General features: G+C 46.9%; 1 protein-coding gene across 5 annotated transcripts; it reads left to right on the forward strand.

Annotated features, from left to right (window-relative positions):
* Nucleotides 1-5,210: 5,210 nt before the first annotated feature.
* On the forward strand, nucleotides 5,211-103,601 carry DISP3 (dispatched RND transporter family member 3). 5 transcript variants are annotated; one of them, XM_074609602.1, is made up of 22 exons: nucleotides 5,211-5,285; nucleotides 63,374-63,448; nucleotides 86,034-86,970; nucleotides 88,252-88,471; nucleotides 90,058-90,194; nucleotides 90,676-90,810; nucleotides 91,031-91,191; nucleotides 91,549-91,688; nucleotides 92,465-92,610; nucleotides 94,005-94,166; nucleotides 94,586-94,747; nucleotides 95,180-95,302; nucleotides 95,909-96,045; nucleotides 96,713-96,894; nucleotides 97,321-97,451; nucleotides 97,559-97,734; nucleotides 98,759-98,885; nucleotides 100,075-100,220; nucleotides 100,567-100,726; nucleotides 101,094-101,207; nucleotides 102,214-102,380; nucleotides 103,095-103,601. In XM_074609602.1, the coding sequence occupies exons 3-22, from the start codon at nucleotides 86,043-86,045 to the stop codon at nucleotides 103,455-103,457; spliced, it is 4,017 nt and encodes a 1,338-aa protein (XP_074465703.1). In that variant the 5' UTR covers nucleotides 5,211-5,285; nucleotides 63,374-63,448; nucleotides 86,034-86,042; the 3' UTR covers nucleotides 103,458-103,601. The 5 variants fall into 5 exon arrangements, with proteins under 5 accessions (XP_074465703.1, XP_074465702.1, XP_074465700.1 ...); XM_074609601.1 differs by lacking the exons at nucleotides 5,211-5,285; nucleotides 63,374-63,448 and adding an exon at nucleotides 65,661-65,875; XM_074609599.1 differs by lacking the exons at nucleotides 5,211-5,285; nucleotides 63,374-63,448 and adding an exon at nucleotides 71,216-71,289.
* The last annotated feature ends 14,634 nt before the right edge of the window (nucleotides 103,602-118,235 follow it).

The following is a 118,235-nucleotide window of genomic DNA, read 5'->3' on the forward strand; positions in this document are numbered from 1 at the left end:
ACACATCCTCCAACTTTCCTGAGCTTTGGGAGCACATGCTTAACCTGTAATCAGCATAACTCAAAACAACATCAGTGTCTGTCCCTGGAGCAAAAAGAAATAATGTGCTTTGTTCTGCTTTTCCCTATTCAAAGGTAAATTGCTTTTCTTTCCTCCAAGAGCAGATGCTCACTTTTTTTCTTTACCTCTCTCCCTGGTGTCTAACACAGATTTAGGAGAAATCATGTTCTCTGTTTTTTTGTGGAGTTTGGGGATGGAGAGAAGTTGTGTTACTGAGGAACTTGACATATTTCTTATTATTGAGTTGTAGATCAAAGACATACAACGTATGTTCTTTTACTCATCGCAGCACTGCACAGGGGAGCGTGTGTCTCTCTGCATCTTTTGAGTTTACGGTCTATATTCCTGCCATACCTGTAGATTCCAGACACACTTGTATCTGTGTGTGCCCCTTTCCTTTGTGTGTGCTAAGTTGTTGCATGTCTATTTTTCTGGACTTGGGCATATATTTGGGCCTTATTTAAGTATCTTGTGCGTTCTTGTGACTTGGTGCATGCCTATGTCCTTTTTGATCTGGGGTACGTGTATCTGTGTGCCTACACTTTTTGGAGGAGCAGGCTGGCTCCTGCTGAGGAGTCAGCATTAGGTTAGAGTACAAACTCTGGTGCCATATTGTGAAATGCTGCAGCTTGTTTTTACTTCTTCAAGTATAGGGCATCACCTTTCTCCTCTGTAGTGGAGCTGGGGTTGATTCCTTCTGCCAGTGGCAGTTCCCTAACAATAAAATGTGATTGCCATCAAAGCCATCCAGTCATCATACCTGGAAGTGATTAATATCTATCACAAAGCTCCGTAGCTGGGAAATGGGAAAGCAATTTCTGTTTGCTGCTGGGACGGCTGACACCAGAAAGCCCTGCTCAGCTGTATGAGGCATTGTAATTTGTGTCTTTAAAGCAGGACCACCTGAATCACTACAAACACAAAAAATATTTTTCATGTCTGTCATCTTGTTTTACTTCTGTGGCTCTGAAATTCTGAGAAATCCTGGGTGGATTTTCCACTCTTGGCTCGTGCTCTCTGTCTCCATCTTTTTCCTTTGTTTCTCTTCTGCCTCTGCAAAGATGTCACCATGATGAAGCTCTTGATGGATTCCTGTGTGACTCCCACCCGGTGGTGATGGATTGCTGCTCTCTTTGCTGCACGCTCCAGCTGTCTCTGCAGTTCAGTCTGCTGGATTGACAGGGCCCATAAATCACTCTTGGAAGGCAAGGTGCTCTGAGAGCTATGGCCCCATTTGTGATGTGCTGATGTGACATAGCCTCACATATACCACTTGCATGTGGACAGTGGCCGATTGGGGGGGATGTGGATCGCAGATCTGACTGCCGGGCTCTCATATGCACCTCTCTGGGTTTGAGGAGGCTGGGTTAGAAGGGCTGGGAACATGCTGTCTCTCCTGCTGCTCTTTCCTTTCTGTGCATACAGTGCTTCACAGAATTGAAAAAAGAAGGAGCTGTGATCTGAGGAAATTGTAGAGGAGAACTGGGACACTGGATGATAAGGAGAAAGGAGTGATGCACCATGCAGGCAGCTGCAGAGCCTCCTCCCAGAAGATGTGGATAGAAAGTAAGGGAAGGGAAGAGTTTGGATAGTGCTGCAGCTTTTGCTTAGTCCTCCCTTTCCTTTTTTTTGTGTGGAATAGAAGGAGCTGAAGGACGCAGTGAAGAAAAAGCCTGCACATTAGACTATCCCAGGATGCAAGAGACACTTGATCATTGCGTGTGTCCAAGAATTTGCCAAAGTTGTCCTTGGGAACCTCTGCAGCAGTAGTACTTCATCCTCTTGATGCACATGCCCTCTGTGCACCATGGGTATAGCACAGACACCATCAATCGTTCCTGCAAAGCGTCCGAACATCATCTTTGCAAGTCCTGCAATTATTTAATGGAAATTCTCCTGTTTCTTTACTCTTGTGTCTCGTCGGGTTAATCACAGCCTCGCAAATCTCTTTGACCACCATACCAGCTGTAGCTTTGTGAACCTCTAGAGTGGTCCCCAATAATTGGGGGCCACCATTTTCCACAGGGTGGCAGCAACATGCTTCCATTTTCCATGCTGAGTGATCCCGTTGGGTGCTTCTCTGTCAAGGTTCTGGCTAGGATTAAACCTGAAAAGAGAAATGTTTCTAGGAGGGATAGAGGGGGAATTTGCATGTACTCAGTGCAGACAGCATACATTCCCAGATGAAGCATCCTGACAATGTTAAGAGACAGCAGGCAGAGCTATGTGCAGGATGTTCCTCCTTCTTTCTAATGCAGCATAAACCTGCCTTCCAGATTAACCCTACTGTTTTGTTCCCCCCTCGCACAGAAAGCCCTCAGGGTGGGAGAGAGAGATATTTTGTTTCGCAGAGGTTGAAACTGTGAAATGACAGATGAAATTTTTATTATGATGATTTTTATTTTTGTGTCTGGGTTTGAAATGATGGTGAAAATTCTCAACAAAAATACCTTATGAATATTCAATTACAGTGCCAGCAACACTTTGCAGTCATGGATTATTTATATACGAAATAACCAAAGCTTCATAAATAATAAAATAGCAGCAATCTCCGCTGTGTTTTATGTTCCCCATAGCCGGCACGGGGGCGGGGAGGATGTGTCTTTGTAGCACATTTACATGCTGAATCAGCCCCTTGTGGGCTGGGAGCGGTGGGGAGGACAGAGATAGCAGAACAAAGTGTGCAGGTGAAGGCACTGGAGGTGTGGATGTGCACAGCACAATATGTGCACGAGGAAATGTTTCATTTGCTCCAGTGCTTGTGGGTGCATCTGGCTGCAGAGGACTTCTGGGGTACCATGAGGCATTTGTAGTCTTGACAGCAGAGGTCGGAGTACCTGGAGAGGGACTGCAGCAAGGGGAGAAAATTTATAGCCGGAATGTGTTGCTTGTGGGCAAGAAGATCAAGCACTTGGCTGCATTTGGCTTGGTGTAGCTTGACTGCGGCTGTCTCTATGTCCATAATCATATGGGATATCCTCAGAATGGACTGCAGTAATAGCAGGGCATTGAATTGTTTGAGGAAAGGAAGCCCTCACTTCTCAGACTTGGCCCTAATTGATCCATGCTTGGTGGTTTCAGATCATCCAAAAAGCCCCATGTTGGCAGGGCTAATGATCCCCTCTTGGGAAAGGCTGAGCTTTGCCTAACTGGGCATAGGTAAATGACGTGGCAACGGGCTTTCCCTCTAGCCAGAGCAGCACCCACTTGCAGTCCCCTCTCCTTTAAGTAAATCTGTGCTTTAATTCCCAGGACAAATCTCTCTCACTCCCATCTCCCAGCTGAACAACTGGCATATGCTACGCAGCTTGTTGTACAAGAAAGAAGCATGATTCTGGGGAATGTCTAACAGAGTTCCTCTCCTCCAGCCTAACCCCACTGTTCAGTCAATAATAAAGCAGAATAAGACTTAATAGCTGCTTTCTTTAGCACCAGACAGCAGTGTGAGCACTTGATCTTTGCAGACTCCACTGCTTGCAGGAGGAATGCTCTTCCGCCCAGTTGCCTTTGCTGGATATTCAACAATGAGTAATCCCGTGGGGATGAACAGAGAAAACTGAGCCCTCCATTGCCCATGGTCTTCCCTCCTTTCCTGAAGGCTTATGCTGATGTCCCTCTCCCTTCTGCTCCCACTGGGAAGGACTACATGCCAAATCAGTAAAAGTGTCATTGGTTGCTCTGAGGGATGATTCATCACTCCAGTTTGGTGGCAGCATATTTACCCCCCCACCAGCCCACCCGGCAAGAGAAAAGAGATAAATTGCTGTCATCCCTTTTTATGGAACATATAATCAGGTGGTAACATGGAGAGTCGCCTCGGCTCAAAGTCATTCAGGATGAATTATTCATTCGCTTAAAATGTCTTAAAAAGAAAGGGAGACAGTCTCCCTGATACAGTATCTCTTCCTGGCATTGCTGCAGTTGAGCATTGCTTGAAGAGTCCTGGTCTGATGCATAGCATGAAGTACGGATAGTTCCCCACCACGGTCCCAGGACCTTCTGCAGCTCTCCGATGGCTGACATAGCATTTCTGCAGTGCTCCCAGGGAATAAGACAAATCTCCCTGCTCAAGGTTCATGAACAGGATCAAATGTTTCTCAGCATCCTCCTGAGGGCTTGTCAAGGGGGCTTTGAGTGCACCTTGGCCTTTCTGGTCTGAATCTTTGCACATGGGAGAAATTTAACTCCTCTCTAGGGTCTTCACTGCAGGCTTCTTGGTTTTATCCCCCTAGGAAGATCTGGCCCATGAAAGTTGTCCCCTCCACGAAGAAAACCTCCTCAGAGTGAGATCAAGAAGGCCATGGTTCTCGGAGGAAAAAGGCTCAGATCACCTCTTCTGAAAGAGCTTCAGAGCAATCATCTAACCACAACTGTACCCCTATCCTGCAGGAGCAGGTATTCCAGCTTTTAGAGATTGGCTTCTTGCTGCTTCCTAGTCTGTATATGAGGAAAAGTTATAGTTTCTAATACCTTAAATTCTAATGACCTTGCTTTGGATTCCTCAGTTGGAACGGACTGAAGCTCTGACTAGGTTTTTTTTTACCTAAACCATCTGATATAGTAAAAGGTTTCTTGAAGAAGGAAAAGTTTATATTATAGTCCTGGAAGAACATAGCAGCTTGGAAGCATTTCTGAGGCTGCTGAGTCACTGGAACGGAATTAGACATCTTCCATGGAACAGGCTTTCTACCATGGTTTACTTGTCTTGCCAAGAATTTCACCAGAGACTCTCTCAGTATTTTTAGCTTTTTGCTGAAAAGTGTGGGGGTTTTAACACTGGAAAATGTCCTTTAATTAAAACTTTCCTGAAAAATATTGGTAATTGACAAATAAGGACTCTTCATGATTCTGTAGTATTCTCCATCTGGTTATTTGGAATAATAATCAGCTTTTTATATTTACCAAAACAGACCTTTTCATGTTAAAACATGTTTTTGTTTGTCTGTGTATTGAAAAATATTGATTATGATTCTGCAGAAAGTTTTGAAAGAACTGAAAATCAGCTCTTCCATTTCCCATCTCAGCTAACAAGGAAGAAGGAAAACGCTCTGATACAGAGAAAACTCCTCTGTATCTGCTTTCTCCACACAACCAATTTCATTCTTACCTTTTTGCAGAGGAATAATATTGGGAAGCAGAAGTTGCTGAGAAGGAGAAAGATTCTGTACCCATATCACTGGAGAAGGATGTGGAAAAGAACCTCCAGATATTCCAGTGGTTTTCAGGTAGGAGATATGACACATGTGTTTCTGGGATTGCATGGTGGTTTGGTTTGTGCTGTGCCATGGGGAAAATGTCAGCTGATTCCTTACTGCATACTAATCTGACTGTGCAAAAACATTAGAAAGCCCTTATAACCCCCAGAGCTACCCTTGCCTGCCTGCCCTTCAAATCTGTCTCCTCGAGGCTCCTCTTCGCACGTTCGTTAACGCACACACACAAAAACCACGACAAAGAGACTGTCAGAATTCAGAACTCTGAGTGTGTGTCCATGCAATAACAATACTGGCAGGATGTCTGAAAGGTCCTTGGCATAGTCAGCTGAAATGTTTAGATCTGAGCAGTAAACTATTTAAACTATTTAAACTTGAATCCATCAGGTAAACTTGGACAGGTCTCGCATCTTTCTTGCTGGACTCTTTGGTCATTGTCAGAAAGTCCTAATTGCTTGGTGTATTTTATGTCACCTGTCAGAACAGTTGCAAGTGGTGTTTCTTAGCACAGAGAGAGTATGTCTTTTAATAATGAGTACTTCCTGTTGCATGATCATCGCAATGTGCATGAGGTAAATAAACCCTCTACTGCGAGGGAATGATATGTTTTATCCTGGGTGCATGAGTGGGGAAATTAAGGCAAGAAAAGCTACACAATAGCTACACAGATAGAGATCCATGTACAGTCCCCTGGCATCATAAATGCTAAAGTCATCCTTCCCTCTACATATTCTGGAGATTAAGGAACCAGTTATTGATGAAAACTCTTTGTTTTAACGGCCATTTCCTCTCTATTGCCCTTTTGGGGAGGGGGTCTTTTTTATTTGCTTTCCACTCATTTATCCTGACTTTAAATCCAATAACAGAGAAAAATTAAATTACTTTCTGCTAAGAACAAGGCCATGTGTCTGAGCTCCACTCTGTCCGGAGAACTAGGGCAGTTCCCCTTTGCCATACAGGTAATTCAATTTACAAGGAGTTTGTAAGATAATGGTGAATGAAGCATGAGCTTGTTACATCCGTGGAGAAATTAGTTCTTAAAAGAACACTGCTGAAAGAAGTAGGGAAGGAAAATGAGCAAAACGAAATGAGAAAAGTTATAAACACATTAAGCTGGGCTTCCCTACTTCAGTGTTTGGAGCCGTCTCTGCTATAAATTGTATTGATTAAGAAACTTATTGGAGCTACCTGCTGCTATCAATTACTTTCCACTTATTGCTTTCTTTACCTGCTGGGCAGTCGATAGTCTGCCAGAACTGAAGCCCCAAGCCTTCTTAACATAGAGCTCATGAGAGCTGGAAGACAGAAGAAACTAATTTCCACTACTGCTGTTTCCTACTGGAAAGGGAAACAACCCACATGGCTTATAGGGGTGGGCTTTTTGTGGTGTCTGGAATTAGGATGGCAGAAGTCCATAAGCCTATGGAAAATGGGAAATCCTACAAAATGTTATGAACTTAGGTGACAGGCAGTTCTTAGCATGTATTCCCAGGGAGTCCTGTCCTGTGCAGTGTGTCTGAAGCTGGATACTGCCTCCAGAGCCTCACACTGCAGAGCAGAAACAGGTGTTGTCAGGCAATGAAATAATGATGTGAAAGCAATGGGATGGAGGATTGTTAGGACAACATAATCCTCTGTTTTTTCCACCCAATGCTAGAGTGACTCTGGTAAATTAGGGGAACCCTGTTCATTTTATGGGTAAAAAGGAGGGAAAAGCAATAGAGCCACAAGAACATGAATGTCAGCAGCCCTTCTGCTGTTTGGCAGTCTCTTTGTAACTCCCTTTTATTCTCTGCGATGATTCCTCTGTAGCCTGCAATTCTTGACCCTTCAGGATCTCTAATGGTGAAGGAAAGGATTGGCTGGTTTTGCTGATTCTTTATATAGATCTATCTATATATATAAAAGATAAAAACCAAAGCGAAGTCTACCTCCTCTTTTCCAAATTCAGACCTCCAGAATCAGAGCAGCCCACAGGATTTTCTTGGCAACAATCCAATCAAATAAATGGAAATGAACACCCAAGTTCTTGAAAAGGCTTTGAAAGTCTCAGCCTAAGTCCTTAAAAGTCCATTTACTTTCTCACTGCTGTGACTTCAGGTCAGATTGGGCTCTTGACTTCACTAACTGCTTTAAAACTACCTTGAATTTCTCATCTCTTTTATCCTAAGGGATTTTTCCTTCTTTGCCTTTTTTCTCTGACCCTTCATAAATCCTTTTTTTTCCCCTTCTTGCACAAAACCAGCCAGCCAGAGATGCAGGGCAGGGGCAATGGGAGGGCGTGCCTGGTTCAGAAATATGCCCCTGGTGTGCCCTGCAGCCAGATCACCTCGGGATGTTGTCAGTTCTTGCATGTTAAGCAAAATTGGGCTGGATGACAGATGCTGAAAGAAACCTGGAGTTTGTAGAAGACAGTCTTGGGAACCTGTTGGCTTTGTCGCACAAGACCTGTAAGTGTGACACCAATTGGTTTGGTCCTAATGTTGCCATGTGGTGTGGGGAATCAGTTGAGGAACCAGTGATTTTGCTCAAATGTTGCCCATTTCCATGGTATTTACTGTGAACTTAGCATTATTTTGTCTTCCTTTTTTCAACCCTGGAGATCCTAGAGGAACAAGATGCCACAAGATATTTTCTTGTGTTCAGAGGTCAGTTCCTGTCTTTCATAGCTGTAGTGAAAAGCTTGAACATTTGACCCAGGTGCGACCTAAAGACTCAGAAGCTGGAAAGCAAAAGAAAGCTCTTATTTATAGAAGTATCCTGCTTGATAAGCCAGTAGGATGAGTTATAAAGTATCTGACTTAGATTTGAATTCAAGGGACTTAAAAAAGTTGTAAAAAAAGCTGGCTGCCAGCAGCCCTCTTGCCCGTATGCGATCTTGGGTGCCCAGACACTGATACCATAAAGAGGAGGGAGATCTGAGTACTTTCTAGAAACTAATCCCTTGAAGCCATTTGTCAGTAAGATCCTGAATTGCTAGTCATGTTTGAAAAATCAGGCTGTATGCTGACTGTACGAGTGCTAGTGCCAGTGGGATTTTGGAGGATGCCATGTAGTACAAACTGAGCTGGAAAATAACATTATCCTTTGTGCCTAGACTGAAGCAGTGCCCTAGCAGGCTCTTGGAGGCAGCTGGTGCATCTGGAGCACCCTGTTAGCAGGTGCATTCTTGACCTGGAAGACCAGAGATCTCAGGGCATTTGTACTTTTAGGATGCTATTTTTAATTTCTTGTGTTGTGACCATGGTTCAGTATGGTGCGGAGGCACTGGCAGCCCATCTGAAGACTTCCATTATACTTTTAGCCAGATACGCGGGTTTCTACTTTTTCCCCGATCTTTCATACCAAGGGCTCTTGTGCCGTTTTTTACTCAAGAGATGGCTGCATTATATTTACGTGGACAAAAAGAGACCTTTTAATGTAAATGTAACTATATATTGCAAAGAGATTTTATTTAGCATGCAAAAAAAAAAAGGCAGCCGTATTCTGGGGTGGCAGGAATTTGTTTTCACTTGTTACAGTGCAGTATGAACTTGTTAATTTGATAGTGTATATATAAGTGCTATCTTTCTATTTAAAATTGTGAAAAATTCACACCCAGACATCTCGCAGTTACTGCTCAGCTTAACATCTTTACATCTTGAAAAGTCATTGTGATAAAGGCGATTGAACCCAGATCTGCCTGGTCCAAAATTAATCCCTCTTCATACATGGGCTAAAGGAATTTGCTGAGGTCCATTATGAGCAAGACACAGGTAAGGACTGTGACACGGATTAGCATCTCTGAATCTGCACGTCAGAGGGCAATGAAATGCTTATGTGGAAGAATACACTGGCACATGCACATGTCTTTTGCCAGTTCATTTGCCTAGGGTGTATATCTCTCAACTGACACATTAAAATTGCAATGCCTGTAGCAGGTCCTGAAATTACAGTCACGAGCCGTATTCCTTTGACCTTCTCTGTATTCTGTTTGGATTCACTCCTCCTGCCAATTTAGCCAGGCAGCCAGAAAGTAAATAAATGCTCCCCACCTGGCAGGTGCAGAAAGGTTAGATTTGCATAAAGTGGCCAGTGTAAATTTCTCCTGTTTGTTGTCACCTCTTCTGTCCAACTGGGAATTCCAAGGCAGAGATAAATGTCAGCTGGAAATAGCACTTCAGCGTCAGCAGTTAATCTCTTCCTGCTATTTCCCTGTACCCACTTTGTGCCGCTCTTTCCCATATGGATCAGCCAATCACCTCTTGTGGGAGCCTCTCATTACTGGGCTCTTCTGTTATTGCTTTACTTAGTCTTGACTTTCCTTTTATGTTTTCTGTTTGCAAATTAAATTCTTCCCAACTGGTAAGTCACTGTGCTGAAACGGTTGAGCCAAACAGCCTGCTACCAGTTTCATTCCCCAAATGGTTCAGTGTGTCTCTACCCTCTCTTCCTCAGCCTGGATGGATTAAGAATAGATTCTCTTCTATGTGTTCATCATATAGCAAGCAGATCATACGAGGCACTGTAAGTTCCCAGGCTGAGAATTCCGTTCTGCAAGGCTCTAACCTGTTCCTGAGGTCGCTGACTGCTGCTTGCTTGCCGATATCACTAAGAGTCCAAGAGAGTCAATTGGAGTTCTGCATCTTGAGCACTGAAATCTCAGCAGTGCTCCTCTGTAAGTGCTTGTCTCTTGTTCAGGAAGTGTTGGCTAATGGGGATGCCACTGCTGAAAAGAAGGAGAATGAGAGCCTCATGAGTGGGTCCAGTTTTACGGGTTTTTGATTTGGACATTCATTCAAGGGCCACCCTGTTACACGTTATGCTATAATGGTTGAAAAGACTTCACTCTGTGAGAGCAGGGACTCCCCACTCCTGCTTCCCCACTTACTCTGCTTTTAACTCTCTCTGGCTATTACTGCCACTTGGGAGGCAGAGGACTCTTTAATCACCTTTCCTCTGGTACCAGCTCTCTCTGATTTTTTTCAGGTTTCCCTTGCTTATTCTGACTGTTCTTAGTGATCTGCTCCAGCTCTGGTTATTTTTTCTTCTTCATCTTCTTCTCCTTTCTCTTTTTCTTTCACACACACACACACACAAATACCCCTTGCACCGTTCAGCTACAGTAAAGCTCACAGCTCTGTGTCATAGCTCATGCTCAGACACAGCTCATGCTCAACCCTTGTCCGTTTGTTTTGAATGGTAAACTCCATTGCTCCATTTGTACCAAACAGAGAGACATGTAAGTGTCCTTGGATTTAGCCTGAATCAGAGACAGCTGCTCTTCTCACGGGTTCCAATGAGATTTAACCTAGCTCATAACAACGAGGTCCATATTGCCATCTCCCTTCTGCTTTACCCATGTGCCAGAGTGATCCTGTCTTCCAAGCAGCCACCTGCCCCCTGTTTTTTCCAGCTACCTCCGTCTGTTCTCAGCAGAGTCCCCAGTTCCTTGAGAGCTGTTTCCTGGCTAGTTTAAATCAGACTCATCCGTACTCTTGGAATAAATTGTACGATTGTTTTGGCATTTCTCCAAGAACAGTTTGGCCCCTTCACGTTGGACTGTGGTGGAGGATGGCTTTCTGCTCTGTCTCCCCTTCAGTAATGTGTTCAAAATGTGCTGTTTCAGACGGCCTCTTCAGTGCTGCCTCCAGTACGAGGGAGGAGGTGAAAGAAATAGATCAGTAATTTGGTTCTAAATCACTTCCCCAACAAAGCCAGTGCTGAAGGTCACTTGTAATGAAGCTCTCATATGGGTAAGGCCTCACAATCAGGGAGAGAAAAGGGAAAAGGAAAATGAGGCTGGAGATGAATTCATGGTAATCTTGAAGCAATTTCATGGAGATGCAGGTGTTTGGATTGGAGTCCAGGATGCTAACAGGAAGGTCATGAGAGAGAAACTGCTTGTGTCGAGTTTCTCTGTTATGGTAGGAAAGATTGTGTAGTCCCTTAGGGGTGCTTAGCCCTAACTGTATGAAAACCTATGAGCAGAGTCCCATGCTCCAAGCTCTTTGGGGGAAGGAAATTATGAGATTAAACCATTGTGACCCTGCCTGCATGCCTACAAAGTGACTAGGCATAGATTCACATCCGCTGAGAATTGCAGGAGGGTTTGCATGGAGGTTTGAAGCCCTAGCTTTGGAGACCCCAAATCCCTTCCCATAGCAGAGTGATATTGTGGAGAAAAGAAGCTCTGATTTGCAGAAAAAGGAGCAAATAGGATGTCTTAATAAAAAACATTTTTAAATCGATGAAAATCCTTTTTTTTACATTTAAAATTTATGCTTTCAAATAAGAAATGAAGTTACCAAAAAAAGTAAATACATCTTTTAAAGGTTGACATAAAATGAGTTGGTTTAAAATTATTGCAAAGAAACCTATTGATTGACCGAACTTGAATTTTTTTAGGAAGGGAGTTTAGGTTCAGGAGGATTTTTGTGGTATTTGATTTTCCATCTGGTTTCAGGGTGGAAATTATTGTTTGTCAAGATTGATATTCTTTGGCTTCCGTCTCAGGCTAGCACTGTGTCTGGGTGTGGGCTGCTTAGGGCTTTGGCGTTCGGTAGGAATCCACTTCCTCTGCTGCAGTTCAGCTCAGACCAGAAGTCTTTCTTGGCACAAAAGCTGTACCCATGTAGCCAAAGTTTGGGAGCTCAATTCACCCACCCAACAGCAGGCCCAGGACACTTAGAAAAATGCTGTGTACACGGGGCTGAAACTTGCATGTGAATCCTGAGCACACCCCTTCGTGCTGCTTGTCCCTTAGCTCCGTGCCTCCATTCTCATCTGCCCAAGTTTCATTCTGGCTCCCAGTGAACCAAATTGTTTATTGATGCAGCTTTTGATTAAGTTTTTTGCCTCTTTTCCAGAATTATTTCCCCTGGGATTTCTCAGAAAAGCACTGCAGCAGAGACGGGGGGGAGTGAGGGAAGGAAGAACAAGCAAGGTTCCCATCTGATATACAGACTTGAGAGCTACAGAGATGTTGAAGAGTGTGTGATGGGCAGATCTGTATTTATGGTGACTCTGTAGGGTGCATCATAATAACTGTTCAGGGAAATCCATGGGAGGGGTTGTAAAATGTAGTGTGAAAATATTTCCTGCTGGTGTCCCTGCATCTAACTCCCTCCCTCTCTCTTTCTCACCCACCACCACAAATTTCTTCTGATCTCTGGAGAACCCAGATCCCCAGGCCAAAGACTTGGCACGTAGCCCCCAGGACTCAGGGTGGTATTTATACTGGGAATGGTGGAAAAAGGAAAAGAAATAGTGCATTTGCTGGGTTTTACAGTGCCTGTCATGTTTATCGTCATTGAATTTCACTGGAAAAAGACTTCAGGAAAGACTGTCAGGAAGTAAATCTCTTTCTTCTCTGGGGAGGCTCTTTGGATTGTGAGAGATTTCCATAGCTAAGTTCAGAAGGAACTTTTTGAACTGCTAGGCAGGGGAATTTTATAGCATAAACCGTGGATTTCAGGAGTCTTCTCAACAAATAGTGGTGTATCTTGGGTGCAGTGCCCTTTGGGGAGGGCTTTGGGCCACTGATAATGAAAAGGCATCAGTCGTCTTTTACAGCAGTGTTTGACAGTTGCTTAATTGTGGTGTCAGAAATTGCATGAGAAACCAGGCATGTTGAACTAGGCTTTCAGGTGTCTTTTAGGGATTCTGGAATGAAGCCTGAAAGGAAAAGTCTTGAGGGTGTTTTGTCATGGGCTTTTGTTGGGGGAAAATCTCAAATGTCTGTGCTTTGGACATCACAAAACCAGCATCCTTGGAGAGCTTATTATCACAACTCCTTGAACAACTGGCCACTCCCAGAGGGCCGCATGTACAATAATGTAATGAAGAACTGTTGCCTCCAGTCTCAGGCTAGAGCTCTTCTACATCACACCCCCTGCCTCTTTGTACAGCTCTGGAAGTGTGGCCTTTGTTTGGCTAATGAAGCTGTCTGGAGCTTTGAAAGCCCAAGCACGCTCCTAGTGCTCATTACCTGGCTCCTACAGCAGGAGCCTCCACCAGCAGCAGACTCACTTAAATACCTGTATTTCGTAAGAACCAAAAGGATCAATGCAATTGGGGAAGGTAAGCTTGGAGATGCAAAGTCATTTCATGAGGAAAACAGCACAGGTAATTAGGCTTGACAAAACTTTTGGAGAAGTGACTACACCTTTAAAGGGAATGTAATCTCTTTTCACAAGCATCATGTCTCTGTCCTGATGAGTACCACGGGTGCATATATAGACACAATGGCAGGCATACATGCATATTTGTCTTTGAGCACATGCCAATGCAGATGCAGCATACACAGCTGATATGGGATATCATGAACTTGGGCACGTAAAGAAATATTCTTGGTCATAATACTGCATAACACTGCCTATATGTGTGTAAGTGGTGATGCACACACATGACAGAAGCTTGGAAATGACAGAGAAATAGTTAATAATTCCCATGCTCTGCTTTCATTTTCTGCAGTTACAAACTATGCTGCAGCCAAATGTGTTGGTTTGTTTGCTGGAATTTTCCATCAGCACCCCTCTGTCCTAGTGTTTGTTTTTATTTTACTTATTTATTTGCGTGTCACGCCTGCATGACACAATGAGTGTCACATTGCGTGACAATGCCTTTGTCAACATCCAAAAAAAGCCTATCAATGTAGTGGACATATGAATAAGCCTGCAAGATCCAACTTATGCACGTTCAGATAAGCAGATCTCCCAAAAGCCGACTTTTGAGTGGCATCACCTGGTGTTACCCTGTGGCATAGTAGTGAAAATGGATCTCTTCCAATATTTAAAAAAAAATCTGAAATTTTCCTGCAGTTTTTGTACTAGAAAATCGTGCCCTTGGTTGCAGCCTCATCTGTTAGACAATGCACCTTGACGTCATACATCCTGAGCCAAGCTGTGGTCCATCGTTTCCTGCTAGAACACATAATTGGGCTGGGGAGCAAAGAGCAATTGTGGGATACAAAACCAACTCTCCACGGGACTCTTTACAAAGATTTTTCACAGTGGGAGCTGGCCACGTTTCCCTGAGCTGCACAGATGCTTGAAAAGGGGGCTTGAATTTCCATGGCAACAGGCTGCATTCTGCTGACTCTGGTAGTCTGTCACTCTCCGGATATGTCTGTCACCCCTGGTGCTCGGAGTTTCAAGGCCAACAATGTGCGATGGACAAAGATTGAAGTGGCGTTGTTCTGGGGTCAGACATCCTGGTCAAGGGAATGTACTGCAAACACACTGGGGGGGAGGCACTGTGAAGTTAAGATGATACAGGCGAATCCTCCGGTCTGACTCAGACAGTAGTTACAATAGGATCTTGCTAGTTGAGCCGTTGTCTGGTTACTAGGAAGCTCAAAGGCATCATGTCACAATATGACAGTGTCCTTGTCTAGCTCCTCTTATCTGAAGAGCTCAGGTTTTTGTATATGTCAGATGACTATGTCTCACAGTGTCTCTGTCAGGCAGTCACAGCGGGGAAACTGAGGCAGCCCTAGGAAGTAGCTAGATATACAGAAAATGCTAGTGCCAGAGCTAGGAGCAGGATCAAGAAGTTCTCATTCCTCTGTTCTCCCACCTCACTGTGAGGAACTATCACCTCTCATGGAACTTGTAAAGTAGGAGGATATTCCTGGTTATTTCTTGAATCACTTTTAAGAAGAAAAACATTTAACATGCACATACTCAAAATTGTACATAAAAATGTTATAGGGGAATAGACGACAGTAGCTATGGACAAATCTAAGGAAAGGGAATTGTTTGCTAAGAGATAAAGGTGGGGTGGGCTGAGGAGTTTTCTGTTTCTGCGTGGGATTGAAGCAGAGGAGGAGGGTAAGGTGCATTGATAGCAGGGTGAAGCCGAGTGCAAACTCAGAGGGATAGGAAAGGCTCTGCCTGTCTTGAGTTTATCCTGAGTTCAGCACAAGCTCAAGGGCTGTCAAAATTTTTTTTTCCCATGACCCATGTATTTCCCATGAGCTACAGGAAAAATATGGTTACAGCTTACAAGAGTGTTTACTGAAAGGGCTGTGCATTACCAGAGCCAAAACACTGGACCTGGGGGAGAGGGCAGAGAGACTCATAAAGGAGGTTTCTGTGATGATCTTTGAGATCTATGCCAAGCTGCCTGGAAATGTCTTCTTTTGACATGTATATTTATGAGGCTCCTGGTTTTCTGTTGTCACACGAAGCCACCTCAGCACAGAGGCACTACATGTGGCAAGCTGGGCTGAGAGGAGGAGCTGAGGGAGAAGAGTGGTGTGATGTCCTGTTCCATCATGTGGGAACACACTGGTGTGGCTGTGCTGCAAAATGGAGGGGGCTGGCAGGCAGAGCACTTGCCTCAACTAGCTACACGAAGGGAAAAAAAATGTATCTTGGCCCCCTCGGGACACCACTCATACTGTGAAAGAGATATCCAATGAAGACATCACTTCTGTGTGCAAATGGGAGAGGAGTGGGATGCAGAGAGCTGCATCCCCTTTGAGAATTGGGTTATCCTTAGGGAACTGGCATGCAGGGGAGGCTGAGCATCTGTAGGCTGGCAGGCAGCATTTGTCTCTGCTGAGCAAGTGTGTTTATCTCTAGAGCCCTCAGCAATGTCTATGGCTGAGGAAGGGTGTAAATCTCATTGGATTCAAGTCCTTGGTGTATAATTATTCCCTCCTCCTCACACCTCCACACCCCATGCCTTCCTGCCCTGGATATGACACACTGTTCACAGACTATAAATGAATGCAATGCTATGCTTAATGTGGAGAGACACCTTACAATCAGGTGAGGCACAGGGTGGGAGGCTAGGCACAGAATGGGAGGCAGCTTGCCAATTCCTGCTCCTTCTCACATGTAGTCAGTCCCTGAGCCTTCTATCACACTCATCTGTGGGAAGCTCATTTCTTCCATTTCCCCTTAAAATGACTTGTAGCCTATAAAGCCCGGAGCAGGGCAGCTGCGTGCTCAGAATCCTAAGGTGCTGTTAACAGGAGAAGGTGGCAGGGTGCAGGGAGAGAGGCCGTGCCACTCTTAACGCCACATCAGGACTCTGGTTTGGCTCTTGCGGCTTATGAGGCTATCAAAGCCTCTCACTTAATTACAGCCATAGCAATCAATCCTTCTCCCTGTTCATTATGCATCCAGCCAGGGTTAGCAGTATTTTTGTTCTTGAGGCCTCGGGAGCATTTTCAGCTTGTAAGGAATGACAGACAACCATAGTGACTGATACGGGTTGTGTCTGTAGGACTGCATTCCTGCCCCATTGCTGGAGGAAAAGTGTGGGGCAGTAAAGCTTGGAACATCTGGAACTGCAAGATTTGGTTCTGTTTTGCATGATGAAGGTCCATTGAATAGGCCCTGTGCCTAGAGAGGCATACAGGGCTTTGCATTAACAGGACATGACCAGCTGAGTTGCTAGAGCCCTTGCACAGTGGCAGTTAGTTGTTCCAAGGCATTATGACTGGGCTGAGTGTAACATATCAAGTCATTATGGCATTATTTCTTCATTACACGTGAAGTGCTGTTGGAGCTCAGGGAGGAGCACAGGGACAAAGATGGAGAGGAGGGAAGCGGCTCATTAGCTGCCCAGAGGAATCAAGCTGAACATCTCTTTTTCTCAGGCAGAGGCTCTGTCATCACCCCCAAGGGGCAAGTCTATTAGAAATTAGGACTTGGCTGAGGGACAGTTGTGTGTATCTGTATGTACATGTGCTAATACACAAGTAGACCGTGTCACGTACATACACCCCTACCCCTGGACCAACTAACACACATGCAATACACATTTTGGATACTCCCATAACGCAAGAACAAGCATCACTGTCCACTTAAATTTAGAAACAGATGTACCAAAACATGCTCTTGCATCTACAAACATGTTCATCTGCTTTATAGGAACTGCTTACAACCATGTCCAACACAGTTACATCTAACAATCTCACACGTGCTTACCCTCCTCCCAGAGAGCACGTACACCAACTGCACTGAGATTGCTCCCCGTGGACAGGGAGTTGTGTGTCTCTTGTATTCATTCCTCTGTGCTCACACTGTGCACTCTAGTGCATTCTGTCCCTTCAGCTGTGAAATCTGCTCCTATGCAGATGCATTCACCGGCACAAGTATGTTCTTGCTTTTCCCTGCCTTCCAATTTTCCTTTATCCTGGTTTCCATGAGTTCTGCTGGCATGCACTGGGGCTCCCGCAGGTTTCCCCACAATCATGCCCTGTCAGAACCAGCCGGAGCTCTTGCAGCAAACACGAGGACTGGCAGAGTGAGCTGGCACCACGGCTAGGTAAGCTTTCTGGTATAAGGTCCCCTTTCACAAGGGCCAGGAAGGATTGCAACTTGCATGTTATTCTGGATGAAGCCTGGGAAACAAACTCCCAGTGGTCTCTTAGCTCTCCCACCAGCTGCTGGACTTTCTCTGCAGTGACTTTGCAGCACTCCTCATCCCTGCTGCTCTCCCTCTTCGGACATGGATCAGGAGGCCATTAACTTGTTTACTCCATGCTGGCCCCAGCCTCACAGACTTCTTGGTGGACAATATATCAACAAAAAGCATTTGGCAAGATTTATGGGGCTGTTGCTGCCAACTGTGGACTGTGGAAAGTAAAAAATGTTCTTTCTGAGGCAATAAAATATAAAATGGGACCCAATTTCTCTCCAGGGTAGGAATCATTATGTTTGACAATGCTGTAAAACACATGGTGCTACAGCACAGGGGTGAGAGCCAGAGTAAACGCTGCCTTCAGAAACCTCATTCATTGCAAAGCTGAGATGGGTGATTCATTGCAAAACAAGACAGGAAGGGTCTTGGGTGGAGACAGTCTCCCTTCAGTCTTTCTCTTCTCTGAAAGGACTGGAAATCCCTCTACAAGCTTTGCACAGATTTTCTGAAACTGATTTTAAATTCACTCAGTTAAATTGGAGCAAGTACTCTGGATATATACAGCAGGACTGGTTTGCTCCTTTATTAAATCAGTTTAGCTTAATTGGCTTACAGAATGATTAAACTGATGGAGTTATATGAAGGAGATTTCACTAGCTGAACTGTACCAATTAGAAATCAGGTCTGATAGACCTGAATCCTTGTCTTTGTGCCAGAGACTCTGGGCTTTGTACAAAGACCTCGTACAAAGACCTTTTCTAGGTGAGAAAATAAGTAACAGCTCTCAGCTGATTAATTTCCACTTGGGTGTCTGCCTGTTTATCCTTCATTTTGTCTATATCTATTATTGTGCTGGTCTGTATATACTGTGCGTCTCTGGCAATGTTACTGTAGTGAAATGTTAGCTACAACAGCTCGATTTAAGCTATGCTATGATAGGGAAGACCTATATTTCTAAAATCTATCTGAGGTGAGGGAAAGAGGAGGTGTTATGTCAGGTAGGAATAGAAAATGAAGAAGAGATGAGAGAAACGTAGCTGTAGGGCTCAGTTGTTCCCCTGGGTGTGGATGGGAAAGAGATGTTCACGCTAGAAGTATAGTGCGAACTGCATTGTCTCATCCCCTATGCACGGTGCTCTGCAGAGCCTGTGTGCTCAGCAAAGTTATTTCAGCCTGGTGGGAGACGCATCTTCTGTGGGTCCTTTTAACTTCATATCAACATTTCCAATTGTTAATAAAATCAGATTGCCTCAGGACTGAAAACTCTTCAGGTTCAGTTCTAGGAGGGCAATAATGAAAAGAGAGCCCTTTGAGAGGAAGAAAAACTATACTGGGCGAGTCCGAGATTTCTGTCCTTTTCTATAGGCTGACTCCTCCTGGAAATACAGCCCATTCTTGCTTTGTAAGCACTAACCACTGGCTCTGCAGTAGTAGGGGTGTCCCAACAGTCTTATATTTGGCTGAGCTTGATGCTGGATGACCCTTGGTAGATCAGACAATTTATATTATAAAGGGGGCTGGAGAAAACATAAGGTGGACCTGTCCTTCATTCTATGTGGAAATTCAGAGTAAATGCAGAAGGCAGGGAGATCACCTTAAGCCAAGACAGCAGGGGGTTTTGGCTTACCAACAGCATACCTTGTACGAGCAAAAGACAGAGTACTCCAACAAGGGGTTACTTTGACTGTGTTTGTAGATGCAGATGTTTACCTGAGTTGGGGCATTGTAATCACTGACAGCTCCCAAGAGCACAGTAATAAAGTTTTGAACAAATACTATTCTGGATTAATGGCTTTAGTTACCACTATCAGCAGGCCAAGATTCCTTTGATCCTCAGCAGTGCACATTATTGTTAGCTTTTTCTTTCTCCAGTGGGTTTCTTCATTGATGAATAAGTTTCTTTTCTGAAATATTCTTAGATTCTGCTTATCTGTTTCAAATGCTTTGTATCCAACTAGGGCATAATTTACACCAGTATTGAACATACTGTATAGCCTGTAGTATGTGTTCCATTATACCCTAATAAATGTCTAGAATATAGACTATATGGGCTAAATTTTCACATGGTCACAAGCAAAGGCTGAACTATTTGAAAGAGGTAAGCACTCCCTTGATCTCTCAAAGGCTGAACTATTTGGGAATTCCGATCCATGTGGTGATGAACTGCATCTCCTTCTGCCCAGCTCCTTCCACAGTCTGTGTTTTGTACATCAGAGCCACTTTGGTAAACATGCAAAAAGATCAGTCCCCACTGGCTCTAAATCACTAGAACATTTTCACATAGCACCTGCTGCAGAATAGGTAAGTGTATTATATAAAGCATTCTTAATGTCAGGCAAAGGCGATGGTGTGGTTATGATGTGTGAAAGAAAAGGAAAGTACCCTTAAAAACAAAGGAAAAAGAGGCGGAAAAAACACATTGAGGGCAGCAATTTCTTGTTTGGACAAAACCTGTTTCTAGTGAAGAACCCCTCTTTTATTTCCCCTGGTTCTCCTTATCATCTCCCAACACTGTATCTCCCTCTTCTATCAGGAACCTGCTCTGGGGTTTATTCTTTACTATGCAAGCTTGTCATGTCTGTGTTTAATGAAGTTTAATTATCTTCTGAGATTCAATGAATAATTATAAATCTCTTCAAGATGCAATCACAAGCACTTCATGGTCCATTAATGGTGGAAAATCAATTGTAATTCACGTAATCCCTCTCTCCTGACCAGCCATACGCTTGTCCCCCCGTGCACCTTGTTGTTCCTCCCTCATTTCAACACTGGAGAATACATTAATCTATTTTCCTATGAAACAAGTTGGACTGTAGCTAGGGTGGGGGCAAAGAATTGAAGAATGTGGGAAGTGGGAGCCTAGACAGTGAGGTTAGATATGCCTACATGTGAACTTGGTCTCATGGTGTGGGTGCTTTGGAGGTGTCATGAGCTCCAGATTGCCACTTCCCTTGGTTTGGAGACACACATCTCCAAGTGTGCAGTGGCCTCCCTTTGGGAATTATCTTTGGCTGTATACATCTTTTCTTCCTCTTGATCTGGTCTTCAATTTGAACTCAAGTTACAATTTTCCTCTTTGAAAATCTCCTGAGATCTGTGAGCCTTTGCACTATTTGAAAAGTAAGGACTGAAAGTTTATTTAGTGGGACTGAAAAAGCTGGAGGTGTCAGCCCTGGCACGGGAAACTGTTCAGAGCTATCTTTAACTTTCAAAACAGCAGACAGCATGTGAATCCAGCTGCACAGTGATCCTGGAGTGACCTTTCTAATTGAAACTCTTTAACCTTTCTGCACAATTATAGCTACAAAATTTTACTCAATGCAGAAAAGATGGTTGTTTTTAAATTTTTTTATAAAGGTTAAAAGATTGAAAAATAAAAGAGAAAGTGAGATAGAGAAAGAGGGATGGAAATTAATGCAGTTGAGTTGCAGTTTCCAGCGGCCCCAGGAGAGCTCTGCAATGAAGATGACATTTCCATACAATTGACATTTCCCGGCTGGAGCAGTCATCTGATTTGCAGCTGCTTATGCGCAAAGACCATCATGAAGAGGATCATTTAGTTTCTCATATTCATCAAATGGGTTTTAATTTTTCCCCATCCCCACATACCCCACATCTCCTTTCCAGAACTGGCACAAGCTGCGAACTCTGCCTTTCCTTCACCTTTTGTAGGGGTGACCTTTGCCAGACCTCCCGCTTTTTCAGCTCTCTGTGGAGTCTTGCAGAGCTGAGAACTTGCTTTTTACTGGAAAAATGGATGGGATGGGAACAATGGCTCTTGTGATTTCAGCTTCCAGTTTGGGAAGAGAGTTTCTGTGTATTTTTTCCATTTACTTGTATGTGTGCATGTTCGTGTTAGTGTGTACATCTCTTCTTGGCAAAAGTTGCTGTACGGCACTACCAGGACTCCTCGCGGAGTACAGCTTTGTGGCTTTCAGGGTCTACAGGCTGCTGCATAGGCTTCCAGCATCCTACACACAAGTCCTTCATGGGTGATACTTCCTCCTGGGCCCAGGTTGCTGTGGAACAGAGCAGCTTTTCTTCCAGATTGTAGAATTTTTTCCAAAGTGCATGTATCAAACTGGAGACGTATGCTCCATGACACTACATCACTTTGAATCAGCTTAATTCAATTTAGATGAGTAGGATATGCATCTTCAGCTGAATTATTCCTCTTCAATAAATATGTTGCTGCAGTAATCAATTGGTACGTAATTAACAAACAATAACTATCTTATTAAATCTAAATGAAATGCAAATGCAATTCGGATTCATTTAGATCCCCAGTGATGAGTTCCTTTGCTTCCCCTTCAGCCATTGCTCCTCTTGAACAAGAGCTGGTGCCGCAGCTGTCACAGGTACAGTAATTGGCACGCTGCCTTCCAGGGCAGCGTTGAACCAATGTTTCATGCATGCCTTGTGCTTGCACAGCGAGTCACTATGGGCAAAGCTGGATCAATTCAGTCAGCAGCTGTAGGCCACAAGGCACAGTGCTTTTATTAACCCTCTAATCCTGATGTTTTCCTATAGGGGCACTTCAGACAGCGCAGAGATCAAGGCCAGCCCTTTCTTTTCACTCCTTGCCACCAGCGATGTAGCTTCTGGTTTTGCCCCAAACCATGGCTATTCTCAGCCTCTGCCACAGTCCCTCGAATCAGTGCTCTGCGACCTCTCGTTGCCGAGCTGGTGTGCAGCTGCAGCTCTTCCCTAGGCTGAAGCCGCAGCTGCTGTGTGTGTGCTAGCTGCTTGCCCGGTCGGTCCACTCTCCCTTATCACAGCTGCTCCCCTGCCCGCTATCCAAACCGGGCTTTCTCAACATTGCTGCTCACTGAGCACAATTCATGCAGTTCCTGGCTGGGAGCTGTGGTGTTGCTGAGAGCCCTGATGGATGGATGAGAGTAAACTAGAAACCCCAGTAACTTGGTGAAACAGGCTTTGCTAGCAATCAAATAATGTTATTATCCTGAACAAATCTGAATTCAGGTGTTTACCAGCTGTGTACCGTGGGATAGGATTTTGAATTGGATGACATGAATTAGAGACAACAGCTAAGTCACAGTTGTCCTAAATTGCCATGTAACATTGGTATGCAGTGCTCGTAACACAGTTTCAGATAAGAAATGGTTGTGCTATGTGGTGAATGAGCTGATCTTCACCTGGTGTCTTCCAGGGCATTGGAGCAACACTCAAGGCACTTGAGTTTGTTTCTGGCTTGGCCAGTAATCTGCTCTAATACCTTAAGCAAGTCATTTAATCTCTGTGCTTTCATTTTCCTGTTTATAAAATGGCTATAATGATACACACTTTCTGCATAAAAAGCTTCAATATCTTTTGCTGAAAAGACCTGTGCAAGACTAGGTGTTTTCTTTAATATCCTCTAGTTTGATGTTTTGCTAAAATAAAAGACACTACAGATGAGATGATTAGATAGAATTTTGATAAGTGTTGACAGATTGTTATTAGCAAGAAAGCCACTGGAAAGCATTCCTTGCAGATTTTGACCATCACGGGTAAATTCTTTCCTATAAATGTACCCCCCAAATCTTACTTGAGCACAAGTTACCTTTTGACCCTGCTTACTCTAAGAGAATTGATGACTGACAAAGAACTTAATTATTTAGGAGAGAAGCTGAAGATAGGAATGGTATGCTGGCAGATAATTGTGCTTCAGTTACACAGAGCAACAGAGAGACTTTGATGAGTGATATTCCTGTTGTCTTAAATGTGTCTACAAAGAAGGCTACTCCTGTAAAACTAAATTCTCTGAACTTCTTTAAGAACAGAGATATACATTCATATAATATATTCACAGAATACATTCACAGAAATACTTTAGCATCTTTTAGAGAAGTAAACTGGGATACAAGAACAAGGTGAAGAACAGACAAGGCCAGTACCTGGTAGGAGTTTGCCCTACGTCCTGGAAGTTCCCTGTACTGCAGGCTCTTGCCCTGCTTTTCTTTGGGAAGGAGAGTGGGGGATGACTTGTGTTAAGTGAGGGAGCTGCTGTTTGGGAATCATCTCTATTACAGAGCCATTAGATAGATGTTCCTGAAATCGCACCAGATCAATTGATTCATAAGTAATTAATGCATTCCCCTCCCCTTGGGCAATTCAGAATCTATAACTCAGGAATTAGATAACACAGCTTAGCTCCGTGCGGCTGAGAAAACATTGGTGCTTGTGCTCCTCACAGCCCTGCACATACTACTGTGAGCAGCATCTCTTCTACTGCAGAGACCTTCTCTTCTTGTGTGGGGAGCCCTGGCAATTATCTGCTGTGTGAAAACAAGCATCTCCTGTAGCTGCTGGAGAATTCTGGTTTTAGCTGTTTAAATGGATGAATCACCTGCATGTCCCCCCAAGTGCTGCAGCTGTCTCACCTTTTCCCCATTTTTCTGGTAATGTCATCCTCAGTATTGTTGCCTGCAGCAGCGTGCAGAGTGAAAGAGCAAGAGATACTTCTGATCAACACCAGTGTCACTGAGATCAGAATCAGATCCTTTGCAATGTTACATTGCAGAACTTTAAAAAGGGAAGAAAGCCTGTCATATCCATCTATGGAGACTCCGGTGCACAGTATCAGAGATGGGCTTGAGTTCTGCATAGGTTTCGGTATCTCTCTTAGTGGAGCCAGGACTCTGCAGCTGTGTACCCAGGAACAACTTTTCCTAGGCTGTGTAACTTCTGACTTCAGAGTAAGGAAAAAATAAGGCTTCCTTTTGATTCCTGATCATAAACAACCTGTTCATGGCAGTGGTCCTTTCATGAGAATAGATGAGCAGCAAAACCCAGCAAACCTGCAATGTGGCCAGCTGGGTGGCAAGGTTCTTGGGAATTCCAGTGGTGTTCTCTCTGCTGTCAGGGACAGTTTGATTAAATGGAAACAAAGACCTTCAAGAACTTGGCTGAGTTACTACAGCTTTCTAATCTTCTAATATCCTGCAGATGCTCTGATTCAAACTATCTGGGCATACAGTAGGGATTGAGCAGTGGGCATGCATTGGACAGAAAGGAACCAAGCTCCTAATATTTCTAAGGCTTAGAGGAATATTATTATTATTTTTTATTTATTATTTGCAGTCACTACAAACAGTAATTAGCAGCCTCCCAGGGGAATCTGCTAGCTGTGCATCCTGCTGGGCTTGAAAGCTACTGCATTCATTTTGTGTTTAAGTTGATGTTTTAATTAAACTGCCCCCTAATTATCTTAACTAGCTTTTAAATAATAACTTTCCACTGAACCATTCACATCAGTTGCTAATTGGCTCCCTTCTGTTTACATAGATCTTGGCTGGCTCCAACAAATGTGGCAATGGAATGGCAGGTAGGTTTGGGAAGGGGCTGCGCTCCCGTTCGTACACTGTGCTTCTGCTGTGTTTGCCTTCACGATAATGAATCAGATTCCAGGGTGAAATGGAGATGGCTATGCTGGCAAGTGCTTCCCCATTTATTCATGTGCTGTGTGTGATGAGGGTATTATATGCGCATGTTTCCACAAGTTACTCCATCTTCAGGGCATCTGATTGCTGTTCCAATGGCAAATTATTCTGTTTCTGTGTTCACCCAGTTTGGACTAATTCACAGTGCATAAGTAATGGACCTTGACCCTGGCTGGGAGCAGGGTCAGTTCTTGGTACAGACAGTGGCATTAATAATGTATGCAGTGGCTGCTGCAAATTGCAGAGGTCACCACACAAGCTCAATAGTTCATGGGCTTGCTGTGTCTTGTACCCAGTAGGACTGGAAGGAAGACCAGTCTATCCAGAATTCCAGGCATCCCTCAGCATGCTGATGTTCTGCCTTCCACGGGCAGTATCTGCCATGCTGGGAGAAGGTTAGTGTTTTTTCCATTGCGGCCTTTCCCCTGCAACCTGCAACAACCTTTTGAGTGGTGTTCTGTCGTGCCAGTCACACTCCTCCCCACCACTGATCCATACAGCTGGGCTGAGAAGGGGCTGAAGCCTGGACATAGCATCTGATGCAATGTTACAGCAAATGTGTCTTTGGTTGATGGTGTGTGCTAGGGTTTGGGGGTGTCTGTGTGTTGCTGGATTACTGCATGCAGGACTAGGTGCGTATCTATGTGCCTTTGTGTGCACTGGAGGCTGGACCTGTGTGCACATCTGCACATGGCTGCGTGTTTCTGCAAACTGGACATGCAGCCATACTGGTGAGCAAGTACATGACTGCACACACGCTGCTCATGGGGATCAGATTTGATTCAGAGCTCTGTAGTTGTGTTATTTAAATGTACTCTGCTGGATTTCATTCCCAAGGTTCTGATCTATATATTATATCTCATGCAGTTTGTCAGCCTGCTTTTTCCTTCTTGTTTTCCTGCGTTTGTTTAAAACCTTTACCAAAAAACCAACAAAACATGGCGTGAAGAAAAGTGTCCCAGAGGTAGAAGGTGAATGTAGGTAATTCTTCATTACTTATATTACCAATGCAAAACCATCGTGCCATCAGCTCCCATTTGGAGATGCGTGCTAATTAGACTTTTATTACAATGTGTATTTGAAAACAATTAGAATTACAGTGCCAGCATGTGGCTAATTCAGCCTCACAATGTTGATTCGGTTAAGTCAGCAACTGGTGACTTAGTTTGATTGCCAGAGTGCATGTGTGTGTGAATAGCCATTGGTCAGGTGCCACTGCAGCCACTTGCTATCAGACAGGGACACACATAATCTTCCTTAGCATCTTACAGGCTCCTGTCTAGATTTTGGGAATGTAAATGACCCTTGAACATTTATGTTGGGCCAGGAGAAAAAAGTATGTGTGGTGGATAATATGCCAGAATTGGGTGGGCTGGATACAGTCTGTCCTTTGCCTTACCATCAATCCACATTTTTTTCTGAGAGCTGCAGTGTCAGTATTTGCACCCATGTGCTCCAGCACCAGGCCGCTGTAATGCAGAGGTTATTCAGCTAGGGGTGGAGCAGCACAGATCTGTCAGGTTTCTTTTGAGTCAAAACTCCAAAGGTGCTTTTAGAAGGGACAGGCTTGGAATTATTGACATGTGCTTGTTTCTGTGGTTTTCTGTAACTTTGTGGAATGGGACATGACTGAGACCACCAATTTGTCTGACCTGACACCGTCAGCAAACCTTGGGGCAGTGATCACTGCTGGCTAACTGGAACCATTACCTTAAAGAGAAAGGCTTTCCCTTCATTGCTATTCCCCTGATTCATCTGGAATTGCTCCAAAGATCTCCGTTGCCAGAGTTTGCTGAGCAGAATGTATTCTTGGAGATAAGTGATTCTTCCCCCTTGAGGAATTTGCATTCAGCAATCCTCATCTACTCTTATTAATTTCCACGTCACAAGACAAAATAAAGGCCTTCATCTTCTACACTTCCAAACAGCAGAGTTCTGCCTACCTTATGGGAGAGGCCTCCTTTTGCCATCATCACCATCTGTTTTCAAATAGACTGTAAGGAAATCAGGTTTGGTTTTAGTTTAACAGAGCAGACTTGCTGTTTGTCTGTAAATCCTTTTCTCTTTGTAAAGGCAGCACTGTTTCACGTCATAATCGTGACTGGTTTAACCTCTGCAGTTGTACTTTCATGCTTTACGTCCTGTATGCAGTTGTTCTAACCGGTGGCTGTTAAATCTGGAGCTCTGGAAAGGGGGGAACAGGAAGAAAAAGGCCACGTGTTTTGCAGGGAATGGCTAGTACTTATGTGAGTGGTCTCCCCAGCCTCTTCCTTTGAATGCATTGACAGCCTTTGTCTAGCTTCCAGTCTCCGCCTGGATTAATGCAGTGGTAACGCAGGTTTTAAGCACCTTGCATGCACGTCAATGGCTGTAATTGTCAGCTAAAATTTGCTACTGGAATAAAATAAAGACCCTTGAAAGTATAAAAAAAAAAATAAAGCTGGAGATAAGGAGCTGTTTTATATTGACTTTCATTCCAGAGACTGGAAGAAGAACATAGGTTTTTGTCATCTCAGCAAAGCCTTTATGCACCAAAAAGGACAGAAAAGCAGAGAGAGATACAGAGATTGATGGATGAACAGGAGGAGAGTGGGGAGGATGCATAGAAAATTGAGTGGTGAAAGGGATGGTTCCCTGTGATTTCAATTCTATATTAACAGACATTAAGTTGCTTCTTCTAAGGGCACCTTCACAATTCCAGAGCAGTGCAGATGTGAGCACAATGGCCCTTCAGCATTTTGCTGGCACCTAACGGGAGCTTGTGGGGCTTGTTTAACAACACACACAGATGTCTGACGAGAGAACTACCAATTTTTGCATGCAGGCAGGAAAATGAATGGGATGAGCTTTGTTCCCCCTTTGTGCATCTTCAACAGAGCACAGTGAGGCGTGCGTTTTTTGACAGGGTCTTTTTGTGAAGGATACGAGGAAACCTGAAGCTTTGATCTGCCCAGTGCTCACCCTGGTGAGCTGTCCTTACTGATCTCAATATGCAGAATATAGCCCAGAGTTAGCAGAGTTCAGAACTAGGCAAAATTCTTTTACTTTGAGTCAGTAAATCAAGACCCAAGTGGAAGTTTTCCACTGAAATTACTGATCATTTTGTCACCAGATTCAGTAGAATCAGGGTTTCATCTTAGCAGTCGTTCTGAAAGGCACACTTTAAGCGAACCACAGGCTCTTGGACTCTGCAGCAATATCTGGCTGAAATGCTCCACGCTGTCCTATGCGGACTAGATTACTGCAGGACTTTTAGACCTGATAGCATCTCAAGATAGTCCAGAAGACCATACGTTCTTCCTTTTTATCAAAATGCACCCTCATTATTTTCAAGTATTTGTGCCAGTGGATTTGAAAGCGCAATGTGAGTTACATGGCACCATCAGTTGGGCCCCATGCTTTATTTCCTTTCCTAACTCCCTCTACCTGTCTGTTTTAACTTTTGCTGTGGCTGGAAGCCAGAACATGCTGAGAGCCTCATTCTCCTTGACCAAAACCTCACATTTTCCTTCCTTTTTCAGAGAGGCCAAGAGAATTGTATTATATTGTTCAACTTCCTTACCTTTATTTAAGACAAGCTGTGCTCATTTTCTCTGTTAATCAGTTTGAGTTATTAACACCACAATACAGAAACAAAGGGACTTTGTGCCTGGACAGCAGTCAGATTAATGAGTGCATTGGAGCTTTAACACAAATGAACTTTGCTGTGAACACAAATTTTCTGAGAGCTCACGTGAGTGTCAGGTGTTATCTAGTGCTCTGCTGTCCTGGAATGAGGCAGCTACAGAAGGCTCGATGGATTTTGCTGTAATGGAGAAGCGGGTCTTTGGAGATAGTTTGGTCCCTTTACAGCTTTAATGTTAGCAGAACTTACTCATTTTGGCCTGTCTGTTACATTCATTATAAAATGCAGCTTCATTGTTAAAATGCTGTAACCGAAAAAAACTGCAGAAAAGAAAAGATTGGATTTTCTCGGTTACATAATTCTCTTTTAAAACAAACAAACCATTTTCCAGCTGACAGGATTTATGTGAGTACTCAATCTGGAGCCAATCATAATCTCTAAAAATGCAGCTTCCTAGTAGCTGGCTTGCTGTAATACCTAAAGTTTATAGAATTGGTGCAGCCAATCTGGGAACCTCCGAGAATCATATCAACCCAGTTCCTCCTGCTGAGAGAAGCAGCTTGCTTCTTTTTATGATGTTCTCCTACCCTTTCAGCTTCCCTTGATTACTGTTTTCTTGAAATTAGCTCCTTAAAATTCTTATAGCCAATCTCCTAGACCTCCCAGCTGACACATCTATCTTATGCTGTGCTTATCCTCCTTCATAAGAATTCACACAGAGCATGTGAAGTACTTCACATTTTGTTTGCTAATAAAGACCATGGAGGGATGTTAAACCAATAGAAACTACCTTACAAGAAGATGGGTGGAAAAAGATTATACCACTGTATCCTTTCTTTGATTCATAAGCTCAACTCCCAGTCTGGCAATGGTTTTAAGCTTGATGTTCCTAAAGAAAACAAGAAATAGAGGTGGAAATAGAAGGCACTGTGGTTTAATGGTGAATGCACCAGCTGCCAACATTGACACCAGCTTGGTTCTGTGGCTTCAAACCATGCAATCTCTTTATGTGGTTTTATTTCCCTGTGTGTGAAAAAACAATGTCATATTGCCATTTCCTTCCCTCTCTTATGGTAATTCCCCCTCCAAGGTATTTCTGGTATTTTATTCAGTGCACTTCAGTAAATCTGTACCGTGCAGACCTGCTTTAAAACTTGAACTACTGTGGAGATGACTGGGTAATGTTTTGCAGTTTGTTTATCTTTTATTTAGGACTCCAGGGTGAAGCATCTGGAAGCCATTCCTCTGCCGTGCTCTTGTGTCTTCATTCAGTTTGTTAATTAAATACTTATTTCTTTACTTCATTATTTCAGATTTTTAGTTCCCTCCCACATCTAGAGGAACTAAGAGAAATATTTAATCCACTGTCTCCTGCATATACTGTTTCTTGGGGAATTCCTCCTGAAAGTGCTGGGCTTCTTTGGTGCTTTGTCGAGTTGCCATTTCTGAGGAGTTTTATATTTACTCAATTAGCGAAAGGTGATTATTCATTCAACCGGAAGAAAAAAAAATCATAAGCAGCTGTGAAGCTTTATCTGTACTTGTGTTTTTCTTCTCAAATCTGCAGTTTGTTAAAACCCGCTGTATGAGTATTTAACAATCATTTTTTCCCCTCATGCATGCCTATTTAGGAGAGGAAAAATAGACACTGATTGCATGGTGTAGCTGATTAGTTAAACAAATGCTCTGCAAGCCTCAGCTATACTGGAGCTTTCTGTATTGACCCCATATACTATTTCTCTGCACATAACAAATACCAGAGTGGTCTATATTCACACTTGGCATAAATTGGCATAGCAAGTGCTGCTGATTTACGCCACCTAAAGATGTATTTACCCTGCTAGTAATGATGGATTTCATCAAAACTCCTGATGCCACGAGCAGAGATTGTAATGAGACCAGGATGGGCTGGGATCAATAGCATTTTGATTTCCTTAGGTCTGCAGTCCTGTAGCAAGCACATTTTTTTCATTATTATTCTTTCAGAACCGTGGCCGTCAGCCAGAGTGGTTCCGTGCACTGCACTGAGCTCTCTGAGGTATTAAGTTGTGTCTCTTGGTTGCTGACAATGGCATGCCGGTCCCTGGTGGGACTGTATAAATTCACTGCAGGCCTGAAAAATGGAGAAATGACTCCCCAAATACATTTCCCTAATCCAGAAATGCAGCGGAGTCAGAAGCAACAAAAGAAAACAGATTCTGCCTTGTTCTAACAAAGTTTCGCTTTCCCTGTATCTCTGGGGATATAGTATTCTCGTTATCACTAAAGTGATGGTAGCAGTCACAGGCACAAAGTGACGGAATGCACAGGAGATACTCATTTATTCTTACAGATGAGGCAAATATGGAGAGAGCAGGCAGGGGGGAGTTGGCAGGGAAGATGCAATACTGCCATCCCCAACTGCTGCAGCTTGAAGACACATCTTTAGAAGATGTTCCCCAGACACAATTAGGGAGGCAATTAGATAATCCTGTGAAAAACATCCTGGTAGCCAAGTATATTGAAGGCAAGAAGCTGAAGAAGTAGTACCCTTCTGTCCCTGGCAGGGGGTAGGCATTAAAACTATCTGTTCTCCTTTCTATCATTGCAACAATTTGTAAAGTCTAGTCTCCAATTCCATGAAAGTCCAAGCAGGACTAAACTAATGAGAAGCATGTTGATACTGTTCATCCAAAGGACTTTGGGCAGGATAAAGAGTTTTTCTAACTTGAAGTCTTGGATTGACATTATATCACAGAGAACCTAGCATTCGCATCTTTCATTTAGCTTTTCTAGATGACAATAGCAGATGGGATGCAATGGGAATGCAGTCACCGAAAGCAGCAATGGGATGGGTGTAAGCATAGGTGAGCCCTACACACCCAGGGCACCTGGAAAGCGGGTGCAGCCTATACTGAAATTTATGCTTCTGTTGCTGGTATGTGCTTGTTTGGAGCCGGCTCAGGGACTCACACTGCAGGCAGACCCCAGGTGCATTGCACGTGAAGGTAACAGGATAAATCAGTTGCTAGTACTCATTTTTACGGGAGAAGGGAATGCAGAATTCCGCAACAATCACATCCAATTGGAATAATGTCAAGGCATAAGCAGGACCGTTTAAATTTTCTGGGTTGCCTTTTTGTCAGGGGACCTGAACACTCTGAATTGTGTAGCAATTATGGATGTAATAACTTGACAATGTTAAATATCATTAATGACTGATCTAAGGGAACTTGCAAATGACCATGTAGTTACACAGTGTTTCCAGCATAAATACCAATTAACGTTGTAGCTGTATCTGTTTGTACTCAGTAGATTATATCAGGGAATCCCACAGAGTGGGAAGGAGCGTCAAATGATCTAACACAGGAGAAAAGGGGGATAATATGAAACTGATAATTAAGGAAAATCTTGGTCTTCCCTCCGATACATCTGCTAAAGCAATAGGGATGCTCAGGAGTCATATGCAGAAACCCGAAAAACAATATGTATGTGTCTGTATCTACGTCCATCCATCTGTCCCTAGCAAATTAGGCAAGGTTTTGCTTTAGCTTGGAGTAAAAGGCTTAGGACTCTGGATTTTGCTCTCAGTGATTTATACAGTAATTGTCTGCAGTACGCAGCACACGCATTTGTTTCAACAGGAAGCTGAAACGTGCACCAGTGCGAAGATACTTCTGGACTCCTTCCAGAGCCCGCGCTGAAGACCAGTCAGTGTCTGTCACAGTCACAAGTCACAGTGCTCCGGGAGCACCAAAATGCTACACCAGCTCATCAATTTCAGCAAAGAGTTTATATCTCTGTCTGATGTGCTAGTCAGGAAGATGTTTGTCACTCTCATGAAAAGGGGAGAAAGCAGAAGAAAGCAGATAGTTGCCCAGGATTTGCTTCACAAGGAAGCTTGGGAAGAAGAGTTTGTTATTTCATTGTAGTCAGAAATTGCTGATGCTGTTTCTTTCCCCTTCCCTTGGCTATAAATGAGACCTATAGAGAGGGACAGAGAGAACAAGGAAAAAGAATTGATAAAATGCCGTACTGATCTTTGGTCAATAAACCTACTTCTAATTAGGAAGTACAGCAGCAGCAGGTGCGCAGTGTATGTTCTGCTGCAGGGTGCTCATCCTAACAGTACGAAACCAAATTTTAATAATATTTGCATCAGCATGAATGTGAAGTAATCCCAGTGAAATCATGGTGTTTATCCTGGATTTGTACCAGTATCAAAGAAAGCAAAAGCTGTCTGATTTATGTCAAGGGCCTTCTTTACTCTGATGACTAAAACAGCCTTGCATTTCAGTTTCTCTTTCTGCAGGCTTAAGGATGCCCTTCTTTTCTTTAGTACAGGGTTTGGGGATTTCATTTCTTGGCTCAATGGTAAACACTCTGTCCCTCCTTCCTGATTGGAATTCTTGATTTTATGTTCAGCTCTGGTTTATGTAGGAGTAACTCCATCAATCACAGGTGTTGGAGGCAACATCTTTTATGCCTGGCCTGGTATCCCCAGGGGACAGTAGTAATCAGGCATTTGTATTCAAAAGAAAGAAGTTGTAAAAGGAATAAATAAGTAGAAGTGTGGAGAGAGGGTTGCAACTTGTATGGAAGAGGCGGGAAGAAGAACAGAGGAGAGATACAGTGGAAAACTGAAGTGACAGGGCTGGGGCATTAGCTGATGCAGATGGGCATCTGGAGTTCTTCCAAATCACATCAGAAGAGGACCTGTCCCGTAACTCCCACTCCAATGATGGTCGCATTAAAAATCTGTCTAGCAAATCAATCTCAAGTGAATACTGGCAGCAAAAGGCATGTTGTAGGGTGGAATCAAAAGACCTAGATGGATAGATGTGAATATCAAATGCACATAAGAGCTGGCAAAAGGCTTTAAAGGTGTTGACTAGGACATGAGCATGGGAGAGCAGTACAAGGGAGAGCAGCACAGGAAACACTGTACTCTCTAAATGTCTCAGTCTCAGAGAGGTGACAGCTGTCAAGGCAGATGACATCCTGATGGATTGTCACCTGCACTAACAGACAAAAGAACTCTGCTTATTATGGAAGATTTTGTTTTAATAATGTGCTGCTTTTTTCCTGTTTTTCAGAATCAGAGACAGTTGGTCTAAATTTTGATCTCTGTTAGATGCTGTGAGTGGTTTCCACTGAAATCAAAAAGCCTTTTACATCTCATCAGAAATACGATTTGGGTCTAGTTCCATTGGTTTCACTGGAGCTGGTTTTCTCTGAGTGGAGTTGGAAGGATTCCATAGGCACGAATGCATGCAAGATCAGGGGGTGGCACTCTTAGGTGGCCCCAGGTTAGTGTAACTTAGCACTTTGGAGAATCCATTCATTTTTCTTCTGTTTTCTTCTTTCTCCCCAGTGGAGTTGAGGAGAGGTTGAACTGCAATGCTAACCACTAATTCAGAAGGCATTATCTACACCTCTGCTTTATTAAATCATTCAGTTCTGCACAAGGATTAAAAAAATCTCCCTGCCAAAATATGCCTGTTCCACTCTGTGTTGGCAGACAGGTAAGAGCAAGCAGCCTTGGAAATGCATTGTTCATCATCAGACAAGCCAGGCAGTGAGACACCTCCTTTCCCCAGCAATTTCTGGAGCAGGTTATCGGGACATCAGTGTTTCGTTGATGTTCTTGTGTTTTCCCTGCAGAGAAGTGATAGCAAGGGGGCCCTGGTGATTATTTAGTTCTGTCATAGCTAGGAAGGGAGCAGGGCCATACCTCGTTCTTGTTTTATTGTTAAGCTCACTCAGTTAATTCTTCCTGTATGTTTCTATGTTTTGTGTGTGAATTTAGCCCTCTAGAAGTAACAGCAAACTTTTCTGCACACCTTCACAAGAAGCTTCTTAACTAGGTCTTGGCTCTGTCCTGGAAAGGTGTTCTGTATCAGGAAGGATTCAAGGTTTATACCTGACCTGCCATTCCGTATTCAGCCTCTGCCTTCTCTGCAAGCATCTCCAGATGCTATCTGCAGCTGTGATTCCACAGTCATTGTACAAGATCAATATAATCCTAGTTCTTCTGGCAGGACAGATTTGATTCTTGCATTCTGTTACACATGGCTGCATTCCTGTTGGATTAGGCCACGCGCATAGCTCAGAGTTTACACTTTTACGTCAGTTTACACACTGCCTGCGGGAGGACAAGCAATACCTGATCCAGCATAAAGTTAGAGCAGGGCAGACAGATAATATACATGGTACTTGGCAATGGATGCTTTGTTCAGGACTGTCCTCCCAGCTGGGGAGAGTACACAGTTTGAACAGAAGGGACATTGTGGAAGATACCTGCAAAGGAAGAGGGAGACTGGCTAAACTGAAAAAAGAACGGCAGAAAGAACTAGAGACAAAAAAGCAAACAAGGCCTAATCCTGTATTGTGCTGAGCTCCCTTTAAGAAGCATAAACTGCCCTCAGCTGCCAGTGACTGCGGCAAAGGTGGCTTTTACTGAGTATTTTTATCACTTTTTTATTTTTCTCACTCCACAATTACAGATGGGATCAGGGTGGAGGCAGGAAATGCGTAGTGCCGTGCTGGATCTGACTCCTGGTGAAAGAAAACAGAGGTTGCGAAAGAGACAGGGACTGGGGACAGGCAGGAGATGTCTGTCATTTGTTGCTCCTGCTCCATGGCCCCATACCAAACATCAGCAAAGATCCCTTGCACGCTCCAAAGAGCAGGAAGCCATTTTACAGGGGGGGAGAGAGGAAGGCTCCCTTTTCCAAATGAGGCTATCCATTTTGGATGACTCCATTTCCTCCTAAAACATGCACCAGGTTCATGTGAGATCCTGCAGGTCACCAGAAGAGAGCCAGAAACAGAACCCAGGAGACCAGATTGCCTGAACTGGGGATGCAGTGTCTGAAAGGGCAAAGCAGCTGAAAGGGCAATCCCTCCATCAAGGCAGGGAGGAATCTGCAGCTGGGGTGCCAGCTGAAATAGTTAATGGAAGAAAATATTCACCTAACCCTTAATTATTTAGAAGCAGAGTTAATTTTGCAGCTCCTCTGGCAGGTTTCTCTGGTCATTAGGGCACTGGCAGTGAGTCTTTCCCAGCAATCCAGCTATCGATCAATCTCTCTGAAGGCTAATGTGTCACTGAGAGGTTGGAGATAGCTGTGTCTCAGGGCAGAAGGTGAGCAAGACAGAATTTATCCGTGCTCTTAAACTTTACTTTTCCTTCTTTCCGCCCCCTCCTCTCAGAGAGATGATAAAAATAAAGACACATAAACTCAAAAAGAAAGAATAATGGCTTCACCCTGCTCAGGGACTGTATTTTGAGATTTTGGCTAGCTTTCATCGTAAATCCTGCTGACTTGAAGAAATTCTTTTGATCATCTAAACCTTGTCTGGATTAAATTGCCAAATCCCATTAGATTCCTTGGGATTTACAACAGCTGCTGAATGAAAGGTTTATCTGTGGCCCACCAGGCCTGCGTGGCCATTCAGACCTTTGCCGTCCTCAGAGGCATAGGGCAGCATTGGAGGAATCATCTTTAACTCCTCATCTATTGTGTCTGAGAAGGTGTAGGGATCACCTGATCCTACCCAGGGCACACAGATAATTTCTAATGGAAGGAAGCTTTCCTTGGAGAGGGGAGATCTTTTTGTGTGAACCCCAGCCCTGGAGGGACAGGGTAGCAGTGTGTAGGAGAAAGGAATTAATTCTGGGCAACACTCTGCAAGATTTTTTTGCATTAGCTCTCTACTTTTTTGCTTTCTCCTTCTGTCCCACTTTTAACATCACACAAAGGTTTGGGAGCAGCGGGAATGGCTTGTATGTTATTAATGCTTGTAACCAGTGGCCAGGCTAACCGAGCCATTACAAAATCGGCTCCATTTCATGCCCTCTTTCCACTTTCTCTGGCTTGACTTTTCTGCTCTATTTGTCTGAAACGAACAGAGATGAAGTGAAATGACTTACAGCCTCTCCCTGTTTCATGCTCAAGACCTAGAGGGAGAGTAGAGTGTTACTGTGTCTGGCTCACAATTTGTGGCTTTCTTTCCCTAGCAAGTGCTAGCATGCACCGAATCCTTCTCTCCCATTCAAAACCTAGCTTGCATGCACCCCCCCCTTCCTTTCTGCTCTTACTGTCCCTATGCTTTGTACACTTTTCTTCCACAGCTCAAATCTGCCAGATGTTGAATGTTCCCTAAAAATTCCAGCAGTGCACAAGACTGCACAGATAGTCCAGGTGTCATAAGGGAACTTATAGTTCTGTGCTTCCTCAAGCACATACCCAGAGGGATCTTGAGTACTTGTTATGGTTTGAGGAACCCACAACAATTTATTGTCGTTTAGACAATTATCCTATCACCCGATGACCACTCCCCACCTGGGAAGGGAATTGGGAAAAAACAAGGAAACCCGAGGGCTGAAATATAAACAGATTTAATAGATTAAAATTAAATAATTAACATTAATAATACAAAAGAACCAATATTGATCCTGATACCAATATAAAATATACAAGGATTATACTCAGCCAATTATATCAGTAGGAAGCTGTGCACTCCCAGCAGTGGACAGCAAATGTCAGACACTGCAAGCGCTACAGCTTCAGGAGCAAAGGAAGGGCTCGAGGGTCCAGCACCAGGGCAAGAAGTTCTCAGGATCGCAGTCATCAAGGAGGAGAGAGAACTTCTTAGCAAACTTCCAAATTTATATGGAATGTGATGTTCATGGTATGAAATAATGCTGTTGGCCAGCTTGGGTCAAGTGCCTGGGTCTCGGTCCTCCTCATCCCTGCACCTGACTAGGCTCAAAAACACTGAGACCTTGAAACCTGCATCCCATAGCTGGCTATAAAGTAAATATTTTCCCCAATTCAGACACTAGAATTTTCTAAAAGTGCATTTTTCCCAAGCATTAGAAGAGAAATTAGTCCGGTGTTGCTCAAACCAGGACAGTACTCAATGAGATCCTTGCCCAGACTCCAGGGAATAAGCAAAGAGGCCACAAGGAAAAAAAGAGATTTCTTCCTCTGGGACCCAGCTGTAGCTTGCATTGATTGCAGTTATAAGGTAGACATACAATATCTGTGACCCCCACTGCGATGAGATATTATAGCATTGCTGCCGTTGAGGCTTCTGCCTCTCTATGCTGTGAGAAGAAGTTGGGCGTTCTGCCTGGAGTCAGCCAGCAGTGGGAAGCCACCACACACTGGGGCTGCATGAAGAACACCCACCAAGCATGTCTCCTTGTGCTCTTTGCTGGTTGAGAAATTGTCCCAGCTCTAAGTTTTAATCCTTTCCGTACAGAAGCTTCCAACTCGTACAGTTCATTCTTCCTGCTTAGCTAAATGTGTTTTCAAACACTAGCCTGAAACTTAGCGGATGGTAATTACACTTTGACATTAATATTTAAACCACAAACACAGTTAGCGCTCTAATACCGTCCCCAAAGGCTACTGCTCATTTAAGTTTCATCCTTATGAGACTTAATTATTGTCAGGGATGAATCCTAAAAGGCAAGAAATATTACAGCTGGAAGACCAAACGTTCCCTTGATTATTAGAGCTACAGGATTTGGGCACAGAGTATGGAGAGGACCTTGGCTATGATGGTAACACTTATATGGCTACTGAAATCCGGTGAGTTTTTAAATCCTAAAGCCTGATTTTAAATGGCTGCTGAGATTTCTTTGTACTTAAAATTATACAGAGATCTCAGCGTTCAGTTAGTTTAGGCAAAGAATAACTTTGCAAAACTTAGATATTGTAGAGATGAAGAAACAGCAGTGTTTTGAGGGCCTGACCCAAGGCAGCATCAGGACACTCTAGTCTCACCCTTCCTCTCTCTGGAATAAGTAGCTGAGGTGGTGAGAGTAGCGTCTGATGTTTCAAGCCTGCCGCTTAGCTATTCTTCAAGCTCTTTCTCCACCGTAACCTCTTTATAGACCTTGTATAAGAAAGAACCCTGGGATCACACATTTTCAAATCAGTTTGTGCAGCCGCAGTTAAGTTCCCAGGACACGAAGAGCTAGACGGCCATTTTAGATGCTTTTTAGCATTCTGAAACACACTTCATTGTTTGCAATACAATAGGGCAATATGTTACAGAAACACCAGTAAAAAAGTTAGGTTTTCTGCTGGTGTAACTCCAGAAGCATCAAGAGACTGGGCTGTGAAAGGAGTTTGGCTAAACACCACTTTCTTGATCCTCAGTCAAAACCAAGCCTGTTCAATTACTCCCTGGATGCCTCATGTCTCTGAGATAACAGCTGCACGCTGGGTGAGAGGAGGGAGGAAGAATTCCTCGTGTGTCCCTATGTCAGCAGGCATCCCCAGTAGATACCTCCCAGCAATAGGATGCCAGCTGTTGTTGAGGAGAGAAACTACTGTTGATAAAACCTCGTGCTCCCAGGGTCGTCACAGGGAATGTATGAACTCAACCAAGTTCTTCCCTGAAAACCAGATAGTGTCAGAGGATTTTCTCGATCAAGAGTCAAGATCTGTTGTTCTTAGCAGCCTTCAGATGACGGCTTGAATCAGAGCCAAATCAGGTGCAGGTTAGAGGCTGTTTAATGTGCTGCATAAAGGAGGAGTCAGCGTGGCTAGACTAGTTCATGGCTGGCGTGTATTGGGATCAGGGCATGTGTACAGAGGTGAGTCCCCTTCAGTTCTCCAGCTGCACTTTGATGAGGATCTCCTGATTTTTGTTTTGAGTGCAAACAGAAATAGCCACACAGATAATTACCTGAAATTGCCAATTCCACCTGGCTTAGCAATAGCAGTTGTAAAATGGCTTGTTTCCAGTCTTCTGAAGGAAAATCATGAATTCCCAGAGGTCTGATCAGAATTGAAGCTAGGTTTAAATTCACCACCTTCTGTTTGGAATCAGGCCTTGAACGATGTTGCGCCGGACCCAAGTTTACTCCAAAATTTTGCAAGTCTTGCCAAGCCTCTGGCTCAGCCTGGGATGAATTTCAAACCTGAGGCTGTACCCCAAAGTATGTGAGCTTTCCTATTTCAGGATGTCATTATTTACATTTTGCATGGTTCTAATAAAAATCATAGCCAGGAGGCTGAATTTTGTTTTTCTCCTTCCTCCCTTCCTCTTTCACTCACCTTCTGTGCTCTGCTGGCTACTTAGTAGTGATGTGTGTGGTGGGAAACCCAGACCCCATAGAAGGAGAGAAATCCTTTGACATGGATCTTTAGAATAATTACTAGTTTCTTTAACAATCTCAAAGGCTTTAATGACGGGCAGTCCAGACTCTACCTCCCGTGTCCGAGGAAAGGCAAGTCTACTGCCACCCGCTCCCTCAGCCTAAAACTAATGAGTGCATTAACTTCCAGACAGAGATTCATAAACTTCCACTGCCTGAGGATGCTGATGTTTAAAGAGTAGCCTCCAATGATTGCTTAGCCAACTGTGCTCCATTTTATTTAGGGAAACCCATCAGAAGGCTGCCATTATTCACAAAAAGGTGTGTGGTTTTTCTAGGGGTGATAGCGGTATTATAGTAGATTAAATCCATCATTTACATTGCTGGGGAAGCAGGGTTAGTCAGCTCACTCCTACCGCTCTGGCAGACGGTTTAAAATGCAACAAATACAGGCAGGGTAGGTGTGAAGTCTGTGTCCCCCTGCACAAACACACCGCGCGTGCAGGATGCTGAGCACCGCAGTGACTATTTGCATGTTGGTGTAAATGATGACCCAAGGAGCAGTGAAACCAGGAAGGATGTAAAGGACTCCTACAAAGAAACGAGGAGCAGGAGCAGAAGTCACAGGTCCTATTCTGCTTCTGCTTTAACCAGTGTGAAAGGCTTTTTTCCATACTGCTACAGCACTGCATTAATTTTTTCCATACCCTTCTAGTCAAATTAGATTTGTCCTCCCTTTGAGTGTCTAATTAGTCTCTATTTAACATGCAAGTGCAATGTTTTAAATGAGAAGCCTTGATTTGTGGAAAGAGGCATTGACGTTCAATCTATATTTAAATTCATGGGCAAACAGCCTGTGGACTGAGATACAAGCTGACAGTCGTTGAAGTCCCCGCGGAGGCTGACACTGAGAGCCTGAATCACTGGTGTGTTTACCCCCATAAATTGATGGTATAAATGCATATTAATACAGGGGTGACTCAGATACTTTAACCCATGTTGTTTGGCTGGTGTAGAGATGGGGTGCACACTAATGTGCCTGCTTTGAATGTCCTAGGTTGTTTTGCCTTGTATCTCAGTTGAATGCTGATCTGAACCATTTCGTGTACATTTTTTCTCATTTTTAAACACCAAGCCTCAAAATTTTCCAAGTAGCTCTTTGGCGTTTTAGCCATGTGACTCCCATTAAAGACAACAGCAGTCACGTACTACATTCTCACGTGCAGATTTATCCCAAAGCATCCTGGGATGCAGCTATTGGGACCCATTCTGCTTTTTGGCAGTTGTCAATTGGGGAAAGGTGGTGATTTTCCCTGTTGTGCTGTCTGGTGAAATGTTATGCTGTGTGAAGTTGTTGAGCACCTGCTTCTTCACAAAGAGAGAAGGTTGAAACTGCTCCCTGATGCCCCGTAGATGCTGCTAAAAAGATAAGGAGGGAGTTGGGGTCAGATGGGTAATTGCTAAAATGAGCAATGTGCTAAGTGCTCACACTTTTAGCATTGGAGCTTTGTGCACAGTGAGTTTAATGAAATTAAAAAATGAGAAAAAGCAAGTTTTTGTTGTTGCCGTTGTTGGAGCTTGGGTGTGATGTTAAGCACTAATGCAAAGAACTGCACAGCAGAGGCTGTTTGCTCTACACAATCTTTATTATATGTAATACACAACTTTCAGAGCGTGGTCTACTGGCCCCTTATTTGTTAGCCAGCTGCATGTAAACAGATGCCTGGGTAGCAGTTTGGTAATATTTGAGATGCTAGTGACCCAGTGGTGGCTGCCATAGGAGCTTGGACAATGACACAGCCTATAAAAATGAAAATGATACAGTGCAGTTTTAGATCTTATTTTGTAAGAGACACGGCACCATTTCTGAGGTGCAGAGGTTAGTTTTTTCCCTTGGATGAATGTCCCTAACGCTTTACAGAAAACAGTGAGCATTTTCCAAGACCCACTTCTTCTATGTGTGGGTGAGAGGGGCCCTGGGAATACTGATGATCAGACCAGCTCAATGAAGGGCCCAATTCTGTCATGGCACCTGACTCTATTTAAGCAGTTGGATTTGTTGTGACATAAAATCCTATTGATGACTCTGAGAGAGACTTGCCAAGAGATAACAAAGAATAAAAGTGGAAGAGTGTTCATCTGCAATTACCTTAGCTGCTTTTAGTAACAAAAGAATGAATAATTTTGCATGCAAGTGAAGCTACGCAGAGATTAATTTGGCCTACAGCTTTATTTTTTGTGAGTTCTCTGTACTTTTTTCTTTTCAAAGTCTATTTTTCTGCTCACTATTTGCAAAGAGAGATTGACCATGACACAGAATGAGCACATGGTAGTTTTAGGAGTAGCATGGCATGACACATTTATCCTTTGACTGCAAAAGCACACCAGATAGAACTATCTCTCTAGTTCTCCTTCTGTAATTCCCTCCTTTTCTTGCTTTTTTTCCTCTTGAAGATTCTAATAGTAAAATTGCAGGGGAGCTGAGAGCTTCTTGGCCAAATTGTAGCACAGGAATAAGCTTTCTGCACCAAAACATGAAAAAGAAAACCTCAGAGGAAAGAATATAGGGAGTTAAGATGGAAGTGCAGATACGACCTTAACTCTAGTGTCATCCACAGCAATGCTTTAATTTATTCAATCAATTTCAGGGCCCTTAGGCTGGGAAAGGATAACGCTAGGATATTAAATTTGTCCCTCTCTCCAATCTGTCACCAGTGTGTCAGAACACATTGATTCTTCTAGTCCTGCTTTTATTAACTGTCTCCTCAATGTGGCCTCTCAGTTTATCACACACTAACCTGCAATTGCTTGCTGAGTGCAAGACCCTTGGAAAACCTCTGGATTCTCTGCTGACCCCATTTTTTAGCACTGTCAGTGCAGATGTGACGACCTGCTATTACTGTATGTCATTCATCCCCACATAGATGGGAATTGTCATGGAAGACTAGACTGGAAGTCTATTTTGTCTTCTGCTTTCTCACAGACTAGTGATAGCTGTGTCAAAAAAGATGGACTGTACCTACAAGCTGTGTTGTAAATCCCATGGCACGAGGAAGGGTGGTCTGAGGGATGTTCCTCCCAGATCCCAGGTGATGATGGTGTGTGGCCTGCAGGGTGGGAGCTAATCACCCTTGTATTTTGTCTACAGCTTAGTTAGTTTAATTGCACATGCCATTTGTGCAGATGGCATTTCCAGCTTGCAGCTCTATCAGGCCCTGGGGCTATCTCTGTCAGGCAAGTGGCTGCCTAGGGCAGTAAAAGGATTAATAGTTGCTCACTGTGCAAATAGCTCAGAGCTGAAGGGCAGGCATTTCCCAGTTTGACTTAAGTGTCAAAGCACCTAAGGCTGGCCTGACTGTCCCTAAATTAATTCTGTGCTTAAGAGTATTTTAAAAAGGGCTGAACTCATCCCTCCTATAGCTTGCATAGTACAGTTTCAAGTCCTTTTTAAAGGCTAAGTCTATTTGTAAGCATCCTGTAGGTGAGTTTCCAAATGTGCTAGTGGTTGGTGTCACTAGTTTTTTGGGTGTCCACCTTAGTGGCCAAAGCTGGAGTACATTTATGCCTCTGCACAGCTTGTCCTCAGTGATTACTGACCCCCAACAGTACAATGAAGCACGCAGTTATGAACATTAAAGCTGGAAGCACATTTTGATCACCCGCTCTGGCCTTCTGCATAACACAAGCTAACCCAGGCTGCTTGTCTTTGGATTGACTCTTATTAATTTTTGTTTTAGAAACTGCCAGAGCTGGAAAATCTATGAGGTGTCTTTCATACAAGTTGAAATGAATCAGATTAATCAGAGAACTAAGTTACCCAGGGAACTCAGCAGAGTAAAGGAGCTACATGTGCAGCACGTCCCATGTCACATCACAACTGAGATACTGAGAAAGTCCTACCTAACAACCGTTGTCACGATGGCTTCATCTAACCCTGTTACTCCTGCAAAATTTGGAGGGAGGTTGTTTAATGTTCCATGATGCTGCAGCATCCAAATCCACTTGCAGCTTTGAAAATGTCAGTCTTTTGGCTATTTCCTGATTACATTATCCACTGTCCCAGAGTGCTTCAGAGATGGTCCCAGTATTTTAAACACTGCAAAGCTGGGCACTGTTAGTGGGCTTCTTTGAAAAGCTATGAATTTTTACCATTACTGAAAAGTCTCTATTGTAAAGAGAGGTACTTTTCCCTCTGTAGTGTGAGTAATTGAGACACCTCTCTTTCTTGATTTATTTGCCCATAAAATTTCAGGTGTTTTTGGTACTGTTTCTTTCCCCTGTAGTGTGAGCAAATATTTAGCAGCAAATCCTCACCTTAATTTCATTAATTATCTGCTAGGGCTGGAAGCCTCTGAAATAATGTCTGATTTTAATAGAGATCTCACAAGCAAAATAAGCTTCCAGTGCCTCCACTTCTTTCAAAGGTCTTTTTCTCATTTTACTTTGAATCTGGTTTTAATTCCCTCTCCTTTGCCTTCCAGAGACTTTCAGATTTCTTTGTTCTCATCTGAGATGGAGAAGAATAGGTAATTGTGTTTCATTACCATGTACAATGCAGTCTGATCCAGGGGAAGTTTCTCACTCCCACAAATAAACAATGAAAGAAAGTCCCTAATTCATCCAAGTGATTTTTCTTTTTAGTGCCTGCATGCATAATTATTCGCTGTGTCTGTTTGTGAAGATCAAGTTGGAAAGAAAGAAGCCATCTTGCTTTACTGTACACATCCTAGCATGAATAACATACAGAGTGAGGAAAGGGAGGAAAAACAGCTGACTAAAGTCTTCCTGAAATGATCTGAATGGGATGAAGACTCTTATTAGCTGACATTCTGGCCAGGGACCCCAAAGCAGCTGAGAAATCAAGATTCTTTTTTCTAGAGATGTCGCTGCTGCCTGGGATTCTTAGGAAGTTGAATCTCACTCATAATCTGTGATAGTTCCTATGCATTCTGCTGCCCCATACCTCCCTCCTGCTGCTGCAGCAGCACTGGGACTGAGAAGAAATTAGCAAAATAAAAAGACTCCCAATTGTTTAATTAAATATTAAATATTTATGGTGATGGAGGATGGTGCTGAGTGTTCAGATCCCCACTAGCTTACTGGTAGGAACACCCATGTAATCACTTTGAAAGCAGAGTTGCCAAGGAAAAAATACCAGACCAGCCAAATAGGTGAAGGCCAGCTCAGGGCAGTCTCCACTGGTTGACAGTGCCTTGAGGGAAACCATCACAGGCTATGGATTTGTCTCACCATTTTGTAATTGGTAGGGGAGAACTCCAGGTGGCTGAAAAGGCCATTTCTCTTCTTACAGAATTTGACGATCACCTTTCCCTTCTTCTCAGCCCTCCCCTCTGCAATCATTCAGCCAGGGCGTACATGATGGGCTTTGGGAATAGTCTTGGTCTGTGAAAACAATAATGTCCATGTCCTGGGGTCTGCCCAGGCCTAAAGTTGTGCAACTTGCTTTCCAAGGATTGTACTGTGTGCTTTGGAGGACCCAAAGACCTATGGATTTCTCACAGAATAAGGAGTACCATCTGATCCATAGTTTTACATTGGCATCACTGGCCTCTTAATTTAGAGATTGCATTCTCTGGGTACACTGGTTGAAGCTTCTTCCAGCCAAGAAGCAAAACTTTAGTCTGATTGTCCTTTTGGCTGCAGGCAGGCTATCCTGAACAGTCATCACATCAGCCTCAAAAAGCTAAGCAGCATAACTTGTCAGATGGAAGCTCTCCATGGCGTCTCAGGAAAATGATGTATTTATGTCAATAGATCAAAGGCTGATCCATAGCTGCAGGCATGGAAGCGACTCAGTAGCACTCCTCCATCCAAGCCCGCTTGAAATTAAAGCCCAGCATGACATTTGGTCATGGAGAACGTACACGTGCAGGATAGACACGCTCTCTATCATGACCAGCTGTTGAAAAGTTGTAGTACTGTTTTTCATCAGTTGCAGAGATTTGTCCAACTGCAGTGTATGTAATTACATCCCGCCTGTCTGTGCTTCACCGGCCCTTCCATTGCATTCCTGGTTCTTACAGTGGGGGGCCTGGCACAGCTCCGCTCTTCTCAGTGGCAAAACCTTGTCTCACTTCAGCGGAGCAGGGACAGACTCACACAGTCCAGACATCGTTGCATGTCACCTCATTGTGCGCAGTTTAAGTAGCAGTTGCGTTCCTCCCCAGACGTGACTGTACTGCGGGGAGCGGAGCATTTCTGTTAGCAGGTACAGAGCAACGCTCGCTGAAGTCAGGGGAAACCTCCACTCACTGCAGTGGTGCCTTTCGGGCAGCCCGGCACTGCCTTGCTCCACCAGCATCGCTGACCCCATCACTCTGGGTAGATTCAAGACTCGGAGCATCTTAAAGTAGCATAAATGTTTATATTTCAAAACTTGACTTGCAGTTTTTTAGAAGGCAGGAATGGGTTACTGTTATTCAGTTTGTGCGCCTCTGCTTTTCCATCCTTACCCCTTTTGAGAAACATCCAGTCCCTCAGCCTTTAGCCCAGAGGAAAACCCTGTGCTGCTGTACCCAACTGGCAGGCACAGGGCTGAGCTGGGTTTTCTGCTGTTCTATTCCCCAGGGTGAGGAATAGTGCTCTGTATTTACAGACATCTTTTTGGTGGGAGTAGGAGGCTGTTCAGGGCACTGCTGGGTTTCCAGATAGGGAAGTTAGTGGCTATCACAGCAAATCAATCTATCTCTTGCACATAAAATATCACTATAAACAGGGAACACATTTCTCATCTAGTCACTGTTTCTTCTGGGACAAACAGGCAGATCAGAAGTTCCAGGAAAATGAAATACATCTTGCAGAGGATGGATCGATGTGCTTGTTTATGGGGAAGAGCAGCGTGCAGACTGTGTGCAGGTGTAAAGGGGTGACAGCTGCTATCGAATGCTTTCCAAATCCTATTAAAAATGTTGCACGGAAGAGTTTGTGGGGAAGGCTCTGTGAGAAGGGGGAAGAGGGAGCCAGAGAAAGGGATGGATGTAGGTTTCATTGAGCAAGTTTTCTTATTATTGCTCCTGAGAGCAGTGTGTGATATGTGTGAAGATGTGGTACATTGACGTGTTAGTGAATTTTAAGTGGGAAAAATCACTTTTGTAGGAAATGCTTTAAGACAGGGTTTCAATCACTGTGAGCGTGGAGAGCACAGTCATTTGCAGAGGACTTGTAGCTAGTTAAATACACAGAGAAAGGAAAATTGATCAGTCAGGACAGTAATCCAAGGACTGGGAGAACTCACTTTAAGAGTCCCATGGGCAAAGCATTTAGATCTCCTAGAATAATTAGGCGCATATCTCATCTTCACTCCTAAATATATTTGTTGGTTTGCCTTTTTTTTTTAATCTGAATCTCATTTTCCCGTACATATAATAGGGGATATTAGCAGAGAGCCTTTGGAGACTAAATGTATCAGCCATTAACACAGTACACAAACATCCTGGTTGGAAGGACTGACAGCACTGGGTGGACAGATAGGTAGGTAGGTAGTGGTAGATAGATAGAGACAAGCAGACAGGCAAACAGATGACTGTGTGCTGTAAGGTTTGCTTCTATAGCTTATCTAAGACTCACTGTTGCAAGTCACTTTCTGAATTTCTGCTCTCATCAGGAAATGAGCGTGTGGTTTGAGACACAGTCGTGGGCACACTGACATTTAAAGGCACAAGTGAAACCAGGTATTTACCTGTTTGTGCTTGGTTGGAAATTCCTTCCAAACCTGGTGACTCTATCAAGTTAAATGGAGAATTGCAGCAATTGTTGCAATCAATTGAGAGCAACATAGATTTCTGAAGGAGTACATTGCATGGGGGAATAGCACACCTCAGATGGAAAAATAAGGGCTAACGTCTGTTTCCAGGCCTTGAAGCGAGATCAAAGTATATGGGATGGAAGAGAAGGGTATAGTTCCCATAAATAACTTTGCAGGCACTGACTAGCATGCTTCCACAGTCTAGAACATGTTCCTAATTGTCCCTCTTCTGAACGGTTGCAGCACCAAATTGAATTGCCTAGTTAGGTCATCTCTGTGTCTCCTAATCATGTGTGACGTTAAACACTTATTCAATGAAATTCTTTTCTCCAACACTAATTATTAGGCATGAAAAGTTGATATTGAGCGAGGCCATTGAGCCAAGACGATTCAATAACTAGCAGGGAGGAGAGATTATTTCAATAAAATAAGTTCACCTGAGCCAGATGGAGTTCCCAAGATGCACTGGGACAATATGACACATGAGATTGTCCTCTGGCTTGTGTTGACAACTCTAACTGTGCTATTAAATAGCCATCAACGAACTGGATTGAGGAGTTGCAAGAAAGGACGCAATAAGGGGGAAATTGAGGGCATTTTAGACAAAATGTAGGTAAGTGGTGAATGTAAAATGCAGCAAAGCATGGCTGGGAGACTCTGAATTCCTCAGTGATCCGCAGTAACAGAGATCAAAGAAAACTGCTGTCTTTCTACAGGATTAACAGGCAGCCATTATGTGACCTGCCCCTGCAAAGGGGGACGGGCCTGTCCGCCCAGGGAATTTCTAGCTGAAAGACCTCTGTATCTCACTCCCCATTTGAGAAAGAAATGCTTTGTGTTTGTGCTGGGAAAAACCTCCAAGTTAGTCAGTCCTCCCTTTGGGTGTGGAGGCTGCTCCCCAAACCTGTAGCTGGAAGAGCAGTGCCAAGACCTACCATGTGAGACCTACACGCCAGTCCTGCTAGGTCTCTAGAGAGACACCTGCAGATGCTAGTGCACTAAAAGACATGTTCATAAAAAGAGAAAGCCCTTTTTGAAACCAAGCTCCTTCTGCTACCTTCTCCTCCTCCTTTTCTCTCCTCTTTTAAATTTGCTCCTTTTCCTTTCATTTTCTTCATCTCTTTCTTTTTCCATATTCTTGGTCTTGTCCTGTTTTTCCCCCTCTCCATTACTAACCCAACCCTGAGAAGTCCAGCTTGTAACCGGGTCTGCTCAGAGCCAACCCCTCTGTGTCCTTACTTTTTTTCTCCATACTTCATGGGACCTATGCCGTGTGTTCTCTGTCCTGGGATGCTGCTAACAGCCTCTTTAGGGAAGGAAATGCCATCCTATAACAAGTCGGGTGGTATATGACATCCAATTATCCAAACAGAATATAATGTAATTTCACCCATGGGCAGCGCTGAAAGGAATGAATTTCCTCTGAGTGTGATGTATGAAGCCGCCTCTGCTATCTCTGTTTGCTGAGCCTCTTGCTTCATTCCTAGCTCCCCGGCAAATCTCTAAAGCTCAGAAGACACTGGAGCACAGCACGTTTCACAGCTGAGGAACCAAGATAAACCAGAGACATAGCAGCTTGTTGTTTAAATCCCAGAGCAAACAGAGGCAAATTAGAGGTCTATCTATATCCCTCCCTTTCACTCTTCTGTTTGTCTTTTCCTTTCTTGTTTTCTCTCCTCTTTCCCTTTTCCTTTGTTCTCTTCCTTCTTTGTTTCTTGTTATGATAAACATGATTCATGCCACAGTGGCATTCAGCGTTAGAGGCTTTGCTTTACATCGGGGGGATGGCTAGGACAAGATGGGACAGTTCGGTGGATTTGGCAACTTGTATTTAACCTGCTTTGACGAGGGATGCGGTGCTGGTCGGGAAGGTGCTGGTTGGGAGCTGTGCTGAGGTGGGTTACTTAAATCCTAAAGGGAAGGGCCAGCAAAGGCGCTGGGCTTTTTGCAATCTTACATCTCACAAATTTTACTATTAAATAACTTAATACTTACCCTCCAGTGGGGTAAGTCTGCGCCATTCCTGACTGACTCTGGTTTGGGACAAAAGTTCAAAGGTATGGAGGCATCTATAGAAAAAAACCCACATCTAGCAAAATGGTGAGAGCACCTAAGCTGCTTGGGTGTCTGACTGTGAATATCTAGGGGTCACTCAGCTCTTTGGGTGCTTAGTGGGGTCTTGCTGCATGAGTGTCTGCATCATGAGGTGCCAAAAGCAACCCTGGCCTTGTGTGTTAGCTCGGCATGTGGATGCAAGAGCTGTTGTGCTGCTGCTTAGTACTTGCACCATGTGTCTGCCTGCACTAAGGACCATGTTGCTGCTCCTGAGTTAGAAACAGAGCAAACCACATTCCTGAACGTACAGTGCCTCAGGCAGCCTTGGGAGGGGTAAACAGAGACCTGGATGTTGTTAACGTGCTACCCTGAGCACTGAAAACTTCCCTCTTAGCAGAGAATTGTCCAGATGTGAGCAGCAGATTATGCCATGACTAATGAATCACAGGTGTGAGAAAAGAGAAGGAGGAGAGGAGAGAGGAGTTGCTGTTAAGGAACATGTTGAGTGTTTGTCTGATCCCTGGGCCCAGCTCTGCCCCCGACCAGCTGGGTGCTGCCCCAGGGGATGCTCTGTCATTCCTGGGGCCAAAACTGGGGCCATCTATGACACAACTTCTGCGCTTCCTGATGAAGTGCCTTGTTGCGGAATGGAATTAATGAGACTAAGGGTTGATTTTAGTCTTTTTGATGCTCTGGGATAAGCTTTAGGACTTCTTTGTGGGCTGTCACTACTTTTGTGAGCTGAAAGCGGTGTCATTCATGCCACTACGAAGTTAGAGCCGCTCAGATCCAAGCAGAGGAGTTGCTTCGAATGTGTACTAGTCTAGCTGAGATTAGCTGTGAGATTACCAGAATGTAACAGTGATGGTCTGTCTAATCCAGGACTGTGCTACTGGAAAAGGACAATTACACATACTTCAGAGGGAAACATAAAATGTGTACACTGCACGGCATTCATCATATAAAGGCAGGCAAGTGGAACACTGAGGGCTGTTTGCAGGACACTCTCAGTGTGAAATTGCTTTGGCTAATGCATCATGCCTGTGTCTCCTCTCAGGCATTCCCTTGACTGGCACTGGCTCTGTGCATGTCACTAACCGGCTGATAAATGGGCCAGGATACCTCTCTGCCCTGCAGCTGGTTCTCGGTAAATTCTTCCCTTCTGAAGGTGCAGAAGGGAGTGAGAGGAGAGTCTCTTCTTTGCAGCACTGCTGGGAGACGTAGGAAAGGCTGTGCAGGAGTGAAAGGAGCACCCAGCACTGCCCTGCACAGTCAGGAAACATGAAAGCAAAAGTTGTGTTAATCCCTCTGAGCTGGACTCTGATGCAGCCTTTAATTGTAGGATCACACACATCATGCAACACATCAAACGGCATGCTCTGCAAACTCCAGCTGTATTCTCCTAAGCCACTGCCTTCATGTTTATTTAAAAGAGCTGACTGTGAAGCTTGTTTAAAAGTACATCCAATGGAAAATGACAGCAAATGGTGCTGAGAGCAATTGTGCAGATCCCAAAGGGCTAGACGTAAGGGAAAGCCCTTTCCTAAGGGAACAGCACAGGGAGGATTCAGGAGAGTTCTGCCAGCCCTTTTAATGTTTCTCTTCTAGCCTTCTCTGCCTTTCTCCTTGCTGTTTAAGGTAAATACCAACTGGTTGCTCGAGGCATCTTTGGCCCTCTGAAGTGGTGGTGCCTATTTGATCTGCCATTTGAAAGGACGTTGGAGCGGTTTGGCATGTGTACGTCTTTTCTGCTTCCTTGCTGTGTCTTTGTCAGGGGTATAATTTAGTACTAATTAGTTCTCAGCTCTCAGGCCTCACAAAGGAGCATCAGCACCTGATGGACTCTATTTGCTAAAGCCTTTATGAAATGGAAACACGTCGCTCTTTCATCTTATGTACAAATAATTAGAATAACTTAGCCAAAGTCCCCTGGGATGCAGTTCGTGCTTAAAACACTTTCCTTCAGTGACTGGCTACTTTGGCAGCCAGAGTACAGAAGAGCTGGAGGGGCCAAGACCTCTTGCCTGTAGACGCTGCCAGCCTTTCGTCTGTATCCCCATGGGCTCCAGTCCTTTCTAAGAAGCTGTTATTTCAGAATTGTCCCTTTCCTAGAGAGCAGCTGAAAGGAGGGGTGATATATAGGCTTGGAAGAGGTGAGATGGATGACAGATTGTGTGTGTGAATGCAGTAGATCTCTAATGACTCTTCTAGCTTTGTGGTCCGGTACACAGTGCATGCCCTGTTCTGGGGGGCATGGGGGTCTGTTGCCTTTCTGTCGAACCCTTCGATTCTATGTGGTTCTGGGTCACCCCGTCAGCTGTGTACAATGGAGAAGCGCACACATGTATGCTCAGCAGCACTGTCTTTGGCTCTGGAGTGCCTTAGCATCTTTGAGGCCAGTGGAGTTCAACAATAAAGATAACGCCACCGCAGTCAAGTGGTTCTGCATGTTGCAAGTTTGAATCCCATTTATGTCTATAAAGATCAAGATCTCGGAGATCTCTTCTCTTTTTTTTGGTGTGACATCTTGTCACAGACAGACCTGAAATGTTTCACATCTCTGGGATTTCAACTTTTCGTGGTCCTTCCACTCTCAGTAACGTAATCCCCTCACGCATATTCAATCGCTGCCTTGGGTGATAATTTCCCTGCTTTTAATGTATGTGCACATTGAGGTTGAGTTACAGTTGCTGTGGGAACCATAACTTTGAGTTTTATGATTCAAAAAGAAGAAAAAGAGTATTTATATACTTTCTTTATTTTGCTTATGAATCAACATGTTAATATTGATGCAATGGTAGAAGAAAGAGAAACAAACTTCTAAACAGAAAGCATAACATCAAATACTGATCTGTTTATTTTCCCTTCTGCAAAGTTCCCCTAACAGGCAGAATCCCCGCAATAAAAAGGGGAAAATTATGAGCTAGGAAACAGACAAAGGACAAGAAAGAAAGCAGCAGATAGCTGAGAGGTTAAATTGAGTTGTTGAGAGATAAAATGTTTGCATTTACCAGTTATAAATCCCAACACGTTAGGAACCTTTGTATAAAACCACCCAATAACTTGAGACACAGATTGGCAGAGTCCAGGAATTATTGTGGGCAATTCCAGTCACGCTGCTGTTGTCGGTCAGGGGATTATGCAGGGAAACAAAACAGAGACTGAAAAGTACATGGGGGAGACCCAAAATCTGTTTATGGTGTCTCTCCCACTGCCCTGGGGGAGCTCACAGGTTTGTGAATTTAAAGCAGAAAGGTTTGTTCCTCAGTTCGGAGGAACTGGAAAATGTTTGTAGGAGGCTTGAGCAGAAGACTGCATTACACTCTCTTCTTCCATTTCTCAGGATGAGGAATCTGGTTTTGATCTCGTACTGGTGTTATGTCAGAAGGAACTTTCTTTGAGTTAATAGTGTTAGATGGCGTAAATCAGGAATAATGAGGGAGAACCAGGCTGTGTAGTGTACTACACAGGTGTTTCACTTCCCAGCAGTGGCCAATACTGTGTCCTAGTCACAAGTTAATATGATGTAGGATGCTAAAGTACATTCTGTGTATACCAGTACCTTTCTAACATGGCTACTTCTGATGAAGCCGCAAAGTTATCTTTTTTCAATTTCTCTCTAATTGAAAAAAATACAAACCCTTTCCCTCTCGCAGCCCACAGCCACTATTTCACTGGTCACACTGCCTACCGTGATTTAATTTGTTATTGATTTTTACTGAGGTGGTGTCCGTAACGGAAGTGAAGCAGCCCAAATCACAAGTCTCTTGAAAATTGTGACCAGCCTCTTACCAGCCTGTGAAAAGGATGATTAAAAATGACTGGGAAGGCAAAATTAATTGGGCCCCTTCAGAAAGTTTTTGGGTGCACAAAATAAAAAGCAGACATTAGCAATATTAAAATCAGATTCTTTCAAAAGCTTCAGCTAATCTCCTATGTGACAGAAACAACTTTGTTTCCTAAACACAGAGCAGGGATTTATTTCCACAGCAGACAGTGATGGCTGAGGAGGAGTCACTCTAGTGTGTCAGATAAATAACGTGTGTTTCTAACATTATTTTGCACTCCAAAGCTCACAAAAGCCCTAACGGCCATTGGGACAATAAATCTAGAGAGCAGGTTATGGATTTAACATTTTAGCTCCTGGATAGCTGCTGTGAGAGAGAGATTAAATTGGGCACTCTGGTGGATCAATGGATTCCCAAGACAGATGTTTCCCTGCTCAGTTAGGCTCTGACCCCGCTGTGGTGAAGGCACTCAGAAGACTCCTGTGGAGCTCACTTGCAGCCCCATGTGCTCATCCCAGGACCAGCTCCAACTCCTCTTGGGGTCAAGCATAGTTTCAGTGATGTACTCACAGGGTCGCTATTTTCCTAGGAGCACAGCACATGGATATTTATAGATGTAACCTCAGAGAAGCCTTGGGAAGCAGCGAAGCATTAGCATACCCATGGGAATCAGACACATGCCGGCATTATCTGGTGCAGCCCAATGTCTCACTCAGCACTTACTGTCAAGGTCCTCAGTGGGTATAAACTGGTGTAAATCCATCAGATTCACTGGCAATACACTGACCACACTGATCTACACCACGAGAGCTGGCAATTGTGGTCTCAGATGGAGTTGAAGTGATTGCTATGAGAAATATGTCTCATCAAGCTCGTCTGGACGATGGGCTGTGGGTATGTTGATAGAGCAGGTGACTGCAGGGAGGGGGACCCAGCGAGATCTCTCCATCTCCTCTTGTAAGGCAGGAGTGCGTTTTGGCCAGGCCATTTCTGTTCTTGCCTGTTAAATGTGCTAGTTCTGCATTTCCATTACATCAGCTATGGGCACAGCAAATATTTGATTTCAGTGAAATGTGAAAGGAAAGGAAAGGAAACTATTCCTCCTTCCTGGCTCAGGGTGGGCTGGATGCGAGTTGGAGTAAAGGAGATGGGGAGAGAGCTGGGGAAACAGCTCTCCCAGTTTGTGGATGAAGTGGCATGAATATGTATGAGACTGTAATTGGCTCCCACACGTAACCAAGGTGCCTGAAGGCCCAGGCGTCCTGGCTAATTGTTGTAGACAATTAATAACTTAGATTCTACTAATTCCATATCGTGCTGTGCAACTCATTACAGGAGCAGAGAGTGAGATTCTCTGCAAAAGCTGCTTGGAGATAGGGAGTGTTTGGGGATCCGGGCTCAGGGGCAGAGAAGGTCACAACTGTGCTGCTACCATTCTTGGCTCAAACAGCAATGAAGAGTCATCATAAACCACAGCCACAGCAGGAGACAGTGGCACTCAGTTTGTCCATCAGCCTTTGGCTGAGTTCTGGAGTTACAGGGAGGCAGAGCTCTCACCCTCTTGCTCCTCCTGGGAAACAGGAGCTGGATAATGAGTCTGTGGGTTTATTAAAAAAAAAAAAAAAAGAAGACAAAACACATCCTTGTCCTCTGACCCAACTTACACATAGGCCTTTCTTGTGATGATCGGAATCCCGTAAGTCAAAAACATAATTAGAGTCCATTTTGTCCCACCTACAGGGATCTCTGCAAACTGGATGACTAGTGGTGGTATGCGACTTCCTGAAGCCCACTTGAGGCTTTCGTGATAACCCGCCACTCAAACCAAGTCTCCCTGAGAGGAAACAGTCGTAATTGTAAGAAGGGGATGTGGCAGCTACCCAGTCCAGTCTCTGTTGCAGGGCCTGGAATAGATGTGGACAGTGTATGTGGGCGGACTCATGCTGGCATAAGCAATGCCTCCTGCATGCCCTGGGGAAAGCTGGTATCACTCTCAGGCCAGGCTGTTTTATAAGTAGTCTGAGCAGTGATGGACCCTGGTTTTCAGAGTCCAATAAAGCTCACTTTTGCAGGGTTTAATGCATTTGTCACAGCAGCATTCATCAAAAGCAAACAGCACATGAGAGAGCTCAGCTCCCTGGTGCTTGAGCGCCCAGGAAATGGATGGTGCTCCAAGTCGAGATTTTGCAGGCACCATGGAGCACACTACATCTGGAAACAATTGATTTTTTATGGTGTTCCAACAATTTCCTCCATTAGCTACCTCTCCCTTCCACTTTCTCCAGTGTTCATGTACTTGGGCTTGCTGGCGTTTTAACTGCACAACTTCAGTGACTTTCTGTCTCCTATTCCTATTTTAACTTTCTCCTTTTTCTTTCTATTAATTTTTTTCCTGGAGTTTCATGCTAGACATAAGAAAGTTCATCCTCTGCAACTTTTCTACCCATCTGTCCTGGAAAAGAGTTAATTTTCTTTCTAGTAGTTGCTGTGAAAGGAATGTCAATAATGCATATTGGTTTTGTTGTTGCTAAGCAATATTTATGCTTTTCAAGGACTGTTTTCAGCTTCCCATAGAAGCTGAGAAGGAGTATAGACAGAAGAAGGGAATGGCCAATGGAATATTCTGTACCATAGACATCATGCTCAGTATAGAAATGGGGGTTGGCCGGGGGGAGAATCCACAGTCACTTCTCAGGACAGTGCCAATTCACTGGCTGGTGAGAGTGGCTTGTGTCATTATTATTGTTATTATTATTGTTATTTTCCTTTTCTGTTACTGTTTCTATTAAACTGTCTTTATCTCAACCCACGAGTTTTTCCCTTTCCTCCCTCTTCTCCCTGCCCTTCTAGGGAAGGGGGAGAGCTGCGCGAGTGGCTGTGTGCTCCTAGCTGCCATTGGGGTTAAACCATGACACCGTCTTGCAGAAATTCTGTAGCAGCGATTGTAGGTACCGGTCCCATGCTGTAGTTTTCCTCTTCTGCTGTACCATTTTTAACTCCCTCACCTGTCTCCTTCATTCTTTTTCTCTTTTGTCTGTTTTCCATCCTGTACCCACCTATTCCCCTGCTTTTTCACTTTCCTTCCTGCTCTGACCAGAGCAGCAGAGGTTCTGCAAGACCACAGTCCTGTCTTTGTGGGCTGGAAGGGGCTTGGTGTCCCACAGGTTGATGGATTACAAGGGGGATCCTGGGGGGGATCCTGGGAGGGATCCTGCATGCCCTGTTTTGGGGCAGGGTCATGTGAGCTACATTGGATGGTTATAGGGATACAAATAACTACAATTCTAAAATGTAACTGCAGGGAAAAATGGGAAGTAATTATAAATGAATGAATGTAACAGACTGCTGATGGGCACTGGTGGAACTTTTAATCTCTGGGCCTTATTAAAGTAAACACATCCACGCCACCCACCAGCCCTGGCCATTCTCACTGCTTTGCCATCTGTTGCAGGATGGCTGGATGGACAAAATTTCCATAATTTGCAGAATGTCCTCATGTGAAGCACAGTAGGAAGGCTGCGGATAGTTTCTGGTCTTCTGGCTCTGAGGATACAAAGCTGGGCTTTCACTTTAGGGAGGAGATCTCGACTACTTCACATGTAACACTTTCTCCTTTGAGTTTCAGAACTTGCAGAACTTTTCCAGAATTTTATGAAACTCTCCTTATTTTTCCACAGGGAAAATGAATTTCCAAAACATCCCATGGACTGCAGCTTCAACAAAACAATTCTCTGCCAGCACCCGAGGCAGTCTGGGAAGCAAAATAAACAAGTAAAACCCAAGCCACACACACTGCTTGAGCTTAATGCAAATAAATCACCAAAGTATTAAGTTCAGTTCTAAATCTCTCTCTCCATCTTCCTGTCTTTCATGCTGTCTGTTTCTTGCCTAAGGATATTTTATCAGTCCTTCAACCTGGGTTTAGGTACAGCTTAGCTTTTTCCTATGGCTATGTTTTGTCTGTCTGCTTCCCTGTTTATACTTTTCACATCACCTTTATACTAATAAGAGGGTGTTGGTAAATAGGGGCATGCCACCAAAAGCAACTGCCACAGATAGTTCTCCAGCCCCACCTCAGTGGGGCTGAGGTGCTTCACTGAGAATAGGTGGAGGGTTTCAATCGCGCTCCCTGTTTGCTCAGGGTGTGAAAACAGCATGAGCTTTTATTCTGTGTCATCATCTAAGGCAGGGTGCTTTTCTTGGCTAGGTGGAGAGACCCAGAGATGAAAGGAACACTTAGCTGCTTAGCTTCCCAATGTATAAATAGCTGTTGCTGAGATAACTCTGTGTGTGCTATTTTAGAGGGGGGACAAAAGATGTATTTGCCAAGCGGGTACCATATAGAACTCTGTACTACTGGGTGTTTGAATAGACAGGTAATGAGTCATATGCTCCATTGCTGGGAACTGGCCTACCTTTCTGAGATCAAAATGGAATGGGATTGATTTATAGCAGCTATGAATTTGGTCCATGTTTTCCCCCACAGTTAATTTTTTTCCACGTTGGTAACATTAACATTAACAGGAAAAATACCTGATATAAATGTGGAATTTGAATGACATCTTCTCTTGCATTAATCATTAGATTAGAACGTGCCCTGCGTTTGTTATGTGCACACTGGAATATTTCCCATATATTGTTCACGGCAATTTACACCAGGAGAGGAAGGTTTGATTTTGATAAATCCTTCTGCTTTCTAGGAATTTCTGACCTTCCTAGGAATTTTGTGTTTTATAGGATTTTTTTGCTTTCTGGTAATTTTCTGACGCATAATCACTTCTGCAGGCTCTCCTGGTTCTCCAGTAGTTGAAGAGATGGGTAACATTTCCTGGTGTTTCCAAAATGGTAGTGGGTATGCATCCTTGTTTCAGCCTGTGAATGGGTTAGTTTGATTTCTTGTCCTCCTCCTTTTTTTTCTGATTCTTATTCTGTTCTGGCTTCCTGGAGCAGGCATTTCTCCCACCTGATTCTCAGAAGCACTTTTCTACTGCCACTGCCAATATGCAAAACCTTCTGATTGTCCCCACTGCATACCTGGTGGGGAATGAGTAAGAAAGGATACTTTGCTTAAGAGCATATTTTATTTTTATTACTTCAAAAAGGAATATCTAAAACACCAAATATTTCAGCTTAAACTAATATATTTTCATTCCAGACAGTGCCTCTTAAAGATTTGTGTTTCCAGTGATGAGCTGAAATTTTCTGCTGGTACGGTAGAGCATTTTTTGAGAAGCTCTTTATTACTATTGACGTATTTGGAAACAAATGGCCAGGTTTGAAAAGCTTTGAGGTGTCACGAATTCTGTTACAGGTAATGGGAGCTTCAGGTCTCATGCTTAGGGGTTTGAATAGATTTGAAAACCTACCTCTTGGTATCTGGATTTGAACATCTTGGCTTTTTATTATTGGAATGCCTGGACTTTTCCCTAGTGTGACTGCTTGTCCTTGTTGTGTATTCCTCCTTTGGGATCTTGCCTTCTTCAGAGAGGTAATTTCTGAAAGGCATCAGGACACAGAAGGCTCTGAGTGATTTCTGTCTGTGACACAGAGCAGCTGAGAGGACCTGAGACTTCTGCTACATGAAGGTCAGGCAGCTGCTAGGGCATTTCTGTCAGTGAAAATGCAGTTGAAGAGCTCAGTTAACAGCTCTCCCTCCGTGGTGTCGGGGGGGCTCCGGGGACTGGTAATGGAATATGGCACTTTTTGCCTCTGCTTTACCAGTTAATATTCTCTCTGGTGAGTAATAAGTGAAAGCTAGTGCCAGCTGACTATCATTTTTGGCCTCTTTGATGTGACCTTGTGGAGTGAACTTAGTTTCTAATGCCGGATTCAGCAACCTTCCTTCAGTGCTGTACATGGGAGAGAGCGTTGCTGGATGCAGTGGGAGGAGGTGTGTGCAGGCTGTGAGTGGCAGAGTGCAGCTTTGAAGGGGCACATTTACCAATCACCAATTTACCCTTCCAAGTTCACCAACACTGAGGTCTGTGTGTCGTGAAGGCAGCTGGTAAGAAGAGGCAACAGCGGACAAATAAATGGCACCCAAACCCCCTCCCACCACCGGCTGTACAGACGGGAGCAGAAGGCTAGAGGAAAGCCAAGGCAGAGATAACGAAAATGACTTATTCAAGATCACAGAGTGGATCCTGGGGGTCCAGGAATAGAGGGGTCCTCTGGACTGTGATGTGCCTCAGACCATCTTCCCTCTTTACGGATTGTTATTATTTATGTTTATACCATTAATAATTTGAAGAAAATCTACCTATAGTGAAAGTTCACTTACGATGTCTCCCGTTCTATGTGTGACTCCTACTATGATCTGTGTGGTAGAGTCTGTTTAGGGACCACATTTTAACTAGAGAGCAGGTAAAATGGTATTAGATGCTCTACGGGTGGACATGAAAAACAACAGTTGAACAATTGCAGAGGGGTTTCTACAGACTCTGAGGCTCAAGGAGGGGACCAGCTCTAGAGAAACAGACAAGGGAGATACAAGGCCAAAGATGAACTATGGAATAGGAATAGAAATAGGAAAAGGAAGAGGAATAGCAATAGAAATAGCAATAGCAATAGGAAAAGGAGTAGGAAAGGTTGAGCAGCATCTGCCAGAGGAAGACCATTAAGAACAGGGCAACACTATCCCAGTTTGTCGGTCCCTGCAGGGAGACAGCTGATATGCTTGTTCTGCTGACTTCCACCTCAGAGTGGCCTATAATGTACAACCTCACGAGGAGGCACAGAAATGGCCTCATCTCACTCTGCTCCACTGTGTCCTCTGATGAGAACACTGAAATAGAGGAAAGGATGTCTTGTTCAAGGTCGCATAGTGAGTCAGTGGCAGAACTAGCTGGGGACAAGCCTCAGGGCTTCTGGAGTCCCTGGCCTGCATCCACTGTGCATTCACTGGCGCGAAGCAGCTCTGCAAATCCCGCATTCATTACAATACAATAAAGCTTTGCTGCATGGGTCTTTTTTTTTTTCCTCCAATGTCTCTCAAAAACCCAAGACTGATTTGCATTTTAAAACCACCAGTTACCACTCAGGAAAATGCTATTCAGTAGTTCCTGGCGCTCAGGAGTAAAGATTCTTGCTCAGTTGTCTCCCAGTTCTTTTGCCTAAAATATATTTCTTCCCAAATTGCACAATACTTATTGCTAATATTTATGTCATGAATATTCATGATATCCTGGGGCTTCGAGACTCCATTGGAAAGGCGAGCACAGGAGGCATGGCAGCCCTGATACTCCCACACTCCATACGTACAGGGTAGAGACGACAGGGTGAGAAGGCTTGTTTGGTTATGATGTGAGCTGTGGGGTACTAATGCAGCCTGGAAGCCTTTGGGGAATGCTGGTGAAACTCCATTAAACAGTGCAGTGAAGGCCTTTTGAACAAACAACTTCCATAAAACCATTAGCCTCACTTAATTGCAAGGAAAAGGCCCCACACGCAGCGGGGGTTTAGAATACACTCTGTCTCTCTCTACATCTGTTTCTTTTTCTCAAGCAATATGCAGATGGCCCTCCCTTTCCCAAAGAGCTCCAGGACTGGGGAAACTCTTCCTGTCCTCAAAAGAGCAGGATTTTACCTGTCAGCGGTGGTGATTTAGTTTTCCACGTGCAAATTTACACTGTTGCTTGAATGCCAAAAATCTTCCCCCTACCGTGTTGTCCTGTGCCCAAGCAAAGGCAGCTGCCCGCCGGCAGCCTGAGCCGCGCTGCTGCGCCCTGGGCTGGGTCACGCTTCCCTTTCGCTGGTGTGGCCGAAGGCTTCCAGGCTCACTGCTGTTCAGATGGTGCCATCTGGCTCTCATGAAATATATGAGAAATGTTATCCAATAAAAGAGGGGACTGGCTGGCTGTGTGCCTTCACCTCTGTGCTCTTTGGGGAAGGGATTGTTTCTGCGTCTGGGAAATGTTTAACATAATTTTTGAGTACTAGTGTTGCCGGAGTAAGAAATAATCAGCTGGCAGTTTGAATTCAGGCCTGAGTCAGTGGTAACTAGAAGCTATTTTGCTTGATCAGGTCAGGGCTGAGGTTTATAAATACATGGTGCATAGAAATAGCTTGTGATGTGGCTTTGTTAGTTTTGCGGATAGATAGGAACTATCCCTTTCCTTGATGTTCCATCAAGCAGGATGTTTGGGGTAGGAAAGACGAGGAGAAAAGGTCTGCGCTCTCTCACAGGAAGACACTAGGAAACAAAGAGCACAACTTCAAAAAGGCTGAGGGATGTTTCTAAACAGAGCAAGTTGTCCCCACTCCCTGTTCTTTTCCTCTGAAAATATGCTTCATCTGCAGCTCAGCATCCTTTAGGGATTGCCCTCAGGATCTGAGGGGTGTTGGATGTACCTACAGATTCTCCTGGGACACTTAGCCGGCAGCTGATGACACAGAACTACTCTGGCTTTGGGGGCTATTGCCCGTTCTTCCTGGGTTTCTCTGTTATTTTCTCTCCACTTCATTAAGCTTACTGGTATATTCAAAGAGCCTTGCTCTGAGCCCTGGCTAACAGCAAGCACTTGGAGAAAGCTGCTCAAATAGGAAAGGTCCAAACTCCCAGGGCCTGATTCTGTCCTCAGCTGTGTCACCATAAACCCCACTGACTCCTAAGCTCAGACTCTACAGTGACATTCGTGTAGCTGAGATCAGGCCCACAGACATAAGCCTGCTCCTTTTTCATGCACCCGCAGTCTTCCACTCACTGGTGCACAGTGTCACCCTTCGATCCGGACACTTCTCTCTAACAGCCAAACACACGCATTCATTTACGCAAACACCAGTAGCCTCGTGTTTGCCAGGGACTCCAGGGACATGCTGGCAGACTCTGCAGGCAGTCATGCGTACGCACTCACACGCATGCATTTCACCTTCCCCAGCTGGCTCCCAAGCCAGCAACGGTGTTTAATAGAAGTTCGGTGCTCAGTTGTTACCCAGCCCTCTCTGCTCTATGGCTTGCTGTCTGGTACAAACTTGAAAGCCTTTCAGGCAATCAGGCAGTAATAGACCTTGTGGAACCTGAAAGTCCCCCGAATAAAATTTACAAGGCCTAAGAGAGCCTGTCTAGCATTATTTAACGCTTTAGTAATGAGCACCTGAACAGGAAAGATTGCTTGGGTAGTTTTATTCTGCATAGATGAGCAGTCAGAATTTCAAAGAGGGGCCATAAATATGAGCAAGCAGAATGGCCGATGGTGCCTGATTTTGGTGTGGAAGGCAGTCGTGCTGAGGCTGTCAGAAGGTTAGAGAGCATGAATAAAGGGGAAGATGTTTTCCTTCGGCTTCCCAACTCCAAAAGGCACCCTTTAGCCAGGAATGGCTTTAGGTGCAGTGGCAATCCTTTTCCTGCTTGTGTCTGTGCCTCTGTGCGTGTGGCCAGGCATTTGTGAATATGCCGCTTGCTAATGAAGACTGCAGTACAGTGCTAATGTCTCTTGGTGTCACGCGTGTCTCTGTGTACCTGTGTGGTTAATGAGGACAGCAGCAGTGTGCAGCACCTCAGTCTGTGTGCTGTTTCCCTGTGCACATGTGCGGTTAATAAAAGCCACAAATAATGCTAATTCTTTGTAGATGCATTTGCATTGTTAGTGGAGTCTGCAATAAAGCACTGAAACCTTCGTGTACGGTTATGTGCCAGTAATGTAGGTACAGTTTGATACAGTTTGTGTTTATGTGTACAGATAGTGCTGCTTATGTAGATAGTTCTAGCTTGTGTCTGAGTAAAACACGTTCAGTGTTGCTGATTTAAACTAGTAATGAGCTATTTATCATTTTGGCAACACATGCTGGTTTGTTGAACACTTTTGTGGGGCCTGAGGGAGGGAAATGTTGGCAGTCAGAGACTGATGCTCTCTGAGCAGCGGGGCATGGAAGGACATGTTAAGCCAGGTATGAAGATCTCCACTATGCACCATCCTGCCCGCCCCATCGCCAAATATTTGAAATGTTTTATTTCCTTCCAATGCAGAATGAAAAAAGACTGAAATCACAGAAGTTGCCATAGAGCAGGACTGTCAGCGCTCAGGCACCTCTTCCCATCCAGGTGAGTGTTCCACTACAGGGCTTTTTGAGTGCTGTGCAGACCCCTGTGTGTTCATGGAATGACATTTAACAGATGAATGTGGCAGTGTGAGTGTCTCTGTATTGACAGGGAAAGGCATATTCTTCATGTCTATATTTTAGGTGCTAACATAGCAAGAAAAAATTCTAGTTCAGCTAAGGGCTAGCATAGCTCTCTGGCATGTATGTGGCAAAGGAAGGTGTTTTGTCTGTTTACGCTGTTGGAAAACCAAGTTTTAAAAGCTAAAGCTGTCAAACTGATGTACTTCTGCCTGCAGAGTAGAGATGGGTACGGTTTGTCCGTGAGCAGGTGTTTCAGCATCGCTTTGTGTCTGTTTGCCTGCGTGTGCATCGCAGGACTTGCTGCACTGCGTTCTTGCGCGAAGAGGGGCACGGGGGGTGAGGATGGGCTCACACGTGTGTGCCTGTCTGTGCCTGGAGGGCTGTCGGAAATGCTGCCGAGGAGAATCGTGTTATTGTCTGAGTGCTGGTACGCAGCACTGACTGATAACTCCCTGCAGTTTGCTGGGCTCTGCTGTGTGATTGATTGAGCACCGTCCCTCACAGCAGCGTGGACTCTGCTCACACCACCAGCAAAGTTAGAAAAAGAGATTTTTCCCTTAACCATACACTTGCAGTTTGCAACAGAATTGCTAACCCCACACCATCACTTTCTCTGCAGAAACCTCCATCACTGGCAGAGATGTGCAAAGCTGGTGGAATGTAATTTTACTTCAGCAGCCTCATTAAATTTGCATTCCTTGGAGCCCCACAAGGAAGATGATGGTCTGGCTTTGTCTGCCTGGCTTCCTGTTCACTTTGGGTGATGCATCAGAAAGAGCTTTGCCTCTGACACAGCCGCCAGCCTGGAGACAGGCTCAGGTGACGGGCCTGTTTTACTGTGCTGATCTCTATTTGTTATTGACTTGACAAATCTATCTAAAAACTGGGGTAAGGGATATTTTTCCTAGGCACCATCAACACTCAAATAAGCAAGAATATGCTTAGGTCACCTCCGTAATGTAGCCTGATTAAAAGCCATTCTCATCAGGTAGCTGTTCAGCAATTTACTGACATAATCCTGCTCTTGCAGGATTGTAGTAACAGGTCACCCCAGTAAAAGGCCAAGGATGGGGGGAATGTTATTCTCTCCCTGCCTCCAAAACCAGAGTGAGTCACAGAAGAGAGCACAATAAGTAAACGCAAGACCACTGTATCCAGCACAGTCATTAGAGACCTTCTGTCAACACTGAGCAAAGCCCCTGTACTCAGGGATGTCTTTATCATAAATAGGACTATTTCGGCTCCTGAAAGCCAAGGCAAGGGTCCCTGGTCAAGTCAGATGGCAAGCTGTGCAGAATGCCTAGCTGCAGAAGGGGCAAGCATGAATATAAAAAAGAGATTTCCTCTACCACCCTAGTTAATAGCCTTGCTACCTCCCAGTTAATGATTTAATTTGGGGATTGTTGCTGCATACCTCTGCCACTGAATGTGTATACATGTCTCCTACATGGAGCATTTATTTAGCGGCGAGAGTACCAGCAAGGAAACCAGAGGAGTCCTTTCCAGAGTCCTGGCTCTTAACACGGGGTGTCCCTGCCGCACCGGCCCGTCCCTGCAAAAGTTTCTGGCATTTCTGTTCCAAGATGTGGCCGGTACCGGGGTGGTGGGTAGCACCTGCCCTTGGCAGAGCCGGATTCCCGCAGCCCCATTTCCTTCCCTCTTCAGACGGCAAACCAAGGGCTCCCCCTGAGGGCGGGCAGGGCAGTCCCGGGGTGCGCCCGCATCCCCGGGAGGCTCCAAGCGCTCCCCGGGGGGCTCCCCCGTTTCCTGTCCCCTCCGAGGAGGAACGCACGGGCGAGCGGGCACCGGGGACCGTCCCCAGGCGCCCTGTGCCGCTCCCCCCGCGACCGGCGGAAGCGGCCGCCCGTCCTGCTGCTCGGGGCCGGGCCCCGCCGCGGGGCTGCCTCCCCGCCGCCGCCGCCGCCGCACCGGGGGCCGGCGCAGGCGGGGGCCGCGCACGGGGCAGGGTTTATAGCGCGGCCGCAGCGCCGCCCGCAGCCCGGCAGGGCGGCGGCGGCGGCAGCGGGCAGCGGCCGCGCCCGGGCACGGAGCTCCGCACCGGCGCAGCGGCGGGGGCTGGCGGCCGCCCTCCCCTCCGCCCCCGGGGGCCGGCGGGCTGGGCTAGTAGTCGGCCACGGCGAACGGCGGAGCGGCATTAAAAAGCGGCGGCTGCTGCTCGCTGCGCTGGCACCCGCCGGCGAGGCCGGGTGAGGACTGCGGGGACCGGGACCCGCCGCTGCTGGGCGGGGGGACGCGGCGCTGCTGGGCGGGCATCCGATACCGCGGTACCCGGCTCTGCCCCGGCATCGCTGCGAGCCCACGGCTGCTGCCGCCCGGGCGGGCGGAGGTGAGTGATGCGCTCCGCGAAGCGGCCCCGGGAGAAGGGGGGCGTGTACTGGGGGGGCTGTGGGGCACAGCCATCACCCGCTCTACCGTCTCCGCGCTGCCTGCTGCCAGCCCCCGGGCGCTCGGCTCTGCCGGTGAAGGTCGCCGGGGGGGGCAGGTCGGGGTCCCGCTGTGGCAGGCGGTGGTTAGAGGAGAGCACAGCTTGCAGTCGCATCCCTTCTTCACGCTCCCCAGTTTACTTTTTTTTTTAAACCCTCTACCTCCCCCCCCCCTTTTTTTTTTTTTGCTGCGAATACAACAGATAAATCCCTCAGTTGTGTGTTTAGCCAACTCTCCCTGGAAGCTCTGGAGAGTTCATGAATATGCAGAAAGGAGAGCGTTTCCCGGGGAGGCTGCCTCTATAATAAGCTGATTGAGCTGTGCCTGCAGCAGGGCTGTTCTCCTGAGGGAAAAGTTGGGCGCCAGAACTGAGCAGCTTTGTGTCCCCGACTTCACGGAGGGCTGGCCAGCATCCCTGAGGAGGAGGAGAGCCAGCAGAGGCATTCTCCATGCTCAGGGATGTTAGCAGGTCCAGCCAGGCAAGATCGTCGTCTCTGCCAACAGTTGGTGTCAAATGTTTGTCTAGAAGATGTAGAAAATCATGTACCTGGCACATGTAAGGTAGCCTTCCTGTTTTATACTGGCCTGCGTAGAAATTGTTCCTTCCTAAAAACCCCAGGTCAGTTATTTAGTAAAGACATTACATTGCTTAGCAACAGTCCCAACTGCAGCCCAGTCCCAGGCCCTTGCTATTCTGTGGTCTCCAGAGACACGCCAGAAAAACAGCCTGTGTCCTGGAGAAGTCCTGGAGAAAATTAACTGTTCCATGTTCTTTCCTATTTGGTGATGTGATGATCCAACCAAAAGAGTGGGGCTGGTTGCCACTGCCCAGGTATTTGAAGACACTTGAGGGGGGTGGGAGCTGCTGGGAGCTGAGAATATCTGAAAACCTGTGGGACAGAGGGAGCAAGATGAAAGTGGTGGGTCCCTTGGGCATGTGCAGGACCTTGCATCTGCCTTGTCGCTGCATCCTGTGTCACTTGCACTTTTGTTTTGTGCACAGGCACAGCAGCGTGCTGGTTAGCAACCTTAGCTTATGCAATTATTAGGATAGTATTTTGACAGCTGTGCTGAGTCTGTTAGGGTTTAATGTAATATGCAAGCAAGTAAGTTCCTTTAAAACAAGGCTGATGCGTGCCTTCTGCTGCAGCTGCAAGACATGACTCAAGTTAAGTGGGATGAGGACTTGTGTATTGGAAGAGAAATACTTTTATAATTCAAATGACAGAATAAACACACAGACTTTTTGCTCACAAAACCACATGTGCATATACACAAAATCTGCTACCTTAAAAGCTGATTTCTTTAAAACAATTTTCCTGTGAAAATTTGTGTGAGCCTTTGAAACTAGCTTTCTATTCTCACCAGTAAAACTTTGCTTGGGGACAATTATTTTTTCCTCTTCCTCCCCGACAACCTTGTGAAGTGATGATAAAGATATTACCCACAGCATCAGCTTCTTTTGATTGCTCTTTTAGGCTGCGTGTCTAGATGGAAACCTAGCAACACAACAACTGTGTTGAAGGGTGATGTTTCAATAGCTACACTTCTTCTGTCACACTGGATGCATCTTCAGAGGTTAGGCTCATCAAGGCAGTCTCTCTACCCCTTTGGACCCTTATAGTTTGATTCCCTAAGCCTGAAATAAAACAGACCTGGGCTAGCGAAAAAGACAATGAAGATGGAATGGAAATGCTTAATATGATAAAAGATCCATTCCTCCTTTCTTCCTGCTGCCCTGTGAATATCTGCTGTATTCCCATGGGGAGAATACTCCACTAGGGAGGGAGAATGCCCATCTAATAGAAAAATGATTCAAGGGGAAACTAGCCATCAGCATTTGTGACTGTTTCACCTAGACTCACATGGGGAAAAGCTAAGGAACAAATGCCCTGTAGCAATATGTAACAGTATAATATGAAGAACCAGACTGGCATTTGGGAAGCGGCATCAGCATCATTTCAATCGCATGATGTGGTGAAGATTGTGATTCCGTTTCTGGAATGTACAGGGCCAAATTCATCCTCAGAGGTAAAAAAACCTCAAAAAACCCAAACCAACAAACTGAAGTCAATGACACTTTTTTAGATTTACCTCACTGGCTATACTCTCCTGTTCTTAGCTGTGTTGCTGAATGCCCTTGTTATGCATCCTGTCTCTTTACAACAGCAGAGTAAGGCGCTGTTGCAGGGAGTCAAGGTGACAATATCTGACTGGCTTTCTGTAATTTGGGGGCACAGAAATGATGGATTTCACACTGGTGAAAATGGCTGTTAGTTTTCAGGTGTTTGGGGAGAATGCCTTTGCTAGGTGCTAAAAATTCCCTCAATACCTAGTATGTCCTTGGCCACACCTCCCAAGATCTTGTACTTTTTCAGTGTTAATGAATTAAACATCACAAATGCCTTTGTCAGGCCAATAGAAAAAGTGGTTAAGTTATAGGAGAACTTTGACCACTTCTGTACCTGTCATTTCCAAACTGTCAATGAGAAGCGTTTTTAACGAGCTGTATTGTGCAGGAGTTTACGGGGGCAGCTGTGACATGTATGTATGTATATGTGACTGTATAGCATGAGAGGGATGGGATGTGTGCATTTTGGTATGGCGCTAGGGGGGTGTGTGAATATGGTGTTAACATTTTGCATCCAAAAAACCACAGCACATCTGAAATCCTCTTGTGATGCCGGTGCTCTGAGATAAGTGCTGCTTATACAAAGACTTGCCTGTTGGGTACAAGTACTTAATAAGTAAGCTTGGCTGAAACTGGAGAGGGATAGGAGTTCATACCCTGACGGCATATGGAAAATCTGGATAAGCTGTGATTTTTATTTCTGAAGTTTGAAGAGGTCCTACTGTGAGTCCCAGGGTCTCCGGGTGATGCTGCTGTAGTCTCTGTGCATGTCAACGTGCCGTAAATCCTGGCAAGGCTCTCTTTAGCACGAAGCATTTAGCATACAGTTGGTTTAATCCTCTAATCTTATCAAGCACTGACATAAGCGAGAACTGAACGGATTAATTCATTCTAAAAAATCAAACCCTGTTATATTTCTCAATGTAGCGCCCAAAATTTCTCTTTTCACTTACCTGATTGACTTATTTTTTTTACCCATTGTTTGTTTAAAAGTATCTGACTATGGATTTGGGCTCAGCGGTGAAAGGTAATTGGCTCTCCCGTGATGTGAGTTTATCTGCTGTTAAAGAAGCCTCAGGGGATTTCAGGATCAGAGCCAGTAAAGTGGTCTGGGAGCCTTGGTTACTGGAAGTTGCAAGGTTGGCAGAGGAAGGAGCTGCTGGAAAGTGTGGGTACTTGTTACCCCCTTGGTGACAAGCAGTCCCATTTACTTTTTGTTCCTTTTGTGCCAGTCAAGAGGAGTGGAACATGTCCTTTGCGTTCCTCCTTTCCACACACCTGCCTGTTTCTCTCTCTATGGAGAGATAAAACAGTCCTCACGAGGTGTGTGTGCAAGCTGCCATTCGGCTCTGTGAATGTGTGGCCAGGGGCAGGGGAATGTGTTTCCAGGCCTTGTGATGAAGTTGAACAATGAAATATTAGTTTCTAGCACTCCGTTATGTCTCCCCTGCGATACCACAGAAGAGGCTATCTCTTTAAATGATTGATTTCACACAGATTTACTTGAGTTCATTCATCTTGATGCAGCTTTACCAAGGTGAATTTTCTCTGAGATCTTGCCTTACTGATGTCTTTTCTAAGGGCTGGATCCTGCCTCCTTTCCTCTTCCCGAGCAGTACCTTATTTCATGAATAGCTCTGCTGCATTCAGTGAGACTGCTTAAAGAGTAAGGTGCTGTAGTGCCTGTGACTCAGACTAATGCAAGTCAATTTAAAGGACAGATTAAACGCAGTGTGAGTATGGATTGCAGTGCCTGGCCTTTAATGAATAATTCAGGAACATGGAGGAGACAGTGTAAGAGTTAAGTGCTTAATCCAGCTCTAGGTGAAGTCAGCAAGAGACTTTCCATAGACCCCAGTCCAGAATATGTTTCAGCATGGGGTTTACCTGTGAGTTTGTAAGTTGTCCCATTGATGGCAGTGTGCTTCAGGCATGAGCTACAGCAACTGTCTGAATTAGCACCCAGTAGAGTATTATTTACGACCCTCTTGCCTGTCATACTGTCATTAACTGTCCTCTGCTGCACCATGGGAGAAGTTTTCTGAGGTCTCAGCACTGCTATTGAGTCATGCTTTTCTATTATTCTAAACCAGAAGAGATTAGTAACTGGAGTGCCACACCATTAACAGGAGAAAATACAGACACAAGAAGTTTGGCAAAACAAGCTACAAGGTTTAATTTTAGTTGCTTCACGCTGGGGATGATGCCCTCCTTTTGCAAGAACAAGGCACTTGCGTGTCATATGGATTTCATCAGAACTGGACACTCAGCACTTCACAGCTCAGGAGTCCACTTGTGTCTATTCCTGCCAGTGGCTGAGAGCGATTTGACTTTGTGGGGGTGAGTTGAACCCCCAGGCACTGGAACCGCTCCTGGGAGACCCGTTGTGGTGGGGATGGCAGAAGAGCTCCCTTCTGCTGATGGGAAGCAGAGGATGGTCTGCACTTGCAGCTCTTGTTTTGTGCTGTGGGTCTGTAGTAACTGGGAATCCTGTCCTTCCAGCTGCCCAGAGGGATTTGCTTTCCCATATAGGTACAGTTCAGCTAGTCATAAGCAGTGCTGATTTTTTGATGACAGGACCAAAGCATCTCCTCTTTCTGATTGTAACTCTGGAAGTATAAATCTTCCAGTGAAACCTCTGCCCTTGCTCTCAGCCTGCAGATCCTGGCAGTGCAGCAGGCTTTGCTGGTCTGCTGGGGGGTACGCATGCCCATTGCAGAGCAGGGCACCCCAGACATAGGCTGTCTCCTGCACTGAAATTAGGGCTTCACAGGTACCTGACCTTTTTTCCTGTTTTGAGTTATCTCTGCTTGCTGGGAGAAAAGGTTTGGGGACCAAGGCTGGGATACTTTCCCTGCCATCTGCCTTAAGGCAGCAGACTTGAAAGCTGGCACAATTAATTCCTGATCTTTGCCAAGCTCTGTTAATAGGGAATGGCTCCTCCTGAATAGAAGGCAGTTCATGTTACATAAATAGTGGAGAAGGGGGAGAGGCCGATGTGTTTGCAGGGGATGAAAGACATACTGGCGGTCATCTGGTTCTTAAACTGCTGCTGGTCTTGACTCTCTGCTTCTTTACAGGGGGGGAGTCAGAGGTGAGAATCATTTATTTTCTGCCTGGACTTCAGGGTGCGGATGCTATTGCTTCTGGGGCCTGGTTCTGCAGCTGCGATCTCCCTCGCTCTGGTAAATGCAGTCATGTCAGTGAAGTCACTTTGGGTTTGTTACTGGGAATGTGAGCTCAGGACCTACCTGCTAAGATGACTACATGGGCAAGCTTGTATGGGCTTCAGGGCATCCTCTCTGATGCTGCCACAGATTTTCTTGCCACCTTACTTTCGTATAGCAGACATTGTTTTGACCTGAACACAGAGTAGGGGTCTAGGAGATCTCTAGTTTTACTCTGAGCTCACTCAGCTGTCTGATGTTGGGCTAGGAAGTCTCAGGGTCTCTGTTTCTTCATCTATACGTGGTGATATATATATTTAATAAATAATAATAAAGCCCTGTGTTAAATTGACACTTTCATTTCCAGGATCATTTGGCTCAATACATTGTTTCTTTCATGGTCTATTTGCAAAAATGCATCATAGGAACCTCGTTTCCCCCTGTCTTCCCATGTTCTTAAAGGATCTGTGTATTTGCAGACCAACAGGAAACTCATGTGTTAGCATCACAAGCCTCTGCTGGGTATCAGTTTTTTCCCACTTTATAATATTGAGCATGGGAGGAGCTGGAGCACCTGGTAATCAAAGCAGAGGATTGGGAAGAGTTGGGTCCTACTGTTGCTCTGCCACAAATCTTGTGATTTCTGAGCTGATCTGGAAGGTCGCTGTAGCAAAGACAACTCTGGGTTTTGGATACCTCAGTTTCTGGGTGCCCAGTTTGTGTCACTGTTAACTGGATTTGTAGGTACCACTGCTGCTCCCCAAATGGCAATTCAAACCAGGGTCCACTTAACCATATTAGTTGTAACTTGCCTGGTCTGTATTTAGTTTCTGTTAAAGTCAGCAAAAGTTGTGGCTGAATTCCAGCAGAGCTGGAGCTAGACTGTGGAGCCTCGCTTAATTCATTTGTAAACTTGCATATAATCCGACCTATTTCCCTAGAGGAATAAGGGAATTGGATCTGATAGGTGTTTGCAAAGGGTTTATGCAGTCTCTGATAGAAGCTGATATGATGCACAAATGCAAAGCGCTCTTTGTTCCTAGGGGGATGTGCTATATGATGACTTGTTTCTTGGCTCTGTTTTACACCCAGGAGCTGAGAATGAATTGCTTTTGAGTGCTGTATTAAGGTCTGTGGAGACAATTTGGGGAAAAAAAAAGCAAACCAACACCTAATCCTTTCTACTGCGTGGGGTACAGCTGAGCATGCAACACACTTGATTCCCTGAATCAAGTAATTTGTCTTTTCGTTCCTCCTTTTAACAAGGCAAATGAATCCCTGAAGATGGGGCAGCAAACTCAGATTTGAACTAGAGCCCAATGGAGCATTTTAAATGTGGCTGAGAAAAGCCCAAAGCAACCCTGGCTCCTGCTTGTAAATCAAACCTGGCCAATTCCTCTGTCTTCATATTTCCTCTGCCACCTCTTTCCCTCCACCTCCCCCCTCGCACACCCTCCCACTTGCTCTCCAGCTAACAACTCATGCGCCAAGTTTAATCTCCAAGCCAATTTTTATGGCTGAGTTGAAATGGAAAGGTGGACAGGCCCACAAGAGCATGAAAGTGACTCAATAAAACAGTGGGCTCCATTTAAACTGAGGTCCCTGAGTCTAGACAATATAGACAGCATCTTGTTTTGAAAGCTAAATCTATTTTGCTGGAAAGCTTGAGCTAGTTCCTGAACCACGCAGGAAGCTGCTCCTTCTGGTGCTTCCTGCCAACCATTACAATTTCCAAACTCCAGGATCAGGCATCACACGCTGTGGTTCTTCAGCACCCACTGAGCACTTCTCAGTGCCTTGGACTCACCTGACTGTCAAATCTATGCACCTGCTTTTAAATGGAGTGTCTCAGAGTTTGATGTATATGCTTTGAGATATTTTTTTTTTCCCCACATACAAACCAAATTTTACTTCCAAGGCCACCTCTTCTTTCTCCCAATCCTAACCCTTACACCTCAGCTCTGTCACTTCACCTGGGGCTCTTTGAGACAGGCAGCAAGGGGGCAACGGAGCTGTGACCTTTGGTGTTCTTTGGTCCATTTCGCTTTTGTCACTGATATCAATATACCGGTGCAGAGCATGGTAGAAACGCTGCAGAGTCATAAGGAGCTATAAAACACGAGCCTATGACAACTGGAAACAAGATATATCAGCAGGTGAATGTTTCATCCCCTGTGGCACTGCTTAAGCTGAAGAAAAGAAGCTTCATTCCTGTAAATCCGCTACATGGAACCAATTCCTTGGTGAAAGTTACCTCGCACTAAGTGCTGAGCCCATAGCATAGGTTTCTGTGTAAGTGGTACAGTAAAGCATTTGACCTTATTTAGATTCTGATAACAGAGAGCTATACTGCAAGTAGCAGAGACAGACGAAGTTAAGACTATGATGACATTTCTTTTACAGACTTCTTGCTGTTTCTTGTATTTCTGATGTGTTGTGGGGGAGATTGTTCCTTCTGGATCTGAATCTTGGCAAACATGTGGCTAAATTCATTCCTGCGTGCACAACACCTGCGTGTATTCCCATCTATTTGGCTACGTTGCAGATCCTGGTACTGTTTGCATTTTCATTCCTCTGGCTGATTTGGGGAGTTTGTTCCCTTACTCGGACAACTGGGTGAGTGTTGTTCCACTTCAGCATAGAGCAGTGGAGTGAGTCCCTTTGAAAATCAATTTACAAATGTCTGTGCAGGAATAGCCTGTGTTTGCTTGTGGAGGGGGATCCCAGAAGGCCCTGGGACAAGGCATGTTGTGAAGGGATGGACGATGGGATCTCAGGCTCCAGAATATGAGAACAATTCAGAATCAGATGATGTGGTTTGCCCCAGGAAAGCTAGAAAAACTAACAGCAGAGCCATGAATGTTTCCTTCATTTTTTTGCATTTTAACTGCAGGACTCGGTCCTGCAGTGAGCACAAGTAGCATCCCAGCCTGTGAATGCCTGGCTGAGGAGTGTGGCATGCGGTAAGGAAGGGGGAACAATTGCCTGAAATGCTTTGATCCTTTGCCAGGTGGCAGTTCCTTGGTATCCTTTGGGTTGGACGGTTGCCTGTCGCGAGCTCCTGAGCTCGTGCAGCTTGCATGGCTGTGAGTCTCTGCATCTTTGGTGGTAGAAGGGGAATAGGGACAAGGGTGGTGTCTGTCTCTTCCTGAACTGCTCCTGTGCCAGGCTTAGATCACGCTCCAGGTCTGTGCTGGGAGGGAGGAGAAGAGGCAGCTCAGTCCTGATGGCCTAAATCTGTATCCTACGGATATGGCTTCACTGGCAGCTTCTGGGAGCTGCTGCCAGCAACATTTCCCTCCCTTGTACAGGGACTAACAGGAACCAGCTCTTAGTGTCTCTTGTCTGTATTGGGAAGCATCATGGACTCTCCCTGAGATTAATGTGTCATTAAAGCCTGTTTGCTTATTCTGAGACCCTGCCCCCTCGTCTGCTAACGGACTGCAGGACTGTGCTCATTGAGCTGTGGTAACATTTAATGTGAGTTTCTGCATGGTTGGTGCAGCTGGCAGTGAGCTTTAAGTCCTTGTACTGGCAGGGGATCTGCCGACGTGCTGCTCAGGCACTGAGGCATCTTGTCTTGTCTCCATATCCTCCCCTTCCCCTCAGGAAGTTTTCCTTCTGTTCTGAAAAACCTTGTGTTCACCCAGGTCCTGCTCTGGAGCAGTCAGCTATGGCACTAGAGGCTCTCCAGCCGCTGGGTTTTACACCTCTGCTTCCAGATCTCTCACTGATCCTGGGAAGATGAAAAAGCAGTGCTTTTTCATCTAATTCCAGAAGCACCAGGTTTTCATGGGAGGAGAGCAGCTAGCTGCATATGTTTCAGGGAGGGAGAAGTGTGGGAGGTAAGAAAGTCATACCTGCTCAGATCCCACTTCATGGCTGCTGAGAGCCAGCTGGCTGCAAGCTACTTTGTGAGTCCCTCCTGATCCAGCAGTAAGTTGTCTATGGTTGACAATGGAATATGCTTGCTTCAGTTATTCCCACTCAGCTGTAGTGACTGTCAGGATGAATTCTGCCCAAAATTCAGGCCCTCACATTCTCAGAAATATGAGGCCTGCCTATATCATAGATGAGCTCAGCTCAGTGGATGGAGCTGGAATGGGGCATGAACAACCTTGGCTATGCCTTCTGCCCCCTCGTTTCTGAGAGGATTACAGCATCCCCCATTCCTCTTTCATGCTGGTATGTGGAAAGTCCTGCTGAAGAACTGAGTATGACTGAAATGCCATGGGAGCTGTGTCCCCACCACAGATTGGAGTCCTTACAGCCCTCGTGTTGTGAATCTGGCATTTTCATATGCCAGTAAATTATAGCAGCAAAAAGGCAAGACCTTTAGATCCATCAGAGTGAGACTTTGCAGCATCTGGAGTGAGACACTCTGGCCCATACAACTCAGACATGTGCAGATGGGACTTTTTGCCTGCACCTCCTTTTCCTGGAAGGACAGACCATGATGAGCAGAGCTGGGTGGATACAGACACTTCAGGTGAAGGGGAGTACTTGCAACATTTTCTTTTAACCTTAATTGTACTCCTTATGTTGGAGTGCAAGAAGTAGAGATGAAATAGCTGCCTGTCCCCTGCGTGGCAAGAAGGTCTGGCAGCACAGGTTGGCATTGCCGTGTTACCCCTCGTATTGCGGCTCACAGAGCCACAACCAGCACAAAGCGCCACTTAGGCTGCTGGCGAGAAAGCAGCTCACATGCGCGGGGAGGAAGAAATTGCCCTCCGCTTTCTCAGTAATGATGTAGCAGCTTATGGGGAGCCTCTGGAGAGGAGCCTTTAGGAGAGGGTGTTTTGATTAGTCCCAGAAGCACAGTGCACACACAAGCCAGCTATTGCTGGGGAGCGGCAGATGGAGGGGAGCACAGAGCCAGCCCTTGTCCTCGTACTTCCTCCTGCTGCAAGGAGCAGGTGTGGGGAGCAGGGGCAGAGCTGGGAATCCTGCAGCTGAGCATGGAGTGGTACTGGTGCCCACGGTGGCATAAACTGGGGAGCCTGAGCACGGAGTGGAATAATAAATGACTGGCAGGGGCTGACAGCAGGACTTAGCTTTCCTTTTCAGGGTGACAGTGATAGAATCATAGAATCACAGAATGGTTTGGGTTGGATGGGACATTAAAGAACACCTCCCACCAGCCCAGGTTGCTCCAAGCCCCATCCAAGCTGGCCTTGAACACCTCCAGGGATGGGGCAGCCACAGCTTCTCTGGGCAACCTGGGCCAGGGGCTCATCACCCTCACAGCAAAGAATTTCTTCCCCAGATCTCATCTAAATTTCCCCTCTTTCAGTGATATGGGAAGCCTGAGTTTATCTACACTAGCTTTGGGGATAGCTGTTTGTTCCAGGGACTTGCGAACTGGTGAATCCTCTCTGTGGTCTGAGATTCCTTCCTGGACTGAGTGACACTTCTTGGGATAATAATACAAGTCCCTGGTTTGTGGCAGCCATCTGTATTTAATGATCTGTAAAGGCTTTGCTATGAACACAAGTACTCAGGGACAGACACTGGAGCGTGGAAATCCACACACTTTTAACAAGCTTGTTATCTTGGGCCCCTGGTAGGAGGGATCCAGGGTGCTTTTGAAGTCTGTGTCAAGGCACCCAAAGGCACACAGCTGATCCAGAAGCCAGCCCTTTACTTAGCAACAGCAAGTGGCTCAGACAAAATCTAAGTAATTTTCGTAGTGGTTAGGTAAGTCATTTCTGAAGCATATCAGAGTCTCAGCTTGCTTGGCGCCCATGTGCAGAAACCTGTAAGTGCCACATGCCTGAGTGACAGCGGGGCCTTATCATTAACACGAGCAAGTAATTCAAGTGGTAAACGTGGCACAAGGCTGCAAGGCGTGTTTCCTGAGATTATAACCAAGAAGCTGTCTTCTAACACCTACAATCACTAGTTACAATAACCAGGAGCAAATTATTTTATCAGGAAATGAATTTTCTTTGGCAATGACATGCATGTTAGCAGAGTTCTTGTGTAGGTTTACCTCTGCAGCGATCCTGGGATGGCAGGGCACCGAACATGCATGGTTCGATGCCAACAAATGCTGGTGACCTTTTGCTTTGAGAAGTGCCAGTATTAGCACATTGAAGCAAGTATTTTGGTCCTTTTGGATTATTTTTTTTTTTAAATCTGTCAGGATACAGATGCTTCCTGGAGTCACTTAGGAAGTAGCACCCTAGGACAGACCTCAAAGCTGGTACCTGCTGGACCCATGGTGGGACTGCCTCAATTTCCAAAACTAGTGCCATATGAAGGTCTCCCCCTGATCAAAGGCTGTGGGATCAGCCTTTTTCCTAATTAAGGAAACATTCAGGAAGAGTGTGGTGTTAGATAGGAAACTCAGGTGGCTGAGCTAGTTCTTATTTGCAGGCATCTTACTCCTCGCAAAGTACAGTGGAGCTGCTGATTTCTGAAAGCAACAACCAAAAGCAAATGCTTTTGCTGTACATCTTTTGTGGATCACGGCTGCAAGGTTACCTAGTTCTTCTGTCTACTTTCTTCTTGGTCTGTTCTGTGTGCAGGTAGTAGCTTCTCACACAGCAAAGCAAACACCTTTAAAACCAGTCTCTCTCCCTTTTCCCCGTATGCTGGTCTTGCAGTCCTGCTTTTCCAGCCTGTTTCTTGCCCACTTGGCTGGGTTAGAGGTAAAGAGCGATGAGGGAACTGATGGTCCTTGTGCTCTCTGGCACTGTTAAGCCTTCTGAGGTGTCCCAGTGCTGGCTTGCACGTCGCTGGCTTGCACGTCACTGGTTTGCATAGATGGTGTGAAATTGGTTCTCGTAGAGGTTGGATGTCCCTTGCCAGCGTAGAGGTTTTGTTGCACAGCAATGGTTACGCTTGATGTTACAGCTCAAATTATGCTTGCAGAACAAAGCCGAGTTTGCAGTTTGTTGCACACAGCTCCCGCCTGTGCCGTTCTGTGTACTCTAAGAAATTAGGTGTCTTGGGTGTCTTAAACTAGGTGCCCAAAATAAGTGTCTATTTTTTTTAGCTTCCGATCTCCTGAGCTCCCGCATCTGTCAGATGTGGACGACACCACCCCCTCCTTCTCAGAGATGCAAGGAGAGGATTCAGTTCAGTCCTGTTTGTTCAGCTCTCAGACTCTGTCGTGACAGGCAGTGTTGAAAAGCTCATGAGGAAATTAATAATTCTGCCTCTGAGCCAGGCTTGAGCGGCATGCAGGAAATGAGGCGTGAGACCACACGCTGAACAATGAGGAGAGAACAAGGTAGCGAATAGCTGCTGGGTTCGGGGAGCATCATCCATCGCATGCACTGGTAGGGGCCAGAGTCCTTGCCTTTGGACACCGGGCTTGGAGGAAAAACTGCACTGCAAAGCATTTACAGAAGGGGGACAAATTAAGGATGCTGTGTCAGCCCTGAATTTGGCATTTCCTGACTGGTGAGTGCTTGACTTTGCAGCTAATCTTTCCACACTGTTTTTGGCATGCAATTATGAGTAGATCTAATCAGTGCTTGTCAGACACCTGGAATAGCAGGCGGGTGCAGGCAGGAGACCCTCGATGTTGTAGGCTGACAGTGCTCCAGCCAGCCTTTGTCCATTCTGAAAGCAGGTCGATAGATCGTAGAATCACTAAGGTTGGAAAAGACCTTTAAGATCATTGGGTCTGACTGGTTCCTTCCATTTCCAGCTGCTCTTAATCCTAGCCAGGGTGTAAAAGTGCCTGTAAGGGGAGAGAAGGGTAAGAGAGTCAGCAGTGAAAGGACACCTCAGTTAGGAGTGAGTGTGCATGCATGTACTTAATTTCATAAACTTTGGGAGGTAAGACAATCCTCCATCCTATATGCAGCCCTATCTATTGTCTTGCCTCCTGTGGGCAAGTGGAATTGCAGACGATAGAGCTTTAAATACATATTTAAAAAAAAAAAACTGTTGAACATTTTTCCCAGCAAACACATTCAGATCATGGCGCTGCAATTCCAATAGCACTGTGCTGCTGGAGCATTTTGACGTCATTCTGATCTGCAAAGTGCCTGGGGTCTGGCAATGTTTTGGTGCATTTTACCAAAGGATTTAAAGCAAGTGGGAAGGGAAATGCAAAGGGCCCAGAAAGACAACAGATTAAAGCCTTGTTGCTGCATTGTGCTGTAGAGCTGGAAAAGTAGACCTGCTTGATTAATAATGGTGGAGCCAGCCCAGCCAACAGTTTAAACCAGTGCCTTTAAGCAGTATGTGCATCTCTGGGCTTGTGTCCCCCTGAAACAGGTTCTGGGTAGCGTCCTCAGACACAGGTTCTGGTCAATGGCTGAATTAAGCCAGTGTTTTCAGAAGTATTTCAGGAGATTCAGGGTCAGCTGTGCAGGGCCTGCTTTATTTTTCCAGGCGTGCAACACCTCTGAAAGTCAGACCCCCAATTAGGGGCCCAGAAATTGTATCTGATTCCTCCTTACTGTTTCTTTTTCCCCCACTGGTGAAAGGTAGCCTGCACTGGCAAAGGGCAACACAAAGGGCTTCCTCCATGCACTCAGTCATGGCTGCATTGAGAAAAAGCCCTTCTTGGTTGGTTTTCAAAATGATGCTTCTAGACTAGTCTCAGTGATTCAAGTGCAGAGCAAAGCTCTGGTCCTGAGTCTCTGTCACTGTGGAGCCCTGCTTTAGAGTGGGTATACATTAGTGATACCCTCCAGTTATTTTTTCATGGCCAGAGCTGTGTACAACGTTCTCCAGCATAACAGGGCCTGGGAGGCACTGTGTCCATCCCTGCTATCGACTGTGCATCGTTACAGAGAGGTAGCTTTTTGCAGGAGCTGGGTGCTCTTAGGATGATTTTGCAAGCACAAAGCCCATTTCTCTCCCTCTTAGAGGAACTTTATATAGCTAACAAAGGGGCCTACAGCTGCCTTTGGTAGAAACTCCAAGAGTTTTCAGGAATGCAAATAGGATCACAAAACTGCTAGCTCTGCTCTGAAAGCTTTGCCCATGGGAGAAATGAATGTGAAGTTTAATTATTTTGTCGATAGGAATCTCCCATATTACAGAAATTGTCTTTCCCTCCTTCTTGCCTTGTGCTTTCTTTCCTTTTTTCTTTCTAGCTTGCTGATGCACAAGGCTTCCTTTTTCCTGTAAGAAGGAACAACTGAGTAATTGAAATGGAACACTAGTGAGGACTTCTTAATCTGAAAGTCAGCATTAATTAGTCAGGTCGGGTGTAATTAGGTTCCTCATCTGTCACTGCCTCTCCCCAACTTGTCAATGACTTTCTTCTATACTAGATTTCACTGAAAAAGAACTCCGTCACGTGGGAGCTGCATGGGGTTTTTTCTTGGTTGGGGTGCAAGTGAGTGACAATCCCTGCAGGGCTGTTGGGGTCTGAGCTGGATCCCACCTGCTGCAGTTAAGGGCAAAACTCTTGCTGATCTTAAGGTCTCCCAGGTTTGGCTTTGTCCCTTCTTTTCTGCTGTGTGTAAGGTTCACAGGAGCCATAATTATTCCTACCCTGTGCTCCATGGCCCTGCAGTGCTTTAAATGCTTAATTCAATCAGACTGGTACGTTGCAGCAAGAGGTGGAGGATGCCCAGGTTAAACTGCTGAACAGGGGTGCAAATATCAAGGGGCTCGGAGGCCCAGTCTGCCAGTCACTGGTTCATCTGTGACGGTCATCCAGGGAGGAGGGGGGTGAGCCTCTTCCATTGGCCTCTGGCAGAATTCATGGCTGTGGTGCTGAGGTTCAGTTGCAGGTTGTCTGGTGTGCAGCGCCGGGGGGTGGCTCAGATCTGATGTGAGAGAGCCTCTATGCTCCTCTGGACAAAAGTGTGCCCATTGTCACTGAAAAAAATAGCCTTGGCAAGGAGACCTTCCTTGTCTTCCTCCTCTCCACACTGCTGCTGTGGCCTTGAAGAGGCAAACCAGATCATCAGCTGGATCCTGGCGTAGGATAGTACCTTCCGTAAAGCTGCGTGTCTTTATACCAACGCAGGGTTGGAAGATGTGAGTCTCTCCATGGCCATGTCTCTTTGCTGTGATGGATTTTCTGAACTCACATCTTCAGATCAGGAAGTTTCTTCATCCTGGGAGGGTGCTGAAATGGTCCAGCAGTCTGAAGGCTGAATGCTAAGGGAGGACTGTACTACAGACTGCTCCTTCCCTTCCCCTCTTGAATCCCCCTCCTACCCTCCCTTTCCAGCTCAGTTATTTTTCTACAGGGTCCCTCCAAGCTCAACTGTGCTTGCTTACTTCTCCCCACTTCCCTGTTCCCTATCCCCAGGTGGTTCTTGGCTGTCTGAACGAGCAAGGCAGCACAGATGAACGTGTGCCGATGCCAGGCCAGGAGGTGGGTAAGCTGAATGCAAACTGTGCAGGCTCAGCTTTGCCAGAGGAGAGCAGGGTCTGTGACTTCTCTACAGCTGTTAGGCAAAAGCCCCTTCGCAGCTTACTCTCCGTAGGCGGCTCTGCAGAGCAGAACTATGCAGCTCTCCAGCCCTGCTGTTGAACTTCATCCATATCGTGGTAGTATGGGGAAGGGAAGGGGCCTCACATTTTCCCCGTGTCAGGTACACTGGGGAGACCTGCCCCTTGCTTTGCCCCTGTCTTGCTCTGAGCTGGCTGTGCAGCGTGCAGCCTGCCCACGCGGTCTGCCTTTGCAGGGCCGTGCAGAAAGCAGGAGCCGCTGCAGGCTGTGTGGGTAGGCTTTTGGAGCTCTTTGTGCTCGAGCAGCTGGTTCAGGGGCTGTCCTTCACTGGGTGTGTGGTGGCAGCCTAGCCCCCTTCTCAGCACGCATCTATTGAATGCTTATATGTTCCTGATGGAAAACCCTGAAAGCATCAGGAGAGTGGGAATGGGGTCCCTGACATGGGCACCCCACGGTGACATGGGCACCCCATGGTGACTTCAGCTGTGGCTCTTAATATTTATTTGCTAAGTGCTCTGCCCAGTTTCCTTTACTTTTCTCTGACTTGATTGAAGCTCTGCCTGTAGCAACACCTTAAATCTGAGCCAGGAAGCTTCTTTACAGGAGGTTCTGCCACCCTACTGGTGGCAAAACCAGTCCTGACTGGTTTTGAACGAGGAGAAAGCCTGTTTGCTTTGGAAGGGGCAGAGGGAAGCCCAAGAAAGCTGAATGCTTATCTCAACAGGCTGAATCGGTGCCTCTTCTCCAAAGAAACAGATCCAGGGCTCCTAGGAGTGCTCTTATCCTCTGCTCCTTCCAACCTGGAGCAGGCTAAGCTTGCACAGAGGCGAGACAGAGCTTTGATTAGGGCTGCAGGATTAGGTCCACTGTGCATATTCTGGAACTGAAAAACTAACTGGGCCATGCTTCAATGCTGGGAGTCCCTGGGTAGCACAGGAAGCGGTGGAAGGAAAACAGGCCAGCCCCCAAGTAGAATTCAAGCAGAAAAAATGCATTAACTCCCCTTCTGGCTGATTTCAGGGTTTATCTCCCCCGCCGATTCAGTTTGCCATGTTTCGGGTTGGATAAGCTTTCATCCTGACCCAGGCAGGATCTGACGAAGGCGGTAAAGCCAGATGAGTCCCAAGGGCAACGCTAAGAGAGCTGTGTCTGGCTTTGCAGCCGAATCATGTGGTAAACTCTCTTTTGAAGGGAGTTCAGAGCTGTGGTGGAACTAGGGCAGGATGCTCACGCGCGCTTACACCGCATGCAGAGGGAGGCTGTCACCGTCAGGGGCAGCACAGCCCAGGTGCCTCCCTCCCCTTGCCCTTCCACCTGGACCAAATCTTGATCCTTCCCTGACTCAGTTCCCATGTGACGGCATATAATCTTGGGTCTTTTCCACCGTTTGCTGTGCTGGAGTTTACACCAGCATCAGAATTTGTACCAGTCTTTAGCTAGAGGTTAGCACGTCTTGGTCTTCGTACATTGTGGATGCCCGTCTGTCATAAGGTGGGATTTGTAGTGACCATGAGAGTGGATGGAAGAGCCAGAGGGAGATGCCTGAGGTCTGATCCCTTCCTTGAGTTGAGGATTTAGCTCTTGGTTAAAAAAGATGGTATGATTCTTTTTCTGCTGGCTTATTACTATCTCATTCTCTCTCGTTTCCCTTTCTTGTCACGTCCAGGCTCTTCTGTTTCAGGATTAGAATCTTTTCCCTCCTTCTCCTCAGTAGCTCAATAAATGGGAAATTATTATGGCTCTTTACCTCTCTTTCTAAAGAGAGAATACATATGCTTGATCAGGTCTTGCAGTAACTCCATGCTGGAGTGGAGGTAACTGCATGTACACACCAGCTTGCCCAGATGGGATGAGTGAGGTTTGCAGCACCAATCTGCACTGCTAACGTGAGCTGAACTTGTGGCTTGGCTCTCTCTTAGAGGCAGAAGGGTGACGGTACTTCTCAGCCCGGCAGTGGATGGGACTTACACACTGGCTTGCATGTGCTGAGGATGTCTGTCTGCAAAGGTGGGCAGCCGGAGGGGACCTGAGCTGGGGCTGGTACTGGGCTGTGTTCAGGGGGGCTGGCGGGCCAGCAGGCTTTGGACACACAGGAGGGTGTCACTGCCCTCCACTGCTTTGTCAGCATTGATGGGATTCTGGCTTCTCTGTGGTGGGAGTTTGGGAGTATAGAATGTGGGAAAGAAGGCAAAACTGCAGCAAGGAGCAGCTGGGAGAGGATTTATATGCAGGTTCAGGGACTTGAGGAAGCTTCTCCCTGCCATGGTGCAAGTAAGGCTGTCCGTAAGCACCAACAGAAGAGCACATGGGTATGCATGGCCAGGAAGTTGAGCCGAAGGATTGCTGGTGCACCAGTCGCTGGTTTAGGCAGCCTTGTTCATCTGCTCTTGGCCTTGCCCCAGGGCCCAAGGCTCACACAGTGATGCGTGGCTGTTCAGGGAAACTTTCAGATGCTCCCTGACTGTTTAGGATTATGCATCCTGAATATTAAAGAAATCTTAATGGAGACTAAAATCAGCTAGATTTCTCCTAACCTTTCCAGAGACTTGAAAAAGCCCTCTTTGCTTTGTTCTTGCTAACAGCCCTGTATGCAAAGGGGGAAACAAGACAGCAGAGCTTTGTGAGCTGCTCTCTCCTCACCCTATTTGTTAGCCTCCTGAGGATGTGGAGGTCTGGCAGAAGAGGGACTGTGGCCATCTGCCATCAGTGGTGCCCATCTAGTTTTGCACTATGAAGTTGCAGAGCAGGAGGAGGATTCAGCACTGGCTTACACATGCCCTCTCTGCAGCCTGGCCGAGGTGGTGACCCAGCTGTGTGATCCTAACCACAGTGAGGGGTTGGGAGAGTCCCTGCTCTCGCACTGACAGGAAGGGTGGGATGTTTTCTGACAGTATCAGTTGCAGATTAAAGCCGCTGATCAACATTTGTTCTTTCATAGGTGTGGGCAGGAGCAGGGAGGCTGGAGCTCAGAGGTTCCCAGTTCTCCACAGGCTCTGCAGTGCTGGGAGCACCCTGCCCAGCCTGACAGCACAGATGCTATCCAGACCAGAGTGAATCCCATGGGAGACATCCGCAGACATCGCCCAGGCTGACCAGAGCCAGGGAGATTGCTGTGGCTCTTGCCCCTTTGCACATCCCTATTTTGCCAGGGAGCATTTCTGCCCCGTTGCTTTTCCTCTCGGCCCAAGTTCAGGCAGCTCCCAGAGTTAAGGGGTGCTGGCAATTCATCTTCTGCTGATAGAAGTCCTGTTAAAATAGAAACACTGGTTGGGAGCAAAGCTCGTAAATTGCTTCTGGCCTGTGTGTAAATTGCTGGCAACTATCAGGGTCAAGCAAGGGACTGAATCTGTTCATTCGTTCAGTGAGGGGGGGCTGCAGGCTTTGCTGGGAGCAGGGGAAGGGAGTGACACTTACAGGGTCTGGGCTTTGCTCTTGGGGACCACCACCTGTGGCTTCCTGGCTTGGGAGGCCATCATGCAACACCTAGGAGGGGCACATGGGAAAGTCTGAGACCCTGTGTGTGCTGGCAGCCCCCTGCAGAGGAGAGCACCTCCCAGGGACTCTCCCTTACTTCCTGCCCAAGTATGGGCTGATCAGGGAGAGTTTCCTCCGTATTCCATGGGGGCAGGAACTGCTTTTGCTTCCTGGTTTTCTGGGAAAACCCACTCCATAAAAAATATCCCACAGGGGTGGAAGGAAAGCAGGGTTGTTTGGCTCTTTCCTTTCCCACGCTGACAGTGGATAGCCCTTCAGGGACTAGAGCAGGGTCACCGTGAGCTCTCTGGGGGACATTGGTATGTGCAAGTGTATGCATACGTGTGTGTCTGCAAGTACGGGTGCATGTGCTTCTAGTTCTGTGTGTGCGCACACATGCACGCTTTGGGGGAAAGATGAATACGGCTATAAATAGATGGGGGGAAATCTATTGTCAGTTTGAAGGAGAGGAAGACAGGTTCCCTTGCATTTTTCATCTGGTAGCATGAACTGTTCCCAGGTATGAGAACCAGGTTAGCTAATTAAATGTTCCTGGTGCTGCAGTCTGAGCAGCATACTGTGAGTCCTCTGCCATCTCTGTGCCTGCTGTTCCTGGAGCCATGCAGAGCCCTCTTCTGCCAGAGTGCTGAGCTCTGGGACTGTAGTTTGAACTTCCCCGCTCTATGGTTCCTCTGCCGGGTAGGGTGTAAGATACCCCATGGCAAACCTGTTCTTTCAGTGGCTGTATCAAGTCTGTGGGGTTTGAAAGGGTCATGCTTTGCTGCTGAGGGTGCAGGGCTGAGAGCGGGAGTGTGCCTCTCTTCCTGGCTCTGCTGCTGAGATCCTTTGGCAACTGCTAGGGATTCATGGCTGGGCCTTGCTAACTGCTTTTCCCTACCTCTTTGTGCAGGCGCTGGACATGGACACAGAGGATGACCCCTTGTTACAGGATGCCTGGCTAGATGAGGAAGATGAAGAGGTAGCCTTCAGCTCCCGAAAGAGGCGGGAGGGTGCTCTGTTGTGTGGAAAAAGTCCATGCAGAGTGAGGCCCCTGCGTGTCATGCTGCCAGTGTCTGGCTTCTGGAATATTGTTGGCTGGGTATTTACCAACCCATGCTGTGCTGGCTTCATCCTTTTCCTGGGCTGTGCCATCCCTGCTGTGCTTGCTGTTGTCATGTTCCTCCACTACCCAGCCCTGGATATTGACATCTCCTATAATGCTTTCGAGATCCGCAACCATGAGTCCTCTCAGCGCTTCGATGCACTTGCCTTGGCCCTCAAGTCCCAGTTTGGGTCATGGGGAAGGAACCGCCGGGACCTGGCTGACTTCACCTCTGAAACCCTGCAGAGGCTCATCTTTGAGCAGCTCCAGCAACTTCACCTCAATGCTTCCCACCTGGGGGTCAGTGCGCGGGTCAAGCGCAGCACTCCAGAGGGCAGGACGAGCTCCCCCAAGCCCCATGCCCACCTGAACCCAGGAAACCGGACTTCCCGAACTGGGAGAGGTACCCCACGCTGGGACTACTCCAGCACTTACATCAGTGCCAACACACAGACACATGCCCACTGGCGCATTGAGCTAATTTTTCTGGCTCGGGGGGACTCTGAGAACAACATCTTCACCACCGAGCGCCTGGTTACCATCCATGAGGTTGAGCGCAAGATCATGGACCACCCTCGCTTTCGGGAGTTCTGCTGGAAGCCCCACGAGGTCTTGAAGGACCTGCCCCTGGGCTCCTATTCCTACTGCTCCCCTCCCAGCTCCCTCATGACTTACTTCTTCCCCACTGAGAGAGGAGGGAAGATTTACTATGATGGCATGGGACAAGACCTTGCTGACATCCAAGGTGAGCTGAGGGCTGTGGGCAAAGGCTGACCCATTTAAGGCACGCATCTCCTGCAGGTTCAAGCAGTCACTTACTGGTGTACAGCTACGAGGGGTGGCTGCCTTGTGCAAAGAGGAAGATGCTGCCATGTTGTGCCTTGAGCAATCCTTTTTTTCTGCTCTAGGGCCACCTTTCTACCCTTTCAGCAAAGCCCCTGCAATCCCAGTCATAGGTCACACAGGCTCCAACAGGCGAGTGAGAGGGACAAATGAGGGGGAGTCCTTCATTGTACAGATGCCTCCTACTGACCTTTTTCCCCTGTGAAGGACTGTGGTTAACTAAAAGAATGTCAGGTCTTGGACAGACAGTAGGAATGAGCTTCCCTTCTCTGTGGAGCAGATGAAAGAAGTCTGGGGGCTGCTCTTGAGCTTGAAAGGCAGCTTGTGAGTCACCAGCTGGAAAGGCTTCTGTAAGGAGAGGAGGAGGAAGACCCTGCCTCCTCTTCCCAGCTTCGTACCCTGTACTGTGCCCCTCTCTGGTAGAGCAAAGGCTTTGGATGGTGAAAAAGAGGTGAATCATGAGGAGTCTGTAGGTGTGATGTGGCTGTGGGATGAAGCCTCCATCTGTCTCCCAAGCGAAGGCTGGAGATGATAGCTGTCCAGGAGCCATACAGGGAGCAGGCAAAGAATTAACTCCATCTGCTCCGCTATGAGTAACAGCTTTGCTACCAAAACAGGAAAGAGCCTATTTTTGGGGTTTTTTTTGATATGAACTCAAGAGAGCTTGGATTTTGGGGGTAGACAGGCAGTGTTTCTTACTCTTACTAGCTGAGTGCCACCATTTCTGCATCCTTGACACCATCAGATGGCAGAGGTACCAGGTCACAGCAGAGACAGGACCCCTCATCTTCCATAGGTGTTGTTTAGCTCTTGTGCTTCCCAGTGTGATAGAGTAGATATTGGCCCAGTGTAGGAGAACTAAGTGCATCCAACAGTGGGAGTATTGATGGGGAGGCTGTGTGCTTTCCTGCTTGGGGGAGCTGTGGTTGAGATGACAGTTGGGTGGAAAATGTGTTCCTAACAGTGAACTCCATGTAGGCAACATTACAAGCAGAGTCACAAAGCAGAAGCGGAAGGTGAGTCTTTGTAATCTAGCGTTCCCCAGCCCTCCTTGCTCTCTATAAGGCAGCAGCAGTCAGCATCACTCTGAAAGGCAGGATCACTCCAAGTTTCCCTTTGTCAGACTAGACCCTGTGCCTTGCCAAGTCTGACCTAACAAAAGTGGCGCTGCTTTCTCCCACAGGGTCCCTGGAGCTGGCCATGACCCACCCTGAATTCTACTGGTATGTGGATGAGGGCTTGTCTGCTGAGAACATGAAGAGCTCCCTGCTGCGAAGTGAAATCCTCTTTGGGGCACCACTGCCGAACTACTACTCAGTGGAGGACCGCTGGGAGGAGCAGCGCCGCAAGTTCCAGAACTTTGTCATCACCTATGTGGCCATGCTGGCCAAGCAGTCCACAAGGTGAGGGTGTGTGCAGACAGGGCAGGTGCCTTGCTGGGAGCAGGTGAGAGACGGGAAAGGCAGAGGTTGCAGAGCATGGTGCTTGCTGTCGCACTAAAGGAGCGGGTGGAATAGGCCCTTCAGGGTGTAAAAGCTCTGTCTTAAGGTTTACTCAGGGCAGACGTACCTCCAATAACCCAGCAGCATTCAGCCTCACCTGGGAGGCACTGGGCACAGAAGGCTTGGCATGCCAGCTCAGACTGCTGGTCAGTCTCCAACAGTGCCTGCAGTATAGTGCTCCAGGGGAAGGAGAAAAAGCATCTCCTTTGAAGCTGGGCTGGGGCACAGTGTTGTGAATGAGGGTGGGAAGCATATGGCAGAAAACCACTCATATGCTTCCCTTTAATGCCACTTCCTACAGCAGCAACATGCTAGAGACATCAATAGAGACAATGGAAGGGAGCCAAAGCTTGAATCCAGTGCTGCCGTTCCACTCAGACTATGCCTGGCATTGGATCTGCTTGCTTCCATCTCGCAAGTCCAATTTCACTGGCTCCAACAGAGCTGCTTCTCTGCCTTCCTGGTCTGAATTTGGCTCCAGTAGGTCTGATGCAAGGAGTGACGTGGTCCTTATTCTAGGCATCAACCTGTGGATCCAATTCTACTTTTGTTCATGACAGTGTAATTCCTTCCAGAACCATTTGCTCCTTGTACGGAGAGATGAATAAGTTTCAGGAAATTCAGGCTTGTTTCACCCTCAGGTCTGTATGACTCGGTGCTTGTAAGAGGGAGATGGTAAAACAGCAAAAAGGGCTAGAAAAGTAGTCCAGTATCCAGACAGCTGAGGGAAGGCAGTGAGTCCCAATGGCAGTGTAACTTCTCAGTCTTCAGCTCTCTACTGCTCTGAATCTCAGTAGCTCCCAGAATGAAGGGATACCGCTCTTCAAAGGTAGTGTGAAATGCAGCCAGCCCTTGTCAGCGCTGAAAGCAGGCAGCCACAGAGCATTCTCAGCAATGGGCTGGCAGCGTGGGTTGCGGTTATGGGAAGCTGAAAGGGAACTGGGGCCAAGGCTTGGTTCTGTAGTTTGGATTCCTGATAGTCTCCTATGGTGCAGTGTTATTGTACTCCTGGTTAAATTATCTTGGATTATTTCCACTCAGAGCCTGCTTCCAGAAGCTGGTAAATCATATGGTTCATGATAAGCTCTCACTCTGCCTGCATCCGCTGGTTATTACCTTTGTGCTTAATATAATAAGCAATGATTAGGATTCCAGATGGAATTGGCTTTGGAGGCTTCAGGAGCTGTTTGCTGACAGCAGGAAGTCTATTAGTGCCAAAGACCTACCATCTACTGGAGGAATTTTTAAAATATTAGACCTGCTTTTTTATTTTTCCCTCCTTCTTGTGTGAACTTTGCCTCCAGCAGCAACCTTGTTCAACCTGTTCTCACCTCTCTGAGCTGTTTCCTCAGAGAACTGCCAAGTTTATTAGAGCAGTGACCTCCTTTGGCTCTGGGGGAGACACTGTGCTTTTTTACATGCCCTGGCTCTGCTCCTTTTACACTCAGCTCTGCCTACTCCTCTTCCTCCATATCTTCCCACCCTAGCAAAGTCCAGGTGCTGTACGGAGGGACGGATTTGTTTGACTATGAAGTGAGGAGGACCTTCAACAATGACATGTGGCTGGCCTTCATCAGCAGTAGCTGCATAGCTGTCTTGGTCTACATCCTTACCTCCTGCTCAGGTAGGCTGCAGTCACAGTCACGGCTGCCCTGCTCTCACACAAAGCCAAATATGCAGTGACTCCTGGGTCTGTGCAAGCCCCAGGAGAGGCTCTGATGCCCTGACACCAGCCTGACTCTGTGGCATAGCAGCATGCAGAAGGTCATGCAAGTCTGATTCTCCAGAGCAGAGATTTGTGGGCAGGATGCGGGGAAGGCTCACGGGAGAACAGGAATAAGATGCAAATTCCCATTTTAATAAGGCTGGTGTAAAGCTGATGTAATTTCATGGACGGGCCACATGGGAAGGAGCCTGCAAGTGGTGCTCTTGCAGCCCTGAGCTATTCTGGGAAGGAGCCTGCAAGTGGTGCTCTTGCAGCCCTGAGCTATTCGTCACCAACACACTCCTGGGAACCAGTATCCTCACAGGGCAGGTCTGAGGTGTATGTTCTTACAAGGGATGACCAGAAGTACTATTTTTTCCATGTTCCTTTCCTCCTATAGTGTTCCTGTCATTCTTTGGCATTGCCAGTATCGGGCTAAGCTGCCTGGTGGCTCTGTTCCTGTACCACGTCGTATTTGGAATCCAGTACCTGGGTATACTCAACGGTGTGGCTGCCTTTGTCATTGTGGGGATTGGTAAGCACGTCCTTACTCAAAACCTACCTGTGCTGCCTTGCCATATCTCCTGCCTGCAGGAGAGAGAAAGGTCATGGTGGCAAATGCAGATCAAATTTTCAAGCCCTTTCCCTCCGTTACTTGTAAGTGAAATATTTGCAGATGTTGAGCGGGAAATTAGATTTTTAGCATGTGTCCCTACTGTGAGCAAAGTATCAAAATCTCTCCTCTTTTTTCCCAGGGGTTGATGATGTCTTTGTTTTCGTCAACACCTACCGCCAAGCCACCCACCTCAAGGACCTGCGCCTGCGCATGATCCACACTATCCAGACAGCAGGGAAGGCCACCTTCTTCACTTCCCTGACCACGGCTGCAGCATATGCTGCCAACATCTTCTCTCAGGTACACAGTAGCTTTGGGATTTGGGGCTTTCTGTTTCTGCCGGAGGCCCTAGAGTGGGAAGCTGCTAGCACCATCTTTCTGCCCTCTCCTCCAGCACAGCAGCATGCTGGACTTGCTTGCCCTAGAGGGCTGTCCCTTGCTTGCTCTAAAGCAGTGGACACTCTCCCTGTATCAGCATCTAAGGCAATATTTCCAGTGCCACTGATCAGCTCAGCTCTGTACCTATCAGGTTTGCTACCATGACTGAGGTCAGCATGTGCTGTTCTCAGGTTCCTCCACGTATCTTCTCTGGCCTGCTGTCTCTCCAGGTCTCCTGCCCCAGTTGATCCCAACTCCGTGTTCTCTCTCTTCATGTAGATCCCAGCCGTGCATGACTTTGGACTCTTTATGTCGCTGATTGTGTCCTGCTGCTGGGTAGCTGTGCTTTTCACTATGCCAGCTGCTCTTGGAATATGGACCCTTTATGTGTCCCCACTAGAGAGCTCCTGCCAAACCAGGTGAGCCCTGGAGTCTCCTTGTGCGGGTGGGGAGTTGTTGTGGAACTCGTGGCTAAGGCAGCATGCATATCCCTACCCTATCCTCTCAGTTATCCTCATCCCCCTTAGGCAGCTTGGCTTCACTATTCGCTGTTAATGTCTAACAGAAGGGAAATTTAACTTCTGCCATTTCAGGCTGGAGCAAAATGAAAGGGCCGGGTCCCAGTCTTATTCCCCCTGGTGTTCATGCAGTAGCCAGACTCTGCAATGCTAATCATACCTCTTCATTGAATCACATGGAATATTGAAGCCGCTTGTGTCCTCAGAGCACTCACTGCACAGCTAAATCCTCAAGCTGTGGAGACACAGGCCCTGCAAGGCAGACAAATCAACATTGCTCCTGCCTGTGGGCACAAACGGTGCATGCAGATTTGTATTTGAAAGTCAGCACATTTCCTCTTCCCCTGCTCTTTAGCAGCGCAGATGACCTGGCCTGATTTAATTCATTAGCAGGGAGATGAACTGCTGAAACTCCCGTCACTCAGCGCCCAGTGTTCATGGCTCAGCCCTGCTCTGTGTATCCAGCCCAGCCTGCTACTGCTTTGCTGTAGCAGCTCAGCCCCTGACCTCTCAGCACTTAGCAATGGAAATTGCTCATGGCACTGCCTGTTGTCTTTCCAAGTAATTGGAACAGGCTGTTGCAGCTCTCCTTGTCACTGAAGGAGCCCACTGGTAACACTTTGCAGAGTATGTGGCTTAAAACTCATGCCTTTGTCTCCTTTGCTGCTCCAATCCAGCTGTAGTCAGAAGTGTACCAAAAAGAGTGCCTTGCACCTGGCTGAAGATCTCTTCATTGCCTCGGAGGCCACCTCCAGAGCAGGCAGAGAGACGCTTCCCTATCTGGATGATGACATCCCACTGCTCAGTGTGGAGGAGGAGCCTGGTATGTGCCTGCTGTGTAGTGCCTTCAGGGGGACCTGTTCATCCTGCAGTTCTTCCTGTCCATGGCTCAGCTTCCCTACTTTTAAGCTGGAGAATAGTGCTGTCACAGGAGGCTGTAGGAGTCTTAACTCACTAATGGTTGTAAATTGCTTTGAGATCTTCAGTGGGTGTCGATAAAAGCTTTATTTGCTAATCCTCTTGGGTCTAATATGGGTTGTACTTTCTGTCTGGATTCAGTAATTGTGACATGGATGTAGCCACAAAACTTTTAGCCCATAGCACCAGTGAGTAAAGAAAGAGTTTTGCTCTCTTCCCTGACATTCAGAACCCTACATTTGGGAAGCAGGTGAGAGGACACTTTGTTATTCTTCAGCATCACGTCCTCAGAGCATCTCCTCTGTCATGGCAAGAAGAGGGCAATGACTTGCCTGAGACCACACAAGCAATCTAGAAAGAGAGCCCAGAAATTCCCTATCTCTTGTTAGCAGGAGATAATCCTAGCCCTGATTGAAGATAAGGGTGCTTACGTGGTCATGCTCTGTTGTACTTGGCTTTTAAAACTTGCTGGGATCTCTTCCTTTGAAAACCCACAATGGCAGTGGTCTGGGCAGTGAGCAGCCTTCAGGCCCAGCAGCAAACTGGAACTGGAGGCAAATGGATCAGTGGCTGAAAGCCATCAACTCCACAGCAGTGGGCAGATCCCCCCCCGGCAGAGTAGGCTCTGAGCTGCCTTTGATGGGCAGACAACTAGGCTTTGGCACTGTGCTGCGAGAGCTGTCTCCTTAATATGCCAGAGCCACATGCAATGGTAATGTATGGAAATAACTCCTTCCCTTGGGCAAAGTAAACAGCAGGATGCTTTTCTCCAGGGGCACTTGGGCATCCGGTAACTTGTGAAGAAGCAAAGCAGCTTGTTCCAGTTGGTGACCAAGCATGGTTTGTGGGTCACTTGTACAGCATGCCAGGCACACGTTGACCCCACTACAGCAAGTGCCCACGGGAGCCAGGCTGCAGTCAGGAAGAGGTCAGCTGTGTGTAATTAGCTGCAAGACATAGTGGAGGAGAGGGACAAATTTTGCTTGGCCCAAGAAGCATGCAGTGTCCCTGTGACCATGTGGACACTGTTAGTGGGATCTGGCAGAGGAAGAATAGCCTGAAGCGTAGGCTTTGGAGTGAGATATGGATTTAGAAGTGTAGCTGTCACATGGCAGTGGCTTGACAAAAATGCTTCCTATGACATCCTGGGAAGTCACTGCCTCTGCCTGGGTCTTACTCCATCTCTTTAGCTTGAGTTATACAGGTTTGCAGAAGACTTTGTAAGGGAGAGCAGAAAGCTACGAGAGACACTCATGACACTGAGCACTGAGACTGCCTTTGATCTCTCTCTCTTTCTAGTCTCCCTGGAAATGGGGGATGTCCCCTTGGTATCTGTGATGCCAGAAAATCTACAGCTCCCTGCAGAGAAGTTCAACCGGGGTCACTTGATAACTCATCTGCAGGAGCTGCTGGAACACTGGGTGCTGTGGTCTGCAGTGAAGAGCAGATGGGTGATTGTGGGTAAGGAAGGAGGGGGGTATTCCATCTGCATGGGTATTAGAGAGCTTGACAGCATCTCAATCAGTCTCCAAGCCTTGATTATTAGTGACAAGAGATTGAGAAAAGGGGCACAAAAGATGACTTCTTAGTCGGTGAAAGAGTGTCCCCAGAGCAGTCAGTCCCTAAGGGAACTGCATGAGGAACTCTGAGACTTTTCCCATCCCTCTCCTTTCACTTGGATTTGAAATGGCAGGTCCTGATGTGGGTATCCAGGCATGGGGCTCATTACAAAAAAGCCCAGCTGCCAGTGTGCTTTAGAGGCTGTTCCCTTTTTCCTTCTGAAAATACCATCTTTCTGCCACACCCCTGCTGTCTGAGTATGTCCTAAGTGCAAGATACACATAGCCTCCCACACACTTACCTTGGGCTTTTTCTTGCAGGGCTCTTTCTCCTTGTTTTGCTTATGTCCATATTCTTTGCTAGCCGCCTCCATCCAGCTAGCCGTGCTCCAGTCTTGTTCCGGCCAGACACTAACATCCAGGTGCTGCTAGACCTGAAATACAACCTGAGTGCTGAAGGCATCTCCTGCATTACCTGCTCAGGTGAGAGTGCTGGTCCCCAGACCACAGTGGGTGCAGCCTGGCCTAAGCCCTGGGCTGGAGGAGCTGAAATGTGAGGTAGAGGCCTACATTATTCAGGTATCTCATTGGACATTGGATGGAACCCATTGAAGGGAGGTGCACATTGGGAGTGGGATGGTTGACTTGCCTCTAGGAGTGGAGTATTTTGAAAAGTATTTCCTGCTTTAGCCAGGAACTGCCTGAGTGTTTCTGCTGGAGCAATTTCTTTATAGTCCATTAAAACTGACTACTCATAAGTGCTGGTCACATGCCAGTGACCAGCTGGCGGTCTGTGGCTCTGTGTTCCCTGCTTAAGGTTTGGTGTTCAATAGCAGAGTCCATGGTGTGTGCAGGGCTGGTAGGTCTCTTGTCATGCCACTCACTCTTTCCTCCCTGACTAACCTTATGGGACAGGTTTGTTTCAGGAAAAGCCCCACAGTTTGCAGAACAACATGCGAACCTCCTTGGAAAAAAAGAAGAGGGGCTCAGGGTCAACTTGGGGAAGCAAAGGGAGCATAAGTGATACAGGGCAGCAAGGTAAGTGAGGCACGATGACTCTGACCACATTTGGGTCCAGGGCCTAAGGGTCCACTAGAGTAAAAAATCATATGGTCTGAGTAGCTGATGGGAATAATTCTCTTCAGACTCTGCCCTGCTGAGCCTAGCTTGGTGCTGGATGTAATGGGCATCATTACAATCCCACTTCCCCTGAATGCCTACTGTTCGCTAGGACATGGTACTATAATCCAGGTGGCAGTACAGTCTCGTGACAAATCCCTCTGGTCTGAGTACAGGGCTCGGAGCTCAGAACTTTTGTATTCCACTGCTGTGTCACAACCTTGTTGGCAGGCCATGAAGAGAGTAAATTCAGTCTGCTTTGCAGGGGATTTTGAGGATAAAAGAGTTATTGGGCCAGGTCCTGAGATGACATGAATCAATAAGCCATCAGGAATTACTGCAGCTCAGGATATATTTGTGAAAATCTTTGAAAGGTGTGCTGTGCTGCTAGAAGGCAGAGGCTGTGCCTGCTGCCCCAGAGGAGACAGCAGACCAGAAGAACCCTCCTTCGCTGCTGTCCATGTCTGTAGGATTTGCTCATTGAGAAGTACCACTAGCCTTCATGCCCTCTGTTGTTTTCTTCAGATCTCCAGGGGACTGTGTATATCTCCAAGTCCAGAAGCAAGGGAAGGCCAGCCATCTACAGATTCTCGCTCAATGCCAGTGTCCCTGCCCCCTGGCAGATGGTGTCACCGGGAGACGGGGAGGTGCCTTCATTCCAGGTGAGTCAGTCCAGGGATGTTGGATCCCTCTATCAAGAGTGCAGCACTCAACAGGTGAGCACAAGAGCCTCCTCCTGTTTCTCCACGGGGTCCTAGGTATCTCAGGGTGAAATCTGCAGGGCATTGCAGTAAGGTAGCTAATGCAGAGGGCATTGTGCCTGGCATTGTTAGAGATCATGCCTCGCAGTGCCACAATACTTATCTGTTGCTCTTGCAATGTGACTGTCAGCAGTGGGAGCAGAAGAGTGGGTGTCTGTGGAGATCAGATGAGGCCTGGCATCATCAGCTGAGCTCATTCTGATAGAATCTGGTACTGAGGCAGCTGGATTCCTACTGCCTCTTTCTGTCTAGCCACAGACACAGGCAACACTGCTTGTGCACAGGCTATATTGGACACAAACACCCTCAGGAGGACTCATTCTCCAGATGGCCCTCACCCTGGACAGAGCAGCCTGTGCCACAGAGAAAGGGGGTGGTGAAGGCCCCCGTCCCACACTGGCCAACCCTGGGAAGGGGGCAGGCTGGGGGCTGGCTGGGTTTGTGCCTGCAGTGCTCATTCTGTGTGGCTGTGCCAGTGCTCAGGGAGGAGGGGAGTGTGTGATGCTAATGTGCAACAGGCTGCAACCCTGTGGAGTTAAGTGTCTGTTTTCATTAATCCATTGCTTAGGTGTATAGAGTGCCTTTCGGTAACTTCACCAGGAAGCTGACAGCTTGTGTGTCCACAGTAGGGCTGCTTAAGCAGACGAGCCCCAGGAAGTGGATGATGACCACCTTGTCCTGTGACACCAAGAGAGGCTGGAAGTTCGACTTCAGTTTCTACGTGGCCGCCAAGGAGCAGCAGCGAACACGGTAACCTTCCAAAACCCACTCGGGACCAGACAGCAAAACCAGCACAGCCGAGGGGCTGATAGGGGATGCCTAATGTCCAGTGCCAGTCCTGCCCTTAGTTGGTGACATCCGTGGCCCATCTTTGCAAAGTTATTTTGCAGGCCCATAACATCATTAATGTGCTAAAGGCTTGACAGGTACAGGACTGTGACTGGAGACTTCTTTGGGTGGCAAAAAGACATTGCTGATCATGTTCTTGCCCTTACCCACCTGAACTCTTGGGCTGAACAGGCAGCACAGAATATGCAATGTCTAGGGATCCAGGTCTGGAGTTGCTTGCCTTTTCCTTTCCTTCTGTCCCTGAGAGAGTCTGTTTCCACTTAATGCTTTGGACAAATCATCTTTACTACCTCTGGTCCCCCATAACAAGCTTTCTCTGCTGCACAGGAAACTGTATTTTGCCCAGTCGCACAAGCCCCCTTACCATGGCCGAGTGTGTGTGGCACCTCCTGGCTGTCTTCTCAGCTCTAGCCCAGATGGACCCACCAAAGGCATCCTTTATGTTCCCAGTGAGAAAGGTAAGCTGATGAGGACCTGTTCAGCCATGTCTGGCTGTCTGGGACAGAGAGTTAGACCTTTTTTTGCTGCCTTCTGATGAAATCAAACTTTCTTCTGTATTTGACAGCAGCACCCAAAGCAAAGCTTTCAGCCACTTCTGGATTTAATCCTTGCATGAACACGGGCTGCGGGAAGCCAGCAGTGCGGCCACTGGTAGACACGGGAGCCATGGTCTTTGTAGTGTTTGGTATCAGAGGTGTTAATCGCACAAGACGCCCAGACAACCACGTCATCGGAGACATGGTACACACATTCTGGCACACTGGATAGGTGTGCTCGGCGCTGCTGAGGGAAGGATGGTCTCCCTGAGTGGTGTTTAGTTAATCCCCACAGCCCAGGCAGCATGGTCCAGTGGTCTGGACAGGTGGAACAGCAGAGATGGTAGCATTGGGATGAGCCAAAAGTACATTTCTGTTTTAGCAAACTCACAAATAATGGAGATCAAGAAGCCCTTACTGAAATCACTTCAGACTTTTCAGAAAATCCCTTTCTGAGTGCAATATCTAACCTTCTAATTTTGAGTGTAAATCTGGCTTTCCTGAGGATTTTAGAAGCAAACCCATCTTGAGCTAAGTATGAAAATCTCAATACAAATTCAAGATCCAGGGAACTCATATTTTTCTGTAATTGTTTATCTTGTTATGAGATATAAACATGAAAAAACACAAATCAATTACTCCAGGGAAAGGTTACTAAATGTGAATTTTCCAGGAACAGCTTATCTCCCAGATCTGATCCTGTGACGCATTCACAGCTTTTCCCCAGCAAAATTATGCTTAGCTCTGGTCACTTGGCAGATGCACTTCAGCTTTCTGCTGTTCTTCTTGCCTTCTGATGTGGGGACACTGTGCAAAATCAGCTTTTACCTCTTTCCTTCGGAGGGGGCAGTGTGAAATGCAGGCAGCGGAGTGGGTAGAAAGCTGGGTTTGCATGCTGGGCACTGCTGGGGATTCAGAGCTGCTCCTCAGGCAGACCCGAATGGTTTTGGGCATGGTATGGGGACTATTCATTTATCAGTGCTTCTGTTGTACTGCCTGACTCTCTTTTGGGTGGGTTTTTTTTTTGGGGACGGGGGTGGTGTAGCTTCTTCCTGAGTTGTCTGGTGAAACAAAGATGTCCAGTGGGTGTTTCCACTGTATAACCTGCAGTCTGTATAAGCTAGTCCCAGGCTGAGTAGCCAGGAGAGGACTCAGCTTCTGCCTTCTCGTGCCAGTTGCTGTGTGTGCCTCACGTGTGGTGTTCTTATTGTTGTGTCTCCTTGTGAAAGGGCAGCGTTATCTATGATGACAGCTTCGACCTCTTCAAAGAGATCGGCAACCTGTGCCGCCTCTGCAAAGCCATCGCCAGCAACACGGAACTGGTGAAGCCAGGAGGGGCTCAGTGCCTGCCCTCTGGTAGGTAGGATTAACGCCAGCCACAGAGTCCTTGGGGAGATCCCGTGTCCCTGGGTGGGGACTGGTTCTCACCCTTCAGTCTGAGGAGCGTGGCTGCTCAGGGCGTTTAAACTTTCAGATCCCAGCTTGATGAAGCAGGGAAAGGAAAGCAAGGCACCAGCCAATGCTAAATGCAGGCAGTGCAGGGAGGAGCAGTGTTTCCCAGCAGTCAGCTCTCCTGACCTGGCTACAGCACAGCTCTGCCTGTTCCCACCTGGCTTAAGTCACAGCTCCTACCTCCATGGGCCATTCACCCCATGCTTCCGTGTGTTGTGGCAACTGTTTTTGGGATGAGAAATACAGACTGAGTGGGACAAGAACATCAGACTCCTGTTCTGCAGCTTTGCTTGCAGCAGTGTTTGCTTGAGCTGGGGTTCTCAACAGCAAACCAGAAAGGGTGGCTCCTTCTTGCTGCCTCCTTCTCTTCCCAAGGCAGCTTTGCCCTTCTAGAACATGCCCCTGGTCACGCTTTCTGGGAGATGAGAAAGAAATGGTCTCTCTAACTCCAAAGACACTGGGCATATTCTTCAGGATTTAATCCAGTTAAGAACACAATTGCATCTGTTCTTTCCAGTCATGGGTATTGCTTGTAATACACTTACAATCTTTTGGATAAGTAAATATCTTCTTAGTAGCTCCTGAATAACCATCAAATCACACCTGGTCTTGTTGTGATGAGGCTACTCACTGGCTCTGTGGCTTCACATACCAAACCAGTGACTGTCTCTTCCAACTTCGGAGGTCAGAAGGTTGTGGAGCTGAGTCTATGAAGCGTATATTGACTTGAGGCCAAAAGCCAATCTCATGCCTGGAGAAAATCCCTGCCAGGCCAGGCAGAATTCCTCAGCGCTTGCGGTTTGTACTGCTTTGTGACAGCTGGGGACAAACAGCGGTGGTAGTGTCCTGTTCAGTGCTGGTGACACGGTGTCCTCTCAAGCTAGGAGCAGCTGAGGACTCTGGTGCTGAGACATCAAGGGCTTTGGCAAGTCAGAGTTGCATGTGGAAGCAGCTGCTGGCTGACAAATGGGGCCTGCAACTTTCTCTTGTGGTTGTTTTTTGTTTTTTTGTTTTTTTGTTTTTTTTTCCCTTGCTCCAGTGTGCTTCCTTTCCCTGTCCTGTCCTCCATCCCGTGCTCTTTCTTTCTCACCAGGTTACAGCATCTCTGCCTTTCTGCAGATGTTGCACCCTGAGTGCAAGAACATCCCAGAGCCAAACCTGCTGCCCGGACAGCTCTCTCATGGGGCAGTGGGGGTGAAGGATGGGAAGGTGCAGTGGATCTCCATGGCGTTTGAATCGGTGAGCACGTGGTATCACCATCTATCCTTATGACAGTTTCTTCTTGTGACTTCTGGGGGTTTAGCTCTCATCTTTGTGCACTGGCCACTTTCTAGTGCTTGGTAGTGTTTGTGCCTTGTTGCAGAGAGATGCCTGCACTCACAATTTGCTAGAAGTGGCTGCCCATGCCACAATTAGCTCTTACTGTGAGAGCTCAGGTGAAGAGCTGGTAGCAGATTTGCCCGTCTGCCACTGCCAGTCCTGCCTGGTGCTGCAACTTCAGCTGCCTTGTTCTCCCTCTTCCCTTGCCATGCATACCCTGCCCTGAAGAGCAGGACATAAGAATAACGTCTTCATCTTCTTACAGACAACCTACAAAGGGACATCTTCCTTCCAGACGTATGCTGACTACCTGAAATGGGAGACGTTCCTGCAGCAGCAACTCCAGCTCTTCCCAGAGGGCTCTGCTCTCCGGAACGGTTTCCAGACCTGTGAGCACTGGAAGCAGATCTTCATGGAGATTATAGGCACGTGACTGTCATGTTTGTCTCCCTGAGGAGCCCATGCTCTCCAATACGTCTTCACAGCACACTCAGTCCCATCTGATGGCAACATGTTGTGTCTTCAATCCCTTACCATTGCTATGCAAACCCCTAAAGCCTGTTTCTGCCCCCAAATCCTAGGCAGAGGCCAGGGAAATAGAGAAGGGAGGGGCCTCTGCCCTGCTGATGTGAGAGGCAAGAAGGTGATCACCCACTTTCCACTCTGATCCTCCCCCTCCCATCTTCCCCAGTGTGAGTCCCTCCCTGCCTCCTTGCCAGTGGGGACACAGTGCCTTTCTCATGCCAGCTGTCACCTTCCAGGAGTCAAAATTAGCTGTCTTTTTTCTTCCAGGAGTGCAGAGTGCTCTGTACGGCCTCGTCCTCTCACTGGTTATTTGTGTGGCTGCAGTGGCGGTGTTTACCACACACATCCTCCTCCTGCTGCCAGTGCTGCTCAGCATTTTAGGTAAAAACACCAGTTCCAATGTGTCAGGCTTTCCTTTTGTCTGAAATTGGTGGGTTGTGGCTCTGCTGAGTCTCTGGTGATTTGAACTGAATTGCCCTTACTCTGTGTAAACCCTTTTGGCTTTCCAGGAGCCAGTCCTGATATACCTAGGTGAACGGGAGAAACTCTGATCAAATGCACAGGAACCTCACTGGAAAAATAGATTTGTGTGTCTAATTCCCAGTGTGTTTTATCTACACAATCCCTTCTATTTGTTTAAATAAGGGTTTTAGCTACACAAATGCCATCCCTGCCTGTTATGTATAATAATGTGATTAAGTCCCACATGCTCTGAATAACAATTGCACTACTTCCCAAGGATCTGCACCATGGCTGCTGTTTCCAAGCAGTGGGAGATTTTAAAAGCTGAATATTTTAGCGGTTTTGTTAGTATTTGAAGCAAATTTGTAAATAGTTCCCTCTCCCTGGCTGGTGATTTGACGATATTGTGGACTAAGTGTGTTGCTAAACTTCTCAGTTTAAAAATCAAATCTATCATTTTAAAACCATTTAGTCTCCCACTCATGACTCACAAACACATCATTCTTGCCTTTAAGAAAAACCTGTGTATGTGCTCAGCCTCTGTGTAACTCCAACAAGCAGAACAAAGGGTCCTCTTTCCTGTAGCACCTGTGTGCACACAGGCATACTTGCCTGGGCTTGGATTCATTTAGCAAGCATTAGCCTAGATGGGCATCAGTCTGTCAGTTTGACTAATATTTAATTGGGTGCTTCACCGTCCCCAGCAGGTCTGGTTGCCTTATTGAGTGGTCCATGTGGCCAGAGGAAGGTGAGGGAAGCGTTTGCCTCTGTGGGGAGGAGGCAGTGTGTACAAGACTCAGACTGGCTAGCGTGCAGACCTGCAGGGCTATGATCCCAGACTCCCCAGTGACTGATTTGTATCAGTAGGCCTGGGCAGTAGTCCCAGAGCTCTTTAAATTTGTCTAACATTACCTTCTTCACACAGGGGTGGTCTGCTTGGTGGTGACAATCATGTACTGGTCTGGCTGGGAAATGGGAGCTGTGGAAGCCATTTCCCTCTCCATCCTCGTTGGTTCCTCTGTCGATTACTGTGTGCACTTGGTGGAGGGCTACCTGCTGGCAGGGGAAAACCTGCCGCTGCACCAGGCAGAGGTGAGCTCTTGTCTTCCTATGGCCTTGCATCCATTCCCCTCATGCCCTCCCGTGCCACTTGGCTGGGATGCAGGACCTAAGGTGTGATGGGAAGGGGGGATGCGTCATGCCTGGGGTGCTTGCTGCTTGTCCAGCTGACTGCTCAGAGACTCATGTGAGCTTGTGTACGTGAGTCCAGTAAGCCCAGCTGAGGGTTCAACCCACATGGTTATCCCTTTCTTACTGGCCACAGCTGTGTCCAAAGCAATCCCTTTTCATGTCCCAGTGAAGACAGTCTTGTGCTGGAAAGGCCCCACACTCATACTATAACCTCTGCAAATTGCTTAGCTGTGCTGTGCTGGACCTCAAGGTCTTTTCTAGCCTTGTTAACATCTTTTGTCTCTTTGGGAAGACGGACACCACAAAAGCTTGAGGATCTCTCCCAGGTATAGTGTCTGCATGCGGAGCCTCTGTTGTGCAGGCCCAGCAGTCAGTCTGATGTGGCTGAAAGGGTGCACAAAATCCAGCAGACTTTGCCTCTACTGGCTTATAACCTCATGGCTGTTTGCCCGGTGTGCGGAGAGCCTGCGCGAACTGTCCGATCTGCACTCACGCAGCATCTTTGTCCTGGACCGGGACCCTATGAGCTAAGCCACTCTCCCAAAGGCTAAAATGTTAGTGCAGCCCCGTGTGCTTGTCCCCACTCCCCCTTAACACTGCTGTCCCTTCTGCCAGGACCCCACAGCGTGCCGCCAGTGGAGGACGATTGAAGCAGTCCGTCATGTAGGTGTAGCAATTGTCTCGAGCGCCGTCACCACAGTGATTGCCACCGTCCCGCTGTTCTTCTGCATCATTGCCCCTTTTGCAAAGTTTGGGAAGATTGTGGCCCTCAACACAGGAGTCTCCATCCTGTACACACTAACTGTGAGCACAGCCCTGCTGAGCATCATGGGGCCTGGCACCTTCATCCGCAGCAGGACTTCGTGCCTCAAGGCTGTGGTGGGGGTGCTTCTTGCTGGCCTGCTGGGGCTCTGCATCTGTGTCGCCCTGCTGAAGAGTGGATTTAAGATCCCTCTCCCTAATGGGACAGCCCTGTAGACCCTATGCCAAGAGCCAAATGCTCTGTCCTCTTGCTCCCTTTCTTTTTTCTTTTTTTTTTAAAGGATATTTTTTGTAAGAAAAAAAAAGAGGAAAAAAATCCCCTTTTTCCAGAGGTTTTTCAACTCCAGATGCACTTTATTTTCTAATGGGTTTTGCTCTAAACTTGTATTTATTTTGGATAGTGATGGATGGATGATGGACAGTGAGGGCTGCCCAGGGAATAGCTCAGCCCATGAGTAGGAGGGGAGGAGGTCTCCTTCTCTCAATTTTCTTTCTGCTTTTCTTTTATTCTTCTCTTTGGTTTTGGTGGGTTTTTCTTGTGATTTTGTTTTTTTGTTTTTTTGGTTTTTTTAATGAACAGAGTTTTCTGGAACCGCAAAGCTTAAAGGGGAGAAGTTGGGAAGGCCATCTGATCCCTTCTGAAACCCTTCCCTCTGTCCTTCCCCTCCCCTTGGCCAGGGTTAGCATTGCAACGAAGGCTCAAGGTGATGTCCTACCCCCGCACCAAGCCTGTGTCTCACTACCTGAGCCTTCAAAAACAGGAGTGATCTGTTGGACAGGCCTGGGAAATAGTGTTGTCTGGACCCCTTCGCTGTGCCCTGTACCCAAGCTAGACCAGCAGCGAACTCACTGCATGGGAGCTCGTGTGAGTGTCATTGTGGGATCCAAACTAGAGATGTTGGGTGGCACCACCTGCAGTGTCCCGCTTTTGTCATTAGTGGAGGGCATCAGGACGCATGGCTTTCCCCTTCTTTCTGAAGGGACAGAGCACCTTTTGCTGGGATCTCTTGGGTCTGTGAACAGCCATCAGGAATGCAATCGTTGCCCTCAGCAGTCTCAGTAGTGAGGCCAAGGCAGTATGGATGCCCAGTCCCGCCTCCTGCTCAGTGTGTGACCTCACCAGTCATTGCTTCTGCTCTTCATGGCAGAGAGAAGTCAGACAATCTTGAGGTCCCTGCAGAGCCTTTTGCTCATGGCAATCAGTTCTTAGCTAACCGCTGGGGCCAGGTACAGCCCATACGTGGCGGCATGCACGAAGAAACAGTGGTGCATCCTCTGTGGCAGCTTGGAGACACCCTCCATTGTGGAGACATGAGAACAGCGGAGCTTCAGCCCCCGGCTGCTGCCTGCTCAGAGCAGATGGTTTGTATTAAAGTAAAATGAAATCACAAACTGGTGCCATTAACAAGTACATTTTAAGCATCACTGATTCTATCATATTTTTAAAATTGAAATAGCTAAGTGTGTGCATTGATATGTGACACATCTGGTCCTCGGCAGAAGGGGAGGGGTCTGGCCCAGTGGGAGATGCATTAAATGTTATTTACAGGGATGCCAATAGAGAGGGGCGGCCAGAAAGAAGGTTGACTCCATTTGTTTGCAGATACCGTGTCCCTGGTGGCTTTGTGTTTCCTGTCTGGATTGACCCCCTTTTTAAGATGGAAATTGCAGGAAGCCCATCCCTGTTGCCAGCCAGTTTCAGGGGACTGTGCTGCTGAGACAGACCAGCAGCTGCTTCTGCTTAGCTCAGTGTATCCCCGCTCTGGTCCCTGCCAGTCTTAGACCTTCACATCGTGTTATCCCTGTGAAACTGGATCAAATGTTGTTCCTAAAGTAGGTTCCCCAAGGTGTCAGCTGGAGAGAGGAGTGACAGGACAGGACTCTTGTTGATGCCAGGGGAAAGCCAGAGCAATCCCGCTGCAGGCAGCGAGAGTGGTGAGAGTATGAGCAGAATAGACCTGGTTTCTTCCTCGCCATCCCATAGTGCAGCTGAGTTACCCGCTTCTGCAAAATGTTAAACGTTCCTTGGCACCTACCTCTGATCTGCACCAGTTCCTTCGTAATGAACCACATGCCCATGAATAAATGGTTCTGGAAAGGGTTTTTGACTATCCTTAAGCTGTGCTGTTTTGATGGCTGCTGTGCACAGTTCAGCCCCAACATTGGACTGTAAGCCATATCTGTTCTCCAAATTTAATGACTAGTGGTGCCCTGAGCACTCCTAAGTGGCAGTGAGCAGAGAGGACAGTGTGCTGATGATATACAGCCCCTTGAGACCCATGGGGCTGTGTGGGTGCTGCAGGGGAGAGCAAGGTAGCCCTAGTGCTCTGGCTGGTGGCTTGACCTGAATTTAGCTAATGCTTCAAAGTCCTTGGGGTGATTAAAGCTGATGGATATTTTCAGGTCACCAGACAAGAGAATAAGGTACTGAGTGCACCCTTAGAGGAAGTTTCTCCTTCTATGAGCATAAAGAAACCTTGAAAGGTCGTTAAGACAAGGCATAGATGTGCTTTGATTCCTGCAAAATTTAAAGCTCATTTAAGCCCCTGGAGTCCTATGTTTGCACTCACTATAAAGAAGCTATATAAGCCCCACCACCTCCAGAGTGACTTTGGACACACCATGCTGGCACCATTCATTCAGCCACTCTTGGAAGGCAAAGATTAATTTCAAAGTAGTGGAAAACCTTTTATGTCTCTTGGGTCTGAGCTGGCGGTGTCTGATCTGCAGACAAAAATAACAAGAGTTCTTGGCACCTGGCAGGATCTGTCCTGTTTTCTGGAGCAGGCAGGGGAAAGGACAAGCTGTCATTTTCCCTCCTCCTCTCTGGCCAGCCCAGGAGCACTCCGTGCAGAAGGGCTGGCTGGTACTAGCAGGAGCAGGGCATCACCTTGCCCTTGTTTGCCCAAGGTGATACTGAGAGAGGAATGGCTGAAGTGAATCAGAAAGGAAAATGAGAGACTGAGATACACGCAGAGCTGTAGCAGGTGATTCACAAAGGCATATTGAGGAGATTGTGCCCCTCCAGCAAGGAAACTGAGGCATGCAGAGGAGAAGGAACTTATTCCAGACCGTAGTAGGATGGCAGAAGAGCCAGGAGACGATCCCAGATGGTGCTTTTCACTGCAAGGACCCACTGGATGTTGGTAAGCTGACAACTTAATTAAACATAGCCATGATACTTGTCTTAAGATCTAACTAGACATTTGCCCCATCACCATTTCACTCTGCACAGCACTGTGGTCAGGGTGGCTGGTGCTTCCTCCATGTGCTGCAGATTGAAAGAGGCTTAGAGGTGGGGCACAGCCTTCCACAAAATGCTTACAACACTCATCTCCCCAGGCAGCTGTGGAGACAATAAATCAGTAGCAGATGTGTACATCCATCTCTATGTAGGGAGCATCCTCCTTGGCATTAGAAAATATTCGTAAAATTATAGAGGTAAGAAAACGGATGGGTTTATCTGAGCAAATGCGAAGGTGGGGCTGACAGCCCTGATGGGAGTCAGTGTTCCGAGGCAGATGCTCGTAGCAATAAAATGCAAGACCTCACCTGTCTGGCACTGTTCTGGGAGCAGATGCTCACCCTAAATTAATTCCTCCCACATCTCTGCCTATCTTCTTTCTCTGATGACTCCTCTGTTTCCCAGACCATCTCTTGGGCCCTATCGTCTTGCTGAGCGAGGTTCAGCCTTCTCCTTGATAGCTGCTCATGCCTAAGGTGCTCACAGAGTCTGGACTAAAAGTGGCTGGAGATTGTCTCAGGGAGAATTTCTCAAACAGAGGAATCCAGGGAGTTAAAATGCTTCACACGAAGCTGTTAGTTTTGATGTTTTTAAACAGTAGAACACAGCACACCAGCCTTACTTGGAATAGAATGCTCCCATTTCCCATTTCAAAACAGTCTTGCTGTAGTTAAAAAGAAATGTACAAGAGTTTTCAATTACAGCAGTTTCTGTTAACTGCCCACTCCTTTATTTCTAGTAAATCCTGGTTTGAGGGTTACATTCTGAAAAGTTGATGTTAATGTTTCAGGATGGGGGTCATTCTGAAACTCTTCAGTCTCCCGCAAAACGGAGCGGGTCCTGTCCTGCCCAGAAGTCTCTCCCTGGCAGCCCAGGGCAGTCACAGAAGGGCACCGCTTTCCAGTGTTGAAGCACTGTCATATATGCACCGAGGTGGTGTTGCTGCTCCTCGCCTTCAGTGGAGCTGCTGAGCAGGTTTAAGGCTCCCCATGGCTGTGGACACTCGGGAGAGAGTCTCTGCTCACAACAGCCCTATTGAAATCAGCTTTGGAGCGAAGAGGAACAGAGCTGACGTGATTTGCAAAGATCAGTGTCAGAGGAAGGGATAGACCCAGGTCTTCTCACTCTGTTTTCTTATGTTGTGGTGCATTTTGAGGTGTTGGGTTCACAAGGGATCTCTACAGGCGACTGGGGAGCATCAGGTTTGGCCACTGACCTCAGCAATTCCAGAGGCTGCAGATACTGAAAGGGGATCAGTGACTGAGCTGGACTGTGTTTCTCGATCCCTGATGGATCTGAAACTATGCCAGAGCAAAGCCAGCCTGAGAAGTGTCCCCCAGGAGAAGGACATGTATCATGCTTAGAGGGTTACTGGACCACTGATAATGGTAGTCTGCATGCAGTGGTCACCAGAGACCCCGGCTTTGTCTCCACTGGAGCAAACTGGGATGTTGCTATATGTCACAGCATCTAATTTTTTTAGCTTGTCCTGCACTGAGTTTTCTTACCAGAGCAGACTGCCCTCCTGGAAGGTTATAAAAGGCTTTTATTTAACCCTGTGACATGTATAAATCCTCCCACACTGTCCACCAAGGAAGCTGTGCTGACTGATTTGCAGCCAGGCAGGACAAACTCACAGTCTCTTAGTTATTTCTTCCGCAATCACTCCTCACCCCAGATAGCATGCAAGCCATAGTTCACAGGTTACGCTTTTTCCAAGGCCTCCACTAACTGCTCTGCCCTGGCTCAGTGCCCAGGGTCCTGCAGCTAAAAGTCGTTCAAGGCCCGTCTCCATCCCGAGGATGTAGTTGTCGGGCTGTTGGGCTTTCTCCCCACCGCTCCTCCTTTGGGCAGTTGCTGCAGGGGTTGGGAGGGTGACGACCAGGACCAGAGGCAGAGCAACAAGCAGCTGAGCAGAAGGGTTTGCAGGGGGAAGCAGAAGAGAATAAATGGGAGGGAGGATGGTTCAAAACCCAAGGGGAGAAGAGGTGTGAGCACCCCAAGGAGGGAGGGCACTGCTGTTTCTCCACGTCGTGTGCAGACCTTAGAGTGTCGGTTCTCAGAGTGATGTAGCACAATTCCTGATGTAATATACGCGTGTTACTTTTGTAAGTCACCTCCTACCCTCACTATTTTCAGTGTTCCTTGATTTTTGGAGACTGTTGTAAATAAAAAATTTTGACATTCGCACGTTTGGATCCTTCACTCATCCCTGTGTCACTGTTGCATGTAAGCATGGTGCTGGCCAGCGTGGCACTGGCGTTATGTGTTGTGTGTGTTAGTAAAGCACAGCACTGGTTCCCAATGGGCACAGGATTGCTCCTGCTGCTGAAATCAGGCCCCTTGAAGCCAACCTGCCACATCCAGGAAAGATGACAGTCCAGAAAAGCCAGCTCAGGATCCCACGGAGGTGCGCAAGAGGGCCAGCTGGAGCGGGAGCTTTAGCCAAGTTTTGTGGAGGCCTTTTACTCCTCCACGCCATACTGTGCTACTTGCCGTGTGTGAAGATTGCACCTCTGTGCTGACCCCACAAGAAGGGGATTCATCTGCCTGCTCCTGTGGCGCCGCAGTTTCTCACAACACACAACGCCTGGCACAAACTTCTGGTCAAGGTTTTGTCTCTCTGACCTGTGCTGCAGCAGAACAGTGCTATTCTGCACCTCCCAGGACCACGCTCAACCAATGCACGGAGGCCAGCAGCAGGACAGGAGGAGAACCCAGGCATTTACCTGTCTCTGCAATGGTGCTGAGCGAGGTTTGCTTCCCACACCCTCATTTGCGGGTGCTCACACTGCACCTAGAAATGATGCTGCTGGGAAGGACAGCACCAGCTGCACATTGTGGCAAAAAAGCCTCCCATGTTTTCAAGCCCTCACTTCTACAGATGAGGCTGAAGTCACTGGTGAAAACCCCGTTGTAATAAATACCAGGAAAGCTCAGGGTCACAGTTTGACAAATAAGAAAAAGAAATGCAGTATCCACAGGAAGGAGGAAGGTGGTCCCTTTAGTGAGAAGTTTGGGATTGCAGATAGGGGAGGGTTCATGCCCAAACCTGCTGCTGGGAAATTGCCAAGCAAGGCTGGAAGGGGGTTGGTTGTGGCTACAAATTCAGCCCCCTGCCCCAAGAGCAGGCACAACAGGCGCTGTCTCGCATGCTGGCGGGCAGCTGTGGGCCATGGAGGAGGCACGTGTTTCTCTGAGTTCGCAGGACTGTGGGACCCCTGGCAGCGGTGAGCGCCCAGGGCTGCCAAATGTGGAAAGGGGGTGTCCTGGGGTACGGCAGCTGCAGACGCGGGCAGAGATGGACAGGGTTTCCACAGCTCTTTGGAAAACAGCTGCTGGGCCAGGGAAGGGTTTGGGGCAAGGGCTCAGACGATGGATTATGCGGGGCGACAGCTGCTCAATATTCATTTCGAGCTGGCAGAGGCGGGAAGGAATTGCCTTTCCGTCTGCGGGAACCTGTCCATGCCAGGCTGCTGGCTCAGCACTGATGGTGCACGCTCGGAAACCTGCTGCCTGCCATTTGGCAGACCCTCATCTCTTCTGCCAGGTGAGTGAGCCTGGTGTGAAGTCTTCATTACATGCAGTGAATTCCACCCCGGATCTTCTGCCAAGCTGTGGCATGGCAAGGTCTCGGTGGCCTCCCCAGCACCCCATCAGTGCTCAGGGGCTTTGCCTATGCACCCTGGGGTGCTGCGGCGGGTGCACCCTCTGCCCCTTCTCCCACAGGCTCCCTCCCACCCTGAAACCAAACCTGGAGCCCTGATTGTGTGGCTTTGAAAGGGAAAAGCCACCTTCTTGCCAAAAAACTGTGTGTCAGATCCTGCCCTTTCCACTTAGCTGTCCCTTCGTCCACGGGGTCACCTGCCCATCCCCGGGAGAGGTTTTGGGGAGATGGAGAGATGGGGCTGGGGTCGTTAGTGCCCCTTATTTTGGGGGGAAAAGCTGCTAAAACGGCTGATGCTCCCGGGGGGGTGGGGCGTGACCCTCTCCCACCCCCCTCCTTTTGCACGAGGCCTTTGCACGAGGCCTTTGCACGCGCCGGCGGCGCGGGCGGGCCCAGGTGCAGCCGTTCCCTCATCGGGCGCCGTTAAGGCGCAGCTGCGGGGGGCGCTGAGGGGAGCGGGCTGCTGCCGCCGCGACACGACACGACACGACACCGCGACACGGCGTCGCCAGGGGTGAGTGGTCCCCGCGGGGCGGTGGGGGGGCCGCTGCAGCTGGGAGGGAGGCAGGCGGGGGTCTGTCGCCGCCGTGCCCGGTGCCGCCCCGAGGCGCTTCATGAGGGGCGTTCGGCCGCTCCCCGTCCCCTCCCCTCCGCTCCGTCGTTAACGCCGTCCCCCGTCCCTCCTCCCCGCTGCAGCAGGCGGTTTAGCGCAGAAATAGGGAGCTTTACAGCCCTACGCTCGTCTGACTCAGCCGCACTGATGTAAACTGGATTTTTAATTTATTTTTTTTTTCCACACAATCTTGAGCGTGGTTTTTGCTCCTTCGTGTTTTTCTCCCCCATGCTGTGCTCGCCCTCTCTAAGCGCCTTACCCCGGGCTGAACGGGGCCGTGGCTGGTCCCTGTGCAGCCCCGCGGGGCTCGTTATCCATTTCTAAGTAGCTCGGGAAGAGTCTTCTCCCTCTGATGATTGACACAAAGGTCAGTCAAAGAGGATGACTCACTCTCTTCCCTTCCCTGGTAATTTGTCACCCCGCAGATGACACATCTTAGTGGCTCCACATGTGGCAAACAGAGCTCTGGCAGACCTGTGGGGAGCCGTGCCTCCGGGATGCTCTTTTATGCTGTTTATTCAGCTATTATGTGCTCCTCAGGGCCTGAGGGTGGTGATGAGCAAAAGCTGGAGGGGATGGGTGCCAGGCTTTCCTTTGCTGTAAGCCAGCGCAGGAGCTCAAGTGAGCCCAAAACAGTAGGAACTTGGAAGGTTTGTGGATCATGTTTCTGTGAGCGTTGGCCCATGATGCCTGTTTCTTGTTGCCTTTTTTTTTTTTTCCCCCCCTCTCAAGTTAGAGCAAGTTTGTTGCCCCAGGAGCTCAGCATGAAAACATGTTTCAGACTGCTGCGTACAGCAAGCGGTAGGAAAAGCCAGGGAGCTTGGTAGCACCTTGATGGGTGTTTTGGCAGGGAGAAAAGCAGTGAAGGAGCCAGGACAGGAATAAGGCCTGAAGTTCATTGGGCTGTGGTGAGAAAGATTGACAAAGATTTGGTTTCAAACCCACATTTGAAGCAGAGAAGCCGTTTTGCCAGGCTTCATGGGGTTGTGTGTGTGTCAGTCTTGGGGGATGGATTAACCTGCCAGTGAAGTACAGCCGTGGCTGGGCTGAAAGGCAGCAGCTGGTGAACAGCACTGGAAACAGCCACTTGTGATGGGAAGTGGAGGAGGTTGAATTAAATTACAAATAGGTTGTAATTTAGGCAGGCAGTAGAAATGTCCTCCATCTTAAACATAAAAGGTTCTGCTTGTGGAAAAGGAGGTTGTGAAGCAACTGCTAAGGGGTGAATAAGGGCAGGGAGGAGGTATGGGTAACTCCTGCACGGGGACTAGCCAAGAGAGGGTATGTGAGAGGGTATGAAAGCAGCTCGACAGAAAAGGACTTGGGAGTGTTGGTTGACAGCCGGCTGAATATGAGCCAGCAGTGTGCCCAGGTGGCCAAGAAGGCCAACAGCATCCTGGCCTGTATCAGGAATAGTGTGGTGAGCCGGACTAGGGAAGTGATCATCCCCCTGTACTCAGCACTGGTGAGGCCCCACCTCGAGTACTGCGTTCAGTTTTGGGCCCCTCGCTACAAGAGGGACATTGAGGTGTTGGAGCGTGTCCAGAGAAGGGCTACAAAGCTGGTGAGGGGCCTGGAGGACAAACCTTATGAGGAACGACTGAGGGAGCTGGGGTTGTTTAGCCTGGAGAAGAGGAGGCTGAGGGGAGACCTTATCACCCTCTACAACTACCTGAAAGGAGGTTGTAGAGAGATGGGGGCTGACCTCTTCTCCCTGGTGACAAGTGATAGGACGAGGGGAAACGGGTTCAAGTTACGTCAGGGGAGGTTTAGATTAGATATTAGGAGACATTTTTTCACTGAAAGGGTTATTAAACATTGGAATAGGCTGCCCAGGGAGGTGGTGGATTCACCATCTCTGGAGGTGTTTAAAAAAAGGGTAGATGGGGCACTGAGGGACACGGTTTAGAAGTGGCTCTTGTCAGGGTAGGCTAAAGGTTGGACTCGATGATCTTAAAGGTCCCTTCCAACCTCAACAATTCTATGATTCTATGATTCTATGTCCAAGAGGAAGGGTTGTGGTGCTGCTTTGGGTAACTGATCTGATGGCGTGTGGGCAGGGAGGCCAGGTCATGTCCTCTTCCACGAGGAACATGGAAGATGAGGCAGTCTCAGAGCCCCCAGGATGAGGGTGGGTGTGAGGACATCCACTCACTGAAGGGGTGAGCTGAAACGTGGCACTGAGAGCATTGTGGCTTGGCTGGTTTTGGCAGGAAGGCAAGCAGCTCTTGCTGCCTCATGACTGCTTTACTTTTAATATTTGTTAGCTTATGTTCTGTGTTAGGCTCATTTTAGCTACAGGTGTGGGCACTGGTGTCTCATTCCCCATCACCAAAGAGCTCAGCAGCCTTGTCAGAGCACTGCAGGTGATGGGTGTTGGATGATTAAGAAGTTCCCACATGATATGAGATGATCTGAGATTATTTCCCTACCCAGACTGAACCCAGAAAGTGCAGATGCAGAAGGGATGGGATTCACCATCCCTGGAGGTGTTTAAAAAAAGGGTAGATGGGGCACTTAGGGACATGGTTTAGAAGTGGCTCTTGTCAGGGTAGGCTAAAGTTTGGACTCGATGATCTTAAAGGTCCCTTCCAACCTCAACAATTCTATGATTCTATGATTCTTTACAGCCTGAGGCAGGGCAAACTCAGGGTGAGCTTTTAAAAGAGCTGTGTGGAGGTGCTTTTTTTTTTTTCTTTCTTAAACTTTAACGACCTTTTCAACTGAATCTCTTGGTGCTGAGAGAGAAGTGCAAGGTTGACTGGAAGGGAAGGTTGCTCATCTGCACTAGGACTTTTAATCCTTTCTAGTTGGTGGCCTCTGTCCCGCTGAGCTTCCCAGTGCTGTGTTGTGTTGAACAGAGGCATATGGAGAGGCAATAGGGACTTGGGTGTTCTCTCTTGAACCCATTCCCAAACCCATCGGTTGGCTTGTGCAGGGTCCTGGGAGCCTTTCCCAAGATGTAATGGCCTGGGCTTCCCCTGAGCTTTTTGCAGACTAACAAAGGAGTTGGGAAAACAAGCAGGTGAGTTGATCAAGCAGTCAGGGCATAAGATAATTGCCCACAAATGGCTGCCTGAGTCTGGACCAAAGTTTGTTGTCTCAGCATTGAGCACTGCCTGTCAGAACGGGCCCATGCTATGGGGAGTGATGAGAGCCACAAGCTGTCCCTTGGCAGCATTCAGGAGCATGATGAGTTTGCTACCACCTGCCACAGCTGCTCTGCTTTGCTTCAAGGAGTTTGTGTTTGTATAGTTTTGTCACTAGAGGGTAAGCAGTGGCGGTTCATGTCCTTGAGTGTCACCTGGGCTTGTGGTCATGTCCTGAATGAGATGCAGCCCAAGAGTGATGGAGGGTCTGCTGCCTGTGGGATTTTCTTTCCAGCTCTGTGTTTGGAGAGGGGGAAGTTTCTGGCAAGAGAAGCTCCTTCTTAAGCAGCCAGGCTGCCCAAGGGAAGGTAGTGGTGCGGTGCTGCTTTGGTCATGTTTGCTGCCTTTACCTGTTCTATCTTTAGACTCAGTCTGTTCCCTCTGGCATGGTGACACAGCACTGCCTGCAGACAGCTGAGACAGTTTGGGGGTCTGGCTGAATTCTGTGAAAACTAGACAAGCATTTTATTTTTCCGCAGGTGCTGCTGAGCTAGCTCTGGATGGTGCACAGTGCTCCCACTGTATGCTCTTTGTGGGGTAAACTGCTCCTTATGACAGTTTCTCAGGCTGGCTGCAGAGAGTGGTGTGCTAACTTTTTATTTTATTTTTTTTTTTTAAACCTTTGCAGTCATCCTGAGGGTTCTAGTTTGTTAGAGATATAGGTGTGAGTGAGCACCAGACCTGTTCCCTGCCCCTGGTATTCATGTACCTCTCAAAGGAGCTGCTATAAGGAAGCCAAAGGGTAAACCCAGGCTGCTGTGAATGCCTGGGATGACAGTGATGATAAATCATGAAATCTTGCCAGTGCTTTGTCTGTATGTCATTAAGCTTTATTTTTCCTCATGTAAAAACGAAAGTGACATCTGTGTCTCGTGTGTGAGGCTGTAATCTCAGTGAAATCCACTGATGGATGCTGCATCATCTAAGGCTGCTCTGCAGAGGCACTGCTCTTGCTGAGCCGGCCTTTGTGCAGGCACCCTCGCAGTGTCCCGGCGCTCTTGCTGTAGCTGGGAATATAAAAAGGCTGCTGTTTCCTTGGGGCCTGGATTACAGTGGCCACAGTGCAGCTTATGTGGGGAGAGAAAGCATGCTCCGAACTGTCCCAGTGTGTGTTTAGGCACCCGGTGTGGTGACAAATCATCTCTGACACCCCTGTATGCAGTCATCTTGTACCTGCTGCCAGAGTCTGAGCTTTGCTGGAGCTTTGGAGCTGAGCAGTCTGTGTGGCCAATAATAAACCTGAAATAAGAGCATTCCCCTAACCCTGGACAGCACAGAGGGCACCAGCACCAGGTCAGAGACACCCAGCTAAGCATTAACTCTGTCTTCCGCAGGTTACCATTGTGTGCCACTGAAAAAGTCCACTGGTGCTCTTCAGAAAGCCTGCTCTCTGTTGTCTGATCTGCTGAGGCCATTTCTAATAAAGCTAACTACAGAAAAGTGGATTCAGCTCCCTCCTGATGCGTGGAGGCAAGTAAGTTTTTTTTCCTCCAGCCCTGCTGCTCTGACCCCATTACTGCTGAGCAAAGAAAACTGCCTTACCCCACTGGCTCTGGTAACAAACCCTCCCTGCCCACCTAGCAGGTGGCTTTTGGGGGCACTCTGCAATGGTAGCTGTGCTGTGGCAGTTCCAAGCAGAGTTACCTGGGTGCCAAGGGGGACGTGTGGGACAGAGCTGGGACTAATCGGCAGGCAGGGCCATGCTCCCTGCACTGTGTTTGAAGAGGGTCGGTATTTGGCAGCACCGGGCTGGAGCTTCTCAAGGAGCCTGGCTGGGGAAGGCTGGTAGTGACCAGCCACTAACCTCGTGTGCGCTCAGCAGCCTGCACTCCCATTTATTAGCACCTAAAATTTGCTGTCTCTGCTCCAAATGGAGTGTTTACAGCATTGACACGAACAGCTGTCCCAGTCAGCCAGATCATAACAAATGGGAGCTCTGGCTGGAGTGTTATTTTGCTGTGAGGGTGCAATACATCTTATTACTAAACAATGAAGCTCATGATAGATGGTGACGAGTCTCTTTGCTGTCTTTCTTGACAATCACGCTGAAAAATAAACATAAAGCCAAAGATGTTCCTAGGGATCTAGGCAAGACCTCACATTGTATGTGGGAAGAGACAGCATTGAGGTTCTCCTGTGCCTTAACTGAAAGAGCCTTTGCATCAGGGTTAACTGTTACGCTGCCTTTTCTCCAGGAGGGGTGAGCTGGGAGGGATGCAGCGGTTGGGGCAGAAAATTTGGTGAGAGAGAGAGGAGGGGGTGCTGGTCAAAAACATGGGGTCTAGCAAGAGCTGAAGACAACTGGTGTCTTCCCTGGGAACACTGCAGAGTGCTTGCCCTTGGTAGTGTTGCCTGTCGTCTGATTATAAGCCAGTACAGGTTGAATAGTGTTGTTTTGATCCAGCCTGATGCAGGGCTGTGTTATTGCGGGAGCTTTTATGGCCTGAAGTGGGGAGGGGTGGGGGGAGTGGGGAAAAAGTCCTACAGAGGCCATGGAGGAAAATGATGCTTAAGGGGGTGGGGGGAGGCGGGACAGGGCCCTCCTGAGGGCCAAGCATGTCATCCTGCTGCTTCAAGTGACTTGCGTGGAGGACTGTAAGCCATAGCCTCTCTGAGCAGAGAGCTGGAACAAACGATATGCTCATTTAATGCCAGCGCAAAATTGAAGGAATCGTGTTCAATGGAATGGAGGTGAGCTTGTCTGATCAGCCACCTCTGCTTCTGAGCAGCCGCAGCAACAAAGCTCAGTCCTGTGCAGGTACGTTACCTACAATTCAGTCACTGCAGAGATATTGATGGGCTCTTGGACCGAGCTCTGCACGAGCTGCAGAGGAGTGCTAGCTGGCTAAAGATGGTGTGTGACTCACTGATCTCCTACACATACCTTCACTCACACACCCTCCCCATCGTGCTGTTTCTAAGATCAGCCAGCACAAGGACTGCTGGATTTTCTTATCTGCTCTCCCCCTAAGGGTGTTTTAAATGGGAACTGTGAAATGATCAGAACGGGTGGTGCTGTGATTTTTACTCCATAATAAATATATTCAGAGTACAAGTGGGGCAAGCAGAACAGATCCGAGGGAACCAGTGTCTCCTCTGTTTGGGTTGTATGGGTGGCGGTGCAGATGCAGCACAACGGGGCTGACAGCAATGAGGATTGGCACTGGGTGTGCGAGTGACACCGGTAGTGTTGGGAAACCAATTAAAGCTCTTTTAAAATATTAGCACATCAGCAGGCAGGAATTCTTCCGAATGGATTGGTTTCACTAGGGGATCAGGGAACAGGGCCAGTGTTCGTCTGGCAGTTTTTCATTCAGCACCTGACCTGCTGGGGCGTTGCTGGGACCTGCTGGAGGAGAGCAGCAGAGGGGCTTGGCGTATCCCCGGGGAAGGGTATTCCCAGCATCGCAGTCCTCCAGCAGGAGCTGTGGCAATGAATGGCGGTGGAGGGACGGCAGCCATGAAAGCAAACAACAAAGCAGCTCTGTTCTGATGTGTGTGTGTTTGTGGAGTAGATGAAGGAGGAAGAAGATTTTAAAAATCCCAGACCTCTTTTTCCCAACAAGTTTTCCCTGGTATATATTTATTTTTAGTATCTATTTAGCAGAGAAGAGGGGAGGGCTGTCTGGGAAGGGGGTTTGCTGAGAGGGGGTGGGTTTGTGATCCAGACAGATTCAAAGGCAGGTTTAAATAGAGCATTAATGGAAGAGGGAAGCTTTGAGACTGCAGCTTTCTATTTTGGCAAAAAATAAGCTTTATGTATGTGCTGGCTGCTGCTTGAGCATAGGGGTGGTTGGTCCCTGCATGGCAGAGCTTTCATTTATGTGCTCCAAGAGTCTTCATGCTGGTTTGGGGGGATTTTTGGATCATGTCCTAAAAAGATCAGGAAGACAAAAGAGGGAGTGGAGCTGACTTACCCCATGCCTTGTGTGTGTGCACACAGCAATGGAACGAGCAATATTGCTGCCAGCTTTGGGGGTCGCTTGCCTTTCTCCAGACATAGCTGAAAGCAGCCTGGCCTGGTGGTCTGCAAGTTGCTGCAGGACACTCGGTCTGGGAAAGACCTTGTGGCTTTGCCTTTCTCCCTGGGTAGAAATTTGGGCTTTGAAGCAAAGCTCTGCTGAGCTCCTGATACCTTGCTCCTGTGCTGTCTCTTTCCTCAAAATCATACTGAAATTGGAGAATCCAGTGCTGAAAGATTTGCTGGACATCAGACTGAAGCTAAAAAATTGTTGTGCTCCCTTTTTTTTTTATTCCTGTCAAGGTCATAGTGCACTTGAAGATTTTATTTCTGACTGTTCAATAAAGGTGAGTGCTGGGA

Source organism: Larus michahellis, chromosome 16, assembly GCF_964199755.1.
Source record: "Larus michahellis chromosome 16, bLarMic1.1, whole genome shotgun sequence".
In the NCBI taxonomy this organism is placed as follows: Eukaryota; Metazoa; Chordata; class Aves; order Charadriiformes; family Laridae; genus Larus; species Larus michahellis.

Excerpts from the sequence above, each read along its gene's own strand:
- DISP3 (XM_074609599.1), top strand. The coding sequence starts at position 71,239 with ATGCTATTGCTTCTGGGGCCTGGTTCTGCAGCTGCGATCTCCCTCGCT. Across the intron at positions 86,971-88,251 it reads AGACCTTGCTGACATCCAAG|GGTCCCTGGAGCTGGCCATG; the intron begins GTGAGCTGAGGG and ends TTTCTCCCACAG. Across the intron at positions 91,192-91,548 it reads CTGCCAACATCTTCTCTCAG|ATCCCAGCCGTGCATGACTT; the intron begins GTACACAGTAGC and ends CTCTTCATGTAG.